Source organism: Gossypium raimondii, chromosome 9 (genome assembly GCF_025698545.1).
Source record: "Gossypium raimondii isolate GPD5lz chromosome 9, ASM2569854v1, whole genome shotgun sequence".
In the NCBI taxonomy this organism is placed as follows: domain Eukaryota; kingdom Viridiplantae; phylum Streptophyta; class Magnoliopsida; order Malvales; family Malvaceae; genus Gossypium; species Gossypium raimondii.
In genome coordinates this window covers 38,851,384-38,995,562 of record NC_068573.1, presented here as the reverse complement: position 1 = coordinate 38,995,562, position 144,179 = coordinate 38,851,384, and the positions used below count along the sequence as shown (strand labels likewise).

General features: G+C 33.0%; 9 protein-coding genes, 3 long non-coding RNA genes and 3 pseudogenes across 15 annotated transcripts; 10 read left to right on the top strand and 5 right to left on the bottom strand.

The window, feature by feature from the left end:
• Nucleotides 1-2,209: 2,209 nt before the first annotated feature.
• On the top strand, nucleotides 2,210-3,418 carry LOC105797696 (probable L-type lectin-domain containing receptor kinase S.5; annotated as a pseudogene).
• A 2,270-nt stretch (nucleotides 3,419-5,688) lies between these two features.
• Nucleotides 5,689-6,591, top strand: LOC105799556 (uncharacterized). Its single transcript, XR_001135608.2, has 2 exons — nucleotides 5,689-5,972; nucleotides 6,317-6,591. It is a non-coding gene; the product is annotated as an uncharacterized LOC105799556 (long non-coding RNA).
• Nucleotides 6,592-17,123: 10,532 nt separating this feature from the next.
• LOC128032784 (uncharacterized) lies at nucleotides 17,124-19,580 on the bottom strand. The gene is made up of 3 exons (XR_008189103.1): nucleotides 19,460-19,580; nucleotides 18,948-19,022; nucleotides 17,124-17,376 (listed from the first exon to the last, which is right to left on the bottom strand). It is a non-coding gene; the product is annotated as an uncharacterized LOC128032784 (long non-coding RNA).
• A 3,044-nt stretch (nucleotides 19,581-22,624) lies between these two features.
• Nucleotides 22,625-24,602, top strand: LOC105797694 (4-hydroxy-tetrahydrodipicolinate reductase 2, chloroplastic-like). Of its 2 annotated transcripts, none has more exons than XR_008188955.1 (5): nucleotides 22,625-22,793; nucleotides 22,921-22,995; nucleotides 23,788-23,897; nucleotides 24,014-24,151; nucleotides 24,414-24,602. XR_008188955.1 is itself a non-coding variant. In XM_052621396.1 (5 exons), the coding sequence occupies exons 1-5, from the start codon at nucleotides 22,719-22,721 to the stop codon at nucleotides 24,435-24,437; spliced, it is 339 nt and encodes a 112-aa protein (XP_052477356.1). In that variant the 5' UTR covers nucleotides 22,625-22,718; the 3' UTR covers nucleotides 24,438-24,602. The 2 variants fall into 2 exon arrangements, 1 of the variants encoding a protein (XP_052477356.1); XM_052621396.1 differs by having other exon boundaries at nucleotides 24,014-24,068.
• A 9,604-nt stretch (nucleotides 24,603-34,206) lies between these two features.
• On the top strand, nucleotides 34,207-36,474 carry LOC105799555 (probable L-type lectin-domain containing receptor kinase S.5). Its single transcript, XM_012630188.2, has one exon. The coding sequence runs from the start codon at nucleotides 34,324-34,326 to the stop codon at nucleotides 36,277-36,279; it is 1,956 nt and encodes a 651-aa protein (XP_012485642.1). The 5' UTR covers nucleotides 34,207-34,323; the 3' UTR covers nucleotides 36,280-36,474.
• A 454-nt stretch (nucleotides 36,475-36,928) lies between these two features.
• LOC105799554 (riboflavin synthase) lies at nucleotides 36,929-39,046 on the top strand. Its single transcript, XM_012630187.2, has 2 exons — nucleotides 36,929-37,988; nucleotides 38,797-39,046. The coding sequence occupies exons 1-2, from the start codon at nucleotides 37,125-37,127 to the stop codon at nucleotides 38,800-38,802; spliced, it is 870 nt and encodes a 289-aa protein (XP_012485641.1). The 5' UTR covers nucleotides 36,929-37,124; the 3' UTR covers nucleotides 38,803-39,046.
• A 2,088-nt stretch (nucleotides 39,047-41,134) lies between these two features.
• LOC105799553 (nudix hydrolase 23, chloroplastic) lies at nucleotides 41,135-52,938 on the bottom strand. Of its 2 annotated transcripts, none has more exons than XM_052620960.1 (7): nucleotides 52,864-52,938; nucleotides 43,464-43,595; nucleotides 42,684-42,760; nucleotides 42,346-42,481; nucleotides 42,111-42,251; nucleotides 41,874-41,932; nucleotides 41,135-41,524 (listed from the first exon to the last, which is right to left on the bottom strand). In XM_052620960.1, the coding sequence occupies exons 1-7, from the start codon at nucleotides 52,936-52,938 to the stop codon at nucleotides 41,464-41,466; spliced, it is 681 nt and encodes a 226-aa protein (XP_052476920.1). In that variant the 3' UTR covers nucleotides 41,135-41,463. The 2 variants fall into 2 exon arrangements, with proteins under 2 accessions (XP_052476920.1, XP_012485637.1); XM_012630183.2 differs by lacking the exon at nucleotides 52,864-52,938 and adding an exon at nucleotides 44,902-45,263.
• LOC105799551 (uncharacterized) lies at nucleotides 47,938-53,011 on the bottom strand. Of its 2 annotated transcripts, none has more exons than XM_012630179.2 (7): nucleotides 52,864-53,011; nucleotides 51,508-51,697; nucleotides 50,427-50,504; nucleotides 49,619-49,748; nucleotides 48,955-49,252; nucleotides 48,721-48,775; nucleotides 47,938-48,234 (listed from the first exon to the last, which is right to left on the bottom strand). In XM_012630179.2, exons 2-7 carry the CDS (start codon nucleotides 51,625-51,627, stop codon nucleotides 48,160-48,162), a joined length of 756 nt encoding a protein of 251 aa, XP_012485633.1. In that variant the 5' UTR covers nucleotides 51,628-51,697; nucleotides 52,864-53,011; the 3' UTR covers nucleotides 47,938-48,159. The 2 variants fall into 2 exon arrangements, with proteins under 2 accessions (XP_012485633.1, XP_012485634.1); XM_012630180.2 differs by having other exon boundaries at nucleotides 51,508-51,816; nucleotides 52,864-53,006.
• Nucleotides 53,012-59,789: 6,778 nt separating this feature from the next.
• LOC128032600 (protein BRASSINAZOLE-RESISTANT 1-like) lies at nucleotides 59,790-69,271 on the top strand (annotated as a pseudogene).
• Nucleotides 69,272-69,601: 330 nt separating this feature from the next.
• LOC105799550 (probable plastid-lipid-associated protein 13, chloroplastic) lies at nucleotides 69,602-75,552 on the top strand. Its single transcript, XM_012630178.2, has 7 exons — nucleotides 69,602-69,954; nucleotides 70,363-70,484; nucleotides 70,563-70,646; nucleotides 70,731-70,827; nucleotides 72,227-72,443; nucleotides 73,973-74,025; nucleotides 75,236-75,552. The coding sequence occupies exons 1-7, from the start codon at nucleotides 69,709-69,711 to the stop codon at nucleotides 75,329-75,331; spliced, it is 915 nt and encodes a 304-aa protein (XP_012485632.1). The 5' UTR covers nucleotides 69,602-69,708; the 3' UTR covers nucleotides 75,332-75,552.
• A 9,048-nt stretch (nucleotides 75,553-84,600) lies between these two features.
• LOC105797693 (VQ motif-containing protein 17-like) lies at nucleotides 84,601-85,206 on the bottom strand (annotated as a pseudogene).
• Nucleotides 85,207-100,846: 15,640 nt separating this feature from the next.
• On the top strand, nucleotides 100,847-101,691 carry LOC105799547 (late embryogenesis abundant protein D-113). The gene is made up of 2 exons (XM_012630177.2): nucleotides 100,847-100,975; nucleotides 101,064-101,691. The coding sequence occupies exons 1-2, from the start codon at nucleotides 100,901-100,903 to the stop codon at nucleotides 101,484-101,486; spliced, it is 498 nt and encodes a 165-aa protein (XP_012485631.1). The 5' UTR covers nucleotides 100,847-100,900; the 3' UTR covers nucleotides 101,487-101,691.
• Nucleotides 101,692-110,084: 8,393 nt separating this feature from the next.
• Nucleotides 110,085-115,255, top strand: LOC105799546 (uncharacterized). Its single transcript, XM_012630176.2, has 3 exons — nucleotides 110,085-110,485; nucleotides 110,581-111,244; nucleotides 114,090-115,255. The coding sequence occupies exons 1-3, from the start codon at nucleotides 110,151-110,153 to the stop codon at nucleotides 115,146-115,148; spliced, it is 2,058 nt and encodes a 685-aa protein (XP_012485630.1). The 5' UTR covers nucleotides 110,085-110,150; the 3' UTR covers nucleotides 115,149-115,255.
• An 11,829-nt stretch (nucleotides 115,256-127,084) lies between these two features.
• Nucleotides 127,085-127,750, bottom strand: LOC128032509 (uncharacterized). Its single transcript, XR_008188776.1, has 2 exons — nucleotides 127,601-127,750; nucleotides 127,085-127,395 (listed from the first exon to the last, which is right to left on the bottom strand). It is a non-coding gene; the product is annotated as an uncharacterized LOC128032509 (long non-coding RNA).
• On the top strand, nucleotides 127,509-132,341 carry LOC105799545 (uncharacterized). Its single transcript, XM_012630173.2, has 3 exons — nucleotides 127,509-128,018; nucleotides 128,114-128,777; nucleotides 131,076-132,341. The coding sequence occupies exons 1-3, from the start codon at nucleotides 127,681-127,683 to the stop codon at nucleotides 132,132-132,134; spliced, it is 2,061 nt and encodes a 686-aa protein (XP_012485627.1). The 5' UTR covers nucleotides 127,509-127,680; the 3' UTR covers nucleotides 132,135-132,341.
• Nucleotides 132,342-144,179: the final 11,838 nt, after the last annotated feature.

The following is a 144,179-nucleotide window of genomic DNA, read 5'->3' as shown; positions in this document are numbered from 1 at the left end:
GGAGGGTTAGGAGTCGACTTGGAGGAATTCTAGAAGCCCTTGAGATCAAGCTAAGAACTGAACTGGAAAAAACAACAGGAAGAACGACTATGGAAATAGTAATTTTGTAGCGACAGCGGGTCATCGGTGGCTGAGTAGATATTAAATTAAAGCCATATTACAACCAAAGATAAGTATTTTAAGGATTCAACTCACAAGAAAATGTGCACCGGACTTCAACTAATTGACTTGCCTCATTCACTAACTCATTTATACAAATTAACTGTAGACCTGATAATGTGTTAGATTATCTGTCTAGATTTAGAAGTCTGTTCAAAAAGTAAGAGGATTTGAATAAAAATATAAGTTTAAAAAATGAGTTTGGACAAAAAATAAGACCCATTTCTAAATGAGCTGGGTCTCGGGTAAGATTTTTTTAGCTTGGGCCCGACCCAACCCGAATTTGCCTACTTTTTTTTCAATGCTGTTTTGTTGTTGTTTGTTTCCATTTCGATGTTGTTTTTTGTCATTTTGCTATTATATTGCTACTATTTTTTGTTATTGTATAACTCTTATTTATTAATTTTACTACTATTTTAGAGGTATTTGCTATCTTAATCTTATTTAAGTGTAAAGACTTTTTTAATGTATTTTTAATTTATTGGGAAATATTTATTTTAATATTTTTAGTGTATTTGATGTGTTATATATATTTTTTTATTTTTTTATATAAAAAATAATATAAAATCTTTTTAATACAAGCGGGTTAGGCTTAGGTTTAGCATTTTTTATTTGAGTTGGACTTGGGCAAAATTTTAGGCTCATTTTTCAAGCCGAGTTGAGCTCGGGCTAAGAAATAAGCCTAAATTTTTTGCATTGACCCTTCCCAACCCATATTCAAGTCTAATTAACAGATAATAAATTAATAAATATAAAGAGTGCTTAAAAGTAATTCAAATAAAGTAAATGGAACAATAAAAGAATATTTTTTTTCTTATTCAACTTCGATTCTTAAAATGGAGTGATTAAGGATCACCTTTAGTCAATGGCAATTAATAATTTATGTCAAATTAACCTGAATTTAGAATCAATGGCACAGGCGCATCTCCATATTTTAACAAAGTGATTAAAAAACACAAGGTTTATTGTCACACCTCCCCCAATAACTTTAAGTGGTTTACTATAGTTACCAGCTTCGCCTTTAGTTATTGGCTCTTCAATAAGAGATAGTTACTTAAAATCAATCTTAAGTAACCTCTCGACTAAATTGCTAGTGTAGAGTGGGCAGCTGGCTCTCAACCCACCTTCCCCTAGAATTTCAATTTGTCACCTAAATTAATGGCATGAGCACAAATCAAGAAAATTAAATTGCATCCACTTTCTAAATCATTGTATGATCCTATTTTGATCACTACCACTTGCAAATAACATAAAAGATATGGAAATGAAGCATAATGAAAGAGAAATAAATAAAACTAAGTCAACTTAGCTAAACTATTAAAAATTAAAAATCGTAAAAGAATATTAAGAATGTAAAAAGTGTAAAAATAATTAAAATTTTGTAAAAATGCTTAAAATTGCAAAAATTATTTAAGTTTTAAAAAGTTGTAAAATTTATTATAATAAAGAGCGCAATATTGTTAAAATAAAGAGTTTGAAGATTCATCCCTATGCTCATGGATTGGCAATCATAGATTTCACGCATTATTTGATTGATTAAGCCTCATTGTCTAATTGAAAATTTTCAATAAAATGTTTAAAATTTTTTGGCAAATGAACTAAATTTTAAATTAAAACCAACTTTGAATTTGAATATTAGAAGATAGTTTAAATAAAAAATTGTAAAAATAATGATTTTCACCAATTTTTTAAAAAAATTAATACTTTTTACACATTTTAATATTTTAATATTTTTACCATTTTACAAATTTTTTATAATTTTACAAGTTTTCTTTTTTACTTTTTTTGAAAAATATTTTTAATGATTTTTGACTTGTCAACATTGATTAACTTTGTCAACTTATCATGTCATTGGTCAGTATGACACATCATCAGTTAATGTGCCATATCACCAATGATGTGGCATATTCTCATTGGTCAGTTATTTTTAAGTATCAAAGTAGAAAAATGGAGAAAAAAAAGTTTAGAAAGTAAAATGTAAAAACGATATAGTTGAAAACCCAAATTGTGAACAACGCCAAAAATAAATCCCACCGTCGAGGATATTAGTATGAAGCGGAAAAAGAGGTAATGTGGGTGCAATGAAACACTTCACTGTTGATAACCAATTTGTATTTTAGTACTACTAATGAAAGCTGTGAAACGTAGTTGTTTTTAGCGTGGAAAGGAACCCCAAACGTGGGCTCAGATTCTACTAAATGACAAGAAAAGAAGTCATTTCCATCTATCCATTAATGAATTTTAGAGTAGGAGAAGTAAAACTTGTGTCAATGTTAAAGCTGCCACAGGTAGCTTCAATGTTAATATCAAGCTTGGCAGTGGGGGATTTGGGACGGTCTATAAAGGAGTTTTGAGAAAGGAAGCGGTAGCTGTGAAAAGAATTCTAAAGAATACTCGCCATGGGAAGCAAGATTTTATAGCTGAAGTGACCACCATAAGCAACCTCCACCACAAGAACCTTGTTAAACTCTTTGGCTGGTGCTATGAAAGCATTGAACTCCTACTGGTTTACGAGTTCCTGCCCAGTGGAAGCCTAGACAAGTCCATATTTCGGAACCCGATTCCTAACACTATGGAAACAACTCTGAATTGGGAAACAAGGCACAACATCATTTGCGGAGTAGCCAAGGCACTGGATTATCTCCATCATGGTTGTGAGAAAAGGGTTATTCACCGAGACGTAAAAGCCAGTAACATAATGTTAGATTCAGAGTTCAATACTCGATTGGGGGATTTTGAACTAGCTCGAGCCAACGACCAAACACACCATTCAACCAAGGAGATTACCGGAACCCCAGGCTATACGGCACCAGAAAGTTTCCATACGGGTAAGGCAACCGTTGAAACCAACATCTATGCATTCAGAGTACTAATACTTGAAGTGATCTGTGGGAGAAAACCAGGGCATCAAAATGAGCAAAACATCTACAACATCAGCATTGTAGAGCGGCTGTGGGAACATCATAGGATGGGATGGATTTCTGATGTAATAGATGATCGATTAAACAAGAATTTCTATGAGGATGAAGCACGGTGCACACTTATTTGGGGTTGGGCTGTTGTCACCCCAACCCTTACGAGAGACCCTCAATGACAAGTGCTTTGCAGGTTCTTACAAGGGAAGTGGATGCACAGATGTGCCTCGTGAGAAGCCCGCTTTATGTGGCCAGCCACGGCTTCTCCACTCATTAGAGAAGATATCGACAACTCCATCAGCGGATAACAACTTGCAACAACAATGGAACTCAGTGGCAGATGATAATGGTCATGTTCATAGCATTTTTTTTCTTCCTGGGTGGTGTTTTTCTGGTCGAATAATAATAGGACAGTAGTTTTTTTTGAAATTAACTAGTACATAAATTTCATGTAAAATATAATACTAATTCTTTTAAAAACTTTAGATCTGATGGCTGCGTTGGGGATGCCTAATTTATCTTGGATTTATGGAACGAAATGAATACGAGGTATATAATTTTTTTTGGTCAACTAAAAATTTAATAAGACTTAAATTACATTCGATCATTCAATTTTAAAAGTTATTATATGGTCATTATATGGATTTGTTACAGTTACTTAACCCTTAAATGTAGATAATGATATAACAATATAAGGTGGCATGATAATGTCATCATTATAGATGAAATTTTATGTCAAAATATAACTAGTCTCTATAATTTTTGTCGAAACCACTTTTTTTTAATATAATTTGGAAAATGGGGATCGATTTTAAAATAAAATGGGAGTCGCCACCGATCTTTTATTAAGGTGTGATCGGTTCACCATTAAAAATAAATTTTAGGTCTGCGAGATTTGAGAAAATAGGTCCGGGAGTCGGTTACATACAAGGAAGGGTTAGCACCCTCGTAACGCCCAAAATTGGTACCGAATTGAATGTTTAATGTCTTAATGTCGAAACTTTGAAAAGATTTTAAAATACGATCTTTGAAGTTTAAATTTGAGTACACCAAATTGAATAATAAGACGGACTCATTGTGAAAAAATAAATTGCTACACTCAGTGAGTTAAGGTGCAACAATTCGATCTTTGGAATTAAATGTGTACCCCTTTTTAAGAAAATCATGTATACGAAGAAGGATATTCGATTATTTAAGTAGATCGGGAAATCCGAACCCAATAAGTTAGGGATCAATTTTCTCGAAATTCTTAAACATCAAACATTGCCTTTACTTTAAAATTGAGATAACAAAATGTCGTATCCAGTAAGTTAGGATCCAACATTTTGAAATCTTAAGAATTTTATTGTAGAAACTATGAGGTTTTTTTATTACCAAAGAGATGCTTAATTGCCCGAATTCATCAGAAAAATTGAACATAGTAAGTTAGGGCACAATTCTCTCGTGAATTATGAATGTCGAGTATTATAACATCTAAAAGGGATTTCGAAACTTAAACCATATTAAACGCAAAATTTTAATGAAAGAAACTCGATGGAATAATGTACAATATTAAGCAGTCATTTGTAAACAAAATGCAATCTAATGATCTACGAATAATTAACAAATACAAACAAACAATACAATACACCCAAGAGCAATTCTCACATCATATATATTATGTTAACATTTAAAAACTAATGAATTTAAAGTCCATCAAAACACTAAATAAATTAATGCACATGAAAAATGTATGAATTTTAAATGATTTAAGATGTATGAAAGAAAGAAATTATAATTCAAATAAATTGAAAATAAATATTATATACAAGAATTTGAAGTAAATCCCAATTATAGTTAAAGAACAATTGTCAAATGGAATAATAATTACAAATAACATATATTTATTAATTTAAATAAATAATATTTGTAAAAAGGGATAATAACGTGTAATACATAAAATGAAATAGGTAAAATACCAAGGAGGGTTTTTTGGAATAAATTACGTATGTTTTAAATATAAGTAGAAAATACAATAATAAAATCAATAATATACATTTATGTAAAATAAACGTATTTGATATAAATTACATATATATACACATGTGTATAAGATAATATTATAAGGGCATTATTATTTTTAAAAGCATAAAAGTATATGAATACACATTTAAAAACGTATTATAAAATATATAAATAATAATCAATCTGAAATATATGCTAATATATTAGAACAAAAAATAACGATGTATAATGAAATAAAATAATGTATGTGCATACATATATGAAAATGAATAACTATGTATACTAAGATAATCATAATAACAATAATAACAATAATAAGGATAATAAATTAAATGATTTTTAACAATAATAATATAACAGAGGACAAAATTGACAATAAAACAATAATGCAGGGTAAAAATCTAAAACAAATAAAAAACGAGTCCAAATCGCAAAACGCGAATAACATGGGGGACCAAAAGGGGAATATTCCCCACCCTCCAAAACGCGGCGTTGCAAGCTGGACCAAAATGAAACCAAAGCAAAATGTCGGGGCCAAATCAAAAAGAAAAAGGTTCTTGATTCAAAAATGTCAAAAAAGGGAAGGGCCAGTCGCACAAATATCCCTCCCTACGCCAGAACACGCGGATCTAGCCGCTTCTGGGTCGGGTCATCGGGTCGCGGCCTAAACGGCACCGTTTCATGGCCATTGAATCCGGCCCAAACGATGCCGTTTCAAAAATCGGCATAAGGAAAAAAAAAAACCCTAACTAAACCTAATCTACCCTTTAACAAAACAAACAGAAAGAAAACAAAAGGGCCTCACTGCGCCGTTTCGACAAAATGTCGTCCCAGGGCTCTCTCCCCTCGCCGCGACTCCGATGACTACGGAGGGAGCAAAGGTCCAGCCACCAGGTACGTTTCCCCTTTTCTTTTTTTCTTTTTCTTTTTCTTTTTAATAATAACTGATAAAGACAAAACTAAAGAAAGAAAAGTAAAGGGAGAATCAAAGCGAAATGGAAAGAAAAAAATACTCAGAAAAATCACCTTTTTTTTCTTCTTCTGATTTTCGTATTATCGATCGTATCTCTGTGTTACAACATTCTTGGGCTTTTATAGTGCCTCTTTACAGAAAAATAAAAAGGTAAAAATAAAAAATCCATCCCCCGCAATCTTCCCTCCGATTTCTTATTTTCTTTCTTCTCTCTCCTCTCTGTTTTGTGTCTGTTTTTACTGCTTTTTGTGTGCGTCTCTTGCAGGTACGGAGCGCAGGGTCTGGACGCGGCACGTACAGAGTCGAAGGTGCGGTACGAGGTAGCAGACGTGGCATCACGCACATGGGGGAGGCGTGGGTGGCAGCGGCGTAGAAGACTTCTGCTGTTGCTAGGGTTTTTGGTAATCGGGCTAGGGATTTGGGCTTCTGTAATCAGGCTAGGGACTTTTAATTTTTAATTTGGTTTTATTTCACTAGCGGGCCAGACAGATTGGGCCTATTACAATTTTCTTTCAAGTCACTTTATTTCTTTTTCTTTCATTTTCTTTCTTTCAACTCTATACAAGTATATATAGTAGGAAAGTTGGCTAAGAGCCAAGAATCGAAAACACAAGTGGAAAGCTATGTGGCGTAAAAAAGAGTGGAGAGACGATAACTCTAAAAAAATTCTTGATATTTGCTCCACTTCTAAGCTATCAAACCTTATTTATAATTTAATTGCAATATTTTTTAACATGAAAATTATTATACTCTTGTATTTGGCCCATATGCTTAAAAGGCCCAATCCCACAAACTCTGACCCAAGTAAGTTGAGGAACAACTCATGGCACATCACCACTCTAAATTGCTTCACTTTTATAAAAGTCATCCTTTGGTGAACTTTTGGAATAGTTATCATACCATCACCTTGAATGCCACGCATCTAGGATCCGTATAATCTAAGGAATATATTGGGAATACCACTCACTAGCACTCATCAATCTATCACATTCAGTAACCCTTCGTCAAGTCATTTCAAGTTAGATTCAACAGTACCTTAAGTTGACACTCGTTGCCCTACTTTGGCATCTAAGATCGATAAAAGAAGGACCCGTGGGTAACCTCTCGTTTCACTATGAATAACCCCAGAGTAATGGGTAAAGGAAAAGTGAGAAGAACAGAACCCTACTTTGCCCAAATACTATCTGACTGTCCCATTAACCTTCTAGTAGTTGGTCTCCACTCCCTTCAAGGTGTGAACCGTACCTTTAATAACAGATCTTCGCAGCTTTCAAGGTTTGAACCTCTTTCACAAACCACTCCCATTCATAAGTTGTAACAATTGGCACCGTTTATGGGAATGATTGAAAACTATGTCTCTATCCACTAAAGGTCGTAGCTAGTCAATACAAGAAAGTTTATTCCCCCACTCAAGTTCAAACCAAACCAGCCTAAGGAGTTAGGCCAAAATTTCACAACGAACCTACCATCCACTGCACCTGCCATCCCGATAGAAGGATATGGAGAAAGTTCACCTATTACTTTTCAACCCTATAGAGAACTATCTTAAAAAATGCCATAATGATATAGAAGAATAGGGTAACTCTCGACCAACTATGCAACAATATCAAGAGTTACAAGCTCAAAATGAACTCCTTTGGGCTTGCAAAAGAGAATATGATTGAGACGAACCTAGAAGGAGTATCGAGTATCATGAAGTCGGAGAAGAGAAGGAAATTGAGGACCCAAGGCATCTGTTGAAAGTTAGCAACATATCAACGGCATGCAAGCGTCCAAGCCACAATGCAGCAGCATGCATGCAATATGCTAATGTCCATAGTGTATTTCAGTCATTTTACTTTTGTAACATGTGACATATGTTTGATTTGGTTGTAACCTTTTGATTAGCTAAGGTTAGCCATGTACTTAGCAGTTTTTAGTAGGTTTTAGGTTATCATTAAGCTAATGTTACAGCTTAGTTACTTGCACAAGTAAGATTTATTTTTTCTTTCAATGTAATAGAACTATATATGTACATGTTATTTTTTTTAATGAAGTAATGAGATAAGTCAAACTTCTTTTCTCCTTCAACATCTGATCCTTGCTTCTATTTTTCATCTTTCAACACAAATTTTAGTTGTTTTTGATATTTGGTTTTGACTTTAAACTCAAGAAATGGTATTAAGAGCCTGTCATCTTTGAGGGCCTTTACTGTGTGTTGTTTTGTGTTGATTCTTTTAGCGACTTGTGCTTAAAAAAAGAAACAAAAGCTATCTTTGTTGCCTTGTTTGGTTATTGCAAAAGGATGAGCTTTTCACCACCACCACCACCACCACCTGTCTTTGCTGGCAAGAACTACAACATTTGGGCTGTGAAAATGAAGATATATTTGCAGGCTCATGATCTATGGAGTGTTGTTCTAGCAGACACAGAGCCACCACCTTTGAGAGCTAGCCCAACCATAGCTTAAATCAGGCAACATAATGAAGACTATGCCAAAAAGTATAAGGCTATGTCATGCCTTCAAAATAGAGTTTCAGATGTTATTTTCACAAGGATAATGGCTTGTGACACTCCAAAGTAGGCCTAGGATAGACTCAAGGAAGAGTTTCAAGGGTCAGACAAGACCAGGCAGCAGCAGTTGATAAACTTAAGAATAGACTTCGAGAATTTGAGAATAAAGGAGTCTGAAACCATCAAGTAGTATGCTGACAGGATTATGGCCACATTCAATAACATAAGACTACTTAGAGATGAGTTTAGTGACAAAAGGATAGTTGAAAAGGTCATTACAACTCTTCCAGAGAAGTATGACTCAAAAATCACCTCTTTGGAAGACTCGAGGGACCTATCAGCTATACCCTTGATAAAGCTGATAAATGCTCTCTATGTATAAGAGCAAAGAAGAGCAAACAGAATAGAGGAGCATTCTGAAGGAGCCTTTCAGGCCAGGAGCAAAGAGAGCTCAAGCTTCAGCTCAAGTTGCAAGGGCAAGAAGCTTTGGCCAGAAAAGAAAGAGAAAGGGAAAAAAGATGCTGCCAAAAAGAAGTTTCCACCATGCACTCATTGCAAGAAGTCCACTCATTTGGAAAAATACTGCTGGTACAAGCCGGACATTCAATGTAGAAGCCGCAATGTTTACAAGAATAAGGCAAAAACATAACCACTGTAGCAGAATCAAGCTCAGGCTGCTGAGGATGTTCAAGCTCAAGAGGAGCATGTTTTTACTGCCTCTTGTTTTGCAAGTTTGAGCAAAGTCAAGAAGCATTGACTGATTGACAGTGGCTGCACTCATCATATAGCTTCAGACAAAGGCATGTTAAGGGAGCTAAACACCAGTTTTGTGTCAAAGAGAATGGTGAGTTCATCAAGGCCAAAGGTAAGGGCAAGACTATGATTTGCACTCAGTTAAGTAACAAAACCATCTAAAAAGTTCTTTTTGTACCTGATATTGACCAGAATCTACTTAGTGTTGGTCAGTTGTTAGAGAAGGGTTACTCCCTTATTTTTGAAGGAAAAACTTGTGTGATCAATGATGTTTTTGATCAAGTGCTAGTGACAGTAGCTATGCATGACAGATCTTTCACTTTGAATGTGAAACAGTTAGAAGCAAAGGCACATACAGCTCCAACTGATGAATCATGTTTGTGGTACAAAAGACTTGTGCATGTGAACTATAAGTCACTTGACTTGCTGCACAAGATGAGTTTAGTTGAAGACATGTCTGAGATTGAGCCTAAGAATGATGTGTGTGAGGTTTGTCAGCTTGGCAAGCAAACTAGACTGCCTTTTTCTGTTAACAAAGTCTGGAGAGCTTAAGAGAGGCTCTAACTGGTCCATACAGATATTTGTGGACCTATGAAAACCTCCTCTTTGAATGACAATAGGTATTTTGCATTATTCATTAATGATTACACCAGATTCTATTGGGTGAGCTTTTTGAAACAAAAGTCAGATGTGGATGACTTCTTTTGCAAGTTCAAGGCATTGGCTGATAATTAAGCCAGTTGCAAGTTGAAAACATTAAGATCTGTTAATGGGACTGAATATGTATCTCAAAGGTTCTAGAAGATTTGTGATGAAGCTGGAATTCAGCACCAATTAACCACAATCTAAGCACCACAACAGAATGATGTTTGTGAGAGGAAGAACAAAACTATTCTCGATATGGCCAGGTGCCTATTGTTTGAAGGCAAGATGCCTAACAATTTTTAGGCTGAGGCAGTATATACCTCTGTGTATTTGCTAAATAGGCTGCCAACTAATATAGCCAAAGGCAAAACACCTTTTAAGCCTGGTTTGGACAAAAACCAGCTGTCTCACACTTGAAGTTGTTTGGCTTCTTATGTTATATACTAGTTCCAACTGAACTAAGCTAGAAAAGAGATCTATGCCTGGAGTCTTTGTTGGCTACAACAGTGTGAAGAAAGGGTACGACGTTTTTTATCCATCTACTAAGAGGATTGTTGTGAGCAGGGATGTGAAATTCAATAAAGGGAGCTGTTGGAAATGGGATGGAACAGATGCAAACTTGTCTGAGCAAGACCAGCATGATCTTGATCTGCAGCATGCTGAAATTGAAGCTGAAACTGAGGATGATTTTGATGATGCACCTGTCAGAGGCATTAGAACCTTAATGGACATCTATGAGAGGTGTGGTATGACCATTGTTGAGCCTTCCTACTTTGATGAAGCTACAATGGATGGTTGTTAGAAAAAAAGTTATGGAGGCTGAATTAAGGATGATCTACAAAAATGACAAATGGGAGCTGGTTGATAGACCACAAAATAGAAAGGTTATTGGTGTGAAACAGATGTTCGGGACCAAACACAATGCAGATAGGTCACTGAACAAGCACAAAGTTAGGTTGGTTGTGAAGGGGTACAATCAGCAACATGGCATCGATTTCTTTAAAACCTTTGCACCTGTTGCAAGGTTGGACACCATAAGGCTATTATTTGCCTTGGCTGCTCAAAAGCAGTGGAAAATTCACCAACTGAATGTTAAATTAGCTTTTCTGAATGGATTTATCAAGGAAGAGATCTTTTTTGAACAACCTGATGGATTCAATGTTCTTAGTGAAGAGCACAAAGTCTACAAGCTCAAGAAGACCTTATATGGCCTAAAACAGGCTCCAAGGACCTAGTATGACAGGATTGATGCATACTTGTCTAGGCTGGGGTTCGAGAAGAGAATTACTGAGACTACACTCTATGTGAAGAAGGTTGAAAAGGAAACCTTGTTGATTGTGTCTCTGTATGTGGATGACTTATTGGTTACTGGTTGTAGGAGTGAGCTGATTGAAGAATTCAAGAAGCAGATGCAAGATGTTTTCGAGATGACTGATCTAGGATTGATGACCTACGTTCTTGGTATGGAGGTGAATCAGAATGAACATGGTATCTTCATAAGCCAACAAGCATTTGCATTGAAGGTTTTAAGCAAGTTTTGCATGACAAATTGCAAACTTGCTAGCACTCCTGTGGCACAGGGAGAAAAACTCTCCAGCAACAATGATCATGCTCGAGTTGATGAGAAAAAGGTATAGAAGTCTGGTTGATTGCCTACTCTATTTGACAGCAACAAGGCCAGACATCATGTATGCAGTCAGCCTTCTATCGAGGTTCATACATTGCTGCAATATAGCTCATTTCAAGGCTGCTAAAAGAGTTTTAAGGTATGTCAAAGAGACCTTAGGCTATGGTGTGAAGTTCGAGAAAGCTGAAGAACTGAAACTGGTTGGCTATTCAGACAGTGATTGGGCTAGTTCAGTTGATGATATGAAGAGCACATCAGACTACTTCTTCACTCTAGGCTCAAGTGTTTTTAGTTGGAGTTCTAAGAAGCAACAGACAGTAGCTCAATCCACTATAAAAGCAGAGTATATTGCAGCTGCTACTGCTATTAATCAAGCAATTTGGCTTAGGAAACTTTGAAGTGACTTGAATGCTAATCAAGTGGAAGCAACATAGATCAAGGTTGACAATCAGTCAGCTGTTGCTATTGCCAAGAATCCTGTATTCCATGGCAAGACTAAACACTTCAAGATTAAGTATCATTTTGTAAGGGAGGCAGAATTGTCAAAGAAAATCAACTTGATCCATTACTGCTCGGAGGTTCAGCTCGCAAACATTTTGTCCAAGCCATTGGCTGCCACAAGGTTCGAGTATTTGAAGAAGAAAATTGGAGTCTGCTGTTTTATAGCCAAGAAGGAGTGTTGAAAGTTGGCAACATATCAGCAGCATGCAAGCGTCCAAGCCATAATGCAACAGCTTGCATACAACATGCTAATACCCTGTAACAGCCCAATTTTGACCCTAATCGGACAAAGTGGTTTCGAGACCACGAATCCGAGTCTAAAAATATTTTAATATTATTTTCTGTGTTAAATATGTGTGAAATTATATATTTGAAAGTTTCGTGAAATAATTTTACTGTTGTATGCTTAATTTGAGAAAATGACTAAATTGCGTAAAGTGAAAATTTGAGGGTTAAATATAAAAGTGCTTAATTGTTTTTGTCTTTATAAATTGGAGGTTCTATGTGGCAATTAAGCCATTTTCCAAGTTAGTGGACGGCATTAGGTGATGTATATGGTTTTCTTATATTATTAAAATAATATATATGTTATAATAAGGTATAATATATTATTATGTGATAAAAAAAAGAAAAAGAAAAGAAAGGAAGCCACTATCATATCATCTTCTCCACTGTCAAACTGGAGAAAGAAGAAAAGAGAAAAGCTTGGCTAAGGTTCGCCATTGGGAGTTAGATTAAGGTTAGTCTTTTGTTCGGTTTTTATAATTTTTACGTTTTGATATCGTTGCTTTGTGTTCTTTAAAACCCATGTTTCAATTTTGTGAATTGATGATGATTTTGTGCTTTGCCATTGATGAGTGCTTGAGCTTTTGATAGTTGTTGATGAAAAATGAAAGATATGTTAAAGATTAATATGTTTTGTGTTGAAGTTTTGGTGATTTTGAGTAATTATGGCTAAATTACAAAATAAATTTTGAAGGACTCAAAGGTGAAATAAATGAAATGTATGGACTTATATGGGTACTAGGAAGATTCGCCCTTAAGGAGTGTGGCCAAATTTTGTATATTTTGTGTTTTGTGGAATAAGGACTAAATTGTAAAAGTGCGAAATATTAGGGGTAAAATGTAATTTGCCCATTTATGCTTTATTAGACTAAATTGAATGAAAATATGTTAAAATGAGATTTATTTGAATATGTTAAGATCAAGAAAACAAGAAATGGGATTTAGATCGGGGAAAATCGAAAGTAGTTGAGTAGCCGATCAATTAGTCGACGACATCCGAAGTAAGTTTATAAGCAATTAGATATTAAAATTTCTGAATAAATGTTAGTTATATATGCTGAAATGGAAATATGATAAATATATATATAGCTGAATGTATTTTAGTTCGGAAAGTAGAAATAGACATGAATGTGATTTATCAATATTTAGCACTAAGTGTGCGAGTATGGAATAGCTACGGCTATATGAATGGCACTAAGTGTGTAAAATTAAAATGATGATGTTGAATAATAGGCACTAAGTGTGCGGAATTATAATAATGATGTTGAATAACGGGCACTAAGTGTGCGATACCGAGAGTAATTTGGTTAGCACTAATTGTGCAACTTCATTACGGCATCGGCACCGATATGTGATCCCATGTAAGACCATATCTGGGATATGGCATTGGCGTCCTACCAGGTGTACGAGATATCCCGAACATCCCTAATATTACAAGTAAGGTGTGTCTATGATCACTTGATTGTTATGTGCCAAGATATAATATGCTTTGGTGTAAATGTATATAAATGAAAGTGAACACAAATAATTATTGAATGAGTGAAACTGACCTTAAAACAGTTGTGGGCAGCAGCACTAGTATAACTTTGAAAAATCACGAAAAATAGTAGAAATTGAATTAAAGTCTGGGTGAGATATGAAATTAAAGATTAATGAGTCTATTTTTCTATAAAAGAAATAGAGTAAGCAAAAGAAGTGTGAATTATGAGATATTTGAATTTTGGTGAAACACGGTCAGAATGAGTTTCAGAATCCCCTATTCCAACTTTGAAAAATCAGTAAACATTGTACAAAAATAATTATGGAGTATAATTTATATGTTTGAAATCCTTAATACGTCTATTTTCAAGTGAAATAAACGAGAACATCATATGAATTTTTTATGAGGAGAAAATTGATTCGTTGTGAAGAAGTGTCAGAACTGTTGGACAGCAAAACAGGGGTAAATTGAATGAATAAACTGTACTAATTGGCTAAACCAAAAATTCTGGAAATTTTATGGTAAGAAGTTATATGAGTCTAGTTTCAGGGAAAATTTACGGAACTTAATTTGGAGCTCTGTAGCTCCGGATGAATATGATTTAGTGACTCTGATTCAAATAGAGAGCTTTAAATTTTAATATAAGTGAATAGTGAAATTATGTATAATACTATTTAAGCATGTTTTATACGTAAAGGATGTGGAATGGAGAGGAGGAGGAGGACAATAAAATGTATGAAATTAATTATTTGAAGTTATATAAGCTAGTGCCGAATGTAATATTGTGATTTGATTATATTTCGAGAATGATTTAAATTAGATGTGAATTATGTGAAAGACTGATTTTGTAAGTTCAGGCTTTATGCCTAGCAGGCTTTGTGCCGGTGAATTATATCAGACTTTATGTCTAGCAGGCTTTGTGCCGGTGAAATGTATCGGGCTTGGTGCCTAGCAGGCTTTATGCCGGTGTTATATACAAGGCTCTATGCTCTATAAATCTTATGTGAGCAATAGTAAAAGCAAATAAATGTGTTAAGAAAGCTAAATTATTCGGTACATGATTTGGCAGGGAGTAAGACCATGAGTTTATGAATTAAAACATGTTGGTAAGCTCGATACATGAATAAATGTTGTGCTTATCCCTACTTATAATGCTTATGTTATATGTATATTTGGTGAACATATTTGGTATACATGCTTAGGCTTTGGCCAAGTAGTTACATAGACCATGCCACGTTAAATTTATAAGTTATGCATTGATATGGTTTGTTATGTGATTAGCCCCAAAAAGAGTTATGTTTAAATACACTAGCTCGCGACTATGGTTGAATGATTTGTTTATATCTTGTGTGATGTTCATAGAAAATGAGTGTGGAAAGTTAATGAAAAGTAAGTTCATATGGCTGAACTTTTATGATTAATCGTTAATGTGGGAATGGTATAATGTATCAATTAGTATAATGTTGTTGAATTATAATTATGGTAAAAATAAGAATAAAATGAGATTGTTTGTTCAAATTAATGGACACGCAGGATTGAGTACATATGTACGGCAATCGGTGATGAATTGATTGGATAAGTCCATGGTGGATCCATGGCAAAATGTGAAAAGTAAGTATGGTGTTTCAATAAAGAACACCATACTGAGTTATAGCATTGTGAAAAAAAAAATTCAAGCAAATTGTGACACCGGGCAGACGATGTACTCAAGTCCGTAATACGATCCTTAATTTAAAAAGTATCTGAAAGTGCAATTGAAGTTAAATGTTGGATTATAAGTTGACATCTGATATTGAGCTCGATTGAGTAAATCCATTATTTGATAGTGTGGTTAGCAGAAAATGTTGCATTATATATATATAATGTGAAGAGTTATAAAAGCATGTTAATAATTTTGAAAGTTTTAAATTTGAATGAAATTTTGTAACTCGGTTTAATAGGTTTACATGTGTAAGTGTTCTGGTAATGCCTCAAACCCTGTTCCGGCGTTGGATACGGGTAAGGGGTGTTACATACCCATAGTGTATTTCAGTCATTTGACTTTTGTAACATGTGACATATGTTTGATTTGATTGTAACTTTTTGATTAGCTAAGGTTAGCCATGTACTTAGCAGTTTTTAGTAGGTTTTAGGTTATCATTAAGCTGATGTTACAGGTTAGTTACTTGCACAAGCAAGGTTTATTTTTTCTTTCAATGTAATAGAACCATATATGTACATGTTATTTTTGCTTAATGAAGTAATGAGATAAGTCAAACTTCTTTTCTCCTTCAACATCCGATTCTTGCTTCTGTTTTTCATCTTTCAACACAAATTTTAGTTGTTTTTGATCCTTGGTTTTGACTTTAAACTCAACAACATCCTTAGAGGCAATCCCACAGTTAGGCTTAACAAAAAGTTCAAATAGACAGTTTGCCTAGTGGAGATTAGATGAAGCTACAATAGGGTGTCGTTATTATTACTGCCCAAAGCACTTGTAAAGAGTTCCCTCGACCCCTTTTCACCATTACACTCCGTTGAAGGCCTTGCAAACTGAGGTCCTAAATGAGGCTTAATGTAACACCCCTTACCCGAGACCGTTGTCGGAGTCGAGCACGAGGCGTTACTTAACTTATCTTACTAATTCGGAGTATAAAAACTTGTTTGAAATTTAATTTCACTATTTACTGCAAATCTGTCCAATCGTGCAGCAGTTACTAAATTAATTATAACTTGAGTTACGGAACTCGAAATTTAATTCCGCAAATTTTCCCTGAAACTAGACTCATATATCTTTCTACTATAAAATTTTTAGAATTTTTGATTTAGCCAATTAGTACAGTTTATTAGTTAAATTTTCCCCTGTTTCACTACTTGACTGTCCTGACCTCTTGCCACTAAAAATAAATTTTCTCACTATATGATTTTCATATGATGTTCTCACTTATTTCTACAGAAAATAGACTCAATAAGGAATCTAAGAATGTAAAATAAAACTCATAAATATTTTTGTATAATTTTTAATGATTTTCTAAACTCAAAACAGGGGACACCAAAAACTGTTCTGACCCTGTGTCACGAAAATTCACATATCTTAAAATATAAAACTCCTTTTGTTAAACCGTTATTTTTCCATGAAAACAGACTCAACAAGCTTTAATTCCATATATCATTCACCCTCTAATTCATTTTATACTATCCTAGGTGATTTTTCAAAGTTACATCACTGTAGCTTCTTGAAATCTGTTTCTTTGCAAATTTTTACTCTTTCATGATTTCCATACAGGATTTATCATCTAAACATACATATTACCAAACATATTCATACTTAACCATTTTAAAAGCCAAACATTATCACATACTCACACATCTTCGTTTAGCAAAATCATAGATACAAACATTCAAATTGACTAATTCCTATACATCACTTAGGTATAAACATTACTTAGGTATATATATTACTTAGGTACATGCCACGTTATCAAAAGAAAGGTACATCACTAAAGTTTCTCTGAAGTCGGGATTACTTTGGATGCTGGAGCGACACTGGCTTTCTACTAACCTGCGCACGGAAACAACCGTACGCTGAGCATGGGAATACTCAGTGGTATTACCCTAATTCAAATTTATAACATTAATCGATAATTTATATACATTAAATTTGTATCTACAATTATTCATTAATTATCTCATACTTTAAATCAAGTAGATCATTAATAACAATAAGCAATAATTCAAATCTTGTATAAAATTGTATTCAAATTAACTCATACACTATTTCTTAATACAATTTATACCATTAATCTTTCAATAAACATTTAATACATTAAACCAACTTGTTTCAACAATAACAATGATAATAATAGCTATCTTTCAATTCGATTCGTTCATTTATAATCAATTTACACTTATGATCTTTTAACACTCAATTTGTACATTAAATCCATAAATAAGTTTTAATAACTTGTATTAAAATTTCATATTATTTCACTATTTCAAGTCATTTTATTTTCACTTCTCATTTCTCAACAATAGCTATTTCAATTTGCTTTTCTTTACTTATAATTTTACATCATCTCATACTATCAAAACCATTTCATGAACTATATCATTATCTATTTCTTGAACCGCTAGTTCATACATTTTATTTCCATATGTCAATTTAATATCTCATTTTGATTCATATTCAAGATCATTCAATAAAATTTATATTATCAAAATTATCCATTTACCCCTATTAACTTGACTCGGACTTTGGCGGATACACGGATTCCAACCAAACACACCAGTAACATTAATCAGTAACGGTAACAGTGTTCGACACACAAAGTGCCGAATCGGTAACGGTAACAGTAACAGTAACAGTATTCGACACACAAAGTATCGAATCAGTAACAGTAACAGTATTCAACACACAAAGTGCTGAATCTGTAACAGTAACGGTAACAGTAACAGTAGTCGGCACATACGTGCCTGATCAGTAAGCCGGCAAATACCCCGTACTTTTCCATATCCTATGGCATGCCAACTATATCCGACTAGCCCGACTAGTTAATAGGGTATTTAATTCACTTTTCAGTACAATTTTCGTCTTAGTTCAGTATCAATTATAAATTCCTTATTTCAATCATTTTCACAGTATTATAGTAATTTATTACTTCAGTAATTTTATAATTCAATGCATTATACATAACAATATTCAGTATTTTCATAATTCACTCGGTACTCAAAACAATATCCAGTATTCCCTAATTCAGTTCAGTATCAGTCTCACATATCAATTTCCACTTTCTCAATTCAATTCCAATAAAATCCATATCAATCACCAATTTCAATATTCCAGTTCAATTCAATGATTCAATTCAAACCATTTCAATTTCTATTCAATAATCACATTTCAATTTCACTTTCTTAATTCAATATTCATCTCAATTACTCACATATAATCACAATTCAATCTAATTTCATTCAGTTCAATATCAGTACTTAATCTCAATAATTATATTCACTAGAAATCTACTCCATTCAAAGAAATATTATCATACCAAATTTCTTACTTTATTTATTTACCATACATTCTAATTAAAACACAATAATTAATAATAATTAGATTTGAATTATGATAATACTAACCGAAATTTCTCTCGAGTCAATCCTTGTCCACCTTCTCCTTTCCTTTCTCGGATAATAACTCTTGCACGACATTAGCTACGTAATTAAACAATTAAAAATCATTAATACACAATTTTATTAAAATATTTCCTTTTGTACCTAAACTTTACCCAAATTCTAATTTAATCCCTTATCAATATTAATTTTATTTTCCCATTCTAACTCCATATTCTCTCTTAATTCTTACTACAAACTCAATTTAGCTCTTCAATTTCACCATAAATCCCTAATTTCGGGATTCTTTCAATTTAGTCCCTACTTTTCAAAACTTACACTTTATTTTACAATTAAATCATTTACTAACTTCTAACTTGAAATTCAATCAATTTAACCCCCTAACACTTCAATTTATTCAACATGAACATCATCTAATAATCTACTAACTTTCAAAATATCAACATAGATCAAGTAGTATTTATCTCTAGGATTCCAAAAACATCAAAACTAAGAGAAAATGGATTAAATTGACTTACCAAATGAGCTTAGAACCTCAAAACCTCAATTTTCTCTTTTCTTTCTTTCTTTTCTTTCTTTCCTTCTTTCCTTCTCTGTTTCGTCCATGCTATTCTGTTTCTATTCTCTTTTCTATCTTTTATTTCATTAGTTTAATATAATAACAATAAAATAAAATATAAAATTATTTACTTAAATAATAAGTAAATGTGTAATAATTATTAATATATGTATTTTATTTGTCCACATGTCATCATATACCCCATACATTTGTCAACAATTTTGTTTATTTAAAATATAATAATATAATATAATTTATAATATAATATAATAATATAATATAATTTACAATAAAATAATAATATACTTAAAAAAAATCTCAGATTTTATCATGCATATGCCGCCTCATTTATGGGACTTGGCATATTTACCTATTTAGTCCTTTTAACTTTTCTTTAATCTATAATTAAACTTTTACCTTTGTTGCAATTTAGTCCTTTTTAATCAATTAACCATCGGAACATTAAAATTTCTTAACGAAACTTTAATACTACCCTAATGACACTCCGTAATTATTTATAAAAATATTTACGGCTCAGTTTATAATATCGAGGTCTCGATACCTCGTTTTTGACCCAATTTTCCGAATAATTTTTTTTAAATCACAAAATTCGTTAATTCAAAAATATTTCTAAAATCACGCTGAACTTATAATTATTAATTAATAAATTTTTCTAATATTTTCATCAGATTTAGTGATCTCAAATCACTATTCTGACACTACTGAAAATTGGGCTGTTACACTTAAGAGTTGTTTGCTACTCCTCCCTTAAGATCCAACTTGTGGAGGGAATCAACAGTGGAATGCCTATATCACAATGATATATAGGCCATTCCACTACAAATTGCGCTTAAAGGTCGCAATAGATGAGACTATAAGAAATAGGCAACACATTGAAGAACAAACTGACCTGAGAAATCCTTAATGGTGAACACTTTGGAGTTTAAGAATATTGGTGCAAGATATGATAAAACCTTGAGGAGGGCACATATTATGAATTTTGCCTTGAGATATTAAAGAACGACGAAGGGGAAAGAGACTAGGTTCCCCTCAATGTTGAACCCTATTCTTTTTTTCAAAATCGAAGACAAAACAAGGAGGTTCCGCCCTCTTTCCAAACTCAATTTTTAATTAAACTGGAAATTAATTCCTAGTGTTCTACTCCTTCATAATTTCTTAAAATATAAAATTAAATATTTATCTATATAAAATATAAGAGATAAAACTCAAGCTTAATTAAACTCCTAATAGCTATCCTTACAAATGATATTTAAATAAAAATAAAATAATTCTAAAAAATATTTTGAGTCTTTCATGCCCAAAATTTTCATGTGAGTTCATATTTTTATCTGTTCTCCATATTTTGAACTTACATTGCACCTACATAGAAATTAAACGATAAACAATAAAATTAATAGCACCGTGCACAAAAATTTATCAAAATAAAACACATAAATATGTCATTTTGAAGCACTATATCAAACCCTAAGAAAATTAGACACACCATTGACCAAAGCGATCACAAACATGATAGCCTCGCCCCACTTTTCAAATCTTCTCAGTAGAAACTGTTTGATTACAAAAACAAATTATGTACTATGTAAGAAATTATTTAATCAGGTAATATATTGTAATGGTGTTACGCAATATATTAATGCATAAAATGTTGTAGTAAATATTGTAATGAAGTAATGGTTTTTGTAATAAACCTAAAACCATAGGATGATATACATTGTAAGATAATTTGTAAGTAAATAAAATAATATATATTGTAATTACAATAAATATTACAATTATGAATGCTAATTGTATTAACACTAGTTACAAAATACATAAGAAATTGTGTAAAATTTAATTGTAAGATTTTTATTTTGTAATAAAGTAATTTATTTTGTAACAAGACAAAATATTTGGCCATTACAAAAAATTTAGTCAAAACTTCGTAATCTGAAAAGACATATTGTAATTTATTTTACAAAATATATTACCGCAACATGAGATATTTTATAATAACTTGCTACTTGCTTAATGGAAAAAAACTTACTCTAAGCTTATGGGTTGTAGTAAAAGCCCTATTTTAATATGCATCAAACGTTAATATTACAAATAAATATCTTCGAAAATTGTACCATTAACTTGGTTATTGAATATTTTGTATATTTTCTAAAACAATATTCACCCCATGGCTTGCTGTTCCTTTTCCTGCTGCAGGTAAATGGTTGTACCAGAAAAATAGGGAAGTCTGTTATCCAAGCAGTAGATTCTGCTGGCCTTCACATTGTTCCTGTGTCTTTTGGTGCGGAGGAGTAGCCTGGACAAACTGTTGAACTGTGCAGGAAAAAGATTCTTGTGCATGGTCCTTCTGAAAGAGAAAGCATCCTTGCTTGTCTTTCAGGAGTATCCAAACCTGATCGTGGTAGACTACACCGTCCCTGCCACAGTTAATGGTAACCTATTCAGGAACATGCATACTAAACTACATCATATTTCATATTTGATGAATAAAGAAACTAAAACGAACTTGAGTGAGAAACATTTCGATAGCGTGTGGAATAATGTCTCCAAAATCTGAAGTGATACTGTGGTGATATTCCATACTATGATTGAATTACTTTCTTCTCAGCTTATCATTAAAAGATTTACAACTTGTTAAATAAATTTATGCATGCAATTCAAGTCTGATTTTATGATTTGATCTCTCAATCAATTACCTTTTTAAACTGTTTATAGGATTGGGGTGTTTGATAAATACAGATAATGCTGAGCTCTATGGCAAAGTTGGAGTACCTTTTGTTATGGGCATGTTGAAAATTGGCCAACCATGCTGCTGTGATATTTTTGGTTGAAGTGCATGCAGCTTGTAAACATGCTGCAGCACTTATGCTTGCTGTAACAGCAAGGTTTTCTCTTTAGTTTCATTGTAATCAAACTAGTTGAAAATGAACAAGTTGATGACAACTTGATACATTAGGTGTTGAATGACTAGTTTAGGTGGCTTGTTTATGTGTACAAGCTATGTTTATCAAGTTACTAGGCTACTTAGTGGTAGTAGGTAGTATTTGGTGATGTATTTTGACTATAAATGTATTGTTTTCATATTGAATGAGTAAGCATATCACTTGTGTAAAGCAGATTGCTTCCTTGCTGCACGTTTGTGAGCAAGTAAATTGTTCTTTGTTTCTTCCTCCTTTGTTCTTTGTATTGTTCTCTTCTTTTGCATGCTGCCAATGTTCCAACAGGGCACCACTGTTGGAGACAGGGATCGACTCTATAGGACTGTTGAAGAGTCAAAGGTTTATGCTGTGATCTCGCCACAATGGGGAAACAGATCATCTAACCCTTAATCAGTTGAAATACTATTTTAATAGTTGGAAATATAGATTTCCTTTTTTTGGTTGCTTAATATTGATGGTTTTGTAGGTTGTTGCATTTCTTGCAGCCATGGAGATCATGGCTGAGCAGTTTCCTGGAGCCTTCTCTGGATATAACCTACAGGTACTCCTTTCAATAAGGTTCTTTGTTTTGAAAGTGCTTGAAAGAAAAATATGTCAAATTAGGTTGATTAGGCATAACCAATAGTGTTATAAACAATTGAGGCTGCAAAATACAACTGTTTGAAGCAATATCAAGAAGCCGGTTTGATACATTCTGAAGAAATATCACGACTTGGAGCAGCAACAACAAAACATATGTGTCATATTTTGGATTTTACATTTGTGGATGGATTTATCCATTAGTGTTTACATACAATAGGGAGTTTGTTTGTAACAAGTTTTCTTGGGCTTGTGTTTACGGTTTCTTGTCTTGGTCTTTGGATATGATAGTCCTTTGGAATGCCTTCTTTTTCTTAAATATTATTTCTACTAAGTTTTCTTAGGCACCATCCTTAGTATTTTGTCCTATTGGTTGCATATTGCTAATCTTCAAAGATCTTGATTAGGTGATGGAGTCCCATTTAGCAGGCAAATTGGACACGTCTGGTATTGCTAAGGCTATTATTTCTTGCTTTCAGAAATTGGGGTGTCATTTGACATGAATCAGGCGTGTGGTTCTCACTTATTCTTAATTGTGATTGAAAGAGATATCGAGTTCTTTTTTCTTATTGATTAGGGGTCGGGGAGGGGGGGGGGTAGGAGAATGTTGGAAGATATTGACCCTTAGGAATGACATATGATGATATACATCTGCCAACCGCAACCCACTGATTTTATTGTCATTATAAATTCCCTTTATTATATGGTTCTTTCAAAATTTTGGACTTCTAACTTGTTCCTTTCTTTTTTCCAGATACAAATGATCCGGGATCCCAAGCAGCAGATTGAGATGATGGGAGTAGTAGAAGAGCATTTGTCGGGCCATGCTTGTCATTTGTATCATCTAACATCACCTGATCAAACGTAATGACTTAACTTTTTCACCTGTACCCTACATCTTGTTCAACATGTAAACATCAAATGACCTTTCATTAATCTCCGATTGAAAATTCTTCTGCTGAGTGTCGTTTGAGTTTCAGCATAATGTTTGCGGCAGATCGATATACGCGGAGGGAACTTTTCGTTGCTAAGAAGGTGCAGTTATTTATATTTCTCTTGCCAGTTTGAATCTATTCGAGTGTTTTTACTGTTACTGCAACATGCTCAGGCAATAAAAGGTGGGATTTTATATGCTTGTAGTTATTAACTGTCTTCGACTCTGTGAACTTAAAGTTTATGGCACTAGTGTCTCTATATTTAAATTTCAGAGAAATTAAGCATGCATGCAGTTTGGTTAAGTTAATAATATCCGATTATATTGAAAATAGTGATTAAGGGTAAGGAAAATAGCATTTAAGGATCATATGTTGATTATAACAAATGTCTTGGCGAGATTTATATTCATATCACTGTTTGATAGTGGATAATGTTCAAGTGCAGGTTAAGTCGAAGGCAGAGAAGTGAATATATAATACGATGGACGTATTGCGATAAAAGATGTTATTGTTGTTGGAGTGTATTATTTGGCAGCCCAAGATATGTAGGGTTATGAGACACAAGGCAATTTTGTTGTTCTTTGCATAGTTAGTGTAAGAAATGCAATATATATATATATATCATTATATTGAACAGTGGGTAGGAATAGTTACTATTGGCCCTGCCCTCCATAAAACAGGCTTGGGCGCGGGAGACTTGGAACAGCGGTTTTAGTTGAAGGTTAAAAAACATAATGTGTTGGGATATGATGACTTTTCTGCTGTTCCAAATGGATGTAATTAGAAAAAGTCAAAGAGTCTGAGCTCACCTAATCTGGATAGACTTCTTTCGTTCGGTACAGGGTAATTTACCAATAAATTTTTTTTTTTAAATTATCAAAATGGGTATATTTTTTAATTATTTACTAGAATGGTCCTTTTTCGGAAAATCGCGTCCACATCAGCGCGAGATGCTGATGTGGAAGGAAATCGCGCTCTCAAGGACGCGATTTCCTTCCACATCAACATCTCGCGTTGACGTGGATGCGATTTCGGCCCGCGTGTGAACAGTATCCAACGATCAAAAAAATAAAATACCGGGCCTATTTCGATAAATTTTAAAAATATAGGGCTTTTTTGGTATTTTGAAAAAATAAATTTTGAATCTTTTTGTACTTGTATTTATTTTTTTAATCAATTAACTCATCAATATTACATCAATAGCAACAAGTACGAAAAAGATTTAAAATTGTTACCAACAATATTTAAACCAAGGTACTAAGGGAAAAGAGCAAGCATCTTAATCAATTAAGCTAAACTAATTAACTGATATATTATAAAAATACTGTTATTATCTTAATTATATTACTTACGTTCTAACGATTTATCGGACCTATTCCATACACGTGTCAAATCAGAAAAAATAATACAACAATTCTATAAAAAAAATTCGGTGTTTAGTTCAAATAAATAAGGAAAATAATTATTTGAATGTTTCAAAATTCAATTTTAAACCGAAAAAATTGAAATTTAGGGGCAAAAAATGATCTTTTTCGACGAAAACTGTGGCAAGCCGCCTTCGGCTGTTTGTCAGAGCGTACATCTCAAAAAGTTATTCGAAATAAAAAAAAATCGTCTCAATCGGACAACCGAGCCAAAAGTTATGGCCTTTCAAAGTTTTCCAAGCTAAAAAACATAAACTGTTCATCCACGTCAGCAAATCGCGTCCTCGTAGGCGCAATTTGTGTCCACGTAAGCAAAGCGCGCTGACGTGGACGTGATGTTCTGACACGTCCCCTGACATCGCGCTGACGTGGACGCGATTTCGGGAAAAATGGCTCATTCCGGTAAATAATAAAATACCGGGCTCATTTCGGTAAATTTTAAAAAAATAGGGCTTTTTTTGGTAATTTGTCCACGGTTTCACTCCTTTTACTATATCAATTATAAACTATTTCAGTGTAAAATTTTCATTTCTTTAGTTCAAGCTCGCCCTTACCCATGGTCGTACATGTAATAGATTTTAGATTCGCTCACACATGCCCGCTTCTAATCCTTATAATTAACATTTAAAAATAGTCAATTTTTTTCACTAAGACTACATTTTAATCATTTATGTTTGAAATGTTACGTTTTAGTCACTTATGTTATTATTTTGTTACGAAGTGGTCACTCTGCCGTTAAGCTCCATTATTTCCCTAACGACAATCCTATGTGGCAGTCCAAATAAGTTTTAAATGCTAATTTGGATGTCCAACTGGGACGAGAATATGTTTTTAATTAATTGAAAATTTTAAATTAATTACAACTTGAACTGGAAAAGAAAAATTGTTCGTCTCCTTTTTTTTAGTTTTCTTTTCCTTTTTAACTGAAAAAACTATTCTTATCCAAGTTGGTATTTAAAACTCATTTGGACTGCCATATAGAATTGTCATTAGGGAAGTAATTGAGCTTAACGGCAAAGTGACTAATTCAGTATAAAAAAATAACGTAAGTGACTAAAACGTAACATTTCAAACATAAGTGACTAAAATAGAGTCTGAGACAAACAAAAGTGACTATTTTTATAGTTTACCCTTAAAATACAGTAATTTAAGTTTCCTATAGAATTTATGATTTTTAAGATAAATTTGGTAAATCCCATTAATTTTATTAAATTAATAAGTCAATGAATTATATGATAAAAATTTGGAATATTATGTTTTGGGAATGAAACCAAGGCATTAACAAACATAAATATTTAAATAGACTAGGTTACCAACTTGATGTTTTTAATAAAGATGATGAGATACCCTTTGACTTGTTCTTGGTGAAATAGCAACACATGCAACCCAATCATTCCTAACTTTTTTTATTTTGGACATTAACTAGTCAAATGATGGATGGTTGAGGATAAAGTTATAACTGGATTTCAAAAATATATACATCCTCATATTATTTATTTTTAGTATTAAATAATTTAAATTTCAGTTTAATCCTAATTAATAGAATCAAGATTTTTACCCCAAAAAAGAAAAAGAAATTCTTTTATGATTCATCTAAATTTAAGCTTTGAAGATGTAGTCACCAAAACAATTCCTTTTCAACGCTGTTTTGATAGGAAGGCAAAAGGAAGGAAACAAATGTTTGAATATTCAACTGTATATATGTATATATATACTTTTTTAAATCTATTTTTTCAGTGATAAAAGAAAAAAACATTCAATCTAAGTTTTTTATTCATAATTTAATTTAAATTTCTTTTTCTTTTCAGTAGTTCAGATTAAGTATGTAACACATTATTTCCGACCCCATTTACGGATCTCAATATAAGATGTCACAATACTTACATACTTAACTAAATTTTTCAATCTCTGAAAAACCTTATTGAATGTACCTCTTATTTATTTAAAATCCTTTTAAGATAATAGGTTTGAATAATATATTTATTGTTTGTCACAAAACTAGAATAAAACTTTATAAATGTTTGATAAAACAAACATATTCGTAACGTGTATTACTATTTTTCATTTGAAAAACATGTTCTATAAATGTCCCTCTATATGCATAATATTGCCCTCAGTCTACCACCATGGCACATCCCTGACTTCGTCCCTCTTAACGCACTGGTTCAGTTCTCAAACCTGCATACCAAAAGACGCATATAAGTTTAAAAGAACTTAGTGGGTCTCATTCAATATTACCTTTCAACGATATTGTAGAATTTCTCGACTCAAGGGTTTGGATTCCCTCTCAGACCTTGGCAGATACTTTCGATCTGGTTCTTGATTGGCAGATTACCATACGTCAATCTCTGCACTTAATCATCTTATACTCATCTTACCCAACTGGCGGGTCTTAAACTTCACATCATATTTCAAATTCCATTACACAATTTCTTTACAATTTGTAGTTAGATACGCTTCTCAGAATGATACTCAGCGGATACTACTCTTGACAGATTCTTTTACAAGACCCAACGATTATTAGAACACTAGTTACATCGTATCTTCAAATCAATCCAGACAGACATACTTACTTAAAAGAATACAACGTTTTAATTCAAGCAATAAAATCCAAGATAACTTCAATATAGGACCTAAGAAATTCCAAGTTTGACAAGCACTTATACTACCCCATATTCCAATACATAAGGTTCCCTGTCATAGCAGATCACTAAGGCGGATTCATCAAATGGTTACTCTATCGGGAATTTTATCAGAAAATGCCTCATAGGCATACCCAGATCTCACACAAGGCAGATTAACATCTCACCACTTGATCATTACAGAATTCACTCTACAGATTTTCTAAATAACAAGCCACAAAGGCTTTTCCACAAGATTAGCCACAAAAACTTTTCACAAGATTAGCCACAAAGGCTTCCTAAGTAATCTATTGTGTTTGGCAATATGAATTTGCCTAAACTCAACACTACCTGAGGTTTGCCCATCATCACCCTAGGGACATGCAGCAACCCTATAAGAAAAATGTAGCTCATCTGTTATTTCCAGAATATCTCATGGCCATGGTCTTTCCACATAATTGTCACACTGGCCTTCATGTTTACTGTCCCGACGGGCTACATTACGTCATATCAGCCATCGTGTTTACTATCCTAACGAACATCATCAAAGTACCAACGTGGAGTTTATTATCGTATCACATATTTTTTTTGACACTCCACTCGAAACCCCCTTATCTCCAGCATACATTGTCATTAACCACCTTCAGACATACTAACATCTAGAGTATGAATACTACAACTAAATATATGGATTTGAGGAGGTGTCCGCAAGTATACGAGTCAGGTTGTAATATAGTGCGTTTACAATGAAACACTTGGTAAGTATTCCGAGGATCGTACCCAAAGGATTGTGGTTTGGGGAAAACTGCTATTAAGCCAATTACTAAAAATAATTACTAATCTACTCGAGTCACGAATTAATAGTGTCAATCAAGAAGCAAGATAATAATAATAAACTAAATAAATTTAACTAAACTGAAGTCTACTCCTAGATTCATGTATCGACTTTTCCTATTCCTTGTTTTGACTACGCGAGTTCCTTTTAACCTAGATCTAATTGTTTTACCTAATTAATTATTTATGTAGGGTTCTAATCAATCAATCAGTCGATACCCTAGCAAGATCTTTCAATATGTCCACTAGAATAATGAGTCGACAAGAACTACTTATCTTCCGACATCACAATCTAGACCGGTTCGGGGTTAAAGTGTTCACGGATAGGCCATATCAATTTTGGGTTAATTCCCACCTAAATAACTTCCTAGGGTCGTTAAGCTTAGGGTTTAAGTTTTTCCTCTCCTAAACAGCTAATCCATCAAGAAACTCTATCCTTCAATCAATTAATAAGATTAGAACAGTTGAAACCATATGAGATATGTATAAAGTATAAATTGATTCTAATCTTTACACAAACATTCAATTAAATAATGTTAAAGAAAGAGATATAAAGAATAGAATAAATGAAAAGAGATGCTCATAGATTTATCGATAAAAGCATGGCTCTAGAACAATCTCCACTTACGAGAATCTCACTTCGAAATAAGATCTTCTGATTACAAGAACATAAAAATACACTAAGTAAAAAATAAGAATGAAACTAAATATATTTTCTATCTCCCTAAGATTATGTTTAAACTTATTACAATGGCCTTTATATAAGTTAAACTCGAAATATTAAAGTGCCTAAAATATTCTTGAAGTACTTAGAGTTCGACTAGGACAAACACTCTTAATTTTTCTCAAAAACATAATAAAATGTACAAGAGTTTTTGGGATACGCAGGGGCTTAGTTGCAACACAGGCCTGCAATGTTGCAACCAACCAAAAGGGGTATGTCACGACATAGGAGAGTCGTGTCATGACATCGAGGGAAATTTCGTTCTAAAACTTGTTTTTGGCTTTTATCTTAATGTCATAACATAGGCATCAGTTTTGGCCCAAATAAGCGTCTTTAGCTCCTGACTGGACCTACAAGATCATGTAACCTTATTTAGATATATAAAATGTAATAAAAACTACTAGAAAGTATAAATTACTACTTTAAGCATGAAAACCTAAATATATACTAAGATACTTTGATTTAACTATTAAATAAGCTAAAGTTATATGTAAAAATGATTTAAATACTAGTATAATTCATGGCAGATTAATCATGCATCACTCAAATGATAGAATAAACATATCTGCACGGAGTTCATTCATACTGTCAGTCAAACCTTATTTCTTATCACATAAATTCCCATACACTTTCTATACATTGTCATTACCCTGCAACATAACATACATGTCAACACATACGTATAGATACTTCACAGATAATCATACGAGCAAGAATACATACTATGGTTCCTCAGGAAGACATGCTTATCTAAGTATACGATGATCATACAAAGGATCATGATATTATTACATGAAGGAGACGAATTCAAAGACTTACCTTAACCTCGGCCTGGAGTTTCTGTTTCAAACGTTCGCCCAAATCCAACATCAGCAACTATTTAAAATATTATAAGATTCCCATTAGAATCCCTATCACAGACATGTTGCTAATATTTCAACTACATGCGACCTCCATACAAGGCTTTCTTGTAACACCCATCTCTTCCATAATTGTAACGTACAAAGTTATAAGACTTACCAGAATGTTGAATCATCTACTGATTAAACTAGATCTTAGTTTGATCTTAACGAAGAAGAAAATATTGAGGTTAAAAAGAAGAACCTAAACATTAAGTAAGAAGAAAAACTATCTAAAATGTTCCCCTCCTATAAACATACGTTCGGTCCCCCTCATGTCTTTACCAAATCTAGGGTATGTAAAAGAAAATCTGGCAAAGGTTAACCTCACTATTGACCAGTCATGGAGAGAGTCAAATCAATCCATTTGACTTCTGTCAAAGCTTCTTGCTTCTTTTTTTCTTCAGTTTACATTTTCTTTAGAGGTAATTTCCCATTTCTCTTTCTTTTTCATTTATTCAAAATGGTTCAAACAACTACACGCGAAAGAGGCCGTGGTGGTCGTGGCTAGAGTAACAGAAATGACAGCCCTAGAGATGTAGTTAAGATTGGTCATGATAATACCCAATGTGTGGCTGCTCCTATATATGAATGTAGCACCATCGATGAAAAGCTGGTTCGATACCTAGGGCCCGAGGCATCTTTTGATAGAACTATGCCTTCGACTTTCAAATAGTGTAAGGAGAGTGTCACCTAAGTGAAAATACCATGGGGTTTATCATTCCCTTTTTCTTGTTCGAAGTTCGCTTCCACCTGTCTCTACACCTCTTTTTCTGCTTGGTGCTCAATGAGTATGGTATTACACCGGGGCAACTCTCTGCCCTATCCTAGTAGACACTGATGGCCTTTTTCATAAACTTATGTATGCATCGTGAGTTGCCAATACTTGGTGTATTCCAAAAGATTTACCAGTTAAAGGTAAAAAGACAGGATATCTCGATTGGAAATGCCCACTTCAGTACACTCTAGGGTTTTATGCCCATAATCCAGAATTAGACCTCAAACCTGCATATTAGAAAATACAAGTTTGTAAGGGTCACCAGTAAGCTCAAAACTTGGTTTGGCTTTCCCACCTACTGGTCCCTACCCCGAGAAAACATCTACGTACAAAGTCAGCTTGTTGACTCAGGGGTTGCTTGGAAACAATTCAAACATTTAAGGGTAGGGCGTGTTCTAGAATTGGGAGAAATTGTCATTGTCAAACATGTCTTCCAATACTGTCTGCAAAGTCTAAGTCCCAATGGCGGCCAAGCTAATGAAATTCTATTATGGGCGGTTTCTCAGAATGTCCCTTCTACTAAAGTAGCCTAACCCAAAAACTCTAATAAATATTTGGCACGAATTCTAATAGAGAGGATGAGGGAGCCTCCCTTCTTTTTCTATGATTATTGTGGACTGCATTCACTCTAGTGGAACATTATTTTTCATGGTACGTCTTCCACTCCTTCCAATCAGGTTAATTCTCATGTTTATGTTGCAAGGTCTATGTCCAGTTCTTATACCTCTACGCTCGTTCTAGCAGTCAACATGGATGTCTTAGCTTTACTAGACGAGGTTCGCGGGAATGAAGGTGCTACCGTTTCCCCACCAAGAATAACGACTGGTAAGAAAGATCAAAAGAGGCCAAAGGTGGAGGGAAGCACCCAACATACAAAAGACAGTGATCGCCCACAGCTGGCTCAACGCATACTTAAGAAAGGGTTTGCTTCCTCGAGAGCCAACACTCCATTTGTTCCTGCCCTACTTACGATTTCAACTCTGCCAGTAGAGTCCGCTAATTCGACAAACTCTCCAATCTACGCCACTGAGCCTCCTGCGGCTGAAATCCCTCTAGAAACAACACGCTAAAACCAGTCAGAGGCTCTTCTTGGCTCCATGCCCACCAATGCAATTGGTCCCCATATTTTATAAAATTTTTAATTTTTTAAATTTTTTCTTTATTTTCCATTTTTCTTTCATGTGGCACGGGCAAAGAGATTTCAATTTCATAACACAACACCTTTTTTGTACAAAGCCAGCCACCATCATCTACTTATTAGAGAAAAAAAACATATAATTACTTCCACACTTAAATTGCATCTCAATTTTAAGTTCTCAAAAATTAAAATTAAAGAAAGAAAATAGGGTATCCAAGGATGAAATTTCGATCTTTTGGTTTCTTTTTTACAAGAACAATTGATTGATTAATTTCTTAAAAGAAGAAAAAAAGGATGAGAATGAAGGTCCTAAGCAAGAAATCTGGGCCCATTATGGAGCTCTGATGTTTGGATTATTGATTCTTTGTGAGTGTTTATAGTACTAGATCTGAGGATTGACGGTGTGATATTGTTTGCATTGCAAGTGAGGGGTGGGGTGGGGTGGGGTAGGGATAGGCTTGAAATCGTGGCAATCTCGACCCCTACTTATTGGACTTTGGAGACTTTTTAGGACATCGATAAAGATGCACCTAGTCCCAAATGTGGCCACACCTTTACCACTGTCGCTGCCACCAAGACCCAGGGTCTTAGGCTTATTCTCTTCGGTGGTGCCACCTCCATTGAGGGTGGCGCTTCCCCTTCTTGTCCCGAAATCTGTTAATATATCTCATCATATTTTATAAACATAAAGAAAGTTTTAACAAATGAAAAATATGGAAAAACTATGTTAAAAGAGATGGAGAAAGGAGGAAAACAAGGGGAGAAGCAAAAGAGAATGAAAAAAAGGAAAGTTAAAGAACATAAAATAAAAAAATTAAATTGCTTAAAATGAAAAAATGGAAACCAATTGTATAATTTAATCTTTTTTTTTGAAATGATGATTTAATGTGCCACGACAATTAATGACTTAGTGACTAAAATGTTATAACATGTTAACGTAAGTTACTAAGACGTAACTTTTCAAATATAAGTGACTAAAATATAACCTAAGATAAATAAAAGTAACTATTTTGATAGTTTATCCTTTTAATAAAATAAAATAAACTTGATTTCTTTTACTAAATTTTAAATTTTAATATGCGTTGAATAAGTAGCTTTCAATTGAATCAGTTGAATGGTATATATTAAATATTTAAATATTTAATATTGATTTAATTAAATGAAGAAGCTTCTAATAGACAAGCAACTTCAATTGATGTGTAAGATTTAAATCAAACAACTCTACCTTAATTAGTAGAGATTAGCTAATGAGATATAATATTTTAAAACAACATTGTTGTGTGGGAGAAAGAAGAGGCTGACAAAACAACATAGAACAAGCATTGGGGTGTATTTTTATAAGTGATAATTATGTTATGATTAAATAAAATTCGATATGCCTATATAGGTTGTGAAACTTTAGCACTGGTTTATAGAAAACCAGGGAAAGTCTTTACTCCAGTTTAGACTTTGAATGAATAGGATTATCTCCCTCCAAACACTTCCAATTATAATATAAAATTACTTTTGGAACTCATCATAAATCCTTACATAAAATTCATATTAAAATATTTTTAAAAATTACATCTATTCTAAAAATAATTTAAATTCCAATCACCCTTATAATAAAATTAAAATAAACATGGAAAACAGAATGTTGTAAGAAAAACATAATAATATATTCAAATTACAACTAACTCTAAAGTCTAAACATATTATTCAACAATTACTTATTTCACACTCCAAGTCTCCTTCCTCAGAGTAAATACTAAGAACTTTCCGATTGTACAACTCATATGGGGTTGACCAAAATTGTTATTTTTTTACATTTCCCTTTTTCCCTTATAAAATCACCTCCATCCCCGCCGAATTTCATACTTATACCTCCATCTCCAGTTGTATGTTATTCATCATATAAACCAGAAACCTGGTGTTGATTTCAGTAGCTAGCAGCTAGCATGGGCTCTACCCTTTTAGCCTACTTTTTAATCCCAGCTGTTTTTCTTGTTCAAGTAACCTGTTTTCAGTTCAATTTTTCAACTTTCCAGAAAGAAGATGAAAGCCAGCTTACCTTGAGTAGGAACTCTTACATAGTTCTTGGAGCTATCCAAGTTACTCCCGATGTTAATGGAGGTTCCATGCAAAATTTGTCTGGACGAGCTCTGTATAAGAAACCATTTAGGCTTTGGAAAGGCAACCACACCACCATTGCTTCTTTCAATACAAGTTTCGTCCTCAATATCCGCAACCAAACCTCTCCTGGTGGCGAAGGCGTTGCCTTTTTAATAACCGGCAACTCCAGCCTACCGGACAACAGCCAAGGACAGTGGTTGGGGATGGTAAATGCCAATACAAATGGTTCTTCTCAGGCCAGTGTGGTGGCGGTGGAATTTGACACCAGGAAGAGCGACGACCAAGATATGGATGGCAACCATATTGGGTTAAACATAAACAGCATCCACTCAACCAAGCAAGTTTCTTTAAGCAACTACGGTGTTAACATTTCGGGACGTGAGGATTTAAGGGTGCATCTTCGTTATGACGGCCAAAAGTTGTCAGTTTTCATTGGGGACAACCAGACACTTGTGCTTTCTCAGTCTCTTGATCTCTCTACTCATCTTCCGGAGAAGGTTTTCATGGGATTCTCTGGTTCAACAAGCAATGAAACTGAGCTCAACTGTGTGAAATCCTGGGCGTTTTCTGGTACCGATATAGGTGGAGATCGCAATCTACGGTGGGTTTGGATCATGGTTCCAGTGGCAAGTGTGGGTATATTAGTTGGGGTTGCCATGTACTTGTGGTTGAGGAGGGTATACAAAGAGGAAGATATGGAGGGTCAGGGTGCTCGACTTCAAGGGAACATAGAAGATGAGATTAAACGTTCCAATTTGGGTCCAAGGAGGTTTGGGTTAAAGGAATTGAAGCAAGCGACTGGGAATTTTAACCCGAAGAACAAGCTTGGGAAAGGTGGATTTGGAACTGTTTACAAGGGAACCTGGAGAAACAACGACGTGGCTGTCAAAAGAGTGTCCAAGAAATCACACCAAGGCAAGCAAGAATTCATTGCGGAAGTCACTACAATCGGCCACCTCAATCACAAGAATCTCGTCAAGTTAATAGGATGGTGCTACGAAAAGCGGGAATTTCTCCTTGTGTACGAATACATGCCCCATGGAAGCCTCGATAAGTTCATCTTCTGCGATGATAAACCAACCCTGCAGGAGGAATCCACACTCAACTGGGAGCAAAGGCTATTGATAATCCAAGGGGTGGCTCAAGCACTAGACTACCTTCACAACGGTTGTCAAAAAAGGGTGCTCCACCGTGACATCAAATCTAGCAACATCATGCTGGATTCCGAGTTCAACGCCAAGCTCGGAGATTTCGGACTGGCCAGAACCATCCAAGAGAAAGAAAAAACGCACCATTCGACCATCGAGATCGCTGGCACGCCAGGTTATATGGCCCCAGAAACCTTTCTTATAAGCCGAGCCACGGTGGAAACCGATGTTTATTCCTTTGGGGTTCTTGTGATGGAAGTTGTTTGTGGGAGAAGGCCCGGGAATCAAAGTGAGCTAAACAACTACAACAATAGTATTGTGAATCGGGTATGGGATTACTATAGGAAAGGAAGCATCAGTGGCGCTGCTGATTCCAGGATGGATGGGGACTTTGATGAAAAAGAAGTGGAGTGTGTGCTTGTTATAGGCTTGGGTTGCTGCCATCCCAACCCACACTATAGGCCTTCAATGAGGACTGTGTTGCAGGTACTTTCAGGTGAAGCGGATCCACCCCAGGTACCCCAAGAGCGACCTTCATTTGTGTGGCCAGCCATGCCCCCATCCTTCAACCACATGGATGATTCACTTACAGGAAGTCAACTCACTCCATTTACGGATCTTAGTGGTAGATGAAATCATATCAGTCAAGCCCAATCTCCATCAATGATCCATTTACGGATTTAGTTCTCTTTTGTTTGTTGGAATTTTAAATGTGTTGAATATCAACTTAAAAGTGAAAGTGAATTAAAAGTAAATTGGAGTGCTTGTAAATAGTTTCAGGTAAAATTAAAATTATAAAAATATAAATTATTATGGTTAAAATTACAATTTAATTTCCTTAATAAATTTTTTTGGCTTCGCTCTGCTATAGTTTAAAAATGTCAACATCTGCGACATATGGCTGACCAAACACTAAAACCTAACCAAAGAAACTTACGCCATCGACTATTTTATAATGCCAATGAGCAGCAAATCACTAATTAGCAAAGGTAGACGACCAATGGAATCTATAATTACGAATTAATTTCTTTTCATCTTAATCCCAAAATTTGACCCATAATTTGTAAGCTTCCTTACTTGAAAATATTTGCCACCATTGATACGAGATGTGGGATTGGATGTTCTTGCCAGGTTTTGGCGTTGACTTCTTTTAAGTTGTTTGTCAAATATATCACCAGTCCACAATTTGGAAAATTGCATCTAGAATTGAGAATTAAAATATTTATAGAAAATAGACATTTGTGCAATTTCACGAAAATTTGTTCACCTTCCAAACTTCTTTTACTGGAAATCACCGCATTTGAATTGTACTCATTTATATTTTTCATGATAAAAAAAATTTATTATTGAAAGAAAGAAAGAAAGAGACTCCAACAGCAACAGAGGCTTAAGGGTTTGACCGGATTGGAATTCAGACACAGTGAACTTCAACCTTTGCTATTTCCTGTTTCTCGAGAAACAAACAGAGAAGAGAAAGGATGGTGCTCTCCACATCTCTGCATTCGCTTTGCATAATCCCCCATACCTCTCAATCTAAAATCCCAAGCATCTTCAACCTCCTAAAGTCTCCCTTAGCCAAACCTCACCTCAAAATCAACCCCATTTTCAAACCCTCTTCCCTTTCCCTTTTCACTCAACCATCCAAGCTCAGACCAAAAACCCAAAATTTCCGTACCCCCACCATCCGCTCCCTCTTTACCGGTATCGTCGAAGAAATGGGTGAAATCAAGCAACTGGGTATGGCCGGTCACGGCGGATTCGATCTCAAAATACACGCCAAAACTGTTATAGAGGATGTCCACCTCGGTGACAGCATTGCGGTTAATGGAACTTGCCTAACGGTGACGGATTTCGACACCCATTTGGGAGAATTCACGGTTGGGCTGGCCCCTGAAACCCTAAGGAAAACTTCATTGAGTGAACTGGAACCCGGGTCATTGGTGAATTTGGAGCGGGCTATCCCGCCAACAGGCCGGATGGGAGGCCATTTCGTGCAAGGACACGTGGATGGCACAGCGGAGATAGTGGGGAAACAAGTGGAAGGGGATTCATTGTGGATCAAGGTTAAGACGGATAAAAACTTATTGAAATATGTAGTGCCAAAAGGATTCATAGCTATAGATGGGACTAGTTTGACAGTGGTGGATGTGTTTGAAGAGGAACTTTGCTTTAATTTCATGCTAGTAGCTTATACTCGGCAGAAAGTGGTGATTCCTTTGAAGGAAATTGGGCAAAAGGTGAATTTGGAGGTGGATATCCTCGGCAAGTATGTTGAGAGGCTTCTCAGCAGTGGTTTTGTTGATTCCATTAAAGGCTCACGATTTCCAGAAACTCATAACAAGGTTAGTTCATGCTTCACTTATGTTGCTTTTACACTAGTTGTTGAATCCGGTAGCTACTTATAATTTGCATAAGTGAGAATCAGGTTGATTTAATGATTGGTATGTTGTAGCAAAATGTGTGTGTCTCAAGGAATAATGATGTATGTGTTAGCCAATGTCTGATTCTTGAGGCATTATTGGGGATGGCTTGACTGACTGATGGGGTCTAATTTGGTAGTTGTTCTAAAACCTGATGATTGTCTATATTAGACAGGCATTTTCAATCAGTTGCCAAAATCTTACAACACATCATCATATATGTGAATTGCCAGTGCTTCCTCTTCTGCTTGTCATCTTTCTCCAGTGATGTGTTCCTCTTCATATTTCTCAAAGTATTTGTGTCTGATATTAGTGTTCAATACATATTCAAGTTATGATCTTTCAAATATATTTATTTAGAAGAAATGAAGCATACTCATGTTGGACATATACCCGAATCTAGTACCCGTTCTCGATTTTGGGTTATATAGGTTGCCTTAGGCTTTTTTGGTTGGAAATATCAAAATTACTTTTATTGTAACGTTTAAGTTCATAACCATTTACTCCCTCTCTCTTAATAAATTGGTTAAAATATGCTACAAATCCCTGTACTCTCCGTACATTTGAAATTTAGTCCCTTTTATTTTGAGAAATATAGTCATTTTATTTTTTGGATTTAAAAATTTAAGCTCAGCTGTTAACACTGTTAAAATTCTTGTGTCAAATTTGTTGGTGTGACGATTTGAAAAAAAAAATTGAACTTTGTTGGATGGATTGCCTTTTTTGACAGAATTGATGAAAAATAAAACAAGTTTTAATTCCAGAAGGTAGTGAAGAGGATGGATGGTTTCATTTCAAGGAAAGGGTGGTTTCTCTTTGCACAGCATTTAACCTTCTTCAATAATCAATCAGCCAAGCTCACTTTGGGGGGCTTCAGCTATAGACTTCACCATTCACCTTTGTTTATTTATATCAATTCTGATATTTTGAGACATTGCCCTATCTGTGTTCTTTTTCAGTAAGATATCTGTGTTTGTGTTTGTGCAGTGCTTTACTTACTTTTTCCTCTACATATTTTCATATCTTCTCCTCTTTGGTACGCAATTGAACATAATATTATACTCAATAATAATAAGTTATGGATTTAGGTCAATTTTAATACCTATACTTTTTATATTTTAAAATTTCAACCCTAATCCAAATTATAGTAGTCAAATCCATTAAATCAAATTTTACTATTAGTCGCATAGCATGTATAAGTTGTAGATTTAATCTTTGTTTTCCTATTTTATCTTATTTAATTTTTGGGTAAATACACAAATAGTCACTCAATTATAAAAAATTCTCATTTTAGGCACCCAAAATAAAATGTTTTCAATTTAAACACTCACGTTTCATAGTTTTTTTTATTTTGATCATTCTCTTTAAAAACTTTAACGGAAATTTGACATGACATTTTCAAGCAGCCATTCAAATGCTTTGTCAGACAGTGGACAATGGTTTCATCAACAGCAAGTTTTCAATTTAGACATTCACATTATATAGTTTGTTCATTTTAACGGAAATCTGACATGGCATTTTCAAGCCGCCATTAAGATGTGGTTTCTTCAACAGCAAACCTTCAAACAAAGTGCAAGGTGTTGATGAATGGATGATCCAATCCCATGGAATATCAAGGTGCAAGTTGAAGAAACCATTGTGTATTGTCAATAAAGCGTTTTAATTGCTGATTGAAAATGTCATGCCAGATTTTTCTTATTTAAGTTTTTAAGGGGAGTGACCAAAATAAACAAATTATATGTCGTGAGTACTTAAATTGCAAACTTTTATTTTAAGTGTCTAAAATGATTTTTTATAGTTGAGTACCTATTTGTGTAATTTACCTTTAATTTTATTTCTTGAATTTTAAAATTCTAATCTTAAGAAATGATATTCATTAAATTTGTTTACTAAAATTATGTGATTTTTTTAATATTATATGAAAATAACGAATTAACATAATATTATTATCATGTTTATTGCATAAGATTTTTAAAAATAATGAAATTTAGCTTAAATTGATTTAAAGCTTACACCATTTGGGTTGAAGTTAAAATTTCAAAATTAAAAAAAAGTATAAGAGCTAAAAATGATCAAATTAAAACAAAAATATAAAAATCAAATTCAAAACTTAAACATAGTACAATGACTAAGGGCCCCTTTCAGATAGACGTTTACATCAAGTGCGGTGCATTTAGCTTTTTTATTTCATAGTACAGTATCTAATTTCACCGTCACCGTTATTTTTATACTAATTGTAAGTACACACGTCGTCCATTCAAAGGGGCCCTAATAGTAAAATTTAGGTTAATTGACATCAATAGATAATCATAAACCAATTTTGAGCATTTAAGTTTCTTTTAAAAGGCATAAAGATTTATTTGGTTCTAAAAAAAAATTATTTTAGTTCTCCATTTAATTTTTCGTATCTTTTAGCACTTAGACTTGCATTTTTATTAAATCATCTCAAAATGAATGGAAAAATTAATATTTATTAATTTTATTGATGTTGCATACATGTAGATGCCATGTCAAAGATAAATTAAATGTTTTAAATTTAAAAGCTATTAAAATTTAAAAAGTATAAAAATATTTTTTATTTTTAAAAATTAATTAATTACTAATGGAACATATATGTAGACGGTCAGGTAAATTTCACGTCACCAAAGTTAACTAACATTAGTTTCTTTATCTATTTTGCGATAATTTGAAAATAATAAAATTTCAAAGACTAAAATAACTTTATTTGTAAATCTGACCAAATAAATCATAATGTTTTTAAAAAATAAATTAAAAACAACATCTTTTTCTTGATATTATTTTCACTGTCTTCGGAGATCAAAATCCAACATCATACCTAAAAAACTCCTTAGACTCAATAAACATGTTGCAGAAGCAAGTCCATGAAACCTATTTCAAGACCAAAATATATCTTTTCCCAACTTTTAGCTTTAGACCTCATAAAACCTTTATCTCACCCACAGTTCGTCTTGGTGCTCAACTCTATCTCAACACCGAAAAGTTGTGCATTCAATCCCAGAAAGCAGAACAATAAATTCAAAAGGGGAAAAAATCAATTTTCTAAGATATGTCTACCAATGCAGGAAATTTCAATAAAACATTTACCCTGAGAATCTGGTTGTTAACTAACAAATAGGAACTTCATTAGAATAGGAGCGATAAGAGATGAAGAACACAGAAATTTAAGTATATGAAAGGCAACTCATAACACCAATAATCCAGATCAACATTGTAGGGATATTACTTGGAAAACTCAAATATCAATGGAAGATACAGCACCAGACTAAACCCAATTTCTCAGAGCCAAAGAAACGGTAAAAGGATTTCACTCCCAACAATTCAGCACATTAGCCTTACCCCCACTATTATTCACTTCACAAGATGTGGCAACCGCATCTCAAACCTGCAAGTGATAGTCGAGGGTAAAGGCACGGATATCTGATGGGCCAGTCCCAAGCCTGCCACCAAACATCAGAACCAGGACATGATAATAAGAGAGAGCTTCACTAAGATTGATAGTAAAACAACTAGTAAATAAGGAACAAGCTAAAGTGCAAGTTTCACATTCATTCAGATCATACTGCAAAACAACAAAACTACAAAGGAACCCCCTAATTGTTGGGGAAAGAGACAATGAAACAGGAAAACTTAAAATAGCATTTTTCAACAAACATCGGGAAACAGGTTTTTCTCCCTATTTCGCTGTTTATGCATTCAAGATGATAAATGAAAGTTCAGAAACTAAATTTCTCTTCCCTCAATGAGCTTCACAATGGTGGCAGTTTAAGAAATAAAAAATTGAATTACCTTTTGTTAATGGTGCCATAGTGAAACTTTACTTTCCCAGATTTAACATCTTCGATGTACTGCAGCAACAGAGAGATAATACAATTTATGAAAATTTATGTCGATGAAAATTTTTAGATAAATTTTAAGCATATTTACATTTATGCAAAGAAAGAAAAAGAAAAAGCTCATACCAAATTCAAAGTAACAAAAGCATATTTACATTTATGGAAAGAAAGAAAAAGAAAAAGCTCATACCAAATTCAAAGTAACAAAAATGGAAGAAAATGCCAAAGAATCAAAGGGAATGTCGTCCACTTCAAAGAGACAGCACTCAGATGATTCTGGTCCTGGTGAAAATTGGGGCTTCTTCAGCTTTGCCAAGAAGATTACATAAGTCTGCTCCAAAAAGGACAAAGCGATGTTAGATACATAAACATCTTCCATAAATGTACATGAGATACAGAAGTAAATTAAGGATGCTTCTTCTAACTTGTCCAATAAGGGGAATATCCAGTTGTGCAAAAGGGGAAATGACTTCCACTTCAGCTCCTGCCTCTTCCCATGTTTCCCTTATTGCCCCTTCAGCAGCAGACTCCCCAATTTCCAGGTAACCAGCAGGAAGAGTCCTATGTTAATGCCACCCAATCAACTCAAATATTTGTATTGCCATCAGAGATGGTAGAAACTTGCTATTTTACAAGAAAAGCAAGTGTGAATACTCCATGCTTCAAATGCATAATTAATCTCTTTTGCAAACAAATATCAGGAAATGAAAAAAACAATATTCAATCCTTTCCTAAACAAAATTCCAATCATATAAATACATACCAAAGACCCAAAGATGGTTCAATATTTCGCTTGCATAGTAGAATCTTTCTATCATGCTCAATGAGGCAACCCACAACCTAAAGGTATCATCAATTTAGAACAAAAATTAAGCATAAAAGTATATTCTTGAAAATTGAAAGTAATTCAAAGCCTGCAACAATGTACAAATTACCAAGGAAACAATGATTCAGAATACAGGAAGCATACATTTTATTCAAAGCATTTTTCTCTACTAGCCATCTAAAATAGGAACGAAACCCATTACCTACCCCCACCCCAATGCTTGTGGGCTATTTGAAGAAACCCTAAACCCATATTTTTCATGTTGCCTAATAGATAAATAAAAACTTGCAACAAAAGCAACCATTAAAGATGATAAAAAAAAATTTCCATTTCACTTTTAAGTAGTTGATTAAGTAAAACCATGCCATGATCCTTCACGTTACTTTAAAATCCTGATCAAATGGAGACAGGGAAAAAAGAAAAAGAAACCCTAACCCGAAGCTGTGCAAACCTAGGGGGCTTCTCTTCAAAGGCTTATCAAAGCACGGAAAAATCTTTAGTTTTCTGAAAGATGTATGTTAAAGTAACACATAACCCCGTTCTATGCAAATCTAGGGCCTTCCCTTCAAACTTCAAATACCCTATTCTAGAGGATTAAATATCTGCAATGTGTCCATAAATCAAAGTGAAAAAGCTTGGAGAGACGAAGACCATAACCCTGAGCGATACTTGGGCAGAAACATGCAATATTTTGGTTGCGGCAATGAATTAACATACCATTTTTGGGTTTTGATAGGCAATTTTTCCACAGAGGGTGCAAATAGCTCTTATCTTCTCTTCTCCATCAGGAATTTCATGCTTTGCTGGGCCGCCACACCACTGGCAGAACTTGATCTTACGGACATTGCCCTGTAAAATGACAAAGACACTCAATCACTGGTATACAATTAGGTATTTTCCTTCACATTCTTAGTCTTGACCCCTTGGGATATTCTACCACCATAGGTAAAGAAAACAACCACAAAAAATGTCAATACAGATTCCAACTTTCAGTTTATCAAAGCATTTAGTTTACAATTATCTTGTAGGAAAATAAGTTATGGCTACTATCAGCACTTTGAGGTTCAACAATACAACTATGAAAAAGAGAATTAAAATTTCTAGCCACCTTCACTTTGCAAAATAAGAAATAGAAAAAGAATCAACGAATACTGAGCAGTAGAGCATGTAACATATGAATCCCATTCTGCTCCCTCAAACAAAGTTAAAGACTAAGATTCTTCCAATGCTTAATGCATAAACATTCTGAAAAAAGTAAATAAATACAAATACCAAAGAAACCAGAATCAAAAGCCTACATCAGAGTCAAACTAAGTAAACTATGTTTAGCAAAATAACCATACACGGAATCCAAAAACAAAAGAATATCAGACATGTTTATAACATAACAACTGCCAAATAACAAGACATTAGGAGAATCCGCACAAGGTACTATAAATTTCCTAGAAGCTGTGTTGCTAGCAATATTTAAGAAATCAAAGGAGCCATTTCTGGAAAAAGTCTTGCTACGTTAATCTAATTTAGGGTGAAGAAGACAAATAATCAAACATAGAGTAAGCTTGACATATGACAGGTAATATAGAGAATGATGACTGCAAGAATAAAGGGAGGGCGGACTTACAAACTTTCTCCACAACATATCTACATAAAAAATGAAGTGAAAACTAATTCCTGTGAAGCAAATGTTTCAAACAAATAAAACAACTAAATTACAGTAGATCCAAAACAGATATTTTTATTGGTATCCGCAAAGTAAAAAGGAGCAGCGAGAAAAGGTAGCTTTAATGTTTGTACTTCCATCATTATGCAAAATAGCACAAAAATTAAACCAACTTGGCTTATACAAAGATCATTCACTTTATATCATAATTTTCAATGGAGGCTGATCACATAACTACAATTCCACAGATAATTGAATGCAAGCCTATAATCAATATTCCAGATAAAGTTGATAGAACAGAAAACCAAACCCACCACATAAGCATTTGAACCCTAAAATACACTGAACTTCTTTTTAAAAATAAATAACTTTTTATACTAATCAAAAGAGTAAAACACAAAATTAGTTGCTTAATTACACAAAAAGCACATCAATTTTTCTATTATAATGTGTTCAATCAACCACGAAATTCACAATTCCCAACAAAACACTCACAGCTAAATGAACTGCAACGGAAGAAGAAGAGGAAGAAGGGGCATCTGAGTTGGACTGGGACGGAGTCGAAAACATCCGAATCACTCTAAAAGACAGCGATTTGGGAGTTGAGTTGTAGCTTGTTTTTGAGGAAATTAAAGAAAACCCATTACCGGAATGAGGCTTCTTTAGTCTTTGAGAGATAAACCCAGATGAACACCCAAGAATTTGTATAGCTTTTAGCATTAGGAAGTTGAAACAATGAAAAAGAAAAGGAATAGAGGAGGAAGGAAATTGAAAAGAGTTGAAGAAAAGGGATATTTTTGGTAATTCAAATGATATATAATCCTATGGATGTAAGACGCCGTGGTTGGTCGACGATGTTTATGATTTCATTCACTTACTCAGCCTTGTTTTTTTACAGACAGATGATAATCAATATCTATTTCCATTTTAATTCATTTAATTCTACCTGCTTAACTTTTTACCACATAAATGCTCCAATATAAAAATAACAAAAAAATATTAATTTTTTTAAAGTATGCATAAAAGTTATGATTGTACCGCAATTTTATAAAATATATATAGGATAAATCATATCATGGGTCCTTTTTAATTAGTATAATAACACGAATAGTTTTCTATACTTATATATTTTATCTATTTGATATTAATTCTAAATCATTCAATAAACTTAACCCTTCACATTTACAAATTCTATCAATTTAACCATCAAACACGTATAATTAAATATAAACACATATAATGTTATTTATATATTTACATAAACACATTTAAATGTGAAAAAGGAATATTCTCAAACATATCTGCAAAACTAAATAATCCAACTTCAATCTTTGGCGGAAGAATCTCACTTTTTAACCTTAAAATGCAAGTACAAACACTTCTCCAAAACTCTCAACCCTCAACTAGACCAGAGTCATTCAGGGAAACCATGGGAGAGAATAGTTAATCATATATATTTAAATAACAATTACTTACATTTAAATTTAATTAGTATTATTTTATATGATTTGAAGTGTCACATCTTAAAAATCAAGTTAGTATTAAATCGAAGGTTTGAGTCGGATACCAAAATTAGGGTTTTTATTTTATTAATTGACTTAAAACGAAACTTAATTATGAGATTCAATTTGAAACTTATTAATTCGTCTTACAGAAGCGTTTTCAAAAACATTTTGGGATGTGATGTCTGAATTTTATTCGGGATTCTCTAGCTTAAGAATCTCTAGTTTAAGGTTAGGGTTATGATTCTGAGAATTTTTCACAAGTTAAGGTTAGGGTTGAAAATGGGAGGGAAGAAAACACGCGCGTTTCCAGTTGAGTTAGCAGAAAGGATGTTGAAAACGCGCCCTATAAGACGCGTTTTCAGCTGAGTTGGCGCCATGCAGGCTGAAAGCGTGTCCTACAAGATACAATTTCAGAGTCCCTTCTACCACCTTAGCTGAAAATGTGTCTTATAAGGCACATTTTCTTCCCTCCCATTTTCAACCCTAACTCGTGAAAATAATTCAGAACCCCAAAATCCCAGGATAATTTTCAGACATCCTATCCCGGGAATTCCGATCACGGGCTCCCACATTATTTATTTTTTTCCCAATTGCCTATATAAAGGGGGATTTTGCCCCCTACTCCAACTTTCTCGGCCACCGTCTCTTACAAAATAAAAAAATCTCTCATAAATTGTATTTTTGTTGAGTGCTGAAATTTCTAGACGGGAAGATTTATTTGTGTTTGTGTTTGAGGGAGACTATGAGATAGTTTTAAGGTTTGTTTGAGTTCACAGTGATGCGGTGATGCTCGAAGACCCTTACATTTCATCTACGGTGTGGGGATAGAACCATCACCTTAGAAGCCCATCACATTGAAACTCGGGCTCCAGTTCACAGTGGTTATACAGTCACAAGTTGAAATATAACTAAGGCCCTCAATTAACGTGGTTATGCAGTCACGGGTTGGGGTACAACTCGGGAGCCTAATTAACGGTGATTATGCAGTCACGAGTTCAAGTTTCATGCCATCAAAGATTATACTTTATAAACCTCATACATAAGTTTGAAACCATAATTATAGGGAAAAATTAAAAGGTTTTCTGGTATAACCAATTTATTCATTTTTTTTTCGTCTCCTCCAAAGCAATATCTTTAACTTTATTGTTCGAAACCTGTGACAAAATTAAGGGAAAGAGGACTTTGGAGAGATTGTTACGGTGAAAAAACCTAAAAGTCCTTTTAGGGCGACAACGGTTACTGTGATTAAAGAACTCATTAATAACTACAATTGTTGTCGCCCTGACTCGAGTTTTAGCTTTCTCTCCACCGCAACAATCACTCATCCCCTGAAACCGCTTTATTTTTCCCTATGATTATAGTCTTAAACTTATAAATGGGGTTTATAAAATATCCTCTTTCGGTATCATGAAACTTGAACCAGTAACCGCATAACCATTATCAATTGGACTCCCAAGTTATACTCCCAACTAGTAATCGCATAACCATCGTATGCTAAGAGCCCTAGTTATACTTCAACTCCGTATAAATTCGGAGCCTAAGTTACAATGCGATTGGCTCCTAAAATAATGGTTTCATCCCAACACGACAGATGAAATGTGTAGGTCTCCGAACACTATTGTATCACTATGAACTCAAATATACCTTAAAACTATCACAATATTTACCTTAAATACAAACACAAATAAATCTTTCTTCCCAAATTTTCAACACCCAACACAAAAAACAATAGTTCCAACAACACACGGTTTCTGCTTCTCGCCAAAATTAACTTATTTCCCTAAATATAAAAAAATACCTAAATATTTTTCCAAATCCACATATACTTCAAATTTACCCAATAAAAGAGTGCAATTAATTTTAATATTAGAAGTCTTTAAAAATATATCACCAAAATTAACACAACATATTTTCCTTTTAAAATAAGATGATTTTGAATTGTACAAATTTATTTTCACCTTATCACATGATTCATAAACATACATAACATGAGAGTACTTAGTTTATCACACCATCATACCATCAGTAGGAAGAAGCCCAGATGAGAAACTGAGCGAGAGTGATTTTCTTAAATATTGATATGCAAATTTGAAGTGTTAAAATCACATGAATCCATACATGATGTGTTCATGCCGCCCACTGTTATTATCTGATCTATCTAAAATACAAAATGTCAACACCCATTATCATAAATATAACAAATGTTATCGGCTTGAGGACATCTAGAGCGCATGCTTCAAAACATTCCTCAGTTCAATGCCATCTTATCGCATAACGACTGATATGCTGAGTTACAAAGCTTGAATTTCTCCTCTGCAACAGCCTGCTCATTGTGCATTCACTCATCAGTTTGTTAAAACAAAAAGTTACGATAATATCTATTAGGGCCATCCATAACAGTTTGAAGACAACCAACATTTACTTACCAGTCTGCTATGATACCCCAACTCGGGATTGAATGTGATCAACACTTACATGTTCAATTTTTCTAAAGATTTTTAATGTGTTAGGCACGGATACTTTAAGGCAAACGAAAAGTCTGGATAACATAACTAGACCGTTTACTGAATGTAGCCATAAAAACCACGTTCAAGATTGCCTAAATAAATAAGAGGGTTAACGGCTGTAAAATGTTCTTTGAAGTATTATGATGACACCTCTTACTTTAGAATTTAGATATTCAAGTATCAGAATTTAAAAAATAAATAAATAAAGGAATGATTCTGAATCTTACACAAAACAATCAAAATATGCTCTTTATTTTAAGCGAACCAAACAACAAAGTGCCCTAATGAACGGGAATGTATACCTTGGAAGAGCCATGATGACGATCTGGATGCCATTTCAGTGCGCAGGCTCGATATCTAACAAAATAAGAGAACAAAAATAATCAGACAACATAAAAGAATATCTTTTCAAAAGCAACTGTGGTGGTTTTAACAACAAAAACAATTTACAAGGTTATTATATGTACCCCAAAAGAAATAACCCAAAAATATACACACACACTAGGATATTTGAGAAACACAACAAAAGAACTCACGCAGTTTTGACATCTTCAAGTGTTAGAGGACCAGATGCACTTAGTCCAAGGGCCCGCCTATCTGCAATTGTATCTTGGTCTGAACTCTCAGCATTACCAGATTCTGTTGAGTCTGAATCCTCATCAAATCGAGAACTCCACCTCCAAGATTTCTCATAGTTATCCGAGTATCTGGATCTCCTCCATTTAGGGTACTCATCATTAATGAAGGACCAATAAAAGAACTGGCTTCCACCAAATGCAGACCTAAATATGTTCTCTATGTCATCATCAATGTCTTCACAAAACTCAAAAGGTCCTAATCAAGTGTTCAAAAACAGTAAGATTCTAGCATGGGATCCAGGAGGATAATGTGATAGTACATGCAATATGCTACAATAAATTTCAATAAAAAAAACCAGAGAAGGAAATAAATTGTTTTGAAGTAATTGAATGACTGAGATGCCTAAAATAGAGCAATAAGTATTACATCCAACACCAAATGATGATTATTAAAGTAGATCCAGGTATAAGCTAACCACTCGGGTTTCAAAAGGTCACTCCTTGGAAAAATAGAACGAAATCCAATCTAGAGGCTCCTTTCAATGTAGAAAAAATTCTTTATGGTCATGTAACATAATTATAGGTCTGAAAATTTTAAGTTCTAAGAGATTAAAATCCTTACTTCTACCCCTGTAATAAAATCCCTTATTGTCGGACCAATCTCTTCTAGATCCCTTACTTTGCTGTCTTTTGAACCATGACGGGCCTCTACTTGATGACGGATCATCTTCATGAAACTCATCTCTCCAGTTCTGAAAGCAAAATGACCAAAGAACAGTTGAAACCCTTTGATTCAAAGATACCAGTTAAGAAAATAGTATTCTAATAAGCTAAACGTACAAAGATCACTAATGCTTAAAAAAAACTTTCTGCAATATGTATTACTATTACAACCTTGAGCTTAAAAAAATTTGTTTTTTTTTTTTCTAGATTTTGCATTCAAAATTGAACATTTTATGATAATTTTAAAATTTTAAAAGAATTATTATGCTCAAAGGTCGATAAAACATATTACACTACTAAATTTTCACCAAAGAAACACAATTAACCAGCGAGTACATTGGTTTAGATCTTGACTACATTAACTAGAGTTCCATTTAAAAGTAAGCATTATTGGCTAAATTAGAATCAGTTCTACGATAAGGCAACAGCAGTGCATGCTGATCCCACAAATTATATAAGACCCGCAGGAGATGCACCTATATACATGAATGGAAATCCCAAAAATGTAGCATAGCTCCATTCAGGAATGGGATGACACAACTACGACTGACTAGGGATACAAACAGAAGCACATGAGCCAGTGCAATACAAGTCCTCCATAATGCAACTTTTGAACCCACAGGAGTATGTTTGCTTTTCCATGACCATACAGGTTTTATTACAATATACATAAACTAGAAAAACAACTAATCGATTTGAAAAGAAACCTCAAACATGATATCTGCATAAGCACCAAAATTGCGCAGTAATTCTTGTTTTGCACGCATCCTTCTTTTCCTCTTACCCTGCAAACAAAAGTATTACAAGAACAACATGAATATCATTCAAAATGCTGAAAGCAATAAAAGAACACTTTTAAAGTACTGCAAGTTAAATGATAAGATTATCAAACAACAACAACGAATTTAACAAGGATTCTTTGTCTATATTGGTGGAATAATAAACCAAAAGAAAATAAATATTCTTAATGGAATGCGAGAATTGGCTCAACCAGCAACAGTCCCCCTAAACCAAGCAGAACTAATATCTGAGAAGTTCTAGCTTAGCAAAGGGTGAGACTAATGCTTAAAAAATAAATGTGTCTACAAATACAAAACTTAAAGAAAACGTGAAACCTGACTCCAACATCCTAGAAAATTAATGCAATCTGCTATCAACTCAGCAATGGATGCTTTAATTAAATACTTATTTTCATACACATCTTAGGCAAAAATGTATTTTTCTTCCTTAAAAATTTACTCACTAGTTTTGCACTGCAGATTACATTTAATCAAGACAGAATTATAGCCTTATGAAATTTTATTACACAAAACCTGATTTAAATTTTCTCATTTTTACCAAATGAAAATATCTAGTATTTTGCACTTAACAATCATAAACCATAAACTACTCAATTAAATGTATAACTAAATTTACAGGTTTCACTATTTTCCAAAAAAAAAATTTTACATTCTTTAATCTTCGAAGTTTCCAGCAGTCATTGAAACAAATCATAGAAACAGCCAAGACTCCAGTATCTTCACTTACATGTTATACAGAACCCCAGGTAGAAAAAAAGGCTCCAATTTCACCATTAACTTATCCAAAACAAGGAGTGCAATAGGATTAAAATTTTATATTGAGAAAAGTTCTCTCTACCAAAATTATATAATCTAAGGCGCCATAAATCATGAAAACAGAATGAAAATAAAATTCCATAAAACCAAAAGACCCATCAAAGAAAACATGCTTAAAACTATAAATATCTAATTTAATAATTAACAGAGAAAAGAAAGAAAAAGAGCATACAAATTGCCAGTAATTGCGTTTTTTGTGTTCAAGGACAGGAGTGGAATGGAAGAAAGCAGCCCTTTGGAAAAGACAGCTGCCTTGAGAGTTGAAAATGACTGCTTTTATTGCCCTATTCATCTCTCCACCAGACAGAAGATTAAACAGTCATACGTTTTTGCATAGGTTTCTTGAAGGAAAGCTTGCAGCCCTGAGACAAGACGCCTTGAGATTAGAAACAACAACAGCATCACCGGCTTAATTGAAGACTCGCCTTTTTCAGGAGTTAAAGCGGGTGATAATTTTTCATTTTTACTTTTCGTTTTTTTACTGCACAATAAGGATTTGGACTTTGGATCAGATCTTGAATAATGTCAATACAGATTCCAACTTTCAGTTTATCAAAGCATTTAGTTTACAATCATCTTGTAGGAAAATATTCGAGGTTCAACAATACAACTACGAGAATTACAATTTCTAGTGCCTTCAATTTGCCAAAAAAGAAATGGAAAAAATCAACGAATACTGAGCTGCCGAGCATGTAAGATATGAATCCCATTCTGCTCCCTCCAACAAAGCTAAAGGCTAAGATTCTTCTAATGCTTAATGCATACGGTACTATAAATTTCCTAGAAGCTGTATTGCTAGCAATATTTGAGAAATCAAAGGAGCCATTTCTGGAAAAATCATGCTATGTTAATCTAATTTAGGGTGAAAAAGACAAATAATCAAACATTGAGTAAGCTTGACAAATGACAGATAATATAGAAAATGATGACTGTAAGAATAAAGGGAGGGGGGACTCACAAACCTTCTCCACAACATTTCAACATAAAAAATGAAGTGAAAACTAATTCCTATGAAGCAAATGTTTCAAACAAATAAAACAACTAAATTACAGTAGATCCAAAACAGATATTTTTATTGGTATCCACAAAGTAAAAAAGAGCATCGATAAAAGGAAGCTTAATTGTAATGTTTATATCTCCATCATAATGCAAAATAACAAAAAAAAAACAGTTAAAGATGAAATCATGAAACCAACTTGGCTTATACAAAGAATAATCCAATTTATATCATAATTTTTAATGGAGGTTGATCACATAACTACAATTTCACAGATAATTGAATGCAAACCCATAATCAATATTCCAGATAAAGTTGATAGAAGAGAAAACCAACTCCACCACATACGCATTTGAACCCTAATATACACTAAACTTTGAAAAAAAATTGTATACTAATCACATAGGCAGCATACTACATAAAAGTAAAACACTAAATTAGTTGCTTGGTTACAACAAAAGCACATCAACTTTTCCTATTATAATGTGCTCAATTAACCATCAAATTCACAATTCCCAACAAAATACTCACAGCTAAATGAACTGCAACGGAAGAACAAGATGAAGACGGGGCATCTGAGTTGGACTGGGACGGGGTACAAAACATTCGTATCAATCTAAAAGACAGATTTGGGAGTTGAGTTGTAGCTTACTTTTGAGGAAATTAAAGAAAACCCATTACCGGAATGAGGCTTCTTTTGTCTTTGAGGGATATGTTGGACGGCAAAATCGAAATTGGCAGTAGACTTCTATTAGGTTTGGAATAAATTAGGGCTTAGAATTAGTTTGGGCTTGAGTTTTATTGATTAGAAATTGGGCTTAACCTTTAGGTTAGATAAAATTTCTAAGCTTGATTCAAATGAAAAATGGGCCTAAAGTTTTTCTCAAATTTAATTTTCGAGCTTTATATTTTTATTTAATTTTCTTATATTTCAAGCGAGTAATTCAACCTTTAGAAAATTTTAATCAATAATTTATTTTGAATTTAATTTATTTAATTCAAGCTAATTAGGTTTTATCTATTATATTGTATTTGGATTGATTATTTCTTACAAATTATAATTTATTATAACTTAAAAGAAGGTGAAACTTAACTCCAATCATCCTAGAAAATTATTGCAATCTACTATTAACTCAACAATGGATGCTTTAACTAAATATTTATTTTCATATGCATCTACCAAAATCAAATAAATCAAAAGAGTATTCATCGTACAAGCACTCAAAAATCGGAATCCATTTCTTTCAATGAATATAATATCTTAAGTAAAATGTAATTTTCTACCTCAAAAACTTAAATCGTATTTCTAACGAGATCTCGAATGACAACTGATTTTACATTGCATATTACATTTAATCAAGAGAAATTATAACCTTAAGAAATTTTATATTAAGAAAAGCTCTCTCAACCTAAATTATACAATCTAAGACACCATAAATCATGAAAAAAATGATAACAAAATTTCAGAAAACAAAAAAAAAAATCCATTAAAAGAAACATGCTTAAAAAAAGTCCAAGAAAGCATACAAATTGCCAATAATTGCATATTTTGCGTTTAAGGACGAGAGTGGAATGGAAGAAAGTAGCCCTTTGGAAATTATAGTTGCCTTGAGAGTTGAAAATGGCTGCTTTTATTGCCTTATTCATCTCTCTAGCGAATAGAAAATTAAACAGTAATATGTTTTCGCATATATTTTTTTGAAGGAAAGCTCTCACCACCTCAGGACAAGATACCTTTAGATCAGGGTCAACAGCAACATCACCGACTCAATTGGAGACTCACCTTTTTCGGGTGTTTAAGTGGGGCAAAACACCATTAAAAGCCCTTTTTTTTAAATTTACCGAAATGAGCCCGGTATTTTATTATTTACCAGAATGGCCCTTTTCCCCGAAAGCGCGTCTACATCAGCGCGATGTCAGGGGACATGGCAGAAAATCGCGTCCCTGAGGGCACGCTTTGCTTACATGGACGGAAATCGCTCCCTCAAGGGCGAGTTTTGTTGCCACATAAAGCGCTCCCTTGGGGACGCGTTTTGCCCGTTTCTCCCTATGTTAGGTTTTGGGTTTTTAGGGTCAGGGTTAGGGTTAGGGTTAGGGTTAGGTTTAGGGTTTAGGCTTTTTAGGATTTTTAAGGTTTTGGAGAAAAAATTAAACAAATAAGGGATTAAGGTTTAGGGTATCTTAATTAAATTAATTATATTTTTTTCAAAATTGGATTAGGTTTCGTGTTTATGGTTTTTAAGAAAAAATTAATTAAATTAGGGTTTAGGGTTACATGAGTAATTAAATTAAAAATTTATTAAGGAAATCCCTCCCACGTGGACTCGCGTTTGCTACAGTAAGTCCTGAAAAAATAATTTTGAGTTGACGTTTCTGAGCAAATAGTATAAAAACGCTTCAACCAAGATATTTTATCAGAAAAATTTCTAAAATCGCTCCCACGTGGACGCGCTTTTGCTACAGTAGGTCCTGAAAAAATAATTTTGAGTTGACGTTTCTGAGTAAATAGTATAAAAACGCTTCAAGTAGGATACTTTATTAGAAGAATTTCTGAAATCGCTCTCACGTGGACGCGCTTTTGCTATAGTAGGTCCTGAAAAAATAATTTCGAATTGACGTTTCTGAGCAAATAGTATAAAAAACGCTTCAAGCAGGATGTTTTATCAGAAGAATTTCTGAAATCGCTCCCACGTGGACACGTTTTTGCTACAGTAGCATGTTTGGGCTGAGGCTATAAATGAGGCAAAAAATGTTCTCGGATTGCATAAGTTACAGCAAAAACAATTTAGAGAGGCTAAGAAGGTTAGAAATTAAAGATGAGTGAACGTATTAGTGTTGTTATTTACTATGATGGTGAAGTTTGTCACACCGAGAACGGTGTTGTTTTTTATCGGAGAATACAGTGCAACTGGTTTTTAACCAGAACATATATTTGACAGAACTTCGTAAAAGAATTAGGCGTAAAATTTTTGGAACGATGCCAATGAAAGTTTTATCTATTACGTATCGATTTTGTTCTTCTGTTGATCCGGTGACATATTACTCGTTCGACATAAAAGGTGCTCGTAGCTTAGAGGCAATGGTGCAGACTCATCTTGCTAGTGGTGCACCTTATACTGGGTTATATGTACAATTTACATCGCCAAATGATGTACTTGCGACTGGTGTTTGAGAGGTATACACGACCCTTGGCTGACACTCGGTTAGCAAGTTACAAAATACAGAACAGCCCATGTTTGGTAGCGGTGTGGAATGCACATCCCCTACAAGACACTCTGTCGGTGGATAGGACATGTACGTCGGTGGCTCGATGTTTGATGCTGGAAATACGTACTGGGGAATGACATCAAGTTCTAGTGATTGGCAATCTACATTCAATTGGGGACGTTATGAAATGCCCAGAAAAAGGGATGATGTACTCCCTACGACGTCCACCGGTGAGGGGACATCGTACGTTGCAGATGATAGTGGGTTAGAAGATGACTCCGATGTGGATCCACCTCGAGAACCGAGCCCGATGGTACAGAAGTTGGCTTATTTTCTGAATTAGAACCTATTCCAACAGAACCTGAAGATGCTAAAAGGAGTTCAGATGAAGAAAAAAATCTACGATTCAAAGCATACTCACCTTCAGCCCACATGCATAATGTCGACCTGTCTGCATATGATGCGTTAGAGTTTCTAGATCTACCACACCGGTTGCGTGATCGTACAAGTTCGGGGCTGGATTCAGGTGAATTTGAAGTTGGTAATCAATTTTCCAACAATGATAGTTTTATTGGTGCTTTAAAACAATATAGCATCAATAACGGTGTTAACTACCACGTGGTTAAATCCAAATCTGATAAGTTTGAGGCGAAGTCATGGAAAATCTATGCCTTGTTGAGGAAAAGGACAGGGTTATGGGAGATAAAAAAGTACAAAGGTCCACATACATGTGCTGCAGGTACAGTATTAATGGTTTTTGAATAATACTGTTATTATGTAATGTTGCATTATTTAATGTACTCCGTTTATAGGTGTTTCACAAGATCATCCCAATATGGATTTAGCTATGTTAGCTAGCTTGATACTACCCACAGTGAAGGTAGGTCTCAAGACTTCAGTGCCGGTCTTAATTGCCAATATTCGTAGCAAAATGGGATACACGCGCTCTTACCGCAAGGCTTGGATAGCTAAGCAGAAGGCGTTAGAGAATATGCTTTGTGGGTGAGACGCTTTATATAATGAAATATGACAGTGGTGTCAAGTGTTAGAGAGATACGTCCCAGGTTGCATCACAGACCTTGAAACGGAACATGCGTACTACAACGGCCGATTGCTACGTGGATGCCAAGTGTTCAAACGCCTGTTTTGGACCTTTAAGCAATGCCAAGATGCATTTCCATACTGCAAGCCATTGGTACAAATTGACGGTACCTTTATGTTTGGTAGGTATACTCATCGACTATTGCTTGCTAGGGGTGAGCATTCGATCGAATCGAATCGAATCGAATCGAAAATTTTCGAGTTAATCGAGTTTTCGAATATCATTTTATCATCCTAACTTTATTTGAAGTTTTCTCGAATCGAGTCGAGTGAGATGGAATTCGAATCGAATCGAATCGAATCGAATCGAATATATTTGTTCGAGTTAAATTTTAAAAAATAATTTTGGGTCCTTGTAACCATTGTCACCCATCGTAATAAAATTTGTCCACATTAATCAAATTTTTTATTAACTTTCATCACTTCATAATTTATTTATTAATTTTTTATATATTGGTTAGCTTCTTTGCTTGCTTAGTTGTTTTAATTATCTTCAGATTCTTGTCACTATGTATTTTAGAATTAAAAATATATTAAATGTAAAAATATGATTTTTTAATAAAAGTTATTTTAAAAATAAAATGTGAAATTAATACCAATATAAAATTTTAACACGAATATTTTATGGCATAATTAATAATTCAATTTTAATATAAATATTCAATATGACTAAACAATTCAATAATATAAATAATATAAAATGTGAAATTTAATTTAATAATATAAATAAAATTATTACTATTTATGTTTAGTGATTTTTTGGATAATTTTGATTTTTATTTAAGAGTAAAGGGTCGAAGTAAAAGTTTAGGGAAAAATAAAAGTTTTGGGGAATAAAAGTTTGAGGAAAGTAAATAGGGGAGTAAAATTTTGGAGGAAAATATTAAAAAATTGGAGGGGAGGGTTTGGGATAAATGGGATGTGGGATGGGAAGAGAATAAAAGTTTTAGGGAAAAAGTGGGAGGAGTAAAATTTTGGGGAAAATAAAAAGTTTTGAGGGTTTTGGGAGTAAAATTTTGAGAAAAATAAATGGGAGAGTAAAATTTTGGTGGGAAATGGATTTTGGGTAGATTGAGGGTTAGGAGGGAGGAGTAAAAGTTTTGGGGGAAAGTGGGAAGGAGTAAAAGTTTTGAGGAAAAGTAAAATGTTTGGGAGTTTGGGGTAAAATGTAAAATATTATAGTTTGATATTGAATTATTGAATTATTCAAGTTATTCAAATTAAAACTCAACTCGATTGAACTCGAATTGAAAAAAATTGAGTTGATTGAATAACTCGATTAACTCGAATAACTCGATTCGTTTAACTCGAAATTCGAATTTTTTTCGATTTTTTCGAGTCGAATCGAATTTTGCTCACCCCTATTGCTTGCAGTGGCACAGGATGGCGGTGGGAGAATTCTTCCAATTGTGTTTGCAATAACACTGGGGGAGTCATCTGATGACTGAGATTTTTTTCTATCTAGGTTAATGAGGCATGTGTGCCCCTAACTTGATATCTGTGTTATTTCAGATCGGGGCACCGGTTTACTAGCTGCATTTAATCGACATGGAAGCTTATGGCAGCGCACATACCATCGATATTACCTAAGACATGTTGCTTCCAACTACTACAGGCAATATCCATCTAAGAGCGAACAACGACAAGTGACCAACATGGGCATTTAGTCTCTGTCTGTGTTATTTCGTTTGTCGTTTTAAATTTATTATAAATGAAAAAGTGGTATATAATACTCGCTATGAACTTATATTAGCAGGGTATAAAATAAATAAAGACCGTTTTCACGAGATGTTGGTAGTTTTGTGTTCAATTAACGGCGAATACGCGGACTACCTTTGTAACATACGTTTTGAACAATGGGCGCACGCATACGATGTCGGCCTACGATATGGTAATATGACCTCAAACCTGGCTGAATGCATAAATTCTGTTCTAAAAGGAACGCGCCATCTACCGATAACATCGGTTGTGCGAGAGACATATTTTCGTTTGGCGGCGCTATTTCCAAAACAAGCAGCGAGTTATGCAGGTCAGATGCAGGGAGGCCATGTATGGTGCAGTAAGGTAGTGCAAGAAATTAACAAGGCCAAGGAGCGGGCGAACACCATGTACACAGTGTGTCACGATCAAGACAACTTATGGTTTTGCGTGGCAGAGTTTGACAGACCGCACCAAGGTATTATTGGCAGACAATATCATGTACATTTGCGAAATATGACTTGTGACTGTAGGATGTTTGATGCACTTCGTTATCCATGCACTCATGTAATTGCAGCTTGTCAGAATCTCCATCTGGATCCGATGAGCTATGTCGACAAAGTATACAAATTAGAAAACATGTACAACATCTGGAGACACATTTTCTCACTGGTCCCAGATGAACGTAAGTGGCCGCCCGTATCGCTTGCTCCTTTTAAGCTATTACCGGATAGAGAATTGCGTCGCAAACCAAATGGTCGACCTTGCTCAACTAGAATACGTAACAATATGGATATCCGAGAAACAACCAGTCAATAAAAGTTGTGCGGATGGTGTAAAAATCTAGGTCATACAAGCCGATCATATCCAAATCGCAATAGTTGAACGTAATTGTAAACAACTTTGTATTATTTATATTTTTTTAAAATAAAAAATTGGTACAAATATTCAAAATATTTACTTATTTTATTTTAAATCTATTTCATTAAAAATATTAAAGTAAATTACAATCACTTTATTCAAAACTATTTTGTATTTTATTAAATGAAATAATATGTCAAGTGTTCAAAATATTGCCTTATTTAAAAGAATTTCTATTATTAAGATATTCAAAATATTCAGTATTTTATTAAATGAAATAATATCAAAATATTCAAAATAAACTATTTTGTATTTTACTAAATGAAATAATATCAAAATATTCAAAATAAACTATTTTGTATTTTATTACATCAAATAATATCAAACTATTCAAAATAAACTATTTTGTATTTTATTAAATGAAATAATATCAAAATATTCAAAATAAACTATTTTGTATTTTATTACATCAAATAATATCAAAATATTCAAAATAAACTATTTTGTATTTTATTACATTAATATAAACTATTTTGTACAAATATTTTAAAATAAAAATCAATCTCCGTGCCCGCCGGATTCAGTACCACATGGCGGTCATCGATGGTTACGCACTGGATTCCTTCTTTGTCCAGCTTCCGGTGGGGGTTGTGGTTGCTCCGACAGGGATTCTGGTTCATCCAGTAGGGGATCTGGTTGTCGGTGTTGGGACGATGAGTCACCTTGATAGAATAGTGAATGTGGAGGTGTTTGCATCACCAACAGCGAAGGTATTTGAAACCCATACAGTGATGGGGTTTGGTAAAAAAAAGAGCTCCCTGACGGCCCCTCTTGCGATCCCTCCTGCGACGATGACCTATACATCGGCGATCCAATCGACGTAGTCGAAAATGGAGATGAACCGATCCATTGACTCCAACCTGCCATGAGACTAGGAAAAGGAAACATATAAGGGTCAGGATACATAAAAGGGCTAGGATATGCACCTGGCATCATCTGAAAAAGTTGTGCAGTGGGTATCGTCGGTTGAACTGCTGGGTCGAGTGACTGTGTCAGTGCTGTTGCTAGGCTTGATGAAGTTATGGGCACTGATGATGGGCCGGGTAAATTTCTAGGCCTCGTTGATGGGCCTGCATCGTCGTCCCTTCTTTTTGGATTTAAAGGGCCATGTCGTTCCCTTTGGACACACAATTGCTGCTGCCTCTCCTCTGGCGAAAGTAAATACAGCTTCCCATTGATCCTAAACTATGGCATGTATTCCAGCACGCACGCTAACTTTGGAACGATGATCGGTTCCCGAGTAGGTATATAGTCATACCGATCTTCTCATATTTGGATGTAGTGTGACCAGAATCTCGGCCAATCCGTATGAAATTGTTGTAGGTCGATTTTGTGATGATCATCCAACACCTCAGGTGCCACGGGAATCGGTTGTCGAAATCTAAATTACCGTAATACTCTGTCCGACTGGTGCATCTCTACAGTCGCAAAGTTGACCAATGGGAATTTCACATGCCAACCGTTTCGATTTTGGAAGTACTCATCCGGAATTACTGCCCGAATTGCCGGATCCTCGTATGGTGTCCATTCAAACTATATGACCATGATGGAAATATTAGTTATGTACTAAATACTAAATACCAATCGACTATCTCATTATGGAAATATCTATTTTATTTAATACTTACTTATGCTTCCGACCGTTAGTCCAATAGAAGCCGTATATCTTCAAGAGAGATAAGTAATCGAGCATAACTTGTAGGATGGTTCCACCTAATTAAATAAAATTTTAACATACTATTTTTTTTAAAAATCTACGTAATAATTGTAAAATCTAATATAAAATTTACCTCGTTATGAGTAGGAATGTATATGGATAGTCCACTCGATGACGTAAAAATGAAAAGCGAAACCGTGCCCATGACTGCACAAGTGACAGGCAACCTCCGATTTTCGCTTTACTCGGTCGCGTCGCCCTGCACATCTCCCGATATAATGTTGCCAACAAGGCAGACCCCCAACTCAATTCACCAGCTGCTCTAAAATCAACAAGTTTCAACAGTCATCTTAGATGTACGAGGTTCTGTGACAAGTCCGACATCAGATAACCTCCAATTATCTGAAGAATGTATACCCGAACATATCAGATTCTTTCTACTTCGGTTGAATCATCATCCGAATCTGGGAATGTGTCTCGTAACCATCCCATCTCGATCCGACCTTCGTTAATTTTCTCCGAAATAGCGCCTAAAAGCTCGTAGCACATCGCTCCCCAATCGCCAGATTGAACAGACCCGATGACTGGGTACCCGTCCACCGGTAAACCCAATTGCAGATTGACATATTCTAAAGTGATAGTGCACTCTCCACATGGAAGATGGAATGTGTGCGTCTCAGGTCTCCACCTTTCAACCAACGCACTGATAAGTTTCGGGTCCAACTTGTATCCTCGGCCTACTGTTGCCACGTGCCAAAAACCCGCTTCTCACAGGTAATTCTCTACCAACGGTGATGGATGACCATGCATATTCCGGATATAGCATTCCAATATCCGATCTACAAACTTTTATGACAAATAATAAATTAATAATTATTTAAAAATGCATAAATAAAAAATATTAAATAATATTTTAAAAAATAAATTTAACACTTACCATTTTCATTTGTTCGACGGATATATACTTGTTATCAAGATGAATCAATTCTCCGGCCATTGCTAAATTCGTACAAATTTTTACGATTTTAAAAAATTTTAAAAAATTAAATTTTTTAAAAAATAATTAAAAATAGGGATTTAAGAGAAATTTAAGAGGAAATTGAGAGCAAATTGAGATTAAATATGGATTTGAGAGAAATTTGGAAGGAAATTGAGAGCAATTTGAAAGGAAATTGAGAGAAAATTGAGAAAATAATTGAGAAAGGATTAATTTGTGAAAAAAATGAAGGGGTGGGGGGTTTTTATAGTTTTTTTTACCGTTGGGGGGGCCAACGGTCAAAAAAATGACCATTGGTACTGTTCACACATGGGAAAACGCGTCCCTGGACGTCTTGATGTAGCAACAAAAGCGCGTCCATATCGGTAGCGCTTTACATCTCGTGGACAAAGCGCGCCCTTGAGGTCGTGTTTTCCTGTCACGTACCCTGAGATCGTGCTAACGTGGATGCGTTTTCGGGAAAAAAGGCCCATTCCGGTAAATAATTATTTACCGGGCCCATTTCGGTAAATATTGAAAAAAAAGGACTTTTAATTTTATTTTTCCCGTTTAAGTGGGTGATAAATTTTCACTTTTACTTTTTTTACTGCCCAAGAAATAATGACTACTTTTCTTTTTAATAAATAATTTTAATGAGAGGAGGCAGTGAAAAATTTGGAAAGAAAATAAATTTTGAATATGCTCAACAAGAAAAAAAAGTGAGAGGAAAGAAAATAGAATGAGAGACCATTTTCCATTCTAATACAGAAAAATCAATTCTTTCAAATTGGAATGATGAGATGAGAGAAGTTGGGAGAGAAGTGTATGATAAGCAACTTACACGAATGATTGTCTTTAACAGGATATATCATTTCTTGTTACGAAGCCCGAAAAGGAATTTTGGATACTGTTGTACGAACATTAGGTGTTGGATATCTTACGCGTAAACTTGTTAAAGTTTAAAATTATGCAATTTTTAAATGTTTTATTTTATTTTATTTCATTTTTCAACTCTACCAAACACACCTATGAAAAGAAAAAAAAAGATATTGTATCTTTTTATTTTTTCACCCTTTTAACAATTCAAAAGGTAACAAACCGATAACATAGCGACTATATTGTAAGTTTTAAAGTTTAATAATCAAAATGTAATTTTATTACATATAAATGATTAAATATCTAACTCAACCTAAAATCTAATGGGTTAATTAGATAAAAGGTTGTTTTTTTAAAAATTAATTAGGGATTTAGATCATTTTTCCCAAATTTAGGAAAATAGATCGATTTTGGAGAGAGAAACAAAAAATGCATCCTGTAATAAGCGTTTTCTTCCAAAAAATTTTTTTGTGAGTTGGGTGTTGGAAATTTGGAAAGAAAAATTTATTTGTGTTTGTGTTTGAAGGAGATATTGTGATAGTTTTAAGGTATGTTTGAATTTACAGTGATGCAATAACGCTCGGAGACCTACATATTTCATTTGTCGTATGGGGGATAAAACCATTACCTTAGAAGATGTTGCATTGCAACTTAAGCTTCCAGTTGACAGTGATTATGCGATAACGGGTTCAAGTATAAATTAGGCCCCAATTAACGGTGGTTATGCGGTCACAGGTTCAACTTTCATGCCACCGGAAGAGGATGCTTTATAAACCCCGTATGTAAGTTTGAGATTATAATTATAAGTGACAAAAAGGATTTACAATATAATCAACTTATTCATTTTCTATTAAAATAGTATATTTAACCTCATTGTTTGAAACCTGTGACAGAGTTGGGGCCAAGAAGACTTTCAGGGGGAGTAACCGTCACGATGGAGAAAAAACTAAAACTCGAGTCGAGTGGCAGCAGTTGTAGTTATTAATAAGTTCTTTGATAGTAGCAATCGTTATCGCCTTGAGTCGTGTTTCAGCTTTCTCCACCGTCACCGTCACTCCTCCCCTAGAAAGTCTTATTGCCTCCAACTCTGTCACAGGTTATTGACAATGAGATTAAATATACTACTTTAATGGAGATGGAGAAAAAGAATAAGTTGATTTGTAATAGCCTGAATTTTTAGTGGTGTCGGAATGGTGATTCGAGATCACTAAATCTGACAAACGAGTAGAAAATATTATAAATTTAGTAAGTATAAGTTAAATGTGAAGTTAGGAAAATTTTTGAAATAGTGAATAGTGTACTAGGAATAAATATTAAAATAATTAAAATAAAAAACGAGGTATCGAGACCTCAAGATTTTAAACCGAGCCATAAATATTTTTAGAAATATTTATAGAGTGTCATTGAGTTGGTATTAAAGTTTCGTTAGAAAATTTTAACGTTTGGATAGTTAATTAACTAAAAGGACTAAATTGGGAATAGTGTAAAATTTGTTAAATTGTGATTAAATAGCTTAAGTGACTAAAGTGGAGGGATTTAAAGGCTATTAGGCCCAAATTATATGGGCTGGACGGTTGGGTAAGAAAATCAGCAGAATGTAAGGAGAAACAGGGGCAAAATTGGAAACTTAACAAATTAAACATTTAAAACAAAGACAAAAGTGAAAAATCTAGAGATCTCTTCACAATTTATCAGAAAAAACGCCATAGGAGGTCTGGAATAAGCTGGTTTTCATATTTTTGAATCATGTAAGTTTAATTCTTGATTATTTCTTCTAATTTTGTGATTTTGATACTTTTACAATTAGGTCCAACTAATTATTTCATTAGTTTTTGATTCCATGGCTGATTTTGAAAGTTACCATTGATTAGTGTTGGATTTTTATGATGAATAAACATGAAATTGAAGCTTTAATTTTGTTATATGATGATTTTATTAAGTAATTTTGATAGAAATTGATTTTAGGGACCTAATTGTGAAAAAGTTGGGAATTAAGGTTTGGTGTTGCGGTTTTGAGTATGAAAGGCTATGTAGTAGTCTAAAATAGTTGGAAAAGGTGTTAATTGAGAAAATTAGATCAATTGAGGGTTAATTGAGTAGGGATCAAATTGTAAAAACTGTAAAGTTTGGGGTAAAAGTGTAACTTCGAAAATTAAAGGGCATAAATTGTGAAATGAATTAGAATTGAATTAAATGCTGATGAATGAATAAATTTGCATTTTAGATCGAGAACACGAAACAAGTCGAGGAAAAGAAAAAGTAGCCGATTAGTCCCGAACTTTTACAAATTCGCAAATCGATCCGTAAGTTCATATGGCTGAAATTTAATGATTAAATGTTAATTTCATGAATTATACAATGTATGGTGAAATGTATTTATTGTTGAAATGAGAATAAAATAAAATGTGAAAATCGAATAAATGATCAAATTAAGTGGAACATCGGTTTGAGTACTTGATCAAGTGACAAAGTGATAAGTGGTAGTTTTAGCTACACTTATCTGATCAAGAAACAAAGTGATAAGTGGTTACACTTATCGATCAAGAAACAAAGTGATAAGTGGCTACACTTATCGATCAAGAAACAAAGTGATAAGTGGCTACACTTATCCGATCAAGTGATAAAGTGATAAGTGGTAGCTTAACTACACTTATCGATCAAATGGTAAAGTGATAAGTGGTAGCCTAGCTACACTTATCGATCAAGGACAAGTGATAAGAGGTCATATGGCAAAGTGAAAGTGAAGTACTCAAATTTCCATAACTGTTCCTTAATTTTGATCAAGGATGGTAAGTGACAAATGGGCCCAAAGGAATTATGGTAAAAGAATAAGTAGTAGTGAGTTTATACCAATGAACTCACCAAAGATTGTGGTTGACAGTAAATTTAGTAATGGTGTATATTGTATAAGTGTACAAGTGTTTGGTAAGATTTATGTTTTATGCCTATGAACTTACTAAGCTTTTCTATAAGCTTACATGTGTGTGTTTATTGTTTTGTAGATTAACGTATTTATACATTCGGAGGATCGGATCTACATCAAGAATCACATTACCCGAGATATACTCCGTAGTTTATGTTAAGCAACTTTTGGATTTATATGGCATGTATAGGAATTGAAGTAAAAGTAAATTTGAATGTTATGGTTAGTTAGATATCGAAATATATACATGTTTTAGTTTGAAATGGTTGATTGGTTGAACTTCATTAGTATTTAAATGAAGTAGATGAAATCTGGAATTGGTTGTGATTTGAAATTTGCGGGAAGGTTAGACAATTATAAAGGGTTATATTGAATTTTTTAAAAATTGCAATGGAGCAGTTCTTGGACAGCAGCATTGATGTAACTTTTAAAAATCACCAAAATAGTGGAAATAGAATTAGAAGTTGAGTGAGATATGAAATTAAAGCTGAAAGAGTCTACTTTCATAGGAAAGAAGTGGAGTAAGCAAAAGAATTATATACTTTTAGATATTTGAATTTTAGTGAAACAGGGCAAGAATGTTTTGAAGTCCCTGTTCTGACTTTAGAAATTCATTAAAATTGTACAGAAGGAATTTTGAGTTATAATTTATATGTATAGACTCCTTAATGAGTCTATTTTCAGTAGAAATAAGTTTAATCACCATATGAAGCCTTTAATAAGAGATAATTAAATTTTAGTGATGAGTGGTTAGGATAGTCGATTAGTGAAACAGGGGAGACTTCAACTAATAAACTGTACTAATTGGCTAAAGCAAAAATTCTGAAAAATTTATGGTGAATAGATATATGAGTCTAGTTTTATGAAAAATTTACGGATCTAAATTTCGAGTTTCTTAGCTTGAATTATAATTATTTTAGTGACTGCTGTACAGGAGGACAGCTTTATTATGAATGATGAAATTAAATTTGAAAGTAAATTTTTTATGCCCCGAACTTTTAAGTTAAGTCAAGTAACGCCTCATGCTCGACTCCGGCCATGGTCTCGGGTAAGGGGTGTTACATGATTATACTGGAAAGTCACTTTATCTTCCCTTACGATTATGATCTCAAACTTATGTATAGGGTCTATAAAGCATCCTTTTCCGATAACATTAAACTTGAACCTGTGACCGCATAACCACCGTCAATTGGGAGCCTCAGTTATACTTCAACCCGTGATCGTATAGCCACCGTGATCTGGGAGCCTGAGTTGCAATGCGACATCTTCTAAAGTGATGGTTCTATCCCTACACAGTAGATGAAATGTGTGGGTCTTCTAGCACCACCGCATCATTGTGAACTCAAACTTATCTTATAACTATCACAATGTCTCCCTCAAACACAAACACAAATAAATTTTTCCCTCCCAAAATTTCAACATTCAACCAAAAAAATAATTAAAAAAATATTTTTTTAAAGGACGGTGGGCGAGAGAGCTAATGGAGTAAGGAGGAGCAAAACCTCCCTTTATATAGACAACCGGGGGGAAAATTAAAAAAAAATGTTGGAGCCCATGATCGTCCGGGATTCCCAAGATGGGATATTTGAAAATTATCTTAGGATTCCCATGTTTCGAAATTTTTTCACGGGATTCTCTGTTATGGTTAGGGTTGAAATTGTCTCCTGTAGAAGGCATTTTCAACTGAGGTGGCAGTAGAAACATTGAAGCACGCCATAAATGAGGCTTTTTCTTCCCTCGCATTTTCAACCCCTTTGAATCCTAACCCTAAACTCAAAATTCTCGGGCCCGAAAATCATGAATAAAATTCAGACATCACATCCCAAATTTTTTTGAAAAACGTTTCTAACAAGAAGCAATTTTTAAAAACTATTTAGTTTTTTTAGGAAAATGCTTCTAACGAGAAGCATTTTTTAGATTTGTCATGTTCAATCTTTTCCAACATTTTAAAGGTTTTTTTTTCAGAACATTTTGAAATTATGTTTGACATCGGGATAGTATTTCCTATAAAATAAATACATTATATATTGAGGTTCCATACTAAAATTTTAAGCAAATTATTTTCATAATAAAATTTGCATATAAAGAGAAAAGAAGGTAATTTTCTTCCATTTTTTTCATCTTCCTGCCAAATATTAAGGAAAGAAAATTATATTTTGTAACTTTCTATTTTTCACCCTTTTAACAATTCAAAAGTATCAAACTTTTAAAGTTTAATAATGAAAAAGTAATTTTATCACATATAAATGATTAAATATCTAGTTTAACCTAAATTCTAATTTTAAATAGTTAAATATTTAAGGTAAACTATTAAAATAGTCACTTTTATTTGAAATGTTACATTTTATTTGTCTCAAGTTACATTTTAGTTAATTTTATTTGAAATGTTATGTTTTAGTCACTTACATTATTGTGTTGTAACATTTTAGTCACTGAGCCGTTAATTATCGTTAACGGTGTAATGGTAAACTGACACGTCACATTAAATCATCATTTCAAACAAAAATTTTAGATTAAATTATATAACTGGTCCCTATATTTTTTTCATTTTGAGCAATTTAATTTTTTTCTTTTATGTTTTTTTTTCCCTTTTTTTTTTCCCATTCTCTTCTGCTTCTGGAGGAAGTCGACACCGCTAAGATGAATGGAGGACGTTGACATCGACACCAAAATCGAAGAGGAAGCCGTCGTGGAGGGAGAGAGAGAGAACAACAGGAGGAGGGAGAGGAGGAGGAGCTATCGTTGCTAAGATATATAGTAGGCCGAGAGCTCAAGGAAATTATAATCTGCCCAAGCACTATAATAACAACAAGGTCCTCAAAGCTCTTTGTGCCAAGGCTGGTTGGGTTGTTGAAGATGATGGCACCACTTATCGAAATGTACCTAATTTACCCTTCTCTTCTTCTTTTCACTACTCACAAAATGGTCGATCTGTTCAAACAAGATGTAACTCTTTCCCTTCTATGCTCATTTTGTTTTGGTTGTAATTTAGTTGGATCTAATTCCCATAGTAATTCTAAATTGGTTATGCTTTCTAGGTTTTTTTTTTACTTGATCTGCTTTATTTCAGTTTGATTTGACTTATGTTTGCTTGCTTGGAATATTGGAAAAATCAATAGAAAGTCATGCATGAAAACAATAGTTCTTACTTAAAGACGATAACTGTTGGAACTGAAACTTTATTAACTGGACCGTGAACAAGTTTTCTTGATCAACTGCTATTTTTCCTGTATAATCCTCTTGAGCGTTGATTTGTTGATTACTTTTTGTTTTTAATTGGTTTTGTTATTCTGGGATGTAAGCCACCTCCGATTGATATAGCAGGCAATTAAGCTAAAATTACCCCATATTCTTCCCAAAATCCTAATCTTCTGCATTTTCAAGTCCAATTCCTTCATGTCAAGTTAGTCCTTCCTCCTCTTCCTTCCCCAGTCCCACTAGGGCTGATGCAAGTAATCTGTCCAGTCTCCTTCCGTTCCTTCGAAGCACCATTCCTTCATCTCTTCCTGCTCTCGAAATCTCTATTAGTGCCCTTGTAACACCACCGTTTTCTTCTCTAAGCTCTAAAAATTTTAGTTAAGAAGTAGAAGAGAATGGAAAATAAAGAAAAAGAAAAAAGTTAAAAAAAGATAAAATAAAAAATTAAAATACTCAAAAGGAAAAAAAAATATAAGGATTAATTATCTAATTTAACTTAAATTTTTTTGTTTAAAATGATGATTTAATGAACTATGTCAATTTACTATTAAACTGTTAATAATTTAATCACTACTATGTTGTATCATCACAATATAAATGACTAAAACGTAACAATTAAAATATAAATAATTAAAATATAACTTGACACAATAAAAATAACTATTTTGATAGTGTACCAAATTTCTATTATTCTAAAAGCAGCTGTCATAAGAGACACCAAAATAAAAATCTGCTTCACAAAATTGACCCTCTTCGCTCCTCACAATAAACAAATCAAAAACAGAAGAAAAAACTCAAAGAAACATTTTCATTCCACCAATGGCTTCTTTACAGGGATCGTTTCCTGCAATTTCGGCTGTGCGTTCGAGCTTCTCTTCGTCTTCTTTGGTGGGAGTTTCTTTCGTTAGACTGCCGGACTGTAACCGGAGGAGCTCCGGCGACCGGATAAGCTGTCGTAGAACGTCCTGTAGAGCAATGGTTCAGCAAGCAGTGCAGGGAGGAGCTCCGGCTACTTATGCTAAAGATATGGAACGACTTTCTGCTAAGGAATCTCTTCTGCTTGCTGTGAGTTTATCCTTACTAACATTTTCTTGTCTCTAGTTTTAATTGTTAATAAGTTTTGTAGTTATACAAATTGCCCAAAGAAGAAGTGGTTCATTCGAGAATTTTGAGTTGGTTTTCAGTTAAGGCCAAATCTTGATTCCTAGAAAAAGAAAATACAAGTAATTGGCTAATTGCCTCAATTACAAGTCAAAGCAGTCAGCTTAGGTGCTTAGGTTCTGTCTACAAATTGCCTCTTTTTTTTTTCTTTTCTATTTTTTCAGGACCTATAAAAAGGTAAATTTAGAGTGAGATAAAATTTCAGGTATCAATCATTAATTCTGAGGGTTCTATCTAATATATTCATGTATTTTTTTATTATGCATCTTAAAGTTTGGCCCTTCATCTTAACTTTGTTAAATACTATTTCAGTTTAAGGATGCTGGGGGTTTCGAGGCATTAGTCACGGGAAAGACAACAGATATGCAACGAATTGATGTGAATGAGAGGATAACTGGCCTTGAGAGGCTCAATCCAACAACAAGGCCGACAACGTAGGTGCTTTGTCAAAAAACGAAATTTGCATGTTCATCTTTTCCATAAGACTTTTATTTGTTTATATAGCTTTCCAGGTCTCCCTTTCTGGAGGGTCTATGGAACTTTGAGTGGTTTGGATCTGGAAGCCCAGGACTTTTTGCTGCTAGAGTCGTATTTGAGTGAGTATCTTCTGAAAGCTGATGATCTCCTTTCTTTCTGATGACTGCCAGCTGATCTTCTTGGTGTTTCGTTGTACTTTGCAGGAGATTTCCTTCGACCTTGGCAAGAATGTCAAAAATGAATTTGCTTCTTAAGGATGGATATGCAAAGGTTGCAGCACATTTAAAATTGCTTAACTCGGTAAATATTTCCCCACCAACTTTGTATGCTCTCCTACACAAATAAATGTCACTTGTCATAAAGCATCAAGATGGTCTTCTATATGAACTGCTCACCTTGAACTTTATAGTGATCTTCAGCTGTCATCTTCCTTTATTTAATCATGCATAGCACCTGTGTTACTTGGACTCTTCATTTTTCTTAAGGTACCTATGCTTGACACTTCTATCCGACACATATTTGGACATGAGATGATCCTCCAAATTTTCGGAAAATCTTATAACTGAAGAGTGTGTCCATGTTGGATACGTAACTGTATTCAATACTTACCCTTGTGTCTAGTTACATAGCACAACATATTATTACTGCTTTATGCATGGGTCAGATGTGAATTAAATCAAATTGATTTAAATCTATTCTAGTAAAAAAATGTTTAGCAAACCAAATCACTATGTGGTCTCAGTTACTATTTTTTCTATGCAACATCTACTTTGTGCTTCTTGTTCTTGATATATCTTAGTATTAAGCTAAACAAGAATAATTAATGTATTTTTCTCGACTGTTATGGAAGTTGGTAAAGATTATGTTTTGCCCCTAGTCTTAACTGGATGGATGTACATCTTAAACCTTCACTGATGTCATTATTTGGGGAATAAGATTAAGTAATTTGAGACCAGACTAATTTCCTCCCATTTAAAAGTACTTGTATTAACAAATTTTGCTTGATCTTGCTCACTGTCAAAAGCTGTTGTCACTCAACTTCATTACTTATGGTTGAAATGTTTCTGTTTAGAAAGGTGGGGTGGCCTTTTATTTATGTGAATTAGGTAACATTATGTGAATATTGAAATGATGCTGTGTACAAGAGATTCCACATTAAGTTTCTCTTTTATTTCTGTTACCATCAAAGTTAAATAACTGGTGATAATTTTAGAATCATTGCCTCAGTTTCTTTTATACTGTGATCAACTCAATCTTGGTGGAGGGTAAGGTTGCTCCTTTCATATTTGTAGATAATGTTCCAAAGAGTGGAAAAAGCAGGGTATAAGCTTGGACCATCCATGTACGTACTGCAAGCCTTTGCACTGACTTCCCAGTGGAACTATTCCTTCTGCTAGTTTCTCATATGTATTGTCACTGGCTTGTATTACCTGCAACTTTGCAATTCTCAAATTGTGTGGAACAAGTGTTTTTACTCGTTTACCATTTGAGTTTTCTGTTTTTAAACTTGCTGTATGAATTTGGACCGAAATTATGCTGTATGAATTTGGACCGAAATTATGCTTTGATTAAACAACTTTCTTCTACATAGAGTTAATTAAACAGCCACTTTTTCATTGTATTTTATTTGAGTGCCAGGAAGTGCGCTCATCATTACAAAAATTTGAACTGATCTAGGGTTATCTCTGGTGCAATGCAGATAGAAAGCAAATTTATTCTTTCCGCCAAGGTGTCTGTGGAGGGACCATTAAGGATGAAAGAAGAATATGTTGAGGGGATATTTGAATCACCAACTATTGTTGAAGAAACAATACCAGAGCAGTTGAAAGGTGCATATAGTCAGGCTCTTACTACTGCCCAGCAACTTCCAGTTCCTATTAGGGATGCAGTGGCCAATGGACTACGAGTTCCTCTGAGTAAGCATTCAAATTTTCCAATTTTCTCCTAAGATGATATGGCTGATAGGAATTCACTGTTAATGTACATTATCGCACAAGACCATGCTGAAATGAACACTAAAACATAGTTCAAATCTAATCTAGGGTTACATTATGAGAAACAGTATGCTCGAGTATGTTCTTCTGAACAAATATCGAAGCCCATAGCTGATCTTCATGGATGCTAGACATTAGTGCCCCTTTTTCCACCTATAGACATGCTCTGATGTATCTGAAAAGTTCTGAAATATCCCTTCTGTTTTTCCATTTCTTATGCTTAAAGCTTGGTCATTAGCCTTTGAAGGTGCTTACCAGAGTTATAATAGTTATGATCATTTTTTTATGGCAAAGAAAGCTGTTTGATCATTTGGATATCTTTATAGAGGTTGCTATATGAAATAGTAAATTTTCTTTTGAGATCGAAGAACACGGGAATTTAAAATACTGAACTGTATCTCAGTATTACCAATACACTTCTAGCAAAGGTTATTGAAGGAGATGGTTTTGGCTCTGTTTCTGCTGCAGCATAAGAAGGCCAGATAATGCTGATAATCAAAAAGAAATACAAGCTTGTATGGTTTTATTGTGGATTATCAAAAGAAATAATGAATTTACTTGGTTAATTCATACCATGTAAGGAAAACATTACCAGCTAATTGTGATGGTTACCGTCTCCCTTCTCTCTTCTTCTTCTTCTTCTTCTTCTTCTTCTTCTTCTTTTTTTTTTTTTTTTCTGAATTCCCTTAGATGTGAGACAGTTACCATCCCTCTTTTTGGAACCCTTTGGATGTTGCCGAGTCAAGAAGTTGAACTTTTGGTTGGTTGGTGTAGGTAGGAAGAGGGGTCATTGTCTCAGGCAAGTCCATTCATTGTTTAAGTGGAATAAGTTCTTGTAGCCCAACATTTGTTTGGGAAAACTGAAAGGTGGGCAGCCACAACAAAGTTAGAGATTATGAACGTATTGTTTTTCTGGATCTCAATATCTAGCTTGTTTCTATTCTGTTTTCTTTTCACTTTTGCAACATGTTTCTTCCAGGTGTCTGTTGTAAAAGTAATGCCATACAAATATAATGAGGTGATTGTTTGAATGTTTCTTTCCTTGAGGGACGCTAGTTTCCAAATTTTGCAATTTACAAAGTCAAATTAAGGATGTGGTGAACTTATCCATCCCCTCCTGGTAGCACAATCTCCTGCTTCAATGTATACTTAGAATAGGTGACCTTACTTCAAATATATAAAATAGTTACTTATGGGCAAAGAGTAGTGCCAATGCATTTGGAATGAAATCATAGCCGAAAATGATGGCAGAGAATCAGTTCCATAAACGGATGCTGTTCCAATTCTGTCATCACTCAATGACTTTGGCAGCAATTTTAACAGCTGTCATGTACTGGATGATTAATGTGTCAAGGGTAAAATTTTACATGGTTATGGGTAAATTATATAGCTTTTCTGTTTGATATTCAACCATTTCATGAATCTGAGCAGAAGTTTCTTTGTGTTTCCAGGTGGGACATTCCAGAGACTGTTCATGATATCTTATCTGGATGAAGAGATCCTTGTAAGTTTATGTACTTTTTCCTCTGTTTCTTTTGATTTTATGATTATCTTTACACTTTTTGGCCTTCAGATCATTTTCTATATACTTCATTGTTAAAGTTGGCAATAACATATGAAATAATGAGTTAACCACATGGACGTAATTAGCAATTGATGCAAAAACCAAAGGTTTGAAATGGTCATTTAATGCCTTGAGAAAAAGGGAATTATACCATTGATATCTTTTATTTTGAGGAGCTAATGAATCAAGTAGAGTTCAGCTATTTGAAAAGAAAATGGGTTCTTATCGCAACCCTAGTGTATCATATCCCAATTATATATTAGCTATATGTGATTAATCATCTGTATTTTGATATTTTTTTGGTTGCCACATGTTATTATGACTTTCTTCTTGATGATCTTCATTCACCTTCGAACTGATCCTGTGCTCCTTCAGTCAAGTTCATATGAGCTGTATTATTCCACTTGATATTACATGTAGGCATTATTCTTTTTAATGCCTTAGCAAAAGGACTTTTGTTAGACATTGTGATAGGTATGCTGATAATATTACAATGCCATAACTTGCCATCAGCTTGCTAAACTTTCCCATTCTTGTCACGGGAGCTTAAGATGGTAGATTGAGAATGCTATGGTAGATTGAGAATGCTAACTTTGCTGAAACAACCTTCAAATTTTCAGTTCAGTTTTGTGGGGTAGATGCCTTTGTTACTTGGACTATAGTGTATAGGATACAAATACGTGGTTGACACAGATATGTTCAATTATGTTCCAAGTTTTCCCATACTCTTTAGGGTCCATTCCCCTACCAATGTTTGAATGTGCTGGGCTTGAGTTTTGAACATGTTTAATTCAAGAAAAATGAAGATAACATACAAAGAGTCGGCTGTATATTTACAGCACTGACAATGATGCCTCTGCTGTTAATATCTATAGTATGTGATAAATTTGACAACGTGTCAGAATCATCTTTTAGGGCACAGGCAGCACTCTCTATAAAAGCCACCCTCAGCCACCTCTCTGTAACATCTAAAATTTTGACTGACAAATAAGGATGTTATGGAGAGGGTTGAAAATATGATATATTTATATAAATTTTGGCTGATTAATAATTTAATTTCGATAAATATGCGAATTTGTATTTATATGTTAGTCAATTTTTCAATAGGCATAGCAAAAGCAATGATCGTTGTTGTTTCTCATGATGCCAGATAATAAGGGACACTGCGGGAATACCTGAAGTTCTTACTAGGTTGGAGGCATCTTCATCTGGCATGGCGGAAACTAATCCCGAATATGAGAGCTAAGGAGTTCGAGGATTGTGTTTGTTTGTTTTCCCCCTCCAAATAATTTTGTTCAAAAAGATTCCATGATCATAAATGTAAATTATAGTAAAATAGTGTATCAAATTCTTGAATGATGTTTACGTTGTGTTTGATAATGTTGTAATTGAGCCCTTCCATGGGTCTGGGCGGGGTCTTTGTTGGATCTACAAGTTGAGGTCAATTTTTTAGGGTTTTTTACATAATGATCAAATCTTTTAAAATGGTTAAATAAGACATTTCTTAAGGTGCTTAAATAAAAGCTTAGAAAAGTACCAATGTAGCAATGTTATATACAAAATAAATCAATAACACATGAATTTTGATTTAATGTGCAATGTTAGAGTAAAATAAATTTACATAGAGTATGCATATTATGAGATTTAAACCAAAATAAAATTTAACCTAAAAACTCATACTTAAATGAGATTGAGATTTTAAAGTTGCCCAAAGTTTAATCTAATAAATTTATCATATACAGTTTGATCAATTAGGTAATTTTTTTTGTCATAATTAGGGTATTTATTGTCGAAAGTAATAACTAATTCGCTTGTTGTGGGTGCTTTTCAAATAGGTAAACGATTAGCTATGAAATGTGATCTATTTCCATGAGCGAGAATAGAAACCTTAGACCACATGGTTAAGGGATGAGGTGAACAACCACCACATCACCCCTTATGGTTAATCAGTAAATGCGAGTTAAGCAAGTTGGTTTAAATAAAATTAGTCAATTGATTGTAGTACACAGACTACATGAATAGCTATCATCTTGCACTATTATTTCATTCTTAACCTCTTCCCTCGTAACTTCATCTTTTATTTTCTATTGACTTTACCGAAAGTCTTAAGAACTTCCTCATCCTTTTTGCGTTCCATGAAACTTTTTTGGGAAGGAGGTTCTATCACAAATAACTTCGGTTCTTCGTTTGTTAGGATCCATCTGATTAAGGAACAAGTAAAAAAATAATAGAATAAATTGAGAAATTGAACACACAAATTTAACGTGGAAAAACCCCTCCAAAGAGGATAAAAAATCACGGGCAAAGATAATTTTACTATAATGGCAAAAGAACGAAGAGTACAAAAGATGGAGATAAAAACTAAACCCCAAAAACAAAGAACCCTCAAAACGTAAACACAAAGTTCTCTAAATATGTTATGAGTTCTAATCTCTAATGTGTTTTTTTTCTAAGGTTGTAAAAGAACCTATTTATAGGCTAAATTAGTAGGTCAAATAAACTATGCTAATAAATGCTAAATATATTATGCTAATAAATATTAAATCTTCTAAAAAGAAAATATATTTTGTTTAATTTGACTTGCAAGCAATCTCTTAGGATTTGAGCCACACAACTCTAAGAATCTCCATATTGACACGAATTTTTATAACACCATCTTTGCCAAAGCCCACAACGGGCCTATCTTGAACTATGCAGGAAATTAACTAAATTGAATCTGTGCTTAGAAGCTAGAAGACTTCTAGCCTTCGACTTGTGCACTGCCAAATCAAAACTATCTCTGGTCTGATTTTCACGAACACAATGCCCTAACTTTTCAAAATCTGCATCCAAAGAGCTCCACGAGATACTTTAATGTCGCTCGACTTGATGTTGATTCTGCATCCTTTCAAGTCTAAAATACTTTAAGGAGATGAGATTCTTTCGTAAATCAAGTACATACCTGACATCTGAGAGTGTCCTAATCCTCCCATCGTGTATCCTAATTTTAACAGTACTGATACCAATTACCTTACTAGATGAATCATTTCCCATACGCACAACTCCACCTTCAACCGAACTGTATGTGGAGAATCATTCTCTATTGGAACACATGTGGAAAGAACATCCCGAATCTAGGATCCACTCAGATATGAGCTTGGAGTTATCGCTCGTTGAGACTAACAAGAAATCATCACCGCTTTCATCAGCCAAATTAGCACCAGCTACATCTTCCTTGTTACTCTCAACAGCTCTTTTATTTTGCAGTTTATAACAATCTGGTTTGACGTGACCTAACTTTTTACAATAACGACACCTTTTGTCTCGTTTCTTTGATGCTACCAAAATGGAAGCTTGCCTATCTGCCTTGCATCCAAATCAAACATATTATTGAGTTTGTATCTACTCAACAAATGATCCTTCACATCTTCGAACAAGAGTTTGTCTCTGCCATAAATCAGGGTCTCCCTGAAAGACTTGTATGAAGGGGGAAAAGAGCACAATAATATCATAGCCTGATCTTCATCATTAATATGTGCCTCAACATTCTTTAAATCATTTAAAAGAGTAATGGTTTGACTAATGCGATCTCTAAGAAGCTCACCTTCGTTCATGCGAAACGTAAATAAACGTTGTTTCAACACTAAACGGTTATCCAGAGACTTAATCGCATAAAGAGTTTCTAACCTTTATCACAAGGCAAATGAGGTCTTCTACGTCAATACCTCCTGCAATACCGTATTCTCAAGGCACAACTAGATTGCAGACAATGCCTTTTCATCAACTTCTTCCCATTCTGTTTGATTTAGATTCTCAGGCTTTTTCCCGGTAAAAACCTTTTTTTGTCCAGTTTGAACTAGAATTGTCATCATCCGAACTTGCCACAGATTAAAATTTATCTCACCATCGAACTTCTTAATTTCAAACCTTGTTGCTGCCATCTCTGAACGGGATGATCTATGAAAATTTAACTAGCTCTGATACATTATGGTCCCAAAACGGAGGTTTGTATCTCAAATTATGACCAAAATACTATTAAAAGTTCAAACTGCAAAAACTTGTCAAAAATAAACTTTAAACTCCATTTTCTCCAATTATTTCCTAAATTAATAATAAATAAAATATAAATATAAATAATATAATTCAATGCGAAAAATATCACAAATAAATATAAAGTTATGCACTTATCACTTCTCCTTACCTTTTTCCGTTTCAATATCCTTACCTTTTCTCCTCTAACTATTCCTATAAGCCATTATATCTAAATTCTAAATTTTAAACTCTGATTTGTCTAGACGAATTGTTACTAACTTTACTTAAAACACAAAACAGAAAGGACAAAAAAAATGAAACTTACCAAATGAAACCAAAAAGCAAAGACTCCCACAATGCAAAAAACTTAAGCAACACAACTTCTAAAGAACTCTCCTAAAAAATCCTTAGGCTCTCAATATAGTGGCCTAAAGACTTACAAAATTTTTGAAAAGCCCAATTTATATAGAACACATGTGTGCCCAACATGATTTAAAAAATGACATTTTTTTAGAACAAACCAAATGCAAATGTGTCCCTGCAAATATGATTCGATGGTCCATATATCCTATTAACAATAGACATGTAAGTATTTCATTAACTAACGAATATTCAAATGACACACCTTGCCGCTAAAATCAAGGTCCTCACCATTACATGATGTGTGTGCAACACACAACTCCTTCCCACCACATGTATTGCTCATGCACAAGTTGCCAAAGCTTTAAAAAAGCATAAATTCAAAATGTCATTACCTCACCTTGAGGAAGGTCACTTTATAACATTTTCTTTAATTGAGGGGATTGTTATACATACCTCACCAATGCGAGCTTTGCTAACCATACCTCGCAAACCACAACCTTACCTATGGGTGATACCTTGCTAGGTTTGATCCTTGCCCACAGATGCATGGTCGACACATAAAACACCTCTAGTTTACCTTCCTAAATATAGTTAATGAACTTCCTCAAAGCATGAAGCACGCATAGAACTTCATTAAGCCTACACCGAGCCAATTGTAACCAGATCTCCAAATCCATCAACCCCATCACCTCGCTAGAAATCTATCATGTTCCCTAAAGAGTTAACCATGATAAGATTAGCATGGACACGTGTTGAGGCTTGAGGGTAAGAAGGCAACCAATCTCGTCTATAAAATACCTTTTCTTGCCTTTAAGAATCCTTCTCTCGAACTTATTATTATTATTATTATTATTATTATTATTATTATTATTATTATTATTATTATTATTATTATTATTATTATTATTATGTCTTACCCTATTCAACTTTTGTCTCAAGTGACTCTTAACACACCTCTACCATGGGAACCGTCATCTTCCTCCTCCTTCCCTATTCTACCTTCAACAATTTTATATAAATAAGAAATCATACTTCTTCTACCTTTAAGTTAGTCATTAACATGCCAATGATGAGTCCTAAGTTTAATAGTAAGGTTGAGGTCTAGAAAATTTTAAGATTCCAAATTTAAGTCTATATTGTATAAGTCATATGTGAATTCTCAGTCTATATTGTATTTTGGTTTAAATTTTATGTTGCGTGCTTTGTCTAGGTATGAATATATCTTAATTTTAGTCTCATAGTGCTTTACAATGGTTAAATATAGTTATTTAGAAGTATGTTTTGGCATAATGCCAAATTTAGCCCTTAACGTTTACTTTTTTTGTCAATTTGGTCCCCCATTTTTTTTGCCACAACATTTCAGAAAGAGTAAAATTTGACCATCAATCTTTTAAAAAAGAGCCGAATTGATTTTTTTAATAGAAATACTAAAAAAAATTAATTTTTTAAACATGGTAACCCATATGGCAACCCGCTACTTCATTCTAATTTTATTGCATTTTAAGAAAAAAATATAATTTTTCGAGGCTTTTTTAGTTTTTGAACTTTTATATTTTTAAATTATTAATTTGTTGACATGGTATATAAGACAAATAATGTCATATCAACTTGAAATGCACATGGACTATCATGTGGATACCGTGTCAATATCATTAAAAGAAAATTTGTCAATATTTCTATTAAAGAAAAACAATTTGACTCTTTTAAAGGTTAAAAGTCAAATTTAACTAAATAAATAAACAAAAGCCAATTTGATAGAAAGGATAAATATTAAAAGTTAAATTTATCATTATACCTGTTTTGTGACTGTAATTATGATCTACTTGTAATTTCTTAAAAATCATTAACATCTTAATTATACTTTAATAAGATATTAATCTTTAACTTATAAAAAACTCATAAATTTAATTTTATAATTAAATGATAATATAAATTAATCTATAGTCGAAAATAAAGTTTATGGACAAATCAAAATATAATTTTGTTTTATGTTAAAAAATACATATGATTATTTAAATAAAAAGGTGAGCATTGATATATTAATAGTGTATTTTTTTATTTTACAAATAATTTTAAAATTAACATGTATCTCTTTTTTAAAAATTTTTTACTAGCACTTATCAACCCCTAGCCCTACTTGAAGAATCTAAAAACTCCGGTGATAATGTACTAAATATTTATAATGATTTATTATTTTAAATAAAATTAATCTAGATAGGATTTAATAAAATCAATCCGTTGGGTGGAGAGTTTAAATGAAAATGTTTGGAAGTGGATTGGACTGCGAATTGCGTGGGAAATGGACAGTATATGTTATCTAATCTACAACTTTGTGGCAAATAGCAAACTTTTCTAATAACATCCAAAACAAGTGGCTTAAAAACCATTACAATCTTTTTATATGGAAATTAAATAAAATTTTAGTTGAAATGAATCTCAAAATTATAGTGTTTTATATTCATATCTCATTATATTGGTTTTATTATGGTTTTATTTTTATAAAAAGTGTGATTTTTAATAACTTTAAATTGAATTGATCTCTATTAGATTCATAACACCAATTCAATCGAGTTTTAAGTATGGCGAAAACTTTTTTAGGGCAGAATTAAAATGATTATTTTATAATGGTAAAATGCAATTTCACCATTCTAATGGTTTATATCTTTATAATTTTAAAAGATTAAATCAAATTTTTATTATTTTGAGAGGCAAAAGTGTAGTTTTACTATTACTAATTTAAAATTTTATAAATTATAAAGAGCCTAAATGAAGAATTTTCCAATTTAGGAGGGACTGGGTATATATATTTCAATGATCAGTTTGTTGTATTTTGTATTCAGAATTTCTCTATGACTTATTCTTGGTCCAAATTGATTTTAAGATGAAAAATTGAATTAAAGTAATATGTATCCTTTTAATTGCTAAATATTGTTTGAAAATGGATTGAAGAAATGAAAAGGATGAAATGTGAATTTTGTTATTAAAACAAGAAATTAGGGTTGGTGGTGTAATTAAGATGAGTGGAAGCAGGTGGTTGATCCTGCTATGTTTTTATTAGATAAATGAGTAGGTTTCTATGAACGGATATAGTTTACCAAAATGGTTGATTTAAATATAAGGTGCACCAATGCTAACCTTTGCCTTCCATGTTGGGTCATTTTTAATAAATTATTTGGTGCAGTATTTAAAGTTTAAAAAATTTCACCATATCTATCAAAGTATTTGAGCAATGATTTTTTACATAGTAATTATTGATAAAGTAATATAAATATAAGTAATTTTATTTGATACAGTGTTCAATTAATTTGTAACATCAACTCAATTAAATACTTAAATAATATATTTTAGAATAATTTTATGATAAATTATGAGACTTTCTTGGGAATGGAGGAATGCCAAATTTAATTATCACATCCATAAAATTTCTAAAATTCATGCTTTCAAGAAAGCTTTTAATTAATTTTCATATATTTAAAAACCTACAAAATCACACATTATTTGATGAATTGTATAGAATTTATTAGAGTAATTCAACACTTTTCAAGCAAACCCCACGAAATTAACACAAAGTTAAAGTCAAACTTGGTCCATGGATAAAGTTAAATCAAGTCAACTCATACAGTGAGACCAAGCTAACCATATAGAACCTCGGATTATATTGATTTGAATTGGGCTAAAATGGTCCAAATTAGGTCAAATCAAGTTAAAGATGATGGATCTTGTTTGAACCAGGTTAAGGTGGATTGAATTGGTTTGACTCGGGTTAAGATGGACCGAATCATGTCAAACCGTAGTCAAAATAGATTGAACCGAAGTAAATCGGGTCAAAGTTGTTGAATCCGTTGAAATCAATAGTTAACGTTGATATAGGATTGTGTGTTGATGTGTGGAGGAGATTGGTTGTGTGTAGGCAGCGTGTAGGACCTCATTTTGAGAATATAACCATTACACGTCATTTTTGCGTTTTGAGAATTTTTAAAATTTTAATACATCTCTCTAATTTTAATTTATATATATATATATATTCATTTTGAATAGATTTTTATACATTTTTATTTTTAGATTTTTTAGAATTAAGATCAAATTGGTTGAATGTGTAAATGTTGATGGTTAAATTTATTGAATTCTTTTAGAATCGAGGTCAAATTAATAGAATATGTAAATATTAAAGGCTAAAACGCAATTATACTAATCAAAAGTAAGATAAATTGACAAAAAAACTGATCGGTGTATTAATTGTATTTATTTGCTCACTTTCGACATTTATAGAAACTAAATTGCTCTATTTTTTAAACGGACCAATTTAATAAATATCAAAATTGAATAAGTATTTTAACATTTTTTTCAAATTGTTGAGAAAAGAAAATAATTGCTTATGCTATGATTTTAAAATATAAACTCTAGATTCGTTGCTTTATCACCTTTAATCATTTCATGTTTTTAGTGAGGTTTAATACATCATCACCTTTTTAATATGGTAATTGTAATTTTTTAGTCCAATATGATATTTAAATTTAGTAAATATTATATATTTTGGTACTTAAAAGTAACACTATTAACTTTTAGCATTCAATTTAAGTTTTAGAATTTATTTAATAAAAATCATAATTAATTAATAAGATTAACAATTAAATTTCATTAAATGAACCCAAGAAATTGAAAAGAAATCACAGTCATGATACTATATTAAATAAATTAAATATTTGACTCAATGATCGATTCAACACATTTTCAAAGATTTCAATAAAGAAGTTAACAATCTAGCTAAAATGGATGTTAATAACAAAAGTAGTACCCAATATTTTGAAACGCCTCCATGAGAGCTTGATGTATCTATAATTAGTTTTCTTTATAATGAAGTTTCATTCGCCAAAAGAAAAACTAAATATAAAAATAAACAAATTCACAATTAACACTAAATTATCATATTCATAAAATCATAAAATCAAACCTAAAACATTAGCAATTAACTTTTATAAAATTAATCTTAAAATTTAAATAAGACAATGAAAAATTAGTAATTTTATCTTTAAATATCAAAATACATAATTTTTATTAAATATAAGTAGCAATTTAAAAACTGTGGAGTTCAACTAGTAAATGATTTATTAAGCATTTTAGTAATTATCTTTCCTTGAAGCTATCATCAAATGCCCCATTTCTAATAATTAGGAGCAGGGACGAAGCATTTTATCTATATTCATAGTTTTCCTAATATATATATATATATATATATAATTGCGAACTTAAATGTTTTTTCTTTTCAAATTTTTAATGTGTTTCCATTATAAAAAGTAAAACAAAATTGTATTAGTTTTGTTATTAAGTAGTAAATTATAATTATTCATATAATAATATTTCATATATAAAATTTAACGATAATGATTTTTATAATATAGTCTATATTACTAATATATTATCTGAAAATGATTATCATCCGTTTATTGATTGTTAAAGAAAATAAAATAAAAATTGAATAGTGAAGATATATTATTATTTTTATAATTTTGCAAATTTTTAATAATTATTAGGATTTTTATTAGCACTATATTTTAATATTGCTTTGTATTAATTACACGAACTATAATTATATTGTATATATTAAAATGCTTTAATTTTATTAAAATATTTAAATTATTAAATAAATTAATATATTTTAATTATATTCAATGGAATAAAAATATTATGTTACACTAATTACAATATTAATGTGAGGAGACTTTGAAGGATAAAATGATGTATTAAATTGAACACTTGCAAAGCAAGACATTTATCAATTAATAGAAAAAAAAACCATACAACAGGTTTGGTTTTGCACGTTTTTTATTCCCAAAGTAACGGGTTAAGACAAAATGCGATTGCACATTCCATATGAACAGAAGCAAACTATCTGTTTAATTAATTAAATTAAAATGAAGAGAAGACTGGTTGTATTACATCCAAAATTGGCATAAAGAAAAATATATATAAGAAGAAATTTCATCGCAAAAATAAGAAATTATCTCAGAAATTAAGTTTAATCTCTTGTATTTACACAAATATAATAAGCTTAGAGAGACACAAAAAGATTCATAAAAATTAGGTGAAAACTCTATCTTAAATAATAATAATAATAATCTTCATTAATGACCCAGACATTCATTTGTGTTAACTAGCCAGTAAAAAATAAAATAGTATTGTTGGCTTAGACAATCCCTTCCCCTTCCCTTGGCACACACAAAGTAAAGAATCAATCTATGCAAGTTGAGGTTCATGAAATCCATGCATGAGATGACAAGGGTCCAAAGGAAATTCAGTTAGCTCTTGAATAAATCCATCCAAATCTCCAAAACCAGTCAAGAAACCACCTGAATTCTCCCCACATACCTTCATCTTCTTCCTTCACCCTTTCTATTGCTTCCAAGCCTGCAAGCAACCCAGTTCTCAGCTCCATTTTCTGATCTTTGGAACCCTTTTCTTGAGGTGGTTTCCCAGTAAGTGTCTGGACCAGTTGTCTGAAGTTTGCCACATCGGTCTTAATGATCTGTGGGGCTAATAAGTGAATTATGCGTATCTTGGGCTTTGCCTTTGATATTATTTGTGAATCCTTGTGAATGGATAGTGGTGTTGAAGGAGACATTCTGGTTTGTTTCTTCATCATCAAATTCTCCATGTTTGAAAGAATAGATGGGGGACACAGTTGGTGTATTTGTTTAGACTTTAGAGGGGGAGAGATTCAACAAGGTAATGAAGAAAACCTTGAATGGTCCCCCGCCAAAACTGGATTAGCTTATTTAGAATTATTATAAAGATTAATAAAATATTTATAAAGACTCATTAAATGTTATTTAAAAAATCGTATTTATATTTTATAGAATATTCTTTTAATCAATTAAGATTTTCTTATTATTTGGTTTGTATGTATCGATCGAGATATGCAGTTTTATTATGTACAGGAAATGCTAATGACGTTTTAATTTAAATTTATTATGCCAGATATGTAAAATTTATTGATTTTGTTTATTACATATTTATTTAGCTGTAGGAATTATTGATTGATTTTATAATATTTGCAAGTATGTTGTTTTGAAGTCTTAGATGGTATGCACAATATTAACACTTCTCTCTAGTGTCGTATCTTCACCAAACAAGATACCCCTCTATAAACAGTCTATAGCTCTTTGAGGATATTGAGAACAAACTCCTAACATTAAAACAATGCTTTCGATTGTTGAGTGACTGGTTAACTATCCGATGAATACTATTTAAACAAGAAATTTAATGTTGATAAAAAATTAATAATAGAAAACAGTACAAATGCTCTCAAAATTAAGAACTTTTGGTACTTCGAGTACATAATTAAAAGTCAATATCAATCATAAAAAATATCAATCATTAGGTTTCCAACTGCAGCAAGTAGACCAAAAGCTTTGGCGATTTCTGATCATTTTCATTCTAATATCAAGAGATCAAAATATTTATTCTTTAAAATTTTGATGAAATTTATCAAATTGATACTCATATCAACTTTGTCTTTTAAGAAATATCATCATTACGATGGATGTAGATACATAAAACATTCAAATTTTATGCATCGTATCGTAATATGTTTTGTTTAATTTAATTTAGTTCCATTAAATATCCTCTTGCTATTATGAAGTGAAAGGCGAAGTCATCATCTTTATGTTATGGAGTCGATATGAAATTATAAAACTCGATAAAATGCATTATTCAAAATTTTGTATTAAAAATTTTAAATTGAATTATTAATTTATATGAAAACTTAGCTAAATGGTTAAAAAAATTAAATTAAATTATTAATATTTAGGAGGAACTAAATATAGAATTATTTCATTTAACTAGCCAATATTTTGCCTTAGTTGGCCGTGGAGCTAGATTTGTATTGGGTTGAGCTACTCATCTAAGTTCAAAAGTCCACTCAAACATCCATTTAAATTTTGGGAGGGTTTAAATAAAACTATTTGATACAAAAAATGGGATTGAGCAAAAAATTTAGACTAGTTTAAAATATGGGTTGAGCTCAGGTTTGGTAAAGTTTTAGGCCCAGGTTTCGAATTGGATCTGGATGAAATTCGTAGAAGAGACAGATGAGATCTCAAAGAGAAGAGGAACTTAATAATGTTAGAGGAAAAGGTAAAGAAAGGGAATTTAGTAGAAGATGTTATAGAATTAATAAGGTTAATGAAACTGCAAACCGAAGGTGTGAAATCGAAGCAATGCATAATATGATAATTGAAGATAATGAGGTTCTCGAGGAAATACCAATCGGACCTGTTGAAGGAAAGAAAAAACAGATGATTCAACAAATAGAAGGAACGCATCAAAATGTCCACTCAAGTCCTTCAATCAGTAAAGATATATCGGCGGCCGCTAATAAGCAGGCCAACCGGTCACAATGAAAATTTTAAGTTGGAATGTTCGTGGCCTAGGGCAGTCACGAACAGTAAAACGTCTAAAAAATAGCTTGAAATAACTTCAGCCTCAAATTTTATTTCTAATTGAAACAAAAGTCAATTCAAGAAGAATGGAATCAATAAGAAAAACATGTGGCTATGCAAACGGGATTGATGTGTGTGCGGAAGGATCAAAAGGGGGACTTTCTCTTAGTTGGAAGGAAAGAGTATTTGTTAAATTGAGAAGTTATTCTAAATCTCATATTGATATAGAAGTTTTGGGAAATAGTGGAGAATAATATTGGCGTTTTACAGGTTTTTATGGCTCGCCAATTGAATAGAAAAGGAAAGATTCATGGAGCCTCCTTAGACAACTAAAAGGAAGCAGCCAGTTGCCATGGCTTGTTATGGGGGATTTTAATAAAATACTTTTCTCGTTTGAAAAAAGAAGGGGTAGGTTAAGGGAGGAAAGAAAAATGTTGGTATTTAGGGAGGCTTTGGAAGATTGTGAATTGAATGATTTAGGATTTTCAAGACAATGGTTTACATGGGAACAATGTAGACTTCCAAGCAATAACATTCGTGAAAGACTGGATAGGGGGTGGCTAATCTACTATGGTGGGAAAGGTTCTCGAATTTCTCAGTTCAAGATAAGTGTCATAGTATTTCTGACCATTATCTCATAATTATTAACATAGTGACGCATGGAATAGGAAGATTTGAGAATAGTAAAATCCTGTTTAGATTCAATGCTAATTGGGTGCTGGAAAACGATTTCGAAAAGGTAATCAGTCAAGGATGGGATTTAGGAGATAAGGATTTGCTAAAGAAATTAGAAGATCTGAAATTAAAATTGAAAACCTGGGATAAATCTAGTAGTAGATCCAGGTGAAAGACTAGAGAGGATTTAAAATTGCGGCTTATTAATTTAAATAGAGAAGATCCAGATGATGACATCTTGGCAGAATTAACAGAAGTTAAGCTAGCACTCAACATGGAAGCCGACAAGAAAGAATTGCATTAGGAACAACGGGCAAGAGCTAATTGGTTAAGTATGGGGGATCGAAACACTATTTTCTTCCATAATTTTGTAACCCAACACAAAAAGAGAAATACAATAAAGACTTTGGAGGATGGAAGGGGTGGATGGGTGGAGGGTGACAACGTCATTAATAAACTTGCAACCAATTTTTTTCGATATCTATTCTCTTCCAATCCACTACAAAGCTGTGAAAGGCTTAGAAGCAAAGTCCAACCGTGTATTACAGAATCTCTAAATGAGGAACTCATTAGAGAATTTAAGGAAGAAGAGGTTGTGGAAGCATTAAAAAGTATGGCACCTCTCAAAGCATCAGGAAAATATGGATGCCCAGCGTTCTTCTACCAAAAATTCTGGCATATTATAGGAAAAGATGTTGTTAATTATTGCTTTCAAGTACTGAATAATGGGATGAATTTTGAGGAAGTTAACAAAACCAATATTGTGTTTATCCCAAAGGTACAAACCATTACAAATTTGGGACAATTCAGACCCATAAGTCTTTGTAATGTCATATACAAATTGATCTCAAAAGTAGTGGTTAACAGATTTCGAAGGGTGCTACACTATGTATTGAAGAAACGCAAGGTGCTTTTGTCCCAGGAAGACAAATAACTAATAACATAATGATAGCTTATGAATTATTACATTCCTTTAAAAAAGAAAAGAAAAGAAAAGAGGAGGTGCAGGATATTTTGCTTTAAAATTGGACATGAGCAAAGCCTATGATAGAGCGGAATAGAATTACCTTGAAAACGTGATGAAAATGCTAGGCTTTTGTAATATGTGGATTGATATCATAATGAGGTGCGTATGAACAGTGTCATACTCGGTAGTACTTAATGGGATTCAAGGGGCAGAATTTAAGCCAACAAGAGGAATCAGACTAGGTGATCCATTGAGCCCATACTTATTTATCATATGTGCAGAAGGCTTCTCTAAGCTCATAAACAAAGTTAAAAGGGAAAGACAAATTGAAGGGGCTAAAGTGGGTAGAGGAGAGCTAACTATCACCCATCTTTTCTTTGCTGATGACAATATTTTATTTGGGAAAGTAACAATGGAAGCCGCAATGTCAATAAAGGCAGTAGTTAATAAATACGAAAGTATTTTTGGACAACTAGTGAATTTCGAGAAGTCATTGATCTACTTCAGCAAAAATGTACAAGACAACATTAAAGGGCAGATAGGGGGAGTTTTGGGGGTCCAAATTTCAAATAATCTAGAAAAATATATGGGTTTACCAACAATGGTAGGGCGGAGAAAGAAAGGTGTGTTCCTAGAACTAAAAGAAAGAATCATCCAAAAATCGAAGAATTGGAGTATCTATAATTTGTCCTTTGGTGGTAAAGAAGTTTTTATTAAATCAATTTTACAAGCACTTCCGATTTACGCCATGCAGTGTTTTAAGTTACCAGTATTGCTTTGTAAAGAATTAGAAAATCTGATGAATAAATTTTAGTGGCGCAATTTAAAAACTAATAAAGGCATTCATTGGTGTAGTTGGTCTGCGATGTGTAGTCCAGAAGCATTTGGAGGTATGGGGTTTAGGGATTTAACAATGTTTAATACGACCCTGTTGGCTAAACAGGGATGAAGACTAATCACCCAGCCTAACTATTTGTTTACGGACGTTATGAAATTAAAATACTATCTGCGTGATAAGTTTTTAAATGCAAGGTTAGGAGATTACCCCTCCTTTACCTGGTGCAGCATTTGGAACACACGAAGCTTACTTGAAGAAGGAACAGGTTGAATGATAGGGAATGGTGAATCAACAAACATCTGGAATGACTCTTGGTTACCCACCTATAACACCCCTAACCATTATTCGTTACCGGAACGGGGTTATAGAGCATTACCAAACTTTACGATTTAAATACGGACATTTCCGTTACACATATTAAGAGTCAATCATATAACACTCATATTGTCCCTCAGATGGCCTTCGAAGCCCAATATTCACCTTAGAAATGAATCGAGACTAAACCGGCTACTCAGGGAATTTTTCCCAAAATTTTAAAAATTTTCTTAGAAGCAGGGGTCACATGCCCGAGTATCTGCCCGTGTGAACAAAAATTGGTCATTTTAAGGCCATTTTTCTCACCCTTTTTGACATTAACCTGTACTCAACATTCACATACACCAATATATCCCAACCAAGCAATCAATACAAGTTAAAACATATTCTCAACATCACATAACATCACAAATATTTCATTTACTTATACCTACCTATTTAATTCATTTCATTGATTTATCAAATTCTACTACTAATTACATACATACAAACATTTAATATTCACAACTACAATTCAAACCATTTCATTACTAAACCAACCCCATACATGTCATATAAACCAAAATTTACATTGCAAAAACTACCGGAATAAACTAGATAGTGTAGCTTGATGTGTTGATCCGATCTTTCGACTACACGTTAATCTACATGAACATTAAACAACACGAGTAAGCTTAATGAAGCTTAGTAAGTTCAATAGGTTAAACATTGATCTTACCGAACTTAATATAATAAAATAAATTAAATTGTAAATAAATCATACATTTTTCCTTGTCAAATACAATATAATCAATAAACACACTTCCTTCATATCAATATCAATAATAATCTATAAATCTTTCAATTCAATCACATAAGTCTCTTACCATTTCTTATTAAATCGAAGAACGACTTACGGATATGAGTACATTGTTCTTTTTGTGCCATAGTCCAACTATGGTTTTAACATGCATTGTAACACCCCTTACCCGTATTCGACACCAAAATAGGGTACGAGGCATTACCGGAGTTTACTAATTAATTTTCAGACATTTCATTTTTATCTAGCATTCATATTTATAACCAATCAAAATCAATACATTAATGAGCTAACGTTAACCAATTTAACTTATACATGCCATTATAACCAGAATCAAATCATCCAAAATTACCGATAGAACCAATGGATACTGTGATATATCTCCAACAAGCTTCCAACTCAATTTAACTTCCGATAATCAGCTAAATGTATCAAATAATTATACATATTACCAATAATAATTTAATTCCAATAATAATACACACATATATATAATTTTCATTACCAAATAGCATTCACTTCAATTAAAATTATTACGAATATAACTCATTCGAGCTTACTGGACTAAATTGCGAAATACCAAAATTCGTGGATATTTTGGAAGTTTTCTATTTTCTCAAATTTTCACCCAATCTTGATCTAAATTAATATTTCATTCCATTTACTAATTTAAATAATAAAACAATTCATTTCATGCAATTTGGTCACTTTTTGACATTTTACAAATTTACCCTTAAAGTTTTACTTTTATTCAATTTAGTCCCTAGTCTAAAACGTGCAAGTTATCCATGCTAACTGAATATTCATATATATATTTTCCTCCTCCTCCTCTCCATTCCACATCCTTAATTTATAATACATGCTTATAAGTAACATTATCTATGATTTCACAATTTACTTGTAAATTTATTCAAAGTCATCCATTTGAGTCATAGCCACTAAATTATTTTTATCTTGAGCTACAGAACTCAAAATTAGGATCCTATAATTATAACTGAAACTAGACTCACATACCTTCTTACCATAAAATTTTCAGAATTTTTTGGTTCATCCAATAAGTACAGTTTATTCTTTAAAATCACCTTTGTTCTGCTGTCTGACAATTCCGACCCTTCTTCACTAAAAATTAATTATATCTTTGTTCAGAATTCAGATGATGTCCCCATTTGTTTCTATTGAAAATAGACTCATTAAGGATTTTAAAAATATAAATTGTAACCCATAAATATTTTTGTACAATTTTAATGATTTTTCCAAGTCAGAACAGGGGAACCCGAATTCATTCTAACATTGTCTCACAAAATTTATTATATCTCATAATTTACAATTCCATTACTTACACCGTTTCTTTTATGAGAAACTAGACTCAATAAGATTTAATTCCATATTTTATTCATACTCTAATTAGATTTTCATAATTTATGGTGATTTTTCAAAATGAGCCCACTTATTCTTGTCCAAAACCATTTTAGTGCAAGATGTTTATTACCATGTTTATAACACCCTTATTTTCTTTCTCTACACTATTTCTCATCACTTTCTCTTATTTTCTCTTCACTAACATATCAAGAACATAGGACCATATATACAAAAACTTTACATTAACATCATTTCCATGCTTTTTCAATAATATCAAACTTAAAAATATATTAAAATCTTGATGTACTTACCTTGTCATATTGATTTCAATCTTTAACTTGATTTTCTCTCTCCTCCAGCTTCTATTTCTTGAATCTAACTTGATATTCTAGCTCCCCATAGTCTCCTTGTCATCTTTCTCTCTTGATGGATATGAAAATTCTTTTGATTTCTAGATAAAAATGATGAATTTTTGGTGGAAGGACTAAATTGTAAAGAAAGTAAAACTTTCTTTCTTCTCTTCTCTTCTAACGTGAATTGCATGGAAAAGATGGTGGGTTTTTTTTTTATCCTTCTCATCTTTCTTTCCACATATATATATACTAAATATTAAAATAATAAAATAATAACATATCATTTAAAATCAAATCAAAATATTAATAAACTAATATTTATTTATTTATTTAATCTAAAATATCTCCAACATCATCATTATCTTCTAGATTTCTCTCTCTTCTAATTGACCATTTTGCCCTTCATGATCTTTTAAAATTCCATCTTGAGTCATCACTTAATTTGGTAAAATTGTGATTTAGTCCCTCAAACTTATTCACCTTTTTCAATTTGGTCCTAATCCATCCATTTTTCTTAGTTTCTAGATCATTCCACCCTTAAAATATTTACACCATTGGTCCTTCAACTTTTCATATTTACACTTTAACCTCTTAATTTTTGAGTATTTACTCTTGGGCAACAAAACTTTTCTCACTTTTACGATTTAATCCTTTCTTGAACTAATATGTCATAATAAACGACCCAATGTTGACATAACTCCAAAATTTCCCCTTTTTAACGCTTTATTTTTCTTATTTTATTATATCAAAGATAATATCTTACTGTAAAGATTTTCGGGGTATTACATGCATTGTCATGGCTCTGCCATGGTCTTACATTTGTAGTGCCACAACCCAGTTATGGTCTTATCATCAGAATGCCATAGCCCAGCTATGGTCTTACACATGTATCTATATTGTCATGGTCCAACCATGGTCTTACGTTCAATGTGCCATAACTCAGTTATGGTCTGTTCATTAAAATGCCAAAGCTCAGCTATGGTCTTACATTTAAACATTGCCATGGTCCAACCATGGTCTTATCCGTCAATTCATTCTTTTCCAGGGAACGATCGTACTCAATCCTGCGTTCTACTCGTTTTAAACATTCAATTCAATTTTTATACTTTTATAATAATCTTAATTTCAACAAAAAAATATGAATAAATATATTATACCATTCTTAAATTAACAAATAATCATGAAAGTTTAACCATATGAACTTACCTGGGTTGGATTGTAAAATTGGTAATAGTTTAAAGACTAATCGACTAATTTCCCTTTTTCTCGTTGATCTATGAGCTCTTGATCTAGAATATAAAATTTTTCATTCATTAGCATATATTTCAATTTCAGTCCACTTCACAGTTTATTCCCCTCAAATTTCTAAATTTCACAATTACCCTAACTTTTACTATTTTTGCAATTTAGTCCCTCACCAATTAACTCATCAAATGAGATAATTTTTCTCAATTAACACTTTATCTAAATAGTATAAGCTATTACACAGTCCTTAATAAATGGACTTTAATACCAAACCCTAAGATTTAATCTTTTTCGAATTTGGTTCTAAAATCAATTTCTACTAAAATTACTTGATAAAATCTTCATATAACAAAATTAAAACTTCAAATCCATGTTAATTCATCATAAACATCCAGAACTCATCAATGGTAACTTTCAAAATTACCCATAGAATTAAAAACTAATGAATTAGATAGTTGGACCTAATTGTAAAAGTCTTAAAAACATAAAAATTACAAGAAAAGAGCAAGAATTGAACTCACATGATGTAAAAATATGAAAAACCAGCTTAAAATACCTTCAATGGCATTTTTGGACTGAAAATTAGAAGAAGAATAGCCTCGAAAAGTTTAGAATTCAATTTATTTAAGTTAATTTCACAAAAATTACAATTTTGCCCTTTAATCACATGATTTTTGTTTTCTTTTCTGCTTATGCCGCCTCATGCCTTTATTTTAGGCATAATTTATCCTTAAGTCCTCCTTTGTTTACCATTTATGCTATTTAATCACTTTAGCAAGTTTTGTACCTTTTTCAATTTAGTTTAATTAATTAACTATCGAAACGATAAAATTTTCTAACGAAACTTTAATACTACCTTAATGACACTCTGTAAATATTTATAAAAATATGGGTTGCTCGGTTTATATAATCGAGGTACCGATACCTCGTTTTTAAAACCAATTAATCTAACAAATATGTCTAAAGCATAATTCACTAATTCATAAGCCTTTCTAAATTTACAATCAAGTCATAAACACTATATAATAAAATTTACAAGTTCACTTTTCAGACTTAGTGGTCTCGAACCACTATTTTTGACACCATTGAATATTGGGCTGTTACACCACCCTGATGATGGAAGAGTAAAGCATCAACACATAAATATCAACTGTTCAAAAGTAACAGATCTAATCAATAAAGACTCGTTTTCATGGAACTACGAGGCAATCTGGAACTTACTCGAAAGGGATCAAGCGGAGGTAGTTTTGTCTATTCCTTTGGTAAGCAGGACGCAGCTGGATGTTCTAATATGGCGAGGGAACAAATCAGGTGAATACGCAGCCGGATGTTCTAATATGGCGAGGGAACAAATCAGGCGAATACACAGTCCAAGTAAAATAAAAATACATCTGTGGAGAGTTGTCAACAATTTTCTTCCGACGCTCAGTACTCTTAAACTTCGAAGACTCAGGAACAATGTTGCATATCCAGTCTACTCAGTTGAAGAAGAAACAGTGGAACACCTTTTTCAAGATTGCGAATTCAAAAAACAGGTCTTGCAGGAAGTTGGGTTGGACACATCGCCCATAAATGCAAGTCACACATGGAAACAATGGTCAGCCTCTTTCTTCTACATGAATAATATTAAAGTATGTGCGACCATATAAATTTCTATTTGGGCAATATGGCATAATAGAAAAAGAATTTACCACGAAGGAAAAAAGAAAAAGGGTACAAGAGGTTGCTAATTTTATTAGAGCTTATTTGCGAGAGTTAGAGCAAGTAAACTCCTCAACAGAAACCAAAATCAATCCAAGAGAGGTATTTTGGATACCCCTCAAGGAAGAACAGGTCAAAGCCAATTTTGAAGCAGCGTTTTCACAACAAGACATGACAGCAACTGCGGGAGTTATTATAAGAAATCATGAAGGATTTGTAATGGGAGCATGTACTTGCCCATTTGGAAGAACAGGGGATCTGACCACTGCTGAAGCGAATGTGTATCTACAGGCTGCCATATTTGGGGAAGAAATGGGCTTTAAAGATCTAGTTTTTGAAGGTGATGCCCTTATAGTCATTAAAAAGCTTAAGTCAGATTCGGTGGATAGATCAGTGATTGGCAACATCATTAATGAAATCTAAAGAAAAAGACTCAGTTTTGTTACCTTATCCTTTGAATATACCCCTCGAAAGAAAAATGAAGCAGCGCATGCCATTGCAACTCGAGGATTCAACCTGGATAACCCATTATATTGGATTGAAGAAGTACAACGGAGATTGAACCTATCATCGTCAACAACCAAATAAGACTCTAGAATCTGTAAAAATAGGTCATTTTTGTCTGAGTCCATGGATGCAACACAAAAACGTCTGTCCTCAGCACCCTCTGATGAACTCAGATTTAGGAGAAATCTGGTAGAGCGCTTCAATAAGATTTTTTACAGTGATGAAAAGGCACAACCAGTATACTCCACTACAACAACTATAGATGCAAGAAGAGGAAATGTGATTTTGACTGACGATAGGATTTAGGCTTCCTTTAGTTTTTTTTTTGCTTAGGGCTTTAACAGAGGCATTTCAATTTCTTTTATTTTTCTTTTACTGTTAGGCAAACTCGAGGCACCGCCTCGGTTATCAATACTCTCTTGATAGCTATTAAACAACTGGTGTTTTCAGACCTTTGATTAGTGTACCACATATCCTCTTTTTAATGCATTTTGATTTTATTTAAAAAAATTAGACCTATAAACACTTCTAAATGAAACCCATATTCATTGTCAAGTTTTAATATATTCTAAGTGCTAAAAGATTTATATCTATACACATATATCCAATATATATGTATTTGTATATTATAGAAAGAGTATTTTTTAAAATTAATTAAGGATTTAGGTCATTTTTTCTCAAATTTAGAGATATAGGCTGATTTTGGAGAAAGAAAAAGAAAATGCATCCTGCAATAAGCGTTTTCTTCCTTCCAAATATTTTTTCTTTGTGTGCTAGGTGTTGGAGATTTGGAAAGAAAACTCTGTTTGTGTTTGAAGGAGACATTGTGATAGTTTTAAGGTATGTTTGAGTTCACGGTGATGCGATGACACTTGGAGATCTACATATTTCATTTGTCTTGTGGGGATAGATGTAACACCCCTTACCCGTATCTGTCGCCGGAATAGGATACGAGGTATTACCAGATTTTACTGATTTTTTTTTAAACTCAATATAACCCCTTTATAAATATCTAATCCTCCCTGCAAATTTTAAACCGAGACCAAGCCAACATAACCAATCCATTTCAACATATTTTCAAGATAGATTTATTGTATTCATAAGATAATCTCATCACATGCCAAAATCAAAATTTGGTAGCCATACCAATGACTAACTATACATTCATTCCACATTAACATCTACTTTACTAGCTTATACATGCCATTGATTTCCAAAATAAGTTTCTTTATGTACCGAGATCTTGAGGTTGATAGTGTGATGCGTCTCCGACCAAATCCGACCTCCGAGCTCTTAACACTACAAAACAGGGGAAAAAGAAACAGGATAAGTACTTTGTGCTTAGTAAGCTCATGTAACAAGAATTATACTTACCTAATATTTTCCATACAATGTAATAAACATTCATACACCCATTCCATACATTATTCCCCTATCATGCACAAACTTAACATTCAAATTAGTCCAATAATTTCCATGTATCAATAATTTATACCATGATTGATGAGCTCATCAATACCATGATTTCCATTTCCTTGTCATTTTTCCATATTTACCCCGTTGAACTACTTGGAATTTCGATGGATTTTCAGAGGTACACTTTAGTGTTCAATTTGGTCCGTCAATTCATATTTATAAAGCACATTTCCATTTCGGATAGCACACTCCAATGAACCTCATCCTTACATGGATTACCACCAAAGCTAAATCACAGTAATATAAACTCACAGTATTGTCGGGATTACCACCCAAAGCTAAATCCCAGCAATGACAATTACTCTAACGAGCTTGGATCCGAATTACCAGTCCAAAGCTAAATTGAGACCTAATTCGGATTACCCGTCTGGCTAAATCCATTTTCCACATATTCTTCAGAGGGCTATATCAGATAGGATCACCCGTCCGGGCTAGATCCTTTTTACCGTCAATTCCTTTTCAAAGATCTATCGAATTTTCCTTTCATTCAACTGGGATTTATTTTCTCTTTTCATCAAGAATATCAATACTTCATCAATTATCATACAATAAACATACAACTCATATTCACAACAATAACAAACATTTCAAGCATTTAAGAATATAATTCAAGTTACACGAACTTACCTCGATACTTGTTCGTAAATAAAAATCTACTAATCCCGAAAATTTTCTTTTCCTCGATCTAGCTTCGTATTTGAATTTTCCAGATCTAAATAAATAAATTTAATCATTAATCTAATACATTTCATGTTCATATGTAACATTCTCTAAAATTCCATTATTATTTATAGTGCATTCAAAGTTGTCTTACTGAGTCACAGTCACTAAATTTTTTATATCTTGAGCTACAGAACTCCAAATTAAGATCCGTTAATTTTCCCTGAAACTAGACTCACATATCTTATTACCATAAAATTTTCAGAATTTTTGGCCTAGTCAATAAGTACAGTTTATTCTTTAAAGTTTCCCCTGTTTCACTTGTTGACAGTTCCGACCCCTCTTCACTAAAAATTAATTATCTCATTGTACAGAATTCGGATGATGTTTCTGTTTGTTTCTTCTGAAAATATACTCATTAAGTATTCTAACCATATAAATTATAACTCATAATAATTTTTGTACAATTTTTAATGATTTTTCCAAAGTCAGAACAGGGGAACCCGAATTCATTCTGACCTTGTCTCACAAAACCTAATATCTCATGATTTACAATTCCATTGCTTACACCATTTCTTTTATAAGAAACTAGACTTAATAAGATTTAATTTCATATTTTATTCATTCTCTAATTCAATTTCTACAATTTTTGGTGATTTTTCACAGTTAACCTACTGCTGCTGTCCAAACTGTTTTAGTGCATGAGGTTAATTACCATTTTTCCCTAAACTTTCAATAAATGATAATTTCATCCTTGCTCAATTAACCTCTCAATTGAGCTGATTTTTCATAAATTAACACATTATTCCATCACTTAAAACTACTTTATAGCCTTTGGAAATCATAATTTTAGCATTAGACTTTAATTCCAAACTTTTTCACAATTAGGTCCTACAAATCAATTTCTATTGAAATCACCTAATAAAATCATCTCATAAACAAATTAAAGCTTCAATTTCATCCTATTTCATCATAAAATTCCAGCACATATTCATAGCAACTTTCCATTTCATTCATAAAATCAAAAGCTAATGAATTTAGTAATAGGACCTAGTTGTAAAAGTCTTAGAAACACAAAGATTACAAGAAAAAGGCAAGCATTAACTCACTTGGTGCAAAAATTATGAAAAACCAGCTTGAAGAAACCCTTGGGACGTTTTTGGCTGATGAGAATGCAGAAAATATGAAGAGAATTCTAGATATTCCACTTTAGTCCTAACTTTTAAAGCAATTTTTGCAATATTCCAATTTTACCCTTAATTCTTCAATTCTCCTGATTTTTCTCAACGTATGCCGCCCAAAATATCTTCTTTTGGGATTATTTCAATTTATGTCCCTCCTCATTTAACAATTGGGCTATTTAATCCTTCTAGTAACTTTTACACCTTTTCAATTTAGTCCTTTTTACGTAATTGACTATCCAAACATTAAAATTTTCTAACGAAATTTTTATACCATATTACTAATATTTCATAATTATTTATAAAATTATTTTTGACTCAGTTTTACGAGATCAAAGTCTCGATACCTTATTTTTACCCAATTTCTTCAATAATTTCTTTTTCTAACTAACCACTAAATCGGTAAAATTTTTCTATCGATATTTTCATATGATTTTCCTATCATATAAATATTCATGCAAAAATATTAAAATAAATTTATCTTTAAATCGGATTTGTGGTTACGAAACCACTATTCCGATAACTTTGAATTTGGGCCATTACAATAGAACCATTACCTTAGAAGATATTGCATTGCAACTCAGGCTCTCAATTGACAGTGGTTATACTTATACAATCACAGATTCAAGTATAACTAGGGCTCCAGGTGACCATGGTTATGCGGTCACGGGTTCAAGTTTCATGCCATCGGAAAAGAATGTTTTATAAACCTCATACATAAGTTTGAGATCATAATCATCGGGGAAAAAGGGGGCTTTCCAGTATAATCAACTTATTCTTTTTCTCCATCTCCATCAAAGTAGACATCATTGTTTGAAACGGGAGTCGAGGCGGCAGTTGCTGTTACAACTCGAGTTTCAGCTTTTTCTCCACCGTCACAATCATTCCTCTCCCTGAAAGTCTTCTTGCGCCCAACACTGTCACAGGTTATGGACAATAAGGTTAAAGATACTACCTTTGGTGGGGATGAAGAAAAATAATAAGTTGATTATACTGGAAAATCTCTTTGTTTTTCCCTATGATGGTCTCAAACTTATATATGAGATTTATAAAGCATCCTCTTTAGATATCATGAAATTTGAACCCATGACCACATAACTACCGTCAACTTAGGCCTGAGTTATACTTCAACCTGTGATCGTTTAACCACCGTCAACTGAGAGCCCTAGCTATACTTCAACCTGTGACTGTATAGTCATCATGAACTAGGAGCCTGAGTTGAAATGTGATGAGCTTCTAAGGTGATGGTTTTATCTGCACACGGTAGATGAAATGTGTGGGTCTTCGAGCGTCATTGCATTACCGTGAACTCAAACATACCTTAAAATTATCATAATGCCTACCTCAAACACAAACACAAATAAATCTTTCTCCTCAAATTTCCAACACTCAACACAAAAAAAAAAAAAATTTTAGAAACAAAAAACGTTTCCTACTAGACATATTTTATGTTTCTTTCCCCAAAATCGACTTATTTTTCTAAATTTGACAAAAAAATCTAAATCCATAATTAACTTTTAAATAAACCTTTTTCATCTAATTAACCCGAAAGTTTATATTTATTCTAAAAATAGTAAAACGTATTTCTAAATGTCAAAGCTCTGCGTGGATGCGGTGAACAATCCATAGCCGACAGCAGCCATACCGGCTTCTTGTCGCCACCTTATCTTATCTTGTCTTGGATTTACCTGTCTCTAATTGATTAAAATACTTAAACAAACATCCTAAGCCTTACATGTTTGCCATATGGCTGAAACGTGTAAGCAGTTCAATGATCCAAGGAGCATACGTGTCAGATTTACTTTTATACGTGGCAGCTGAGCAACTATCATTTGGGTCCTATTTAATGGCAAGAATTTTGGAGTTCGAGCATCAACTTCATCAGCAAGCAAATATACCCTAAAAACCCTTTCACTAAATATTGAAGATGCAGTCAATGAAGGATGCTGCTGCCTCTGCTAAGGCCGGCATGGAGAAGGCCAAGGCCTCCATGCAGGAAAAGGTTAATATCTTTGTTACCCTTTCAACTAAAGGCATTATATTTGTTGATATGTATTTTGAGAATTTATTGAAATGGATGATGTGTTTAGGTGGACCAAATGAAGACAAGGGACCCTAATGAGAAAGAGATGGCGAGGGAAAGGAAAGAAGAGAGACAAGAAGATGCAGAGCTGAGGAAACAAGAGGCCCGCCATCATAACGCCACGGCTGGCCATGCTGGTGGTGGTGGTATTGGTGGTACTGGCTACACCACAGCTGGGTACAACAGAGGGGATACTGGTGGCTATGGCGGTACCGGTGGACATGACAACCGTGGGTACCCCACCGCAGGTAGTGGGTATGATACAGGCAGGCAAGATGACCTCAGCAGTGTGGGGTTTGGCGGAGATACAGGGGGTGCTTACGGTACAACGGGAAACCAAGACTTCCCAAGTGCGGCGCCTAACAATGCTGGGACTAGAAGGAGCACCCGCGGAGGTACCCAGGATGATCCTTATTATCGATCCTATTAAATGAAAGGAGCGACTTTTTGTGCTCTGCTACTGCCTTGAGTCTGTGTTTGTTGTTTGTTTGCTTCTACTTTTTTCTTTTTCAAGTTCGTACTGTTGTACCTTATAAAGAAAGGTTTGGTCCTGTTGTAATGTTCAGTGTTAGCCAGGGCAGTTCTATAAATCAATAAAAGTTGGGAATAATTAGAGAAAACCTTTTTATATTCAAGACATCTTGTAGTTATGACATGAGAAAAAGCAGATGGCACATATCTGGTGACTAAATGTAAACGTATAACCCGTACCTTATACTTTGTTGCGTTACAATTGGAAATATAAAAAAAAAAAATTAAAACTATAAAATTAATTTGAATTAACTTATTGTTTCATCATAATGAAAATAATGTCACTGATGGGTACATTTACTAGTTTAATATTGATTCTTTTACATTTAATTTCTAACTTGATAAAACTCCATTGATATGACAATTTTCTAGGAATAAATGAAACTAATATAATTGTCAACGATGGAAATTAAAAGTTACTTTAGAGAATTATAATTTTCTAGATACAAATTTTTAAAAATATTAATTATTAATATGATAAGAATAATTTTAAGTAAGTAATAAAAATTAAAACAAAACCATTCCTTTCTTTAATATTTAACTATTCTTATTATCATTTTTGGTCTTTGACCGAGTTTGTCATTTAGACGATTCCTTCTATCTATATATTTTATAATAATTTTAATTCCACTTATAATTGAAGCTATGAAACAGGCAATATATTAATTAGTTTTGTTTTCTTATGTTATATTAAGTTCATGATAATATGAGATATATCTTTAGAACAACAAATACTCTCTTAACTATATTTTAACTTAAAGAGTTATTGAGCTATTTACCGTGTTTGTTCTCACAAATGGTATATGGTGCAACAAATATTTTTATTTAACATAATTAGTATTGATCTTAAAATATTTGAGTTCACAATTAAAATTATTTGTAGTTTTAGTTATAACGAAGAAAAACACATTTTAGGTTATATTTTTATAATATGTAAATTAAGTTAAAATAATGTATAATTTTATAAAAAAAGATTTTGTAAGTTGTCCGAATTTTTATTATAGATAATATTTTTTGTCATAATTTTAGAATTTTTTATGTTGATATTGAAAACACTATAAATTTTTTTATGATATGCATATTGTTTTTATAATATATTCATACTTGATTATAATTTTTTTATAAATTAATATAGTAGAAACTTTTGTAACATGTAAATCATCTTTTATAATAAATTTTTTATTATAGCTTTAGAGATTTTGTAAGATTTAAACAGTATAATAATTTGTTATAAATTTATAAAATATATAAAATATTCTTATAATATAATATTTTAAGATTTATAATATAAATTTTTTATAATAATATTTATGTTACACATTCATGTTTAAAAATATCTCTATAACCTATATAAAAATATTTTTAAAAATTAAATTAGGGTATAGTTACTTATGAATTACTCCAATTCTTGTTTTTCCTTAAAAATTAAAAAGTGTAATTGAGACTTTAAATACAATCAATTTAGTGAGGAATTGTAACGGTTATTGAAACATGTCACCTTTGTAATTATTTATTATAGTCAAGTCCAATTACCTGTTGATACCATATATAAAAATCCAAGTTTGTGGAGTGTTTGTATTATTGTAAATAAATGTGGTCTCTTCATCCTTGTAATTATCCCAAAATTTGTCATTTTCTTCATAGGGTGAATTTCCTCTTTTTTATTTGTAATTTTCATTTGTATGTTTTGCAGTGAAATATAATTGTATTGTACGAGTATATAGGCACAAGTTGTCTAACCTCGTCAAAATTTTAATGTTCTTTATTATTTTAATATTTTGTAGGGTATATTTGTAGTGATATATTGTGATATTAAATTACATTGGAGGTAAATTTTGTCCAGGAAGTTGGGTTTTAAACGGGACTATTTGTGACCCCTCTAATATTTCCTGAGAATTTAACCTAATGTGATTTTTGAGTATAATAAATTACTCTTTTACCTTATTCGCACAATGAGTCGTATTAGAGTCAAAGATTATTCGAACTATGCTCTGTGGTTGCGGTTTAAACTAGTCTTCCATATCAGAAAAAATTTTCTTGGGCATATTGAAAGATTATAGTTGAAAAGAGGTTCAACATCATCCATGTGGACGAGGTCGACAGTGGCAAATACGATAATGGCAGTAGAGATCTTTGGTAGCATAGGCCGATGAATATGGATGAGATCTTCAAATATGAAAATTTGGCTTTGGTGTTGTCGAGGTCACTTCTTGAGGAGTTTGAATTCCATGAAATAACACTACTTCACGAATTTGAATTTTGAGTTAATCAAATTGAGCTATTTCGAATCGTACTTCAAATACAATCTTAACAAAATTTTACGAAAAATGGGTTTACACGTCTATGTGGCACATATGGCCTAATTAGCCTAGCCCGTGTTGCGCACATGGCCTAACTAGCTCAGCTTGTGTGGCACACATAGTTGTGTTGCATCAACAATTTATTTTTTGTGTAATACCCTGAATAATTTAAGTCTGTTTTTATGAAATTTTGGCATAAATGTGTATTTGCTTCAATGGTTATGTGTTCTAGGTGTGTTTGAGAGATCTTAGGTTCAAGTTCCTTTTTTAGAAAATTTTGTTATTTTTATTCCTAGCCTCATCCCTAATGGGTGTGCTTTTGTAACATTGTTTGTAAACTCATATTTGAATGAGCCTGTTAGTTCGGGTGGTAAAGAGTTAGCTAGTTGGAGGTCTGGTGTTCAAATCCTATCATGAGTATGAGTGATTTTTTTTTGTTTCAATTAGTTGAGAGAGAGTTTGGATGGGATTGAAAGTTTGAGTGAGTGGGTAGTTGAGATTGAGTTGTTAGTCGGGAGCTAGAATTTATTTGAGTTTGTTTTTATTTTTGCAGTTTTTCTAAAAAAAACAATTTTCTCTCTCTCCTCTCATTTCTCTATGATGTTCTTTTCTGTGTCTCTTCCCTATCAGAAGTTTCTTCTTTTTTTCTTTCTTATTCTGTAAATCTTTTGTTCCAAATCAATGTGATACGAATCCTTGGTCTCTCCGTATGTTTAGGTAAGCGAAGGGGGTGAGTTCTTGCTCGTTTTAGTGGCAACGGTTTGTGATAATCTTTGTTGATGTTACTATTCATAGTTTGATTTTTGGGTTTTGGCAGCAATGAATCATGAAGAACGAGATTCTCCTCTCGCAGAATCGTAGTCGAATTGTTCAAGGTAGTGGGTAAGTGATGAACACTTGAATTGAACCATTGTTGGTTTCTTTGGTTTAGTTTAATTGAGAATTAAAACTGATTTTGGGAGTTTGTTATGTCGATTTTAGGTTCTGGTGGTCTCAGGAGTATTTTGCATCAAAACTGAACCAGGTGTGTACTCCTAACATGAAAAATTGAACTTCGACAAAAGTTAAAAATAGAGTTTGTTGACGCCACACGGGCGTGTGGTCGATTGTGTGTGAGATACGACTGTGTGACTGTGTGACAGTGTGAGTGTGGCCGTGTGGCCACACGGGCTAGGCCAGATTGGGCGTGTGAGCCCATACGGGCATGCCATATAGGCGTGTGGGTTTTGGGTCATGTCGTGTGGGCCACACGGATAAGGCCAATCTGGGCATGTGGGCTCACACGGGCATGTGGGCTCACACTGGCATATGGACTTAAATTTCTAAAAAAATTTCTAGGGTCACACGAGTCTCTCCGTCTAAAAATAAACGGTTAATTTTAAAGAACAACTTAAATCGGTTTCAATAATGTATATGTATAAACAAATATGTTATAATACCTGGACGATTTATCAAATTACTAAACATGATTTTATCGAAGTATTGTCAGTTTCAAAACCCTACATCGTAACACTCCCAGATTCGACTATAACGTCTAGGCTGTGTTTGGGGTGTTATATTTTGGCTTTGCGTCGGTTGTCTTTTTTTAAGTTTTTCGTTGCACGTCTGGTCGTGTTTCGATGCAAACACGATAGCGAGGATTCCAGCACCTACAGCTGAAATTTACTTAGTGAATTAGCAAACGAAACGAGAATCAATTAAAAGGAAACGACCCCTGTTTCCTAAAATTTTAACCAAAACAATAGGCTATTCGGTTCTAACAACCACAACAGCCCCTAATTGTTGTTCGATAACTTACCCCTAAACTAACAATAGCTTCCAACAGATTTTAGATCGCTGAAGGATTAGTCGTCTCGCAAACTTTACATAGAAAACAACACGATTAACAAATGAGGTTCATAGTACATTAAAATGTCAATTGTGCATGAGAAAACTAACTAAACCTTATCATCATAAAAAAAACAATACATAGGCCGATATTTAATTGCGATCAATCTCTTTCAAATACCATGCAACCGATTGCACCAAGAACGACAGCACAAAAACAAAAAAAATGGCAACTGGAACAAATAGAAAACAAAAAAAGGAACGGAGAAAAGGGGAAAATTAACAAAAAAAAAAAAACTAACACAAGAGGAAGACTGAAAAAATGAGAAGTTGAACGTGAGATTGGGAGTGGGAGAGAAACATGAGACTGGGGAGAGTATTTCTCAAAAATAAAATGAAATAAAGTTTAAAAATAAAATCTTAAACTACCAGATTTTTTGCTAATTAACCCAAACACTAACCACATGAGCGACATATTTAGGGAGAACCAAAAATAATTTTTGCTTTGCACGTAAAAGATTCAAAGACAAGACCTTAAGGTAAGATGAAGTCTTACCACTGAATCAACATACTCATTCTTGACATCATTTGAGCGAAAATAATTTTTAAACAAAATGTTCAAAGCTAGGGGTTGGGGCAAAAATAGCAAAAAATCAAGGAAAATGATTTAAGCCCAGAACTTCTCACACACAACCACACACTTAACCATGACCCAAAATAAATCACTTGTCAAGTTTTAGGCCCGAGGCCAAAAGCCCACCCATGCTGATCTGAGCCCAAGAAAGCTTGAGCCTATAACAGACTTTAGGGGTGAGCAAAACTTAATTTGATTCGAAAAAATAGAAAAAGATTTTAAATTTTGAGTTAATCGAATTGAGTTATTTGATTTTTTTCAAGTCTAATTGAATAGGTATTTCGAATTTCGAGTTTGAGCCGAGTTGAATTTTACAATTCAAATAACTCAAATAACAGATTGGTGTAAATACCGTTTGGTCCTTGCCAATTTTAAATAAGCAAATTGGTCTCTCTCTCAACAAAAGTTACAGAAAAATTTAAAATAATTTTTAAAATTCAAAATATTTGTAAAAATTTCAAAATTTATATTTTTAAAAAATTATAAAATTAAAAAAAATTCTAAAGAATATGTAAAGAAATTTAACATTTTAAAACTTTTCTAAGATAATAATTTTGGGACCTAAATAAGTTAATTAATGATTCAAGTTTATCATACTAAAGTATCTTCTTCTTTTTTCTTCTTATTTTGCTTTGAAAAAGTTTTCAAATATATATCGTTTCAAATTTATTTGGTCTAAAATAAAATTAGTTATCTTGCAATAAAATTTTAATTCAACATGTTTAAATTTTAATTTAACTCGAATAATATTACTCAATTCGGTTCGACTTGAATTTCATTCCACTTGACTTGATTCGAAAAAATTTCAAATCCAGTTAGGATGATAAAATAGGACTCCTCAACTTGATTAACTCGAAAGTTTTTCACTTGATTCGATTGAACGCTCACCCCTAACAGATTTGCTTGAATTGGCTCGATCTGGTTTATTTTAATACCTAACTATAATAGATTATATACTATTATATAATATAATAACATAATATAATATATAACTATGATTAAAACTATTAATACGTATATAACTATTATTATATTATAGATTATAATAGAAGATATAATATTATATAATATTTTAATTATTAATGCATATATATAAGCTATGAATACATATATGATATGCGATAGCATTGTATAATGTAGTAGAAGGGTTAACTTTCAAATATCTGAACAATATAGGGACTTAGAGTATATCTCAACGAATATAATAAAAAATAATATTTAATAATTAATATATTATGTATTACAATAATAATACATGATATAATTTTACATAATATAATAATATAATTTTAAAACTATGAATACATATATAACTATTAATTGGTCCAAAATCAAAATCGAATTTACAAACTGATTTGCTTGAATTGGATCAATTTGGTCGATTAAGTTGATTTTAATCGCTAACTATAATAGATGATATACTATTACATGATATATTAATATGATTATAACTATGACTAAAACTAATAATACACATACATACATATATATGCAACTGTTATTATATTATAGATTATAATTAAAGTTATAATATTAGGTAATATCATAATCTTTAAGCATTAATGTATATATAAAAAATATTAATTTGTTATATGTTGAGAGGTGATGTTATATAATATAGTAGGAGGTAGAGTTCTCCATGAGCCGAGCTGGGCTGAGACCCAATTCCAAAAAAAATCATGCCCAGGCCCATTTTTAGGTTGGGCCAAATTGTCTCGTTTTACTATTCAAAAAATAATAAAACATTAATATATATTTAATTGATATTTTATAATTAAGTTTAAATTTTAAATAAGTAACTTTTAATATTTAAATTGAATTCGAGTTGGGGCGACTCGAGGTACAAAAATTATTGTCCAAGCCCGATCCAAGTCGGGTCAGACAGGCTACCTGGCCATTGGACAGGTCTATTAGGAGGGCTAGCTTTCAAATGTATAAAGAGTATAAAGACTTACAACATATTTGAACCAATATAATAATAAACAATAATATTTAAAATTTAATATATTATGTATTACTATTACATTATGTGATATAATAACATATTTTAAAACTATTAATACATACATTTAATTGTTAATTGGTTGAAAGACAAAACTGAATTTACCAATCAAATTGCTTGAATTGGCTCGATTTAGCCAGTTACGTCAAATTTAATAACTAATTATAATAGATAATATACTATTACATAATATAACAATATAATATATAACTATGATTAAAACTATTAATGCATATATATAACTATTATTATATTAAGATTATAATAAAAGATATAGTATCGATAGTTACGTGTAATTTAGTATATTATAGTACATGTCTATAACTAGTAATGCATAAAATATTATTAAAATTTTAATATCTTAATAAAATATTATTTTATTACATTAGATATTGAATTGGGTTTTAACTTTTATAGCTTATATTTGGATAATGAATATTGAGTTTAATTTATTTTTATTTGGACTTGAGATTTTGACTATAATTAGTCTATTATGGGTTTGGGTAATCATAAGTTTATTATTTGGATTTGGGCTTATGATAATATATTAGAGTTTTCAAGTAAATAAATTAGAATATAAGTATTAGGTTTATAAATTTAATAAAATTATAAAATTATTCAATTTTCAATATAATATAGTATAATAAATAATAAAATATACTTTCATCAATTTATATGCATATCATTTAATAATAAATTTTACATACAGTAAGTATTTTATTTGTTTTATATAAAACAACTCTATTAAATATATATAATTTATGCTTTTTATAAAGCAAATCTGAATTACATTATCATTGTATAAAAATAAAATAGATTATTACATTCGAAATTAAAATATTTATAACTTAAAAAATTAAAAATTATTTAAATCCATTAGTACTTGCTCCATTTGATCCGAACTCGAATTCGAAACAATTCGAGTATGAAATGACTCGAGCCTAAAAAAATCTAAGCCCAAATTAATCCAAACTTGATAAAATGTGAATTCAAATTCGAAGAAAGTTTAATCCGAGCGCCCACACAAATCTACTTGTTTGCCACCTTTAGAAGAATGCAAGATTATCTAAGGAAAAAAAAAAGGAGATTATCCCACATTTTGAAATCTTAGCACGTTGAGAATGTAAGATTATTAACTTAAGGTAATCTTTGAAATCTAAATAGGTAAATATTATTCCTGAATTTTACATTAATCTTATTTAGGGCGGGTTTGGATAGATGATACATTTATCTGTAAATAGTGTAAAAATAATGGTGACAATAAAATTAAATACTATAACGATACTGTAGCATGAGATAAAAAATAAATTAAATACACCGCACCGCACCGCACATTCGAACTTATCATTAGAACCAAAACCTCTCATCTATAAAAGAAACAAAAATACTTCAAAAAAAATATACTTTAAATTTCTATATATCTAGAATTGAATTTTTCCACTTTTATTTTCAATAACTTAATACTTTTAGAATATAAAAGATAAATCTATTAATTAACACGGTTAAACTTTTATTATTGTTTTAAAATGTTATAATAGTGAATTTAATATAAATTTTGATGATGTTAGTAATTAGTTAAATCTAAAAATAAAAAATAAAATTAAATGTATGAGACGATAATTGAAGATTATCTGAACCTACAATACATATGAAATTGTACCAGCCTAGCTATTCCCGTATTTGAAAAAAAATACTTATTTATTCGCAAAAAGAGACTATTATTATTAAACCGTCACCCTGACCGATAGGCGATACTATTAATATTATTTCCTTCTCTTCTTTTATTTATTTATTTATTTCATGGCTAAACCCCACAACTTTCCCGAGAAACAAACATGGGGTACCTGGGAGGAGCTTTTACTTGCCTGTGCCGTTCATCGTCACGGTAGCAACAGTTGGGACTCCGTTGCTATGGAACTACAGAAACGTACTTCTACGTTCCAACACCTCTTCTTTACTCCTCTCTCTTGTCAACAGAAGTTTCAAGACCTTAAACGCCGTTTCGCTGAAAACGGTGACGATGATGAAACTACTAATAACATCTCCACCAGCGCCGTTCCTTGGCTTGATGAGCTCCGAAAACTCCGCGTCGCTGAACTACGCCGCGAAGTCCAACAATATGATCTCTCCATCGTGTAAATTATTACTAAATCAATTTTTTTATAAGAATATTAAAATTATTTATCATTTCGGGGCCAAAAATCGATATTTTTGCTCGGTTATTTTACAGGTCCTTACAATTGAAGGTGCAGAAATTAAAAGAAGAGAGAGAACAGAGCTTGACAGAGAACGGAAAGGAAACTGAAAAATCGGATCTGGAGCGAGAAAAGGGAAGTGAAAAAAAGGAAGAAAACGAAACCGAGAATATTACCCGACGGCCCGTTAACAGCAGGGAAGAGTCCGAGCGGGAGAACCGTTCGGTAAACGAGTCGAACTCTACAGATCCTAAGGAGGAAGATCCGGGAACCGGACCTGACGAGGCGAAAGATGAACCGGAACCTGTCGAACCGGATGGAGGTGAAACGGGGAAAGAGGTGCAGAGCGTGAAGCCTGAGGGAGAAGCTTCGTGCAACGGGAGCTGTGATAGTGTGGCGAAGGGATCAGCTGAAAACTCGAAGCGAGTTGACCCGAGAGAAACCGGTGATTCACCGGAGTCAGTGGCCGAGTCTAAGGGAGAAGAACCTAATAGAGAGAGCAGCGATGTACAGAGCTCGGCTAGCTTGTCCGGGAAGGAAAAGAAAAATGCTGAACCGGGAGAACCGGATAATGGGGAATTGGACCAATCTCCCTCCATCAAGAAGGTGTCCGTTGAATCTCAGCCGTTGGTTGAGTTCCTTGAGATCTTCCAGTCTCATAAGCTCGGCTCCCTTTTCGAGCGCCGACTCGAAAGCCAGGTAAAACAAAATATTCTATATATTTTTAAAAAATATCAGTTTAATTTAAAAAAATATTTTAATTACTATTTCTAATGAGAAAAAAAATAACAAGAAGATTTTGATTGGTTCTACGTGGGTTAGATATAGAGCATCTTCCTATAAATATTGTTGGTCCAATCAGGCGATGACGTGTCGGCAGAGTTAGGTTTGGTGATTTTGAAGATATATGGATCGTAGCTGATCTGATTTTGGGGATTGATTTTTTTATTAATTTGAAATAGCTGGATATTAAAGAAAAATATTAAACAATCTTTTTAATTAAAAATAATATATTATTAGTGGAATTTTATCTTTTCTAATTTTATATAGAACCTATATAAGGCAACCATTTTAATAAAAACTTCATTTGTTTCTATATAACTTTTTTACATAAGATGTGGCTTAGTTTAATATTAATTAGGTTAAAATATACCATAGCTTCTTATATTCTTCACAAATATGAATTTAGTCGCTAGATTTTTATTTATAAAATTTAATCTCTATTTTTAGATTTTAAAAGTTAGATATAATTGTTAAAATATTATTAATTTTTTTTGTTAAATTTAATGTGATTGGGGAAATGACGGTTGGTTTTTCTATGTTTCTTCTACTTTTATTATTGTTATTGAATTAGGTTTTTAAATTCTGAACATTTCAGTCGGTTGGCTTTATGGGCTGTTTAATTTGCAGCCTATGTTTTTGTTTACAGCCTAGTGCAGTAATGTTATGGGCTGTTTTTCTTGTGTTTCCTTTTTATTATAATACCCCAGTCAATTATTCAAAAAAAATAAAATAAAATAAAATAAATAACATTGTAATTAGTTGGCTTGGCTGAAATTAAATTATAATTTTTGTGATAATAAAAATTAAATTTTATTATTTTAATAGTTTATATATTTATAACTTTTAAAAGATTAAATTAAATTTTTATTATTTTAAGGAGACTAAAATTTAATTTTATTTTTACTAATTAAAATTTCAAAAACTCTAAAGGAGCTAAAAGAAAATATTTTATTTTAAGGGATCGGGCCTCTAACTACTCGCTTGTAATTTTGAAATATGAAAATATTACAACTAAATTCTTAAAACAAAATTAAACTTTAAATTTTGAACTTAGAATTTAACCTATTGATCATGTGGGGGAATAATTGAATTTTTTTCGCGCGTTTAGGTTAGAGCTACCTGTAATGAGGATTTCTTTTTTTTTTTCTTAAAAGAATGTTATAGATGCATGCAAGCGTAGATTAACAGGGTGGTACTAGTTTTTTAGTGGTTTGAATTGACAAAAAAATCCCTTTCATTCTTTGTCTTTCTCGTGTGAATAATATCATGAGCTGCAGAGATGTTGGTTTGGCCCATGCGTAGGATTAGGGTTCTTTTATAATTTCCGAGAATTAAGGGATTTTTTTGTCTAGAATTTTTTTTTGTTCTTTTTAGTCGTATGTCACGAGTCAAATGTGTTGGAAAATTAATAAAAAATTATAAAAAAATTAAGTTGTATTTTTAATTTAAATACAATTTATTTATTTATTTATTTTAAACTACTTTTTAATCTAAAAGAATATCCATTTCTTTATTTAAAAAATGGAGAATTGTGGTTTATTTTAATATTTATATTTTTTACTATACTGTAGAAAGATGTCGGTGTTATTAAATTTGGTAAAAAATAAAAAACATATATTATATTTATGATCTAGGCGTCATTGGCTGGTTCCATCCTTGCATATTTCTCAATAAATAAGAATGTTGAAGGTTGGCCCGGAGATTGGTGTTGTCGTGATTAATATTATTGAACCTTGTTAAATCTCATTATATAAATTTTATTATTGTTAATTGTCACATAAAGTTACGTTGTCTATTTCGTAGAAAGAACCCAGAATTCTTAACTTCAGAGGCCATATTCTTAAGCTTATATATATATTAATGTTGGCATTATTTAGAGTTAGGAGGAAGGAAAGCAGTGAACTGAGGGTCCATTTGATAACCCGATGAAGAGTTGTTAGTTGGTCCATTCTCTTGCTGTAAACCTGGCATTATTTTTTTTAGGGGTAATGAGTTGTGTGAAGGCACAAAAAATCCATTGGGCACGTAAATTGTTCTAAAAAAATATGGTGGTTAGGTTATCTTATCCCAGTAAGAAACTTGGAGAAGCCTTTCTTTTTTTTTCCCAGTCTCCAGCTCAGGGGCGGTGGCGCCACCCCTAAAATGGGAGATTGCACTTCTGATTATTTAAAATTTATAAAACTATAAGTCTGTATATAGTAAATTTGCACTTTTAACCCTCCAAAAAATAAAATTTTAATTTAGTTCTTGAAAAATTATAAATATAAAGATATAAGCTAATAAAATAGTGGAATTATATTTTATCTCTCATAAAAATATATAACTTTATTCCGATTCTCTTAGAAAAAATTTCTGACTTCGCCCTACTCCAACCTATGTATGCCACTTAGGTTTAGTTTTTATTTAGTTGATTGGGGAAAGGTATGAGTTAGATACATGTCTTTTGTTTTGGTTTTGGTTTTGATTTTTAGGTGGCAATTATAAATAAGAAATTTTCTTTTTGTAAATCCGGTAATTGTTGGATGTTTGAAGGATGTCCTTTTTTACGAAGTAGTTGCATGAACCAAAATCTTTAGTTGTTACTCATAATGGTCTTCAAATAAAAACAAAAGCTTGAGTGTGCTGTGGAATTAAACTGCTGTCTTTAGCCTATGTGCTCCCGTTAGTTGCAATTTCTATAAAATTAATTTTAATGCTAGGCAACTGAAGAACACAATTAGGTGCTAAGATGGTGATTTATGGTTAAATTTCAATATTGCAGAAAACACCGGATTACTCAAACTTGATCCGGCAACATCTTGACTTAGAGACTATTGGCTTGAGGGTTGAAGAAGGCTGGTATTCAGGATGTAAAAGCAAGTTCTTTAGAGACTTGCTGTTGCTTTTAACCAATGCCATCATTTTCTTTGGCAAGGAATCCTCAGAATACGCTGCAGCTATTGAGTTTCGACAACTTGTCTCAAAGGAGATCGATGCCCAGTTTCGCAATTCAAGTGTATTGCCCAAAGAACAATCACCAAATAGGGTGCTTGAATCCGAGATGCCTTTGAAACCAGAACCTCAACTGTCACTCTCCTTGTCAATGAAACCTAAACTATCAGTCCCATTGATTGCTTGTCGCAAACGCAGCTCGATTGCTGCCAAATCGTCAACATCATCTTCAGGGCAAGAGAAAAAAAGGCAGCTGCTAGCTTCATTGATGAACGAGAAACCAGCTCTAGGTTGGAAGCAGCATGATAAATCCATTGAGGAAAGTCCTGTAGCAAAGAAGAGAACAAGAGAAAGTTCGGCCTCGGGTTCAAGAAAAGCAAGCAAAAATGCAAAGGCTCGGAGTAACACAAACACAAACAAGAATTCAGGTACCAATGCCAATGCTGCCATTTCAAGCAAAGGTGGATCCTCAAATGATAACTCGGAATCCAAGGGTGGTGAGAAGGAGAAGAGCAACAGCAAAACTGCTAGTTCAAAAAAGCCAAGTGCAGCGAATTTCTTGAATAGAATGAGGAGCTCTTTATCCGGTAATGAGCCATTGACAGAGACACTGAAGGGTGTGATTAGTTCTGATAAGGGTAAAGGAGGAGGAGATGCAGGTGAGCATAAGAAAAACAGCACTAGCAGCAAAGGTGACCAACAGAAGGATCGAACTCCGACTCCACGGACACGTTCTGGCGGAAAAAGAACGAGTCCGGCAAAGAGGAGTACAGGAAGACCGCCTAAAAGAGTGCCTGCCACCCAATCAGCTCCTCCTGGTAAGCGGGGAAGGGAAGCTGTTGAGAACCATTCAGGTGGTGGACAGGCAAAGAAGCGTTCAAGAAAATGAAGGACAGTTTGAGTACTCCATTTTTAGTATTGTTGTAAGATATTTTTTCAGCATCATAGGCGGTTAAATTATGTTTTATTCAATGAATTTATATTTGTTTTGCGGCAGGGTGGAGAATGTCATCTGATTATAGAAAAAGTTATGCAAAACCACGACATTGAAAAGAATACAAAATATGAGGCTAAATAGGTTAAATATCTCAAATTTTTTTTTAATTGGTTAAATAAGTTTTTTTTTTTTTAAGATTTAGGAAAATAGGTCGCTTTTAGAGAGAGTGAGAGCTTTTAATTGTCATGTTAGAAAATCGTATCTAATTAGAAGCATTTTTTAAAAATTTTAAAGAAAATGTGTCCAATTGGGCGTGCTTTTCCTAACATGTCAATAGAAAGCTCACTCAGTTGGACAAATTTTTCTGCTAAATGTGTAGAATGTTTGTCTAGTTGGACGCATTTTCACACACTCTTTAAAATCGGCATTTTTTTTACATCATGAAAAAAAGTAGCCTATTTGGTCAATTTAATAAAATCGGCACCTATTGTCTATATAACCAAAATACGATACTATAAAAAGAAATAATAATACAGTTGTGATATTAATAATATCTAAACATATTAAATAATAATTTGTGGTATTAAACACTTTTCAATTTCAATATTAGACTAATCCTTATAATTTGGGATGAGATGTGTACTCATTAATCTAATATAAAACAAAAAAAATTTGAGATATTGTTATTCTATTCAAAATTAGTGAGAATTTATTTATAAATATAAATTTTATTTTTTAGGAATAACAATTCTATCGGTTTGTATAAGAGAAAAAGATTTACTTTCATACTGAAAGTAAAAAAAAAAAATTATGATTCTGTGTTTGATTCGTAAGTATTCGAGCCCACACTCGAAACGATTCGTGATATGAGAATAGTGGGGAAGACTGTTCGGTTGAAAATCAGGAACATTTAATATCCGTCTCGCTCAAAGCATGGGTATTATTTCAAGAAAAAGTTTATTGCTATGAATATTACAAACCAACTCGATTTTTAAAATTTTTATTTTTTTGTTGTCCGAAAAAACTGTTTTCAAACCGGATTTTTTCAACATGCATATTATACTTTAGATGTATCGATGAGGCACTGGGTGCCGGATATATTAGTGTGATGGTTAGATGATTCGTGTTTCCATCTTGAGTCTGTGTGTGATTATCAGGGATTATGAAAACATATATTTTGCTATTGATATTGGATATTGAATTGTATAATTGTATCTTGATGTTTAAACAATAAATAATGGAATGTGAAATGTCATATGATCTAGTTATCACGAGCCTGAGAGCCGGTTCATTTGTATAACAAATCAATGGATTTGAGAATGAAATGAAAAAGTACAATGACCCTTGTGTTATGCTATATTATTCATGTAATTGAAATGTATGGTATAAGGACTAAATGTTGATATATCACGTGTTGAGTAGCACAAATTGTGATGTTTAGTTTATGAGACTAGTAATACAACTATGATGTAGATAGTATTTGTGTATCATATTATGTGTTTTTGGTACCTTGTTTCTATTTTATTATTGATTTAAATCATGTTTGTATCACTGAGCCCTATTACTCAGCGTATAATTTGTTTATTTTTGTGTGCAAATAATATAGATCTTGAAGTCTTAAGGTGATCGGCAATATCTAAAATTCAACTCTCGATTCAGCAAGCTTGTATAGTTTCTGTTGCGTTTATAACAAATGATAAATATCTAATCTCTTGAGTTGATCTTAGGGTTGGTTTTGAAGTTTTGGTCTTAAGAAATGCTTACATTTTGAATATGATACCATATATGTTGGAGGTATGTATATGTAGTAGTTTAGTGAATTAATGGGTTGCTTGCCCATTCGACAATTTTATGCTTATAAATGAGTTATTTCTTGCTTGCCAAGTAGATGAATAGGTGCATATACTTGTAATAAAGTATGAATGAATGTCGATATGTTAAGAATGATAATTCGGCATTTGTGAATGTGATGATTTGGTCGGTAGCCTGAAACACTTACATGATTAATAGCAAAATACTAAATAAATACATGTTGAACAAGAACTTGCAGCTAGCTTTTCCTCCCAAATCAAATGGAGGAAAAGAACAAAAGAAAACAAAATGCAATAATAAGATTCATCGATGGACTATGTGTATTTTACAGAAAAGATCACGTAAAAGATCACTATGTATACACATATTGATTACCACTTTCACCATCAGATGCATCAGCAAGCCTTACAATAGCATTGATGAGTGCTTGTTCCTGTCCTGCATTAGATATAATGGTTAAACTTGCAGTACTGATGTTACAAAAGGAAAGAATCATTAGAATAAAAGAGATAACTAAGAAGGAGGTTTGGGATCCTGATTTCATTTTATTTCCTAAACTTTCATTTTAGCTTAAATAAAACTTTCCTAGTATGATAGGATATTAGGGTTGCTCTTATTGTAAACCTCTATTTAAGGGGAAATTTACCGAGTAATAAAACAAGTTCAATTTGCAGTAAATTAAGGTAGGCAACTTTCATAGAGTTCTAGGGTAGGCTACTCCCTTAGAGTTCCATCACCATAGGCAAAACCAGGAATCGAAATACGGGCAAAGACCCTTCTGTCGGATCTGATTTTTCTGTTAAATCTCCCCATAACTCGACCTCAAGCCTGTGGTCATAACAACTAAGCAATAAAAAGAATGTATTCAGGCTATGTGAATCATATTCTTACTTTCAGCTTCTTCTTTGCTTTCTCAAGCTCAACAAGATCAGGATGACTTGTATCAAAAGCCCTTTTCACCTGTTGAAGCGAGCAAAATAAAATTAGCTAACATCTTATAGAGTAAATTATCTCATTTTGGCAGTTTCAGTTTAGCTGGCTCTCCATAAATATCTCATTTACTAGCATCTTTGTGTTAAGTAATTCAATCTCATTCGGAAGTTTCTTTTCGGTTCCATTCTGTGAAGGCAAAAGTTCTTTTCTTGATTGGCCCTTCATTGTGTTAAAGTATAGCTTGTAGATTAAACAAAGCATATACATCTATTTTTTTTGTCATTTTTTAGAATAGACTTGATACAGTATTTATAGCAGTAGCTGTTAAGCTGTTAGCTTCTTTAACAGAATAACTACTAACTGCCTAACAGACTAACGGTCATTATATTCTATCATTCTCCTGGTTGTGAACATCTTTGAAAGCTGAGCTTCGTGTTGAGACTTGAAGAGCCTGTCGGAAACCAGCAAAAAACTTGAGAGGAACAGGTTTAGTAAGTACATCGGCGATTTGATTTACCGAGGGTACATAGTTGACTTGAAGCTGACCTTCAAGCACCTTCTCGCGAACAAAGTGCTGATCTATCTCCACGTGTTTGACTCTTGCATGATGAGTCGAATTTGCGGCCATAGACACAGTGGAGGTGTTATCACACCAGATCACTGGGGTTTGTTCCAGTGACACCCCTACTTCAGCGATTCTTTGCACCCATACCAACTCGAAACACAATTGGCCAAGCTGCGATATTCACTTCGAGAGGATGACCATGAAACCACTGCCTGCTTCTTTGAGCACCAGGCAATGAGGTTAGACCCTAAATACACCACGTAGCCTGTAGTTGAACGCCTGTCTTCAACAGAAGACGCCCAGTCAGCATCGGAGTAGCATACCAACTGAAACTGCCCATGTGTAAAGACCAGTCCATGCTCTAAAGTGCCCACCAGATAGCGAAGAACTCGTTTAACAACCTTCCAGTGAGACTCATTAGGGGAGTTCATATACTGGCTGAGTTTGTTAACACAAAACGACAAATCCGGTCGTGTAACACAAAGGTATTGAAGCATACCAATAGTGCTACGATAGAGTTGCCCGTCAACAGGTTTTTGATCGGGGGAAGCGGCAGTAAGTTTAGGAAGACTAACCATAGGTGTTGGAGTGGCAACTGCACCTGTCATACCCGTTTTTGATAGAATCTCTTGTACATATTTCTTCTGATTGAGGAACAACCCGCAATTAGTGTACTGTACCTCAATACCAAGAAAGAAATTAAGGCAACCCAAGTCTTTGAGCGCAAATTGATCGTGTAGTTGATGGACGACATTATCAATTGCTTCATTTGAATTGCCTGTGATGACAATGTCATCAACATAGGCCATGTGAAGAAGTTGGCTATTTTCAGTGTTACGTATGAACAACGATGGATCAGCTTTGGACGCACGGAAACCCAGCTTGCTGACCAAGAACTGCCTGAGAGTATGAAACCAGGCCCTTGGAGCCTGACGCAGCCCATATAGAGCTTTATTTAGCTTGCATACCAGTCGCTGATCATTAGGACCTGAAACTTCAAAACCCGGCGGCTGATCCATGAATATCTCCTCAGATAGTTCTCCATTCAGGAATGCGTTGTTTACGTCTATCTGCCGAAGAGGCCATCTCTTCATGGTGGCTACAGCAAGAACCGTTCTGATGGTTACTGCTCGAATGACTGGGCATTGAATGTGTCTCGAAAGTCTGTCCCTGCATGTTGAGAGTAACCTTTGGCAACCAGACGAGCCGTATACCGATCAACGGTGCCATTAGCCTTCTTTTTTATTTTAAATAACCACTTACATCCAACTGTGCGACGATGTAGCGGTAACGGACAGAGACTCCAGGTGTTGTTGCGAGCTAGAGCTTCCAGCTCGGCTTGAACTGCATCACGCCAGTAAGAGTGTGCCATGGCTTCATGGATGCTAGTGGGAATTGCAGAAGCGTCACTTTCACCTACACTGCTTAGATAAGCCTTGGGTTTGAATATGCCATCTTTGCTGCGAGTAAGCATTGGATGGGTGTTTTGTGGTACAGGGTACAAATGTGGAGAACTTGTTGGAATGTTTGACTCTGGGGAATTATGGGAAGGTGTAGGAGAAGGGGGTTGTATTGTGGACTGGGCAGGTAAAGAATTGGTTGACATAGGGGAAGGTGTGAGAGTAGGTAATGTGGACCTAGCAAGTGACGGAGAGAGAGCTGATTGGTAAGGGTTGGATCTTAGAATTAGAAGTTTGGAGCTGGTTGACACTGGTTTGTTGCATGAGGTAGTGTTTGTATGGACAGTCTTAAAGGGAAATTGACTTTCATGAAAGGTGACATGTCGGGTGATATATATCCTCCCAGTGCTATCTTGGCACCGATATCCTTTGTGAGTGAATGAGTAACCGATAAAGGTACAGGGGGTGGAACGGAATTGTAGTTTGTGAGCATTGTATGGTCTTAGGTTAGGGAAACATAGACACCCAAAAATCTTAAGGGAACTGTAATTAGGCTTGGTGTGATGAAGTTTTTCATGTGGTGAGACAAAGTTTAGAGGGGCAGAGGGGAGTCTATTAATAAGATAAATGGCACAGCTAAATGCATCACTCCAGTAAGTCAGAGGCATAGATGCATGGGCAAGCATGGCGAGACCAGTTTCAACCACTTGCCGATGTTTGCGTTCAACAATACCATTTTGAGCTGAGGTATACGGGCAGGTAAACCTATGAGCGATTCCATGCTGAATAAGATACGACCTTAGACACTGAAATTCACCCCCGCCATCCGTTTGCAGCATTTTTAGTTGAACTCCAAGAGTGCGCTCAACTTGTTTGTGGAATTGAGATAACACAGACAAAACCTCAGACTTTTTGTGCAGGAAATAAACCCATGAATACCGGGTGCATGCATCAGTAAACATCACGTAATATCGGAAGCCATTTGAGAGAACTGGGGCTGGCCTCCAAACATCGGCAACAACTAACTGCAATGGCACAGAATACTGAGATGTCGACGTAGAGAACGATTGTTTGTGCTCCTTGCCAAGATGACAGGCAACACAGGCAACTTCTTCTTTATTCACATCAAATGACAGATTATAACTCTGTAAAACTTTGAGCAACACATTTTTACAAGGATGCCCTAGTCTAGAATGCCACACATTAAGAGGGGTAGTGCTTCTAGCTGTAAAACAGTGGGCGGGATGCACTGGTGGAGGCTTGCGGGTGACAGAATTCAACTGGAGCTTGTAGAAACCATGTTGGACTGATCCTCGAAGAAGCACTTCCCTGGTCTTGAGATCACGTACCTGACACTGTGATGGTAGGAACTCAAACATCACCTGGTTGTCTCTGGTGAACTTAGACACAGACAGCAAATTTTTAGTAACACCTGGAGTATATAAAATGGACTTCAAATGAAGTGGTCGAGCCTTAGTGAGTAAAGAAGACTAACCAGAGCAAACAACAGGAAGAGTGCTACCATTTCCAACATACACCATACCTGGTCCGTTGTGCGACAGATTTTCACCAGCTGATGTTACTGTGTGAGTAAGATGATGTGTGGCTCCGGAGTCAGGATACCAAGCAGGATCCCCTACAGTGTCAGGCGAGGCTATTAGTGCTTGTGGAGGAGAAACTTCTGATGGTGGTGGAACGACATGTTGATTGGGAAGATTCATGAATGGGTTAGCCCAGGTCGTCGAAGATTGTGACTGGGGAGGCCAGTTGGAAACAGTCTGAACCATAGATGGCAGTGAACATAGTGTCCATGAAGAAGCACTAGGTGTAAGCATGCAGACATTAGTTTGTGGAGGGGGCCTGTAGTTGGTGCTTTTGTAAGAGGCATCAAATCGACGATAACATCGATCAACCAAATGTCCAGTTTTTCCACATAGCTGGCATTGCACGCGAGCTCCAGATGATCGTCCACGTCCACGACCCCTAGTGTTGGACCCACAATATGATGGCACAGACGTATCAGTGTTGGTCTGTGCAGGCTGTTGAGACACCAAATTGGCAGAGCTGGGAGTGTCGGTCAATATAGTTTGTTGCCTTGCTTCTGCATCTAGCAGCATTGTCATGACACTCTGCACTGTGTAGGCATGTTGACCAGCAAGAATGATAGACACAATAGGTTCATACTCAAACGACAGCCCATTGAGGATGGCTGTGATATGTTCATGGGCACTAATGGCCTCTCCACAGCTGGCTAAATTGTCATAATAGGACTTTATTTTCAAAAGAAACTCTTTCATAGGCATATCTCCTTTTCGTTGAGAGTGAAGTGCTCGACGATAAAACATCAGTCGAGAGGTAGTTTTGCTACCATACAGATTGACAATAGAGTTCCAAATCTGAGAACTAGTATCGAGTCTAATAAGATGAGGAAGAACGTCAGGACTTACCGAAGTCAGAAGCCATGAGGCAAGTGCACTATCTTGTTGCTCGAACTTCACAAATTCGAGATTTTCTTGCAGTACTCCTTCATCATCTGTAACCATCGAAGGAGGCGACTTTGTGTTGATATCAAGAAACTGCTGCAGTTTGTGAGTTTTAACTGCTAACAGCACTTGTTGCTTCCACAAGAGATAGTTGGAATCATCAAGGAGGATACTCACTTTCTTGGTAGAGAAAAACTTGCTATCAAGAACATTGTTCGCAAGAGTGGACGCCATCTGCGGAGCAGCAGAATGAACGACAGAAGGACTCGACGACAGGTCCATGCAACAGAAACAACAGAAAAACAAACTTAACCCACGAAGGCCAGGAAAAAAGAAACCTCTGATACCATGTTAAAGTATAGCTTGTAGATTAAACAAAGCATATACATTTATTTTTTTTGTCATTTTTTAGAATAGACTTGATACAGTATTTATAGCAGTAGCTGTTAAGCTGTTAGCTTCTTTAACAGAATAACTACTAACTACCTAACAGACTAACGGTCATTATATTCTATCACATTGAACCTCGGCCTCTTCCTAGTATTGGAGCAGGATCACCACGACTAAAGGATTTCTTATTTACTAGCATCTTTGTGTAAAGTAATTCAATCTCATTCGGAAGTTTCTTTTCGGTTCCATTCTGTGAAGGAAAAAGTTCTTTTCTTGATTGGCCCTTCATTGAACCTCGGCCTCTTCCTAGTATTGGAGCAGGATCACCACGACTAAAGGATTTCTTAGCTGCATGGAAACCAAGGCCCCTTCGGTAAGAGATGCTTGGGTCCTCGCCATCTCATCTGATACTGTCAGGAGAAATCTGTAATAGTTAGGAGATCAATATTGTTCTCAATAAAATGTACCGAGAAAACTATGTTCTTTTTTTGTTAGGAGAAAACTATTTGTTGTAAGAAGCGATGAAACAAAACCACTGGCAAACTTAATTAAAATAAGGGTAAACTACTAAAGTAGTCACTTCTGTTTACCCCAGTTTACATTTTTAGTCACTTATATTTGAAATGTTACGTTTTAGTCACTTACATTATCGCATTGTAATATTTTAGTCACTGAGCCATTAATTTCCGTGTAACAGTAAGTTGACATGGTATGTTAAATCATCATTTCAAACAAAAATTTTAGGTTAATTTATACAATCGATTTCATATTTTTTCGTTTTAAGCAATTTAATTTTATTTCTTTTATGTTCTTTTACTTTCCTTTTTCCCTTTATTTTTCATTCTATTCTGCTTCTCGCTTTATTTTCCTTCATTCTCCATTTCTTTTAACATAGTTTTTCTATGTTTACCATTTGTTAAAACTAGTTCACAAGTTTGCCTCACTCAAGATAAACTATCAAAATAGATTTGACTGGTAGTATGTTTCTTCTAGCTCTTTTGTTTCGATAAAACTTATATAAACTTAATTTAGAGAAAGAATTATGCTAAGTTATAATCCTTCTAATAATATGTAAATTAAGTAAAAATAATATAAAATTATAATATATAACCTTTTAAAAATGTTTTATAAAATTTCTAATAACTTTCATAAATCATATAGTTTTTTTATCATAACTTTAGAAAATTATTTTTATGAATAAATTGTGTTAAAAATAAACACTTTTTTTCTTATAAGCATACTATTTTTATAATATATAGCATGAACACATAAATAAGTTATATCCATACTTCTTGGCCATAACTTTTATAAATAAATATATTATAGCTTAAATTATTTTTATAATAATTTTTTGGCCACAACTTAAAAAGATTAGGACTTAACATAATATAATTTTGGTTATAACTTTATAAAATACACATAAATTATTTTATAATATAATTTTTACCATAATCATCCCAAACACTCATCTATGTTCATGCTTATAATATAAAAATTTATAACTTAAACGTGTACAAAAAATCGAGTGTAATTACTTATATAATTACTCAAATTCTTACCCTTCTCTTAAAATTATAATATTTTATTAAAAATAGCAATACCAACCAAATAAGAGTAGGGTCAAAATTTTTTAATTCTTATAACCATTAAATTTTAATGGGCTGGTATTATTATTTTAATAAAAAATTTATAACCTTTTTATAAATTTTTTACGATTATTTTATGATTTTTAAATAATTATTAAAATTTAAAAGGCTTAATTGATTTTTTTGAATTTGTTAATAAGGGTTCTTTGACCTATTAGCCTTATTAGTTCAAAAAATTCTAATTTACTTCAATAAAATATTAGGGGTCAAATTGAATAAATGTGTAAAGATTAAGGGCTAAACTTGTTATTATACCTTATATATAAACACTAAATTTTAACAAATGGGATGTTTTGCTTTTACTCATCTAATGTACTAGCAGGGGTGTTCAATCGGTTAACCAACCCAAATTTTTTTGGTTAATTCGGTCGGTTAACCGAATTAACCGAAATTTATATGTTTTTTGTTTTTTTGTTAAAACAAATATAAAACATATAAAAAATAACTGAATTAACCAAATTAGCCGAATTTAATATATGTAAAATGTATATAAAAAATATAAATTTTCGGTTAATTCGATTAATTAACCGATTTCGAACCTAATTAACCGTTAACTGAACTTCTAAAAAATTATTAACCGACCCCGACTGAATTAATTTGGTTAACCGACCGATTAACTGAATTTGGTCTGTTACCCGAATTAATTCAATTTTACCTGAATTAATTCAATTTTACCCGAAATTTGCACACCCCTATGTACTAGGGCTAATTTGCCCAAATTTTCAGTAGAGGGGCTAAAATGCAATCTAAGATATAGTTTATGGCTCAGTTACCCATAATATTATAATGTTTTAATCATTAATGCATATATATAAACTATTAATATATTATATATTATATGCTATGCAATAGTATTGTATATTAGGAAGGTTAACTTTCAAATGTATGAAAAGTATAAATACTTAGAACATATTTCAACCAATATAATAAATAGGATTTAATAATTAGTATATTATGTATTACTATTACAATATGGGATATAGTATTACATAATATAATAATATATTTTAAAATTATTAATGCATATATAACATTAATTGGTCCAAAATGAAAACTGAATTTACAAACTGATTCGCTTGAATTGACTCAATTTTGTCGATTAGGTTGGTTTTAACCGCTAACTATAATAAATGATATACTATTACATAATATAATAATATAGTGTATAACTATGACTAAAACTATCAATACACATATATAACTATTATTATGTTATAAATTATAATAAAAGATAGTATTACATAATATTATAATGTTTATTTCTTTTTTGGTAACAAATGTTTATTCATTAATGCATATATATAAACTTTTAATGTATTATATATTCTATGATATAAGATAGCAGTATATAATATAGTAGAAGTGCTAATTTTCAAATGTACGAAGAGTATAGAGACTTAAAGTATAAATCAACCAAGATAATAATAAACAATAATATTTAATATTTTTTTTGAACAATATCATTATAAGATTTGATCACATCCGCTCTTTTTTTTTTTACATAATACCTAGAACTGCCTATAGCCCTTCCCCGACTCATAAATAGGAGGATTGTAATAGCCCGTTTTTCAGTGGTATCGAAAACAATAATTTTGATGAGAGAGATTGTAGATATATTTAATTAATATTTATGAGTTAAATATAGTACAACAGTGAATCTTGATTTAATATACTTTAATAATTGGTCAGTTAATCAAGATATAAGTGGTGCATACCAAAAGTTAAATAGTTTTTGAAAATGAGGATCGAGACCTCGTTTCTATATATTGATCCCGTGAATATTTTTATTAAATACTTATAGAGATGTTATATAGGTGAATTGAAGTTTGGTCCAAATTTTTGATGAATTGATTGTTAATTAAGGAAAAAGATTAAATCGTAAAAACTACAAAAGTCAAATATTATTAGTTTATAAGTGCTAATTAAGTATAAAAGTATAATTGGATGGTTTTATATGGAAATTTAGCCATAATTATGTTAATGGCATGTTAGTCATTTGTTTATATTATAATATATGTTATAATTTAATTAATGTAAATGATTAAAGAATAATACAACAAAAACAAAGTGATATTCTTCGTCACTTTCATCTTTTCACCGAAACATTGAAAAGAGAAGTTTGGAAGCCATGTTTGAACGCTTTAAAAGTTCGGTCGTTTGCATGTAAGTTCTATTTGGGTTGCGAATGTAAGAGGACATGGGTTCGAGTGTGTTGAAGCGTATTATCTTCCTATTTATGGGTTGGGGAGGACTATAAGTAGTTCTAGGCATTGTATCAAGAAGAGCAGATATGACCAAAACTTATAGAAAAGATTGTTAAAAAAAATATTATTATATTAAGATTATAATAAAGTACATAAAATACTATTAAAAATTAATACATTAGTAAAATATTATTTTTATTAAATTAAATTTTGAATTGGATTTTAACTTTTACAACTTGTCTTTAGTATTGATTTAACTTATTTTTATTTTAGACTATATAGTCTATTTTGGGTATTAGTTGCTTTAGGCTTAATATAATATTTTAGAGTTTTGAAATAAATAATTTATAATATGAATATTAAGTTAAGAAATTTAATAAAAAATATAAAAGTTATTCAATTATAAATATAAATAATAAATATTAAGAAAAGAAAAAGAAAGAAGTAGAAGGAGATTGAGAGAAAGGGAAACTACTGATTTCATTCCATGCCTTGAGAATATAATAGAAATTCTGTTGTAACATACTTCACTTTTTTAACAGCTAGCATGAGAGGAAAATGAGTCATCAGCAATCCAGTCATTAAATCAGTCCCTTGGGCTTGCTGTAGGAATCAGCCCGCTACTAAATGTTGCTAACTTGGTCCGCCTCACCCTCCATCAATCAGCCCAATAACCTTAGGCCTGTTCCTTCTGGTTCGGCATCCTAGGGCTCCCTTTCCCATTCTTTCAATTTCCTGATTACCTTCTAAATTCATGCCACCCCTCCTACTTCAAAATAATAAATAATAACAAATATGCTCCAACTCCATTCATTTAGATTTAAATTATAAAAATATACGAGGAAGATATTTGAAGATGATTTTAACCTACAATGGAAATGAAATTGAAGCAGCCTAGCTATTCCCTTAAAAATTCTACCGTACAAACGAATCATAAATAGAAAAATTTATTTGAATAAAAAGGTACTTACTTATTCGCAAAAAGAGACTTATTATTGAACCGTGACCGGTACTATTAATATCTTTTCCTTCTCTTCTTTTCATTTATTTCATGGCTAAACACCACAGCTTTCCCGAGAAACAAACATGGGGTACCTGGGAGGAGCTTTTACTCGCCTGCGCCGTTCATCGTTACGGTAACAACAGTTGGGACTCCGTTGCTATGGAACTACAGAAGCGAACTTCTACGTTCCAACATCTCTTCTTTACTCCCCTTTCTTGTCAACAGAAGTTTCAAGACCTTAAACGCCGTTTCGCTGAAAACGGCGACGACGGCGAAACTACTAATAACAACATCTCCACCAGCACCGTTCCTTGGCTTGATGAGCTCCGGAGACTCCGCGTCGCCGAACTACGCCGCGAAGTTCAACAATATGATCTCTCCATCGTGTAAATTATTACTAAATCATTTTTTATAAAAATATTAAATTACTTCTTTTGGGGTGGGGGGCAAAAATCGATAACATTTTTCTGTTACTTTACAGGTCCTTACAAATGAAGGTGCAGAAATTAAAAGAAGAGAGAGAACAGAGCTTGACAGAGAACGGAAAGGAAACTGAAAAATCGGATCTGGAGCGAGAAAAGGGAAGTGAAAAAAAGGAAGAAAACGAAACGGAGAACATTACCCGACGGCCCGTTAATGGCAGGGAAGAGTCCGAGCGGGAGAACCATTCGGTAAACGAGTCGAACTCTACAGATCCGAAAGAGGAATCCCCGGGAACCGGACCAGACGAAGCGAAAGTTGAACCGGAACCTGTCGAACCGGATGGAGGTGAAACGGGGAAAGAGGTGCAGAGCGTGAAGCCTGGGGGAGAAGCTTCGTGCAACGGGAGCTGTGATAGTGTGGCGAAGGGATCAGCTGAAAACTCAGAGCGAGTTGACCCGAGAGAAACCGGTGATTCGCCGGAGTCAGTGGCCGAGTCTAAGGGAGAAGAACCTAATAGAGAGAGCAGCGATGTACAGAGCTCGGCTAGCTTGTCCGGGAAGGAAAAGAAAAATGCTGAACCGGACGAACCGGATAATGGGGAGTTGGACCAATCTCTCTCCATCAAGAAGGTGTCCGTTGAATCTCAGCCGTTGGTTGCGTTGCTCGATATCTTCCGGTCTCATAAGCTCGGCTCCCTTTTCGAGCGCCGACTCGAAATCCAGGTAAAACAAAATATTCTATATATATATTTAAAATATTAGTTTATTTTTTTTAAAAAAATTGTTTAATTACTATTTATAATGAGGGAAAAAAATAAAAAGAAGATTTTGATTGGTTGCTGCGCGGGTTAGATATAGAGCATCACGGTCCAATCTGGCGATGACAGGTCGGCAGGGTTAGGTTTGGTGATTTTGAAGATAAATGGATAAATACTATTTGGTATTTGAAATTTAAGAAAGTTTTGGTTATCTAATTTATGTAATCAGCCCATTAAAATTAATCTTGCCCGCTGATCTGATTTAGCGGATTAATCTTTTATTAATTTGAAATAATTCAACACCAAGATTGAAAAATATTAAAAATCTTTTTAATTAAAAATAATATATTATTATGATAATTTTTTATAATTTTATATAAAACCTACTAGGCAACCATTTTATTTAAAAACTTAATTTGTTTTTCACAGAAGATGTGCCATAATTTAAAAATATAAGTACAATTGTTAGTACTATTAAATTATTTTAATTAAATTTATTGATATAACATTTTAAATAAAAAATCTCACTTCATAATAATATAATTAAAAATATTTAAAATATAAAATATAAAAGATATAGGGATTAAATTATTAAAAATATAACTACAATGATTATGCAAGGAGATAGATGGTAACCTAATAGTTGTGTGCGGAGAAGAATTGATTTTCTTTTCGTGCGTTTAGGTTAGATCTACCTATGAAGAGGATTTTTTTTTTCTTTAAAGAAAGAAGAATGTTAGAGCTACATGCAAGCGTTGATTAATACGGTGGTGCTAGTTTTTTTAGTGGTTTGAATTGACGAAAAAATCCCTTTCATTCTTTGTCTTCTCGTGTGAATAATATCATGTGCTGCAGAGATGTTGGTTTGGGCCCATGCGTAGAATTAAGGTTTTTTTTTTATAATTACCGAGAATTAGGTATTCTTTGTCTGGAGAAAAGATTTTTGTTCTTTTTAATCATATGTCACGAGTCAAATATGTTGGAAAATTAATAAAAAATCATAAAAAAATTAAGTTGTATTTTAATTTAAATAAAATTTATTTATTTTAAACAACTTTTCATCTAAAAGAATATCCATTTCTTTATTTAAAAAATGGAGAATTGTGGTTTATTTTAATATTAATATTAATTTTTTACTATACATCTTTCTCAATAAATAAGATTTTTGAAGGTTGGCCCGGATATTGGTGGTGTTGTGATTAATATTATTGAACCTTTTTAAATCTCATTATATAAATTTTATTTTATTATTGTTAATTGTTAATTTCGTAGAATGAACCAAGAATTCTGAACTTCAGAGGTCATATTCATAAGCTTATATATATATATATATATATATAAATGTTGGCATTATTTAGAGTTAGGAGGAAGGAAGCAGTGAACTGAGGGTCCATTTGATAACCCGATGAAGAGTTGTTAGTTGGTCCATTCTCTTGCTGTGAACCTGGCATTATTTTTTTTAGGGGTAATGAGTTGTGTGAAGGCACAAAAAATCCATTGGGCACGTAAATTGTTCTAAAAAAATATGGTGGTTAGGTTATCTTATCCCAGTAAGAAACTTGGAGAAGCCTTTCTTCTTCTTTTTTCCAGTCTCCAGCTCAGGGGCGGCGGCGTCTCCCCTGAAATGGGAGATTGCACTTCTGATTATTTAAAATTTATAAAATTATAAGTCTGTATATAGTAAATTTGCACTTTTAACTCTGCAAAAAATAAAATTTTGATTTAGTTTATAAATATAAAGATATATGCTAATAAAATAGTGAAATTATATTTTAACTCTCATAACTGTTTTATTGTCAGTCTTTTGCAAGCTGTTAGTTGTTTCCATTCTTCCATCTTTTCATTTTAAATACAATTAAGGAGCCTGGAACCTTATTTGTGTCGACCCCACGTGAACACTTGCATGTTTTATGTCTAAAGAAACAAAAGCATGTGTCTACCACTTAGGTTTAGTTTTTATTTAGTTGATTGGGGAAAGATATGAGTTAGATGTCTTTTGTCTTGGTAAATCCGGTAATTGTTGGATTTTTGAAGGATGTCCTTTCTTACAAAGTAGTTGCGTGAACCAAAATCTTTAGTTGTTACTCATAATGGTCTTCAAATAAAAACAAAAGCTTGTGTGTGCTGTGGAATTAAACTGCTGTCTTTAGCCTATGTGCTCCCGTTAGTTGCATTTTCTATAAAATTAATTTTAATGCTAGGCAATAGAAGAACACAATTAGGTGCTAAGATGGTGATTTATGGTCAATTTTCAATATTGCAGAAAACACCGGATTACTCAAACTTGATCCGGCAACATCTTGACTTAGAGACTATTGGCATGAGGGTTGAAGAAGGCTGGTATTCAGGATGTAAAAGCAAGTTCTTTAGAGACTTGCTGTTGCTTTTAACCAATGCCATCATTTTCTTCGGCAAGGAATCCTCAGAATATGCTGCTGCTATTGAGTTTCGACAACTTGTCTCCAAGGAGATTCGTACCCAGTTTCGCAATTCAAGCGTATTGCCCAAAGAACAATCATCAAGTAGGGTACCTGAATCCCAGATGCCTTTGAAACCAGAACCCCAACTGTCACTCTCCTTGTCAATGAAACCTAAACTATCAGTCCCATTGATTGCTTGTCGCAAACGCAGCTCGATTGCTGCCAAATCGTCAACATCATCTTCAGGGCAAGAGAAAAAAAGGCAGCTGCTAGCTTCATTGATGAATGAGAAACCAGCTCTAGGTTGGAAGCAGCATGACAAATCCACTGAGGAAAGTCCTGTAGCAAAGAAGAGAACAAGAGAAAGTTCGGCCTCAGGTTCAAGAAAAGCAAGCAAAAATGCAAAGGCTAGGAGTAATACAAACACAAACAAGAATCCAGGTACCAATACCAATGCTGCCATTTCAAGCAAAGGTGGATCCTCAAATGATAACTCGGAATCCAAGGGTGGTGAGAAGGAGAAGAGCAACAGCAAAACTGCGAGTTCAAAGAAGCCAAGTGCAGCGAATTTCTTGAATAGAATGAGGAGCTCTTTATCCGGTAATGAGCCATTGACAGAGACACTGAAGGGTGTGATTAGTTCTGGTAAGGGTAAAGGAGGAGGAGATGCAGGTGAGCATAAGAAAAGCAGCGCCAGCTGCAAAGGTGATCAACAGAAGGATCGAACTCCGACTCCACGGACACGTTCTGGCGGAAAAAGAACGAGTCCGGCAAAGAGGAGTACAGGAAGACCGCCTAAAAGAGTGCCTGCCACCCAATCAGCTCCTCCTGGTAAGCGGGGAAGGGAAGCTGTTGAGAACCATTCAGGTGGTGGACAGGCAAAGAAGCGTTCAAGAAAATGAAGGACAGTTTGAGTATTCCATTTTTAGTATTGTAAGATTTTTTTTCAGCATCATAGGCAGTTAAAATATATTTTGTTCAATGAATTTATATGTGTTCAACGGCAGGGTGGAGAAAGAGAAATCGTGCAAAGTTAAAACCAACTTCTTCGAACCACGACATTGAGAATACGATGCCATAAAAAAGAAATAATAATACGGTTCTGAATATGTTCAACTTCTCTTTACATTCTTGCAGAAAAACAGCAAGCACAAATTCCTTATTTATCAAAATTATCAATTTTCTTCGTTCATCTCTGTAAAATGAAATCATTTATTATACATAATAATAATCTCTCCTAATCTGACAACCTCAATCTCAATTTCTGCAACATATTTTACCTCCCTTTCCCGTTCTCTAGGTAAAACAATCAACCGATGTTTGCCTCAATACTTTCGGCTAATAGGTACGTGTGGTTGCATTGATCGAAGGTCCTATAACCATCTTGTTTGAATGTGTTGGTGGATGGTTATGGTTGGGATCTTTGGGTTTTTATAAAAATTGGTTTGCTTGATTTTTCATGGGTAATCATTAGATTTACGGGCTTTGTCTCAAGTGGTAGGTTTCCAGAATTATTTATGTTTTTGTGTTGATGGTCATTAATTGGAGTTTCTTTTAGATTGTTGGGAATGTTTTTTTTTTTTTGGGGGTTGTTTATCAGTTGTTACGCCTTTCTAATATCCTGGTTTCTTATTTGAAGATATTGTTATACAAGACTTGCATGTGGTAGGGTTGATTACCAAGTTCCTTCTTCTTGTACAGGGAGATGAGTGAGCTAGGGTAGAGCAACAGCCCTGAACCTCATCACAAGTTGGAGATAGGTAAGCAAACTGATACTTTTACCAGGAGTTCTGAATTCCTCCTCCTCCGGCGTTGTATTTTACCTTACAAGATTTTTCTTTGCTACAGTAATGGCAATTTATCTAGGACCTTTTCATAGAAACTTTAGACAAACTGAAGATTCATTAAGGTGTGCTTAATTAGGTAGAAAAATAAAGGGATAGATGGAGGGAGTGGAAAAGTGAAAAATTTTTTTTTTTGTGTGTGCTTATTTTAGAAGAAAAGTAAGAGGAAAAAAAAAGAGAGAGACGAAATGAATTCTTCCAAATTAGAATAATAAAAAAAGAAAAATAAATAAAAGTGATGCATATATGCATTTTTCCATTTTTTTTTAACTCTACCATCCATCTTTCTAATTTTCTACTCTTCAATTTTCCATCCTTTCAATTTTTTTCCGCTTTATCAAGCAAAGCAATGTAAGAATAATCAAAGCTTAATGGATTCTAATGTATTCTAGTTATTTATGTTGAGAGTATCTCACTATATTGTGGCTTGCAGGAAAAACACATGTTTGTGAAACATTACATGAGTTACACAAGTGTTGTACGACAGACTGCCAGCACCAAATAAACAATTTTTACAGTGAAGACTGCCTTGAATAATTTTACAATTCTAGTCCCAAGTTCTCAACCTACACCCCCCTTTCAGCCAAGGAGTTATTTACAAGATTTTGTCAGCTTTCTACAAAGGACCAGATGCCGAAAAACAGAAATCTACTGATGCAAACCGTCTAACTCTTTATGATTTTAATGCAGACTGTAAGTAGGTTGCTTACATGGCATCCTCAAAATCACTACTTGCTACTTCTTCAAAACCGGTCCATTGGTTGCTTATGAGATGGTCGATCTCCATCTGAAAATCCAAAAGAGAAATAAATTTGATTAGTCTCCTGGGTATCTATATAATTCCGACAATGACTGTGTGTAAACATACCAGAGTTGAAATGTCATATTATTTAGAAACCAAAAACTTGGTGCATTTATTTGACCTCATCGTACAATCTATGTATTTTGCACTAACACCAAGTTGTGCAAGTCCAATCTAATATTCTCCATTTTATTACATCACCTCCCTAATTTTCCCTGCGATTAATGTCGCAAATATTATTGTAACGATCTAATTTTAGACGGTATCGAAAAATACAATTTTAGAATCCAATTCAGTAAATCAAGCTCGTGAAATTATGAATAAAATAATTTATTATTTAGTATGAAAATATATTAGAGGATGATCAAATAATTAAATCGAGAAAATCATTTATTATAATTTAAGGATTAAATTATAAAAGTGCAATCGCTATTGAATTTTAATTGAAAAAATACATTAAGACTTCTAAGTATATATATAACTATTAGTGGGAGAGAGAATCAAACCATCATCTTTCTCCATGCTTGTGCCATCCATGCCATAAGAGAAAAGAAAGAAATTGCTTTTCTTCCCAAATCAAATGGAGGAAAAGAACAAAAAAACAAAAAAAAAAAACACAAAAATCAGTAATAAGATTCATTAATGGACTATCTTTATTTTATAAAAAAGAACATAAAAGATCATTATGTATAGCATATTGATGACCACTTTCACCATCAGATGCATCAACAAGCCTTGCAATAGCATCGATGAGCACTTGTTCCTGCCCCTGCATTAGATATAATGATTAAACTTGCAGTACTAATGTTACAAATGGAAAGAATCAATAGACTCTGCTAATGTGGAATATCGGTGAAATCTCTAACACACGAATGGGTGTTTGAATAGAAAAATGAAGCAATAAGACAAGACTTCAAAGCATGTATCAATCTACCATCTTTAAGGTTTTATTCACCCTTATTTATACATACACGGTATGCAGATGAACCTCGAAGATACAATGAAGCTTGGTGACTTTTTACGTTTTGCACTGACGAAAATAGTCTACTAAGCACTGAGTAGAGTATAACAAGAAAAATCAATTTCTATAAAGAATTACTGCAACAATTCTTTATAGAACAATCTAAGAATAGTTGAATATGAAGGCAGAATAGAAAGAACTTTTGAGAATTTTTTGTATGTTTTCTAAATGAAATCTCACTCCTATTTATAAGAATTCTCATGTTTCTTCATAGAGACATAACTTTCAACAAGTGTCTAGTTTGAATAATCACATTTTCAAAAGAGACATAACTATTCAACTAATATCTCTTAAATAAACATAACTATTTGAGTAATATTGTTTGAATAGTTATAATTCTTTGGAAAAATCAAGTGATATAACTCTTGATCAATAACCAAAAGATATAACTTTTGAATAGTTACACCATTTCATTTATAGTTATTGGAATACTATAAATATTTGAAAATGTTCCAACAATCTCCCTCTATTTTAATAATATTTTAGATTTTGATAATCTTGAAAATTAATTTGCATAAATGAAGGTGTCTTATGATTGAACCTTCACTTAGTGAAAACATGTTGAAATTAATCAAAATTGCATGGTAAACTAAGCTTTGAACCAGTTATTCCATTTGATTAACCGAACATATCTCACACAATTATTTCAACACTAGTCAAGCATAGTATCAGGGACACTATTATGACCATATGTCTATATCTTCTTTTCATAAGTGTTGTTAGAGTCAAGCCCTTAAGCTCCTAGAAGCAGTCATACTTCCCACTCACATAGGTAAATCCTATCAACAGTGTTCCCATAATTATAACACTTTAATATATTTATGTTATAGGTCCATTAAGAGTACATTACTCATCCTTCCCTTATCATTATCGGTACCCAAACTTTAATCTTAGGATGGATTTATATATAGTGCTAGCAGTCACATACTAATGATGTGTTTTGTCTTATTGAACTCAAGACTTGAATTTATACCAAACGTTGAGTCGAGTTTCCATCAAGGGTGACATTTATTAATGGGCTTGAGTCCCATCCCTTTTGAGGTCTTATTAATTACATCTTTAGCAAGACTTTTTGTCAAAGGATCAATTAAGTTTTCACTTGATCTCACATAATTAATAGTGATCACTCCATCAAAGATTAATTGTCGAATATAGCTATGTCTTAATCCAATGTGTCTAGACTTACCATTATATACTTGGCTATATGCCTTTACTAGAGTAGCATCACTATCACAACGAATAGAAATAGGTGAAATTGGTTTAGGGCATAAAGGTACATCATGAAGCAAATTTATTAACCATTTTGCTTCTTTAGATGCAACATCTAATGCAATAAATTCAATTGCCATGGTGGAATCAATAATACATGTTTGTTTATTGGAACCTCAAGAAATGACACCTCCGTTAAGAATGAAGATCTATCCACTAGTAGAAGTATGATATTTCAAACTTGTAATCCAACTAACATCCAAATACCCTTCTAAAATTGAAGGATATCCACTATAGCACAACCTATAGTTAATAGTTTTCTTTAAGTACCTAAGTATTCTATTTAAAGCTTGCCAATGCAAGCTATTTCGATTACTTGTGTGCCTACTCAATTTCGTAACAACATATGTAATATCTGGTCTTGTACAAGTCATTATGTACATAAGACAACCAATTAGACTTGCATATTTGAATTGATCAATTTTCCTACCAGCATTAGATTCTAATTTTACTTGAGGATCTATGGGTATAAATGTTGGTATGTAATTGAAAAGTTCAAACTTTTTAAGCATCTTTTCAATGTAATGTGATTGTGACAAAGCTATAGTTTTTTTCTTCTCAGCTTATTTTAATCCCAAGAATAACATTTGCTACACCCATATCCTTTATAGCAAAGTTGCTTAATAAGAATTTCTTTGTGTTTTCTATTTGTTCCAAATCAGTGCCAAATATGAGCATGTCATCTACATATAAGCAGATTATAACACCTTTTCCATTTTCAAATTTGTTATATATGCACTTATCAGATTCATTAGCTAGAACAACTTTTTCAAACTTTTGGTGACATTGCTTTGGTGCTTGTTTAAGCTCATATAAAGATTTAACAAGTTTACATATTTTATGTTCTTGTCCTTGAACAAAAAATCCTTATAGTTATTCCATGTACACTTCCTCTTCTAATTCACCATTTAAAAATGCACTTTTAACATCCATTTGGTGAATAACCAAATTATACATTGAGGTAAGTGATATTAAGAGTCTAATCGTAGCAATTCTTGCTACTAGGGCATAGGTATCAAAGTTATCAATACATTGATTTTGTGTAAAACCTTTGGCTGCCAACCTTACTTTAGATTTATCAATGGTTCCATTGACATTTATTTTCTTGTTGAAGATATTGGTTTGAAATCTTGTGGAAGATTAATTAAGGTCCAAGTTTAATTTCCCATTATTGAAATCATCTCATCATTTAGCTTCTTTCCAAGAAGCAAAGTCTAGAGATTTCATTGCCCCTTCAAATGCAATAGGATCGGATTCCATATTATACCAATAAGATATCTTATTGCCTATACCTTTATCTTTACCTACAAAGAACATAATAAAATCTGGTCCAAAATCTTTGGTCTTTTTAATCTTTTACTTCTTCTTAATTCTTGACAAAATTCATCATTATTATCAGCTTGTTCCAATAAAATCTCATTCTCATTTGAAGAAAGAATTAATTGTTGTGGCTATAATTGTCTTGAATTAGAAATAAATCTCATTCTCATTTTAGCTTTTCCCGATAAACTCCACTTTTATCCGATTTTTTATCTAAATAATCATTTTGTATCATTAATCAATACAATATATTCTATTCGTGCCATGATATGTATGAATCTATATGAACTCAATTTTTCGATATTCTCAAAATTTTACATTTTATTCAATTTAGTTCTTGAAATCGGGATAGTCATAACTTTCAATTCTTAGCCTTGGATTAAACTCCGATTTCAAATATTCTCATTAGAGACCTTATACTTTCTATTTTAATATAATTTCATAACAATTTTTACATTTATTCAATTTGGTCCCTAATGTATCAAAGTTAACAAACAAGATAAATTAACTTTACAATCTAGTCTTTTTTATATTCTAAGCTTAAAATCTATCAATTTCAAGCCCAATTCTTCAAAAAATCAACGATGACAACTTTTTAAAACTTTAACAGTTCACAGTTCAGTATATGTGCTATCTGAATCAAGCTCCCATGATCCCAAATCTATAAAAATTACAAGAAAAAGGCTTAAATTCACTTACAAAATTATGGTTGAATGTATGAAGTTTCCTTAGGTTTTCTTCAAGTTTGGGCAAGAAGATGAAGATGAAAGGTGGCTTTTAGACCTTTCTCCACTAACTTAATATATATGGTTGGATTATGGTTTAATTAATCTTGTTTAATTTGGATTAATTATGATTTACTTACATTAATCTAATTATTAGGTTAACTTAATAAGATGGCATCATGATCCACTATCTCTAACTTAGTTACCATTTTGGATCTTTGACTAATTGCACTTCAAGTCCTCCAGCTTTTGGCCAATTAAATTTCTATAGCAATTGAACTTTACGATTTAGTTCCTGAGCCTTAATTAACTATTAATTCGGAAAAAAAAAATACTAGACCAAATTTTAATATATTTTTATATTATCCTCGTAAATATTAATATTTAATAATTACTGACTCAATTTACGAAAATGGGGTTTCGAATTTACCTTTTCCAATACTATTGAAAATTGGGTTATTAGAGTAATCTTTTTGCATGTTTTGTGTGTGCGGTTTGCTTGAGGACAAGCAAAGACTTAGTGTGGGAGAATTTGATATGTCATAGATTGACAGGGTAAATTAGACCATTTTCACACTTAAGGAGCTTGTTCCCGAGTCCTATTTGGAGTCATTTTATGTTAGTAAAAATTTTACGAGCAAGTTTAATATGATACCATTGGTTTTGAGGGTGTAGTAAAATAATAATAAAACAATTAAAAGAACATTTGACAACATCCTAAACCAGGGGTAATGGGAGGGAGGGTTAGTAGGTGCCCCGACTCGTCTAAAATGTGAAATTTAATTTTTAGCCCTTTAAATTTTATATAATTTTAAGTTAATAAATGGTAAAATTGCATTTTGGCAGTTAAAAATGATAAAATTTTTATATAATATTTTAAATGTAAAGATATAAGCTATTAAAATGGTGAAGTTACATTTTAACTCTCATAAAACTATACAACTTAATTTCGACCCTTTCTAAATTTTTTATTTTAGCTTCACCCGGTGCTAAACCTATTTATAGATATTTTTTACCCTTATGATGTTGGATACAATAATTATCCTTATATATTAATTAGTATATCATGGAATATTTTTATTCAACATGTATGCAAAGCATGTGGTGAATTAGCCCTTGTCATTTGCCTGACAACATGGATTCGAATATTTTCCTAAACTTATATATAGTGATTTTGCCATGATCATTTGTTTACTCCTGTCCTTAGCTTCAATTGTAGGTGAATTAATACTGGACGCATTCACGATTTACATTATTTCTCAATCTTGCTCAATTATTGTACTGAAAAAACACTAAGAAGAAGAGGTAAATTAAAAGAGGAAAAAGCCAAAATGATGATTAATGTCATGTGCATGCATTGTTAACGTTGATTTCTTTTTGTTCCAGAAATGGTTTCCATATATTACACCACTATAAAATTACTTTAGTTTAATTTTACATATATATTTATAATTTTTAAATAAGATTAATGTTTAAAATAGATGGATGGATTATTGAATTTAGCAATACATGTTGAAGGGGATCAGCTCATCCAGGAGAAGTTTTCGAAGTGTTATATTTGGGGACTTCAATTTGATCTCTCAATAACGGAAAGTATTTGTCCTCTAGGGGAGGGTTTTGTCTCCCACTCCGCGGAGAACCGCGTACGGTTCACGGAGGGGAACATCTCGACTACGATCACTCACCAAAAGCAACGTGAGTATTTCGCTCTTGTTGTGAGTTCCATCCCCTTATATATACGAACAGGGAAAAAAGATTCTCTTTTGTTTTTCTCTCTCTTCAACCAAGCTCCGATGAGACCTCTTTTCATCTCATATTTTATTTTGCTTAGACCTTTTCGTCGTAATACTAAACTTAAGACCAATAAATCTCCACCTAAATGAATCACCATTTAAACCACCACTTCTTTCTCTTGTGTTTTTTTCAATATATTTGAAGTTGTACATTAAATAATTACTTAAGCTTTACAGTTGACTCAAAAATATGAAAGGTCGTATTAAATAACAAATGTGTATATAAAACGGAATGTATACTGTAGAAGTTGCTGAATTCCACGTTGGATACCTATCCTATAGGCTATAGCCTGAAATCCGATATAAAAATACAATGATACTGTTGAGCTTTGTGGAATCCTATACATTAAAGGGTAAGTAAATTAGAAATCAGATTTAGCTGACAAACCAGCTATGTCTGGTTTAAAGGGCTTTCACTTTCACATGTTAGCCTTTGATTATTCAAATTAATCTATAATTTCCACCGTAGCTAGGAATGTGTGGGGAGTTGAACATATATTAACAAAGGTAAATATGGGTATTAAGTAGGAATATGAATTACCTCACTTATAACATAACTATGAAAAAAAATTAGATAATCAAAATCAAATTGAAAAAGGTTCGGTGTAAGTGAGGTTTCATTACTATCAAGTTTTTAAAATTTTAAAAATAAATTTATTTGTTTTAAATAAATACAATGAAAACTTTTAAAATTTGTGAGTAATTTTAATAGAAAATTTTAGTAGTTCAATTTACTATTGAGGTTAGATTTTTTAAATCAAGATTAAATTAACATAATATATAATATTGAGGGTTAAAGTTGCTATTATGCCAATTTTAAAAACTATACCGTTTGATAAAATTGATTAGTAATTGGCTGTCTATTAGTGTAGTTTACCCTATTTTTTTAAAATATTTATATTTTTAGATTTAAGATTTAATAATTATATATATTTTATTTATTAAATTTATATATAGCCATTTAACATTTTTATTGTTTACATTATACTACTAAAAATTTAATTTTTATGTGTTCTAAATTACATAATACAAAATATTATAAACTTTTAAAAAGAAAGGTCGGGCTAGGCCAAAAATATTCAAGCTTAAGCTTTGTTAATATTTTAAATTGATCTTTTTCTGCCCAAGTCCATTTCCAGGCTTACTATTTTTGTTCAAACTATCCTAAATTTCGAGTAAGCTTTCGTACTTGGATAAGTAACATGACCCATGAATTGATGTAGTGCATATATAGTAAATAAATTATTTATTAAAGAAAAAAACTCCCGCCATTAACCATGTTTTTTCCTCCATGCATTTACTAACTGGATAACACTATGGTATAATGTGCTTTAATATCCCTCAAAATAAGTATAGTATAATCTATAACAATGGCTTTTTAATGCATTGGTAACTATATTATTAAAATTTAGTGACGGAAAATTTACGTCGGTATACACTGTATATATCGAGGGGTCAGTGTAAGCTTTTGTCAATAAATGATATTTTTTAGTGATATTTGCTACAAGGTCTCATAAAAAAAAAAAAAACAAATGGGAGATTGCTAAAACATTTCTTGAACTGTCAAGCTAAGGTTGCAATAGTTGATTTGACAGTGGTTGTGAAAGTTAGTATTTTTTAATGATAGCATTTTTGAGTTTTTTTTTACTTATATAATATAAAATAAAATAAAATAAAAAATACTAAAATGACATGTTCCAAAAATTATGTATCAAAATGATACATTCAAAAGGGTGATTAAATGATGAAGTTACCTATTTTATGTAATTAAATTGGTCAATTTATGAGAATGCATCACCGCCTTTTCCATGTTTATATTGAATTTTATACAGGGGTGCAATTTGAGGCTAAATAGAAGAAAAATGAAACAATTGGACTAGATTGAAAGAAGAAGCAAAAGAAGGGGGTCCAAATGGAATTTCGAAAAGATGTAACTGGCTGAAATTTTCTGATTGACTTAGTAAGAGATTATGTAGGGATTTATTTTGATCATGGGAATATTTTTCTTTGATTTTATGCACTTTCTATGTATAGTGGCTTTTAATTAGGAAAATTTTCTCAAAGCCACTAGTATAAATAGGTGGTATTGTGTTCAATTAATCATCAAGCTTTCATCTTTTGAATATAATCTTTCATTCCTTCTTACAAATTTATTTGCTGTAATTGGTTCATTATACTTTCATTTTATTAATTTTTAACTTTGGAAATATTGCATTGGAAGCCAAACCCTGCGTCACCAACCTACACCCTCCCACTTAGAGGTGCTCATGGGCCGGTTCGGGCCGGGCCCAAAAAAAAATTTCGGCCCGGCCCGAAATATGGGCCTAGAATTTTGCCCAGGCCCGGCCCGGGAAAAAATTCATAAGCCCGGGCCCGGCCCGTTTTTTAAATAAATACCAAAAAATTATTTTAAAAATTAAAATAAAAATTAAAAAAAGTATTTTAAAAATATTTTAAAATTAAAAAAAATTAAAAAAGTATTTTAAAAAATTTTAAAATTTAAAAAATTTAATAAAAGGTTTTAAAAGTATTTTAAAATTAAAAAAATAAAAAAAATAAAAATATTTATTATATTCGGCCGGGTAAGGCTGCCCGCCAAAAAGTTGTGCCCGAGGCCCGGCCCGTTTTTTAATCGGGCCTCTACTCCCACTTACACTTTCTTTTTCAAACCCTTTTTCATTCTCAGTAGACTAAAATCATTCCATACCTAATTAAAAATTTCAGCCAAATACTTAAACCACGCCACCCATTTTTTACCCATTTCAACCTTATTTCATTTATCCAACCTTCTCCAGATATGCCCAACTCCAACATGCCCCAAACTTTAGTCAACTAAACCCCTTTCAATTTAGGTCGGTGTTAACCCCGTCCAAGACCCGTGAGTTACGAACTCGAGCAATTTTACTCCTAATTTTTAGTATTTATTATTTATCCGAATTAAGAGTATGACTTCCTCAACTCACAAAGTCAAATCAACACTAAGTTAAAAATGATGTCGTTTGAGTTAGTGTGGTTAGACGTACAGTTGGAATTCCGAAAGGATCGATTGTCAAATCGATTTTCCGTGAACACATTGGTGTGCCAAGTGAGGATTGCTGTTTGGTTCCGTCAAGGGAAGTAGTAACCGGATTTAAATGTCCCACGCGGTTGAGGGTATTGGTTCGAGCTAGGCTCTTCTAGAACGCAAAGCTGCCAGAGTTCTAAATCACGAACGTTTCGTAGGTTGTTCGATCGGCAATGGTTAGTTATAGGACGTTCCATAACTAATTTACACAAGGAAGAGTTGGTGTCCGAGGCGTCATTGGTAGCTTTACCTAGCTTATTGGAAAAGAGGAGGTCATCTAATTTCGAGGATTAGTTCAAAGACGAAAAAACCCGTGCCTGAAGCTGAGCTAAATTTAATTGATTTTTCTTCAAATTTACTTAACTGTTTTTTTCTTATTAAATTGTCTTCAACTTTTACTTTTTACACATTCTTTTTCCTCTGTTTATTTCAGGTTTCATACTTTATCCCCCAAACTTCTTGGGCATGACAACTGCCCAGACATAAATCTGGTCAAGAGAGAAACAATTTTCAGTAAACCCAGTCTCTGAGGGATCGACCCTACTCCCTATACTGCTCAAATTAGCAAATAAGGTGTAGGATTATATTAGTGGAATTGACAACCATCAAAGGGTGAAGGGTCAAGGGTGGTGCATAAGCGACACCACCCTAGTTTTCTGACAACATTCAGTTAAAAAAATAATATTTTAATAATGATGCCAAAGTTATAGGCGACACCACTTAGTCCATTCTGGTATATACGCGGTATAAAAATACGGAAGGGGTATAGGGGTATGGTGCCTATCTGATAGGCGGCACTAGTGACCCTTATCTGATAGGCGGCACCAGTGGCATTTTCTCCCCTCCCCCTATCCGGCTCAATTTTAAAGTATCAGTTAAAAAAATAGCAGAATAAGCGAGGGAGAAGAGAAGAAAGAAAATGTATTATTATTTTTATTGTTATTTTCAAATAGAATATATTATGATAAGAAAAAAATATTTTGTTAGTATTATATAGTTTGTTTAGTGTTATTTTTATGTTTTGTTTTAAAATTATTTTGTTTATTGTGATTTGGTAGTAAGTTTTGTATTTAGATTAATTATGTGTTTATTGTGAATGTTATGTTTTA

Bases quoted from the DNA above. Each gene is read 5' to 3' on its own strand.
- LOC105799555 (XM_012630188.2), top strand. From the start codon at position 34,324: ATGGGCTCTACCCTTTTAGCCTACTTTTTAATCCCAGCTGTTTTTCTT.
- LOC105797694 (XM_052621396.1), top strand. From the start codon at position 22,719: ATGCTGCCAATGTTCCAACAGGGCACCACTGTTGGAGACAGGGATCGA. The intron at 22,794-22,920 runs GTTTATGCTGTG...ATGGTTTTGTAG, and splicing joins GGACTGTTGAAGAGTCAAAG to GTTGTTGCATTTCTTGCAGC. The intron at 24,069-24,413 runs GTGCAGTTATTT...GTTCAAGTGCAG, and splicing joins AACTTTTCGTTGCTAAGAAG to GTTAAGTCGAAGGCAGAGAA.
- LOC105799551 (XM_012630179.2), bottom strand. From the start codon at position 51,627: ATGAATAGGGCAATAAAAGCAGTCATTTTCAACTCTCAAGGCAGCTGT. The intron at 50,505-51,507 runs GTATGCTCTTTT...TTTTGTTTGCAG, and splicing joins AACGCAATTACTGGCAATTT to GGTAAGAGGAAAAGAAGGAT. The intron at 48,235-48,720 runs GTATACATTCCC...CACAATGAGCAG, and splicing joins GTCATCATGGCTCTTCCAAG to GCTGTTGCAGAGGAGAAATT.
- LOC105799550 (XM_012630178.2), top strand. From the start codon at position 69,709: ATGGCTTCTTTACAGGGATCGTTTCCTGCAATTTCGGCTGTGCGTTCG. The intron at 69,955-70,362 runs GTGAGTTTATCC...ATACTATTTCAG, and splicing joins AGGAATCTCTTCTGCTTGCT to TTTAAGGATGCTGGGGGTTT. The intron at 70,647-70,730 runs GTGAGTATCTTC...TGTACTTTGCAG, and splicing joins GCTGCTAGAGTCGTATTTGA to GAGATTTCCTTCGACCTTGG.
- LOC105799553 (XM_012630183.2), bottom strand. From the start codon at position 45,126: ATGCTAAAAGCTATACAAATTCTTGGGTGTTCATCTGGGTTTATCTCT. The intron at 43,596-44,901 runs GTGAGTGTTTTG...GTCATTTTACAG, and splicing joins CCGTTGCAGTTCATTTAGCT to GGCAATGTCCGTAAGATCAA. The intron at 42,482-42,683 runs GTATGTATTTAT...GCATTAACATAG, and splicing joins GAACCATCTTTGGGTCTTTG to GACTCTTCCTGCTGGTTACC.
- LOC105799546 (XM_012630176.2), top strand. From the start codon at position 110,151: ATGGCTAAACCCCACAACTTTCCCGAGAAACAAACATGGGGTACCTGG. The intron at 110,486-110,580 runs GTAAATTATTAC...GTTATTTTACAG, and splicing joins CAATATGATCTCTCCATCGT to GTCCTTACAATTGAAGGTGC. The intron at 111,245-114,089 runs GTAAAACAAAAT...TCAATATTGCAG, and splicing joins AGCGCCGACTCGAAAGCCAG to AAAACACCGGATTACTCAAA.
- LOC105799547 (XM_012630177.2), top strand. From the start codon at position 100,901: ATGCAGTCAATGAAGGATGCTGCTGCCTCTGCTAAGGCCGGCATGGAG. The intron at 100,976-101,063 runs GTTAATATCTTT...TGATGTGTTTAG, and splicing joins AGGCCTCCATGCAGGAAAAG to GTGGACCAAATGAAGACAAG.
- LOC105799554 (XM_012630187.2), top strand. From the start codon at position 37,125: ATGGTGCTCTCCACATCTCTGCATTCGCTTTGCATAATCCCCCATACC.
- LOC105799545 (XM_012630173.2), top strand. From the start codon at position 127,681: ATGGCTAAACACCACAGCTTTCCCGAGAAACAAACATGGGGTACCTGG. The intron at 128,019-128,113 runs GTAAATTATTAC...GTTACTTTACAG, and splicing joins CAATATGATCTCTCCATCGT to GTCCTTACAAATGAAGGTGC. The intron at 128,778-131,075 runs GTAAAACAAAAT...TCAATATTGCAG, and splicing joins AGCGCCGACTCGAAATCCAG to AAAACACCGGATTACTCAAA.